At 36.8% G+C, this 136,853-nt stretch overlaps 6 protein-coding genes, 3 long non-coding RNA genes and 2 pseudogenes across 11 annotated transcripts; 2 read left to right on the plus strand and 9 right to left on the minus strand.

Moving 5' to 3' along the window:
• Nucleotides 1-8,064: 8,064 nt before the first annotated feature.
• On the minus strand, nucleotides 8,065-8,544 carry LOC137721981 (uncharacterized). Its single transcript, XM_068460995.1, has one exon. It carries the CDS (start codon nucleotides 8,542-8,544, stop codon nucleotides 8,065-8,067), a length of 480 nt encoding a protein of 159 aa, XP_068317096.1.
• Nucleotides 8,545-36,607: 28,063 nt separating this feature from the next.
• LOC137722472 (phenylalanine ammonia-lyase 1-like) lies at nucleotides 36,608-40,297 on the minus strand. Its single transcript, XM_068461481.2, has 2 exons — nucleotides 39,468-40,297; nucleotides 36,608-38,665 (listed from the first exon to the last, which is right to left on the minus strand). Exons 1-2 carry the CDS (start codon nucleotides 39,875-39,877, stop codon nucleotides 36,916-36,918), a joined length of 2,160 nt encoding a protein of 719 aa, XP_068317582.1. The 5' UTR covers nucleotides 39,878-40,297; the 3' UTR covers nucleotides 36,608-36,915.
• Nucleotides 40,298-49,519: 9,222 nt separating this feature from the next.
• Nucleotides 49,520-51,119, minus strand: LOC148697486 (uncharacterized). Its single transcript, XR_015961242.1, has 3 exons — nucleotides 50,438-51,119; nucleotides 50,261-50,356; nucleotides 49,520-49,907 (listed from the first exon to the last, which is right to left on the minus strand). It is a non-coding gene; the product is annotated as an uncharacterized LOC148697486 (long non-coding RNA).
• Nucleotides 51,120-63,327: 12,208 nt separating this feature from the next.
• On the minus strand, nucleotides 63,328-64,510 carry LOC148697487 (uncharacterized; annotated as a pseudogene).
• A 3,118-nt stretch (nucleotides 64,511-67,628) lies between these two features.
• LOC137721854 (uncharacterized) lies at nucleotides 67,629-69,798 on the minus strand. Its single transcript, XM_068460879.2, has 6 exons — nucleotides 69,708-69,798; nucleotides 69,394-69,605; nucleotides 69,067-69,285; nucleotides 68,893-68,985; nucleotides 68,685-68,786; nucleotides 67,629-68,577 (listed from the first exon to the last, which is right to left on the minus strand). Exons 1-6 carry the CDS (start codon nucleotides 69,796-69,798, stop codon nucleotides 67,786-67,788), a joined length of 1,509 nt encoding a protein of 502 aa, XP_068316980.2. The 3' UTR covers nucleotides 67,629-67,785.
• Nucleotides 69,799-72,740: 2,942 nt separating this feature from the next.
• LOC137721984 (uncharacterized) lies at nucleotides 72,741-75,568 on the minus strand. Its single transcript, XM_068460997.2, has 4 exons — nucleotides 74,406-75,568; nucleotides 74,006-74,314; nucleotides 73,812-73,917; nucleotides 72,741-73,709 (listed from the first exon to the last, which is right to left on the minus strand). Exons 1-4 carry the CDS (start codon nucleotides 75,524-75,526, stop codon nucleotides 73,017-73,019), a joined length of 2,229 nt encoding a protein of 742 aa, XP_068317098.2. The 5' UTR covers nucleotides 75,527-75,568; the 3' UTR covers nucleotides 72,741-73,016.
• Nucleotides 75,569-76,587: 1,019 nt separating this feature from the next.
• Nucleotides 76,588-78,520, minus strand: LOC148697488 (uncharacterized). The gene is made up of 3 exons (XR_015961589.1): nucleotides 78,301-78,520; nucleotides 78,151-78,215; nucleotides 76,588-76,826 (listed from the first exon to the last, which is right to left on the minus strand). It is a non-coding gene; the product is annotated as an uncharacterized LOC148697488 (long non-coding RNA).
• A 1,212-nt stretch (nucleotides 78,521-79,732) lies between these two features.
• LOC148697489 (uncharacterized) lies at nucleotides 79,733-81,168 on the minus strand. 3 transcript variants are annotated; one of them, XR_015961592.1, is made up of 3 exons: nucleotides 80,877-81,157; nucleotides 80,643-80,718; nucleotides 79,876-80,343 (listed from the first exon to the last, which is right to left on the minus strand). It is a non-coding gene; the product is annotated as an uncharacterized LOC148697489 (long non-coding RNA). The 3 variants fall into 3 exon arrangements; XR_015961591.1 differs by having other exon boundaries at nucleotides 79,733-80,718; nucleotides 80,877-81,168; XR_015961593.1 differs by lacking the exon at nucleotides 80,643-80,718 and having other exon boundaries at nucleotides 80,877-81,168.
• Nucleotides 81,169-82,108: 940 nt separating this feature from the next.
• LOC137722357 (ethylene-insensitive protein 2.1) lies at nucleotides 82,109-89,554 on the minus strand. Its single transcript, XM_068461341.2, has 8 exons — nucleotides 89,299-89,554; nucleotides 87,754-88,495; nucleotides 87,374-87,460; nucleotides 87,122-87,232; nucleotides 86,824-87,036; nucleotides 85,999-86,196; nucleotides 83,104-85,911; nucleotides 82,109-82,715 (listed from the first exon to the last, which is right to left on the minus strand). The coding sequence occupies exons 2-8, from the start codon at nucleotides 88,000-88,002 to the stop codon at nucleotides 82,344-82,346; spliced, it is 4,038 nt and encodes a 1,345-aa protein (XP_068317442.1). The 5' UTR covers nucleotides 88,003-88,495; nucleotides 89,299-89,554; the 3' UTR covers nucleotides 82,109-82,343.
• Nucleotides 89,555-119,668: 30,114 nt separating this feature from the next.
• Nucleotides 119,669-121,619, plus strand: LOC137721675 (29 kDa ribonucleoprotein A, chloroplastic). Its single transcript, XM_068460700.2, has 5 exons — nucleotides 119,669-120,195; nucleotides 120,313-120,414; nucleotides 120,813-121,124; nucleotides 121,209-121,273; nucleotides 121,371-121,619. Exons 1-4 carry the CDS (start codon nucleotides 119,842-119,844, stop codon nucleotides 121,269-121,271), a joined length of 831 nt encoding a protein of 276 aa, XP_068316801.1. The 5' UTR covers nucleotides 119,669-119,841; the 3' UTR covers nucleotides 121,272-121,273; nucleotides 121,371-121,619.
• A 4,545-nt stretch (nucleotides 121,620-126,164) lies between these two features.
• LOC137721985 (isocitrate dehydrogenase [NAD] regulatory subunit 1, mitochondrial pseudogene) lies at nucleotides 126,165-126,730 on the plus strand (annotated as a pseudogene).
• The last annotated feature ends 10,123 nt before the right edge of the window (nucleotides 126,731-136,853 follow it).

Genomic DNA, 136,853 nt, shown 5'->3' on the forward strand with positions numbered 1-136,853 from the left:
TCATAAGTCATCTCCTCATTGTCATTCAGTACAGAATCATCATTACTAAGAGACACTTCCTCAATTGGAGCAACAAAATTAACAACTTTTTCTTCATCATTTGACGACTCATCAGAATACATAGAACCTTGATCATTGTTAGCACTCCAAGTAACCATCATTGCCTTTTCGCGCTTTTGACCTAGGAGTTTGGTGTTAGCACAATCAACAGCACGATGCCCACTTTTCCCACAAGCAAAGCAGAGACCAGATATCTTTGACCACTCTTTGTCACTTTTTCTACCAAGCCCTTTGTGTTTCATTCCAGTAGCTAGTTTCTTCTGACTAGTTGATGATTCACCAAACCACTTAGAATCTTTCCTTTTGTTTTTTTAGAATTCTTCTGAAATGCTTGACAAACAGGGCAATATCTTCAATAGAGGTTTGTCCACACAATTCACTATTCTCAACACTTTGAAGGGCTACTTCTTTTCTCTTTTTGGAGTCACTTTCATCCATATCAAGCTCCATCTGATAGGTGATGAGTTTCCTAACCAATTTTCCAAGCTTGATTTCATTTAGGTCCTGAAACTCTTGAATGTCAGCCTTATTTGCATGACATCTCTTGGTTAAGGATCTCAAAATCTTTTGAACAACGGTTGTTTCATTAATACGTTTTCCTAAACCCAAGGCTTCATTTGTCAACATTTCAACTTTGTCATAGAAAATTGAGATGGTCTCAGACTCGAGCATTCTCAAATCCTCAAATTTTGAAAAGTTCATTTGGAGCATTAGATTTCTCACTTTTTAATCACCTTCAGGAAGAATTCAAAGTTTATCCCAAACTTGCTTTACATTTGTGCAATATTGAATTTGAGCAAACTGATTAGACAAAATGACAGAAACAATAGCATTCTTTGATGTCCTATTAGTCATGGTCAAAGCAATTTCTCCTTGAGTCCATTCACCTTTTAGCTTAATCACAGACTCTCTATTGACTAGCCTCGATGGAGCCTTTCACTTAAGGGTGAGATAATCAACAACTATTAGGTCTTGAGCCTCAAGAAAGATTTGAAACTTCTCATTCCAAGCATCATAATTTGTACCATCAAAGAATGAAGGTGTATTACACGAGCCACCGACACTATCACGGTCCATGGTGAGATTCCACCCAATACCAGCAAATCCCAAAGATCACTCTATGTATATCTAAAGTGAGGCTCCGATACCAATTGAAATTGGTAATAGGCAGAATATTGTGTATATAAAAATTATAATCTGCTGGACTGACTAGTCAAGCCTACTAGTCAAATAAGATAGATTTGTTAGTCAATAAATCAAAGATTCAATTCCCAATTTCAATTTCCAAAAACTATCCTAGTCAATAAGGCCTCAGTTCATTGCAAGTTATTAATGTATCAAGTGAGCATAACTGTGAGCACATACCACTTAAATGTTCAAGAGATATATGTACCATGTATGTGTATGTGAGATGTGTGACACAATATGATAACCTTGAACACAAGATGTTTTTGGTCGGAAAAACCCACCTCTAGGTTAAAAAACTGGAGACTCTCCACTGAATCCAATCAGCTAGTGTAAACAAGGTTCATGCAAAGACCACACAAGCTCAATTCCTAGATCTCTATCTACAAAGCAGCTTTACCTTTGTGCAACCTTGCCTTACACAAGATGAATTCCTTCGATCTTCACGAAGTAGCAGCTCCTCCTGAGCTCTTCACCTTATGGCACTGATTTCTTTTGTCTTTATGCCTCAACCACCTTTTTATCCTTGTACCTCAGCCATTTTTGATCCTGATGCTTCAGCTGCCTTCGATTCTTCTGCCTCTACAAACCATGGTTGTTCAGTAGGCTGCACCGATTGTTGATTACGTCGGATCCGGATGAATTATGATTTCAAGGGTGTCATGGCTATGTCTATGTGAATTCGAAAGAGGGAAAAAGAAATCAATTCAGTCCAAGATAGGGAGGGGGAAGAGAAAAGAGAAGAAGTTGGTGGAGTTGTGGAAAGATGAGACAGCATATCTAAATAGATGAGGGGTGGAGAGGAGGGAGAACAGAAAGAGAGAGTAATCGAACAAAATAGGGGAATGAAGAGATCAAGGATGAAGGCACGAGGATGAAGTGTGGCTTTGTAACCCATAGGTAGTGATGGGTTACAAGTCCTGTCCTATTAAGGACTTGAATCTAAGATTTAGAATCTAGTGCATATGACAGTTCTTCTCATCAAATGTGGGATGTGTTACAAGTCTAATTTGATTGGGCATAACCTATTCCATCTGGTCCGTCCACCTAACGAGCCTATATGGTTTATTATCATGTTGAGGAGGTACAAGAAGAAAAGATCTCTTCGACCAATTTTGGTGGCATTGAAATTGATAGGTTTTCTTTATGCTACTCCCAACCCAAGTTGGTTGGGCACAAGTTTTACATAAGTCAAGTATGACCGTGTTCACTTTGGAGACATAAATTAACTAAATTCAATAGGAGAAGGAGATGTGGACAATTATGCTCAATATGACAGTTTTACCCTTGATGTTGTGAGTATACACAAATTACCTTAAGGGAATAAGATGTAGTCAACCCCAAGGTAATTGGCCTTCATGGCACTAATGGCCTATGGGCTTTCTGGACCTCCCATGGCACAGGTCATAGACTCTTGGGGTTGTCCATGACATATATTATGGGCTCACTGGGCCACCATAATAGGTTTTGCCTTTGGGCCATACCTGACCCAAAGGTGGCAGGATAATGACACATTTACGTTCTTTCTTACAGGGACCCTTAGGACTACTAGCTGGCAGAACTACAGAGATTGGCCTGCATCATCAAGGACGGCCTATTATGCTCTGCAGCCTCCTCTCCCAACTGCTGCTAGGGTTTTTAGCTATAACTAGTTATGTCAGATAGAGGAAATAGTAATCTGTCACTTACTACTCATAACTCTCTCAAGTTTTCTTTTCTCTCCACTACTTTTCTAAGGCATCATCAACATAAATTCATTTTGATAACTACGACTTTTTCTCTTTGTAGTTCACATGCACTCGAGATGAGCACAAATAAGCATGCTGACTAAATTAAACAAATCAAATATTCTAAAATTGTTAAATTCTTTTAAGTTTATTCTAATTTCTAATTGAGAGCACAAAAAGAAAGAGCAATAGCTAAACAAAAAGTGAAGTTTGAAACAGGCACCCTTCCTTTTAGTATCTCATCATTTCCTTTGCGAAAGACCTTCACTCTTTCAGTTAAATCTCCAAGACGATAACTCATAAAAAAGAGAGTTTAAGTTTCTTCTCTTATTTGAAGTGCTTATAATTCTATATTTGAATATAAAGCAAATTTTCACAACCCTGCGGCTATTGTAAACTTTCTAAATTTGCAGATAATGCAAATTTTGACATCATACAATCTCTACTCCAATAAAAGATTCAACACCAAACATGCCATTTGAATATATCTCATAGCAAGTAGTTAATTGACATACGACAATTAATAAATAGATCAGATAGTTGATTAACATGACAACAGTAGCAAAAATATCATAAATAAATAAAAACATTCTAATTAAAAACCAAACAGGGTAAGGGAAAGACGCAATTGATTTGTTGCCAGTTTTCTACTTTCTAAATAGCTAAAATTCAAATATATTTAAAAGACTGCAACATAAAATAGTTAGAGTCATAACCCTGGGATCAACCCAAAAATCAGTACATAAATCAAAGTGAAATCATAAAATTTCGGATGCCAAAGGAAAATACAAAATCAATTTATACTTTCAAACTCGGTGTTGTTCTTTAAAATCCATTCTTTGTCGTGCGATAATCCATGGATGATTACATTCCCTTGTACATTCGTCGTGCGATAATCCATGGATGATTACGTTCCCTTGTACATTATATGTACACCAAAAACAAAACATGAATCATTTGGTGTATAAAAAGAAATTGTTGTTTTCACTGAGATATCAAATGCTAAACACAAGAAAACTTACCTTACATCAACTTTGCTTCATGTGACTCTTACTATGTTAGTAGACTTAGCACCTATAGGATGATCCTACGCTTTTGTTACTACCTAATCATAGCCCATTATGATGATAAACTAGAGAAGACACAAACCAAGAGTAGGTATTGTTGTTATTCCACAAGAAGCATTATCACTACTTGCCGACTTTCCGCTCTTAGCCTCATGTCTCGCTCTTTCATATGCGCACGAGCCTCCTTTTGGTATATGTAGTATATCCAACATTATTAATCTATCAAGAGAGAGGAATTAGAAAACTCAAACACCAATTTAGAAAGAATTAACTTCGATATTTCAGGACACTTCAGTATAATTTAAACTAATTAAGTCAAGTATTTCACCCTTAGCTGCCTTCAGAGATAACATTGTCGTTATTGGTTATGTAGACTTATCTCTTCTTGTTAAATATTGGGAATACGATGTGGTGGATGCATTAGAATATCATTCATCTTATAATATACCTTGATCCATTCATACCCCAATCCTTGCCCCATCGATTGTTTATAATCCAAAATTCACTCATATATGGAGCTTCATCCTTCCTCCTCTTCCGCTTCATCCCTAACCTCTTCGTCTTTTCTTCATAGGCTCCCCATCCAAGAGGAGACAACATAGGTATGCGATTTGCAAGGTTCATCCTGCGCTTATAATCGCAGAAACATTGTTCTACAGTGATGATAATGGGATCCATTTCAAGGGCCTTTCTCATTTACGTCTGATGTGAATTTAAACTAACCTAATAAATAGATTAATTCAAACCAAATTTACTTGCAAGTGTACGAATCAGTTGTAGTGGAAATATGTAAATACGAGATCGAATCCACCGGAGTTGATTCAACAATTTAATCCTATAACTATTACTTAACGAATTGAAATAAAGATTAGGTTTGTATCGAAGAATAATTAAAATTAACAATGATTAAACAGAAATATGATTTAAAACAAATGTAAGAAAACACTAAGGCTTTGATTCCACCACTAATTGTCATACCCTAGTATCCAATTGTCAACTCATGAATTATCAAATTGATGAAAATGAATTCTGTACATATGTCCGTGGTAGTTACACATGCCAATAATTTCCCAAATAGATGTGAATTTTACCGTGGTCATTGTGGATGCAAATTTCCGCCTTCTTCTTCTTGGACAAAATTGTACCTACAAAACAATTAACTCAAGGCCAAAAACCTCATGCGCCCACGATGTGTGGGGGGAGGGGGGGGGGGTGGGGGCTTTGATCGAAGAACCTCCAATGCCAAAGTTAGAATTTAGGGAGAAAATTGTTTGGAGAGTTTTTGGGAGTTTTGGAAGAGTGTGGAACTAGTCTTTCAAAGCAAATGGAGTCCTATTTATAAAGCATGGTTGGCCCTTGGATGTTTTTTTGGAGTGTAATGGTGATTAATTTGGTGATTAATGGATTAATCCATTAATTAGCCTAATTAATTTAATTTATATGGAAGGTTTTAAAGGTTATGGAATGATTTCCTTGTAAAGGATATGGAGTAAAGATGGATGAGATATATTTGAACTTGTTACCTATTTTGGGCACTCTTGACTCGGTTGATGGATGATTCTCTATTGCTCGCGTGTAGGAAACCTGGTGTGTCACATCCCGGCCCGAGGCGGATCAATTCCCGGGCCCGCTCCACCACCGTAGCATGATATTGTCCGCTTTGGGCTTACCATTCCCTCACGGTTTTGTTTTTTGGGAACTCACGAGCAACTTCCCAGTGGGTCACCCATCATGGGATTGCTCTAGCCCCCTTCTCGCTTAACTTCGAAGTTCTTACGGAACCCGAAGCCAGTGAGCTCCCAAAAGGCCTCGTGCTAGGTAGGGATGGGAATATACATATAAGGATCACTCCCCTGGGCGATGTGGGATGTCACATGGTGTGTCTCGAGGGTAATTTTGTCATTTTCACCTAAAAATCCACGTGTCACCTCTTGATTATTCTTAGCTTTACAAATGCCCCCACACCTGCTGGGCTGCTCGTAGGAAAGAGCAGCAGGTGTAGAGATCTTTTTACTCTAGGACTGCCTCTTATTTTTATGTAGATTCCCTCTTTAATATGAAATTAGATCCTTCTAGAAAAGGGAAATAAATTTCTCTCAAAGCCTATTTAAGTCCACCTTAAGTGGGTTGTTAAATCAACTTTGGAGAGCGATTTATTCTACCCTACAAGAGAGAGAAAGCTTGGAGGATATTTGTTCCCCCTCCTCTAGCAATCTTCTACATCTTGCCCGTGCAAAAGATCGTCTTTCGTTGCTTACTTCGTCTTCGCACCGTACCGATGTTAAAAATTTAATTTTCCGTGTCTTCTTCTTGGATAGTGTTGTTGCAGTGCAGCCGTCAGGGTGGTGTGGCATGTCGGCTGGCAGGGGCCAGGAGTTGGTTTGGCATGGGCCAAGGAGGTGGTGTGGCAGGGGCTATTGCTTGTGTTGCTTAGCTTGATTGAGGCCAAGGATTGGCTCGGCGTGGGCTGAGGAAATGGCCTGGCATGGGTTACGGTTTGGGCTGCTTGTCGAAAATGAGGAAACTGCTTGAGTTTGATTTCTCAGCTGCCACAGATGGAGCAGTCAAGGATGGAACTACCAAGATCGGAGCTGCTGAAGATGAAGTGTTGGATGAGCGAATTGTTGAGTGCAAAAAGTGGCTGCTGCCCTCTAACCATTTTGCTTCTTACTCGATCTTCAAGCATTCGATCCTTTGAGCCATGTGGCTTTCTCGCACTGGATAGCTTACCCAGATGGGTGTCGGAGAATTAGTTTACCCTTTTGCACTGGAGAGCAATTAGTTTACCCTCTTGCACTAGAGAGCAATTAGCTTACCCTCTTGCACTGGAGAGCAATTAGTTTACCCTCTTACACTAGAGAGCAGACCCATATGGGTGTCGGGGAATTAGTTTACCCACTCGCACTGGAGAGCAATTAGTTTATCCTCTCGCACTGGAGAGCAGACCCATATAGGTGTCAGGGAATTGGTTTACCTTCTCGCACTGGAGCACAATTAGTTTATCCTCTCGCATTGTAGAGCAGACCCATATGGGTGTCAGGGAATTAGTTTACCCTCTTGCACTGGAGAGCAATTAGTGTCGGGGAATTAGTTTACCCTCTCGCATTGGAGAGCAATTAGTTTATCCTCTCACACTGGAGAGCAGACCCATATGGGTGTCGGGGAATTAGTTTACCATCTTGCACTGGAGAGCAATTAGTTTATCTTTTCGCACCGGAGAGTAGATCCATATGGGTGTCATGGAATTGGTTTACCCTCTTGCACTGGACAACAATTAGTTTATTCTCTTGTACTGGAGAGAAAACCCATATGGGTGTCGGGGGATTGGTTTACCTTTTCGCACTGGAGAGCAATTAATTTATTCTCTCGCACTGGAGAGCAAACCCATATAAGTGTCAAGGAATTGGTTTACCCTCTCGTACTAGAGAGCAATTAGTTTATCCTCTCGCACTGGAGAGCAGACCTAGAAAGGGTTTTGAGCAGTTGTTGTGGACAACAGTTGAGCCAGGCTTATGAGTAACTTCTTGAATCTTCATTGAGAATAAGAAATAAATCAACTGTGTAGAAACTGCATAACAAACTGGATAGTCTTCGGCTTGCGAGGCCTTGTTCGTCGAGCTGCTTGAGACTTCAAACTTATTTAGAAAAGCCCAAACGGGATTCAAAGGGGTGATAGAGACTTCCCCTGCTTGTGTAGGTTGTTTCATCGACTTGTCAAGATACTCGTTGCATCGACCCTTATTTGTCAGCTTCTCAAGGTATTGCTTCCACTTCAGGTAGCCGTTGGTAGTGTGGCCTGGTAAGATCGCCTTTCATGGGTGGCAACAGTTTGAACCAAGGTTCGTTCTTGAGCTTGCGGAGAATTTGGCAGATTGGAACTGTGAACTTGGTGAATGTTTGAGGCGCTGAGTCTTCTTTAATCAGGGAACGTTCTATGTGCTTCTTTTCTGACTTGTTTTTGTTAGATTGCTTGGCCTCGTCCCATAGTGCATATTTTTCTGCCAAATCATACGAAATTGTTAGGGTCAATTTTTCTCCATAATCAGTTTTCCAAATAAAGGATGTTCGGTGGGAAGCCCATTTCTAAATGCCACCGTTGTTATATCCTCGTTGCAACCAACAATCTTGGCCTTTTCCGCTTTGAACCTTTTGACATAGTCATGAATTGTCTCCCAAGGGTCTTTTACGATGCTGAAGAGATGGTCGGATGTCATTTTGATTGAGCGGTTAGACGAGTACTCCTTAGTGAAAACAAAGGAAAGTTCATTGAAACTCCGGATTGACTGTGGTGGTAGAGTGTGAAACCAGTCTTGCGCCTCGCCTTGTAGATTTGTGGCAAAAATTTTGCAAATAAGCGCATCGTTATTCTTGTAAAGGATCATAGTACTGCGGTAGTGCTTGAGATGTCGATCCGGATCTTCGTCTCTTTTGTACGGAGTGAAGTGAGGAATAGTGAACCTGCGAGGTGGATTTGTCCACTCGATCTCATTCGTGAATAGTGACATGCTTATGTTGGTTATGTCTCATCAAAGTGCATCGTCAACAGGCTCGTTACGTTGGAAATTACGCAATCGTTCAATTAGGAGCCTCTCAACTTCTTCTTGAATTTGCCTCTGCTGGGGCAGTGGAACTTTCAGCTGCCCCCAGTCATGACCTACAGGTTTAGGGTACTCTTCCCTATTCTTGACTTGTTTATATCGCGGCTGCGGTGCATGTGGCATGTTCCTAGCAAGCGAACAGGCTGCTCACAGGCTCCTGGTTGAACTTGAGTCGGATTGAGTGATTGCTTCTCTCCGTCTAGTGTGCTGCATACTCCAATGTGAGGTAGATAATACTCATTGTGAGCCTAGTTATGAATGAACATTTTGCCTGGAAAGTTGTCCATGTTGATAATCGGAGTGTGACTTTAACTATGAATGTATGCTCGTCCATGGGCTTGATTGGGAATGCACGCTCCTCCGTGCGCTAAGACGAGAGTTTATGGTATCCCAAGGACCCAAGGAGGAGCGTAAACTGCCAGAACGCTCGGATTATGGCTGGTTGATGGGCTGTTTGCCGGGACGTTGGTGGAGAGGTTTATATGCCCTTGTCCTACTTTGGGACACCTCGTCCGGGGCACATTGGATCTCAGTGCGTTGCAAGAGTTGATTCATCAAGGTTGTCTGTTGTGCAAGGGCGCTCGTCAACTCTATAACTTGTCGAGACAAGTGTTGTTCGCCATTTAAATTGGAAGATCTTGGAAGAAATGTGCCTCCTTGACCAGTGGAAGTGTGATAGGCTTCAGGTGCGAGATTTGAATTGGGAAATGTCAAATATATGGAGAAACGTGGTGAAAATGCCCTTGGTTCAATCGTAGACCCATAAATTTGATGCTGGGATGATTGGACTAATCTTGGATCGATTTGGGCTGCTTGGAATGCCATGGGAGCAGGCTGGGCTACGGAAGGAGGCTGGGCCATGAAAGCAGGCTGGGCCACGAAAATGGGCTACTTGACGAGAGCCACAAGAACAAGCTGGTATGTGCGTGATGCATGCGAGTGTAAGGCTTGGGCTCGGCTTGGCAACGTATTGGGATTGCATTGGGCTTGGAGTGACATGGCTTAGGTTGTGGCCTTTGCAAGCTTGGATGGCATGGCTTGGGCCATGGTAGTGGTGCCATGGACCTCGCCGCGGGTAGTGGCCGTGGTGGCCACCGCGGTGGTTGCCATGGTGGAGCCCTGTAGCGGTGGTGCCGCTCTACTTATGATCACATTTAGCCTCGTGGATAGCCGTGGTCCCATTTCCTGAATATTGGAATTTTCACTTGCAGAATTTTCTAAATTTCTAGCCACTATATTTCTTTTTTACGTTTTATCAAAGAATCTTTGCAAATAAAAAATTCTAATAACAAGAACATATGAAAAATATACAAATGGACAAGAAAAAATAGAGAAAAACCTTTTATGCGAGAGTTTTCTACGAGTGTGTGTACGTCAACTCTCAATGAAAACCACCAATTTGTGGATGCAAATTTCCGCCTTCTTTTTCTTGGACATGATAAGTTTATATTTATATATATTTTACATCAAATTCACTTGTCTTTTCTTAGTTAGTTCCTTATATTTTTGAGCTATTTTCTTTGTTTTTGTGTTTTGTAGGATTTGTCAAGCAAAGAAAAGAAAAATAGCACAAGTGGGATTATAAGTAACAAATTCGTCAAAACTGCCAGTGCAGGTCAGCTGACTTTGGAAGCAAGTTTCGGACAGCTCAAAATGAATTAGAGAATGAGCCTTATATGCTTGGAAAACTACGGATGTCTATTTTCTGGAGCATTTCACGGATTGCTAATATAATTTTTCTAGAAGAAGTTATGGCCATTTTAACACTTAAAGGTTCCTAAGAGGCTGAGCAGTTTGTAACTGACAAGAAAGCATTGAAAGCAATAAATCCAATAAAACTAGCAGCCAAAACTGATGCAGCTAAGAACAAGCCAGTTGACACCTATTCAAATATCAGAGGAAATGGAAAATTAAGTGGGAGTAATGGGCATAAAGGCTACCTAAAGAGTTACAATTGTTTTACCATTTCCTCTCACTTATTGTCATCACTAAATGGCTGCTAGTGGGGTGAGTTATGAAAAAAAAATTGTGGCAGCAAAAAAGAAGAAAAGGGCTGCAGGTTGCAGCGACAAAGAAAGAAGAAAAAGATAAAAGAAGGAAAGGAAGGAAAAAAGGCAAGGCTGCTGCATTGGGGAAGGAAGGAAAGGAAGGAGAAAATCTTGGCATTCTCTTCTTTCGGTTCTATCTTCTTAAACTCATGTCGTTCTTTTGGTTTTATTTGAGAATAATGTGTAACTAAATTTTTAGTAGTTAGGGGCTGTTTGAAGCCCTGAATATGATTGCAAGTTTGTTATGACATTTCGTTTGAATTACTTTTATGAATGGATGAAAACTGGTTCACTACTTGTCTCATTGATGAATTCTTTATGTGTTTTCTATGGATACATACTTAGTAAGCATGTCTAGGATTCTAATGCTATGAATATGTGTGTGCTTGCCCTTGTCGAACGAGGACCTACATATGTTCTAGAGTAGTACTTGTTAATTGCGGTTAACATGTGAACCAATTTCTAGGATAAGTAAGACAACACTAGTACTTACGATGCCTTGTGATGACTCAAACTCTTTTCGTTCTTAATGATTTCTACTTGTTAAATCTATGAACACACCATTCTAGATTGCATGTTAGGGACTAAGTTAAGTTGAAAATGCCATTCTCTTAACATACTACATAAGAAAGAGTAATAGGTTAAGTTCTAACTTTGAGCCAACTTGAGCATCTTCATCCAGAAATAGAAAGAATTTGAATGAAACATAACATGTTTTCATGATTATTTGGTGGTGGATAGCAATTCCCCTAACTCGTTTTTCTTAATTTGTGAACTACTTAAAATCTGTTTTTGTCCAGTTTTTGTTCAATTTAATTACATAGCAAATCAACTCCAAAAATCCCAAAAATTTGTGTGAGTGTAGCTCTGTGTGTCTAGTGTTTGTATATAAAATTTTGTAGACTTTAGATAAGTGTAAGTTGGTCTAATAATTATTTTTCGGTGGCTGGCCAGTAGGGACAGCAGCCCAGTTTTTGTGACATTTTAAGTAGTTAGATAAAACAATCTTCTGCGGGAAAGACCCTTATTTTCATATACTACAATTGACAAATCTTAATGTTAATAAGGAAAATCAATAGGACATCTGTGTGCTACTTTGTGGTGTGCTTTTAATCCTATCAAATTTTTGGCGCCGTGTCGCCGGGAATAGTTATTTCTAATTACTTATTTTTCTATTGTTTTATTTTCTTGCCTAATTAGTGTTTTTGTTTTTGTTTTTATTTCAGGTACTCTTCGTAGTATATGCATACTCGAAGGTCCAAGAGCATTGATCTAGCTTCCTACGATCTTGAGCTTGAACGAACACTTTGAAAGCTTCGAGGAACAATCAAGCAAAAGCGTGCATCGGTGTCCTTATCACCATCTTCTCCACCACATTTGAGTTCGGAAGAGGAGGAAGAACCATATGAAGGCATGGCTGATAACTGTACTTTGAGGGAGTTGGCAACGCCAAATATGGATCAACAACCATTGTGCATCACATATACAAGTGCAGAAGGAGGATTTGAGCTTAAGTCCGGCATGATTCACTACTTGCCTAAGTTCCATGGCTTCTCAATAGAGGATGCCAACAAGCATCTCATGGAGTTTCACATGGTATGCTCGGAAATGAGACCAGCCAATGTTGATGAGGAGCAAGTCAAGTTGAGGGCATTCCCATTTATATTACAAACTAAGGCAAAGGAGTGGCTTTACAATTTACCTCCGGGATCAATGAACACATGGAACCAGGTGAAGCAAGCATTCTTGGAGCAATATTTTCCGGCCACAAAAGCTGTAAGCATAAGGAAAGACATATGTGCAATCAGGCAACAACATGGAGAGCCCTTTGGAGATTACTATGAACGGTTCACGCAGTTGGTTGCATCTTGTCCTAATCATCAGATTTCAAAGCATCTTTTAATACAGTATTTTTATGAAGGATTGTGTGGTACTGATCGTGTAATGCTTGATGTAGCAAGTGGAGGAGCATTCATAGCGTTCTTATCCTAATCATCATATTTCAGAGCATCTTTTAATAGGTTGAGTTCTAACGTTGAGCCAACTTGAGCATCTTCATCCAGAAATAGAAGGAATTTGAATGAAACATAACATGTTTGCATGATTATTTGGTGGTGGATAGCAATTCCCCTAACTCGTTTTTCTTAATTTGCGAACTACTTAAAATATGTTTTTGTTGCGTTTTTGTTCGATTTAATTAAATAGCAAATCAACTCCAAAAATCTCAAACATTTGTGTGAGTGTAGCTCTGTGTGTCTAGTGTTTGCATATAAAATTTCGTAGACTTTAGATAAGTGTAAGTCAGTCTAATAATTATTTTTCGGTGGCTGGCCAGTAGGGACAGCAGCCTAGTTTTTGTGACATTTTAAGTAGTTAGATAAAACAATCTTCTGCAAGAAAGACCCTTATTTTCATATACTACAATCGACAAATCTTAGTGTTAATAAGGAAAATCAATAGGACATCTGTGTGCTACTTTGTGGTGTGCTTTTAATCCTATCAAGACAAAATTGCACCTACAAAACAATTAACACCTTAGGTCAAGACCAAGAGCCTCATGCACCCATGATGAATGGGGGGGGGGGGGGCGGCTTTGGCCGAAGAACATCCGATGCCAAAGTTAGAATTTAGAGAGAAAAGTGTTTGGAGAGTTTTTGGGAGTTTTGGAACAGTGTGGAACTAGTTTTTCAAAGAAAATGGAGTCCTATTTATAGAGCATGGTTGGCCCTTGGACGTTTTTTGGGGTGTAATGGTGATTAATTTGGTGATTAATGGATTAATTAGGAATTAATCCATTAATTAGCCTAATTAATTTAATTTATATGGAAGGTTTTAAAGGTTATGGAATGATTTCCTTGTAGAGGATATGGAGTAAAGATGGATGAGATAAATTTGAACTTGTTACCTATTTTAGGCACTCTTGACTCGGTTGATGGATGATTCTCCACTGCTCGCGTATAGGAAACCCGGTGTGTCTCGAGGGTAATTTTGTCTACTTCACCTAAAAGTCCACTTGTCGCCTCTTGATTATTCTTGGCTCCATAGTCAGGCTTAAACTCAACTATTCCTACAGTCTCTATATCCATGGTCCGATATACACAAACATGTAGAAATCCAATTAAGCAAAGTGAGAAACAAATTAACCACTTATCAACTTGGTCACGTCAAACAAATAGTTAATTTTCCAGGAAGCCACACAAACCAATATTCGTCTACGGTCGGATCAAAATATAAGTTCCATGATCCTCATTCACAAAGCATCAATAGAATCCAATTCATGGTCAAAAATAAATTCATATGCAAATAATTTCAATATCAAAATCCTAGGCTATGTTCAAGCGCAAAGAACCAAATATCAAAATTACAATTCCACTAGTGAATGAAAACTAATCATCAATCTGAAATTCACGAATTAAACAATCAAATAACTAGAGTAATCATAATTAGGGCTTCCTCTTAGCCATAGCTAAGAGTTTAGAACCCCATGAACAAAGAATTCATAGTAATTCTAAGAAGGAAATTTTGCATAAAATAAAACTAGAGAAAAAGAACCAAATTGTTGCCACTCTGCCGCTGCTCTCTGTTTCACGCCAGAAGAAGAAGAATCCTTCTCCTCCCGAAGCCTTTGCTTCCTATCTTTATATACTGCTCCTTTCCAATTCGTAGGAGCCCGTTCTTCTAATAAAATTGAGGATTTTATTCATTGACCTCACAAATATTTTCTCCTAACTTGTTGGTTGCCAATCTTTGGCCACCAATTGGAATTCTATTGGCAATAGTAATTCCTTGTGTGTAAAGTTGAAAAGCATCTTTTGCAAGTCAACTCCAAATAAATAAGATTTCCCAAAACCCATTAGCCTTCAACCTAATAATAAAATAACAAGTAATTAAATAAATGAAGCCAATGTTAATAGCATGACTAAAATGTAACGAATGTGCTGAGACCATGTTAAATTCGACTTTTATCAACATGCATCCTAATCCTTATAAATTACAAAACTAAAGTAATTTACTCACAATAGTCTGAATGAGGCATTAACTGACACATCTCGACCCGGATTGTCCACTAAGACTCCGAATCGAGTTATGCTAGCTGACACCCAGAAGGTGACGAAGCCATAAAGTGTAGTGATGTGGAAAATGTGAATGAATTTAAACCTAAAAGTGCCTAAATACAATAGTGCATTATGAGCAGGAATGAACCCATTTCACACGTGACGTCCGAGCATTAGTAAAGTACAATAGAGTAGATTAAGAATCACACCATCGAAGGTAATCTCCGATACCAAGATTTTCCATGAATCCTCGTTGATAAGAAAGCTCAGCTATTAAAACCTGGAGGGGCAAAAAATAAGGGTGAGTGGGCCTAAAAATAAAGTTTTAATAAAACAAACCTTTTGAAAACATTGTAACCCCTTGCTGTAAAACCCGTATTGTTTCTAGAAAATCATACTACGCATAAGTATGAAATCAAATGCAAATCAAAAGTAAATCCAGAAATATCCAAATCACTACATATCAGCAGTAGCATAATAAAATCAGGTGCCCATCAATCTGTGCTGTCACACTAGTTGGAGTTGCCTAAGGCAACCTGTACGACTCATAAATCAATCTATGATAACGCACGAGTCGGAGATGTCTAATGCAACCTGTACAATGTATAGGCAACTTGTACGACAGTGTCGGAGTTGCCTATTATTGCAACCTGTACGACGGTGTCAGAGTTGCCTATTATTGCAACCTGTACAACAGTGTCGGAGTTGCATAAAACATAAATATAGTCATGCCACAACTCAATCATTTCAAATAACACCATAAACTAACCTGAACTTACCTGTGCATCTCGCTTTCACCTTAGCACTTCTAAGCATTCACAGTAATTATATGCAGGTAATATGTATATGGATATGCCATGATGCAATCTAAAACTCAACCATATCATAGTATTTAATATATATATATATATATATATGACATGGCATAAAATGCATAAATCAATTTAAAAGCATTTGTGGAACTATCAATCATATATATACTATAAAAAGGACAAGACCCACTCATTTGAAGTCTGCACTACAATTCCCTAGTACAAATATCGAGGCGTCACGAACCATTGTCGCCCAGAACTTATCAAATAACGTCTCAGAATTCTTATCGATAGAGCACGTAACTTACATAAAATACATCCCTATGGACGTTCTAGAATGATTTGAAACCTATTGACCAAAAGTCAACCGTCGGTTAAAAGTCGACGGTAAGGTCCATAACCCTACGTAACTCAATCCAGAAGATCTGCACCTCAGATTTCTGATTCGTAACATCCAAAGATCCACATTATGCTTCTTGAACATCATACTAAAATTTTATTACAATCCAATGGTCGGATCTCCGCCAATTGCTAGAATTAAGTGGCGACTGACATTTTTTTTTATGAGCTTACAAATTCAGTTCAGGAAGATACGAATGTCGGATTCCCGATTCGTCAGTTCCTACTGTCCTTAAATATTACGTATTATAATGTATTAAGGGTTGATGACGATCCAATGGTTGGATCGTCAATTCATATAAGGACCAAGTGATGGTCTCTATCATAACTATGTTTAAACAATGAAATTTCATCAATCAGAATTCATATATGCAATTGGGGGTATCAAATTTAGCTTAGGAAGGTCAGGGGATACCTCGGCCCACACGCCAGCCCGACTCACCAGAAAATCCAACTATTTCCAAAAATTACCAAAATTTATAAGAATGAATATCTCAATGAGTAGAGCAAGTTTTATACCTATGGCCAAGTATAATTTGGCTGGGAAAGGCTCCAATTCATCTCGAACCCGTCAGAACCCTAAGAATGGGTGGCTTCGATCTGTCACTTCCGGTGCTCCGCTGTCCCTATAGGTTTTTGGGCTTTGTTCCAGGCTTCAAATGGAAGTCTAATAGTGGTGGAGATGCATGTAGTTAGCTTCAGATTTAGGTGATTCGAACACAAAGCTACCGCACCCCACTATGCGGGTTCTCCTAATTACAAGGCCAAATCCTTGATTTTTGGGGTGTAATAGGAAGATGGAAGATCATAGAGGGTTTTCCAAGTGATAGTTTGATGTAATTCGTTGGAAAAATGGGTGGAAAGCTGTCAGAAGAGTCAGGAGCCGATCGGGTCGGGTCAAAAGGGCACGGGCCAAGAATCCCCCATCTCCCTTTTCTCTCATTTCCCCCTCCTTGTTCTCTCCCTCAATTGGCCATCTCCCTTCTTCATTTCCCTCATTTCTCTCCTTGCTTCCTTCATCTCCTCCATCGATCTCACTTCCCTTCTCAATCTTAGCCACACACATGGCTCATCCCATTACTTCAGATTTTTTGAAGCCTTCCATTTAAATGGTAAATTATCTATTTTGCCCTCCACTTCACTTATTAATAACTCATTCGTTATAACTCAATTTCACGAATAGTTTGTGTCTACGCGTTCGTGAGGTCGAGATCTATCCAAATATGTCAAGAAACATGACAGAATATACGAGGATCACATACGTCCTCGAAAAATTACGTTTTACCCCTGGGGCAGTTCCATCAATTCCTCGCTTAAAATAAATAAAAGCGTAAATTTAAGGACGGGTTGTAACAATCTACCTACCTTAAAAAAATTTCGTCCCTGAAATAAAAAAAAAAAAAAAAAACACTTGTTACGCATAAAATACTCAAGATAGAAAGAAAATGTATAAAGAAGAAATCAAGTTAGAGCGGCTATATAAAAGAGATTGCCATTCCATCGCGATCAGAGTACAATGATCCCTCTTTCATGCCTCCAAACTCAAACTTTCATTCTTCTTTAGTACAATACTCAAATATACAGTCCTTTATAAAAACATAAAGTAGAAAAATAGATGTATAACAATGTAACGTCGAAGTACATATATAATAAAGTGAAGTTAAAATAGTTGTACTGAAAACAACACCGACGGACCTAGATGTCCACTTGCTTAATGAGTTCAACAATTAAGTTCTCAATACCACGGTCTGCATCCCGTAATACCAATAACTCACAGTACATCTCAACAATGCCATACTCACAATAAAAAAATTGTAACCGTAGTTACAACCAACTAAAATAAAGATAACTATGTATTACAACCATGCTAATTGTAGAATGGACAAAATGCAACATGTTCACTAAGGTTTGAGTAGCTCGTTTCAGACTAATCATTAGCTTAAGGTTGAAAATGTGGTACTAAACAAAACTTAGTACTCATAACCTTCAAAAAGGCTTCCCACGACTTGGAAATAAAACGAGTGTCACAGAGAGATGCAATCATGATATGCACACTAAGTAGTCAAACAATGTAGTCCATAATGTCTTAGTGAGCAGCTTTATATTGAATTTCCCTCTCGAATTTAGCAAAAAACTGCATCGAGAAGGTTAAAAGAATAATCAAGAATCTAATGGTCAAAATAAGTCCAACAAATCTAGAATATAAGGTAATTGGAATTAATGTATAACATCTTGCTACCTTAGTAGTTTCTGGATTATTCAATCACCAACGATCAAGATTCGTTCAGCAGAGTATTCGTTGGGTGATTCAGGAATTAATGATCACACTAAAATTTAAGCATCAACTAGTTTTCTATATAGTCCGTCTACATCAAAAAAATAATACGAGGTGCAGTTGTGTGGACACGTATCCAAGGATGATTAGAATGGCTTCCAGCACAAAGAGGTGAATATGGAATCACCATCAGTGTAGATGCTAATCGAAGTGCCAAAAAATTCGACAAATTCAAAAATAAGTAATTTTACCAAGTGGTTAGAAATGTACTCCTTCTGGACCAATGGAACATGGGGTAATTTGTCAAGTCAGTCAGTAATCACAGAAACATCATCATGATCTCCACATGTGTAAGATACCCCATAGCGGGAGCTTATGGTGATATTTTCCATCTTCATTCGGACACAGAAAGTAATTATAACCACTCGAATGATTTCTTGATGACCTGGAAATAACGTCAAACCAATACTCACAAATTTCAACTAAAATGGAATAAGGCAGGCTGAAAATAACTCATGAGTAGATAATGTCTTTTGATGCGGCAAACGGCCATAATGTTTACACCATCAGGATGATGCACGATAATGCAAACATAGATGTTGATTTGGTTCTTCCACTACTGCTGTCAGCAATTTAGCTTATTTCAGATGAGAATATATTTGAGAAGTCTAAGATCCTTAAAGGTCCTAGACATGTTTCTCCACCGAGAAATACCATTCGGTTTTCAATGAAAATGATAATTGTTGACCCTATATCACATATATAATGGTTCATTTCGAACAACTCTAACCATTGGAAAATATAAGTGATATTCCATCATGCTGCCTCTGCACAGTTGAAATACCTAAGGAACACGTCATCATGGATTTCCAAGATGATCAACATCATCAAAAAGTGTAAAGCGATGGTGAGGTAAGAACAACAGTTCGGTTGTTAGGAACTTTATTCATAATCAACACCCCAAGCTTAACTAACTTTCCTTAGTTGATAAGTGCAGAAAAACACTATAGATGAAAAATAGCTAACCAATTGTCAATAAACTCGACAAAACTAGGGATATCTCAAATCTCACAACACTTTGTGAGAATTTCAACCTTCTTCTTCTAAACTCTTTTTGGAAAAAAGGAAAGAATATTGCCTGCGAATATCACGTCCCCCGAGATAAGTACCAATCTAAGCAAAACTAACATTTGAGAAATTGGGTATAAAACTGATTGTCAGGGTTTAGAGAATTTGATCTCATCACCGAGGTGGATGAGAAGTCATTGGTAAGACTACTGTGAATTCAACAAGTTTTGGGAGAAAATTATGAGTTCCAAAAGTTTGCCATGCAAACCAACAATTTGAAGTATGTATGAACAATTTTAATCGTTACCCGATTAGTTGTTAAAAATCTAGGTAGTAACATAAGATTTGGCCTTTCACCTTCACGGATAGATTTGAGATTCCCTAGATAAGGTGTTTGGTTAGATAAATTCCTAATCGGTAAACTCTCGTAACCAAGTTCCTCAAGATCGAAGTAGTCTTTCAAATGATGCAAGAAAACTGGTGTAGTACGAGAAAGTGGATTGATGGTGTAATCTACTTTTCGTATCAGTGGTATCTCTGGTAGAATTTTGATAAGTGACCCAGAGATATGCGTCCTCAAATAAACTTCGACGCTCCAGCAATTGATTGGGGTTAAATGAAAATTGATCTTCCTCCTGAAGGTCCGAAATGATCAATAGTGTTTGAAGAGATTAGTTCCCTCAGGAACCAAAAGTGATTGTCCCAAAGTGTTCTCCCACCAAGTGCTACCACTTTAGCACCTGGTTGTCACTTAATGATGTTTTTGAAATCTCGACGAAGTAAACTTCACAGGAATTCTAATAGATGATATACTAATGGATGCTGCCAAAGGAATCAAAGCTACTCTTAGCTTCCATTCTCAAAAGGGTTGGTAGAAATGACTAAATGGTAGTGGAATTGGTAGGTAATTCTCCCGCTATGTACATTTGTCGATATAGTAGCCCTACTTTCGGGCTATGAACTTATCTCAAAGCTACATCTTTCCTTGGCAGGGAAATTCTTCACTTATAACTTAGAGGCATTCTCCAAAATGATCTTCTAAAATGTCGACAAGTTGACAAAATGCCCAAAACATAGGAAAAGTTAACATATTTTTCGTATTCGACGAGGTGGCAAAACTCGATACTTTGGTTCAAAAACCAAGAATGCTTACATCACACATGTGTTGAATGCAATATTGCCCAACTAATGCTCTAATACCAAATTGACACATCCCGACTCAGATTCTCCACTAGGACTCCGAATCGAGTTGTGCTGGCCGACACTTGGAAGGTGACGAAGCCATAAAGTGTAGTGATGTGGAAAATGTGAATGAATTTAAACCTAAAAGTGCCTAAATACAAGAGTGCACCGTGAGCGGGAATGAACCCATTTCACACGTGACATTAGAGCATAAGTAAAGTACAGTAGAGTGGATTGAGAATCAGACCATCGAAGGTAATCCCCAATACCAAGATTTGCCATGAAAAACAAGGGTGAGTGGGCCTGAAAATAAAGTTTTAATAAAAAAAAACCTTTTTGAAAACGTTGTAACCCGTCACTATAAAACCTTTATAGTTTCCAGAAAATCATACTACGTATAAGTATGAAATCAAATGCAAATCAACAGTAAATCCAGAAATATTCCAAATCACTACATATCAGCAACAGCATAATAAAGCTCATCAATCTATGTTGTCACACAAGTCAGAGTTTCCTAAGGCAAACTGTACGACTTATAAATCAATCTATGATAACACACGAGCCGGAGTTACCTAATGCAACATGTACGACTCATAGGCAACCTGTACGACAGTGTTGGAGTTGCATAAAACATAAATATAGTCATGCCACAACTCAATCATTTCAAATAACATGATAAACTCACATGAACTTACATGGGCTTCCCGTGTTCACCTTAGCACTTCCAAGCACTCACAACACTTATATGCAGGTAATATGCATATGGAAATGCCATGATGTAATCTAAAACTCAACCATATCATAGTATTTAAAAAAAATATATATATATATACATATATATATGACATGGCACTACAATTATCAACCATATATATGCTATAAAAAAGATAAGACCCACTCATCTAAAGTCTGCACTACAATTCCATAGCACGAATATCGACGCGTCACGAACCATTGTCGCCTAGAACAATTATCAAATAACGTCTTAGAATTCTTATTGATAGAACACGTAACTTACATAAAATACATCCCCAAGGACATTCTAGAATGATTTGAAACCCATTGACCAAAAGTCAACCATCGGTCAAAAGTCGACGGTAGGGTCCACAATCCTACGTAAGTCAATCCAGAAGATTCGCATTTCGGATTTCCGATCCGTAACTTTCAAAGAGCCACATTATGCTTCTAGAATATCAGACTAAAATTTCATTACGATCCAACGGTCGGATCTCCGCCAATTGCTAGAAGTAAGTGGCGGCTAAAGTTTTATTTTATGAGCTTACAAATTCAGTTCAAGAAGATCTGTTTGTCAGATTCCCGATCCATCAGTTCCTGTTTTCCTCAAATATTACGTATTATAACATATTAAAGTTTGGTGACAATCCAACGGTTGGATCGTCAATTCATATAAGGATCAAGTGACGGTTTCTATCATAACTATGTTCAAACGATGAAATTTCACCAATCGAACTTCACCTATGGAATTGAGGGTATCAAATTTAGCCTAGGAAGGTCGGGGGATACTTTGGCCCACGCGCCGCCTCAGGTGGCGGTCGACTGCCCCGACTCATCGGAAAATCCAACTATTTCCAAAAATTACCAAAATTTATAGGGTTGAATATCTTAATGAATAGAGCAAGTTTTATACCTGTGGCTAAGTCTAATTTGGCCGAGAAAGGTTCCAATTCATCTCAAACCAGAAGAATAGGTGGCTTTAATCCATCACTTCCGGTGCTCCGCCGCCCCTATAGTTGTTTGGAATTTGTTCCAGGCTTCAACGGAAGTCTAATGGTGGTGGAGATGCATGTAGTTAGCTTCAGATTTAGGTGATTCGAACACAAAGCCACCGCACCCCACTGTGTGGGTTCTCCTAATTACAAGGCCAAATCCCTTGATTTTTGGGGTGTAATAGGAATATGGAAGATCATGAAGGATTTTCCAAGTGATGGTTTGATGTAATTCGCCGAAAAAATGGGTGGAAAGTCGTCGGAACAGTAAGGAGCCGATCGGGTTGGGTCAAAAGGGCGCGGGTCAAGAATCCCCCGCTTCCCCTTTCTTTCCTTTCCCCTCCTTGTTCTCTCCCCTGATTGGCCATCTCCTTCCCTCATTTCCCTCATTTCCCTCATTTCCCTCCTTTCTGTCCTTGCTTCCTTCATCTCCTCCATCCATCTCACTTCCCTTCTCAATCTCAGCCACACACGTGGCTCATTCCATTACTTAAGATTTTCTGGAGCCTTCCAATTAAATGGTAAATTATCTATTTTTCCCTCCACATCACTCATTAATAACTCATTCGTTATAACTCCATTTCACGAACAGTTTATGCCTACGCGTTTGTGAGGTCAAGGTCTATCCAAATATGTCAAGAAACATGATAGAATATACAAGGATCAAATATGTCCTCGAAAAATTATGTTTTGCCCCCTATGACATTTCCATCAATTCCCTCGATTAAAATGAATAAAAACGTAAATTTAGGGACAGGTTGTAGCACTAACAATTGTAATAAATACATGTCTATCAGCGTCTCTTTACCTCTCAGATTATCACATACCCATTTGTTCAAACATTGGAATACAAAGTACAATTTGAATTTATTCATTGAACCACGGAAAATCATGGATGACAACTTTGAACCCTCTTATATCTGGCCGGGAGTTTGTGTGGTGTATATATAAGTAGTTTTGATTATTGAACCCCCAATCTTGTTCCTTAAGAGTCTCTTCTTCCACTTCCCAATTTTTTCCAACATTATATTGTGGGCATGTATGAAATGAATGCAATTTACTGGTCTATACGTGCCAGTAAACAGATAAGATAATAAATCACCTGCCATCTTATTTTCTTTACATAAAGAGGATGAATCGTTGACCTTAATAGGTATGGTTCTACTTCAAATGTGTAGGGTTCACCTACATTGAGTTCCAAGTCTCTCGTGGAGACTCTTGGTCTAACCCTGTAATTATAAGCTAGTGTGGCCTCCCTGTGTAATTGCATGAATAACATTTATGTTTTGCTCCTTGACTGTGAACATTTTTACGGACTATATCTAACTAATTCACTTTGAACTTATATATTCTCCTCGCAATATGATGCACAAGATAATACATCAATACTATATTCATATAAGTACGCATATCTTTTCCTTTAAAATATGATAAATACGATAATACATCAATACCCATTTTCATGTATGAATTAGGGTTTGTTTGGAAGTATATAGTTGACAATAGTTGTGTGACAAACAAATGTGTCATAAGGATTAACTAGAGATAAAAAGATTTTCAATTCTTTCTTGTTCGCCATCAATCTCTCGTGCTATGAATGATATGTCCGTCAACAATCTCTTTATCTTTATGCTCTTCCTCATGTTCATGCAGAAGTAGCTCATCATCATCATCATCATCATCATAAGGTTGAAACTCTTGATCTATAATGGATCCCAATAAAGTAATGGAGAGCCATTGAAGCAATAACAATTTGTACCTATTTTTCCAACGAAAGTTACACGTGTGACGAATCATTGTCCATCGATTTTTCAAACACAAAAAATTATGTCAGTTATGTATCTTAGGGATGAATGTCTCTGATTGAATGTCATTTCCATGCAAGCAAAAAATAAAGAAATAGTTAATATATTCAAGATAATTACATATTTACAAAATACCGTCTCAATTCATCCTAATTCATTATATCCAGCATGTGATATGGTTCTGAATGATGAATTGAATATGAAAAGTTCTAATAAGATTTCATTCTTGAACAAAATTCCATTTTTTGATTTATTTCATCATTCCATGACAGGAACATGGGGTACACGTTACACCACAATTTTGTATTAGAAGAGAGATTTCGAGAAATGACAAATCTTTACTGTATCAATAATCTACCCGGATTTGGTGTATCATAAAGGATTTGCCTTTTCTATTTGATTGGATAAAAAACAATTCTTGAATGAGGTATTCAACTCTAGGGATGGATTGAAAAAGAAATCTTTATTGGTTCTACCTTATATCTTTTAAGAAGAGAATGAATCTTTTTATCAATGGATCAGGAAAAAAAATGTCTTTTTTTTTCCCTCTTGGTTGACTTCCACATCGAAACTTAGGAAGATGATATCAGTCACCTCTATAAGGTCCAATATATCATTTCATGTGCTGATATCCAACATTAACCAGATAATATTTACCTACACACATAATGGAAAAGAAAAATATAAGAGTTTTAGTTTTCATAAGATACCAACTAATGCAATACATTTATATACGATTAAAGTTGTGTACTAATGAGGAAATTTTAAGTCTATCCTTCTCAAGGTCTCCATGAATATAAGTGAACCATGAGCAATACCCTCCCATCCAACCCATACAAATGTAAAACACATTAAAATCACATACTGCCACAACATTTGAGTATTGTTGACCTTACTACCAATATATGGTATTTGCCTTTCTCTAGGTCTAGCACCACAACTGGTACATGTGTTTTGTCAATTGCCTTTACGCAACCTTTAAAATATGGTCAATTTCGATCATCATCCTTAATTTTATTTCGAACTCTTCTGAATTGCAGATCATATGGACATATGATATTGCTAGCCATGCTAGAAACAACATCCAATGCTATCCAAACCACGTAGAGACAATCTCACATAAGTGTTGATACCTCTCTTGCACCATCCTAATAATGTGCCATGACCTAATGTGATAAGAAACATTACTAATGCTTTTTCCAAGAATATATCTCTACCTTCTTTTCAACCAAACTCACACTTCAAAGTCTCTAACAAGTCCTTCAATATATGTTTTTCTACCCTAAATTGTTCATGTCATCTTATATTATGACCATTTAAAACTTTCATTTAAAACTTTCTAACAAGGTTGTTTATTAACATGCTTTAACCATTCAAACCAACTCCATTGCCATTCGGACCAACTACATAATTGGTGAGATATGTGTGTTAAAATATTAATAACTTGAATGTTAAAATTTCCTATTATTTATATGGAAAACACTTGGTATACCATCCATATTCCAATCACAATGAAAATTTTCTCTAGAAGACACCAATAGAGGTTTCCATGGACAACACTCGCTTGGCGATTGCATCCATGGACAACTCTCTCGGTATACCTAATGGATTTGTGTGCTTTACTTTTCACTCCAGAGTTGCAATTTTGGCATGTGCACATCCATGGCTGAGAAGTATGAGTAATGCTATTCATACCATTTTTTTATACCACATTTCTATACCACCTTAGGTGACATCTAATGTGGACAACCATATCATTTGAAAATTTTGCAAAACCCAAGGAAATGAAGGAGAAAGACTCCTCATATACCACAATCATCATTTAATTAACTAGTTTTTCTTAATTATTAGTTTATTAAATAATGAACTAAATTTAAAAATCTGATTAATTCAAATGATGTGGTTGTATGCATCAAATGCCACCTAAGGTAGTATGAAAATGTGGTACAAAAACATGATATGAATAACATTACTCTAAAAGTATACTTGTCTAACACGGAAGTGGTAGTGTCCCAAGAATCTTTTCTTAGTGCCTTGAACTCCTTATATCAAGTAAGAAACTTTTGATATAAGATAATAACCCATATATATCCCAAAGTAAATTTTCGTTCAAGAAAGAGCCATCTAGAATTTTTAAAATTGCTCAATTGAATGAAAAAAAATAAAATAAAATAAACCTTTGGGAGTGGCATGTTCATGCATGACTTATATCACTAGTTGGTTATTGAATTTTTCATATCCTCTTTTTGTTTAAGAGATAGTTGCAAGTTAATTATGGAGTGTTTTAATCCTGGTAGTTCTTTTCTTTTCATTGAGTTTTTTGTTGGGTATGTGGCTCATTGAGTCTAGAGTATCAATTCTTCAGTTAGCACTTTAGCGATCTGAGTGTCTTAGACGTACTTTATACAGGAGTAAGCGCGCTTCTGGCAAGTGAAATATTCTTGGATATATAGTTGATGCAAGCTTTCTGAATAGGTAATTGACGATGTTGATGAGAATGAGATAATAACTCCACTTATTTATGAGTCTGATACAAGTGATCAAGAGGGATATGAGGAAGTCATGGAAACCGATCAAGAGAATGAAGATGAAGAGGAATCTGAGGCCACACTTAGGGGTTAATGATTTTGAAGGAACTAAGGACATGAGTGAAGTGATGCAAATTTTAAGGTTCGTGTTCTGGTTGTATTTAGAGGTGGCTTATATTGCCCTGAACTTATTACTAATTGTACCAACAACATGAACATTCCATATGAATGAAATTTTGCTACATGCTTGTTTACCTTTCTAGTTTAAAATCTTTTTCAACTTATGATGAAGATGCAATTCAGAAGGACTATAAAGAGAAGGGAGAAACTGTGGTGCCGCACGAGTCCAGCTCATAAAGGTGACGGCTTCATAGAATCTCGACGGAACCGCTCCCTCTGTTGGTTGGAGGCAGTCCCGGCCCTGCCTTTCTGCCTCACATATGGGTAGTAAGAGGGAGGAAAGACAATAATAGAGTGGTGTTTTCATTGATTTTGTTAGAGTGATGATATTATAAGTGCATAGGATTATGACAAGTGTTTATGTATGATTGGTAGTGGTCTTAGTTAGTTAGTGAGGTGTGTTGCAAATGTATAAATACCAAGGGTTGTAATTATTCTAGACAAGTTGAATAAAAAGAATATTATTCAGATTTAACAAACTTTCTCTCTCTACTTTCTCTCTCTCAGTTTTTCCTTAGCTGCTAAGGTTTTACACTGTTATCATGGTATCTTCGTCGGGACTGACCTGCACCTCCAGTTGATGATCCTCGATGCTTTTGCTATTCCTCTACAGTGGTGATCAGTGTTCGGTGCTATATTTGATCGTCTCTGTTTTGCCTGTTCTAGTTACGTAGTCATGGTTTGCTTATTGTTCGTACTGGCGTGTTAGTGTGTTCTTGATCGTCTTCTCTCAGTCGGTGAATTGCTGATCTCATGATCACCTGAGTACCTCAGGTTTTGTTGATTCTTTTGTGTTTCTTCGCTCAGTGTATTTGCCTGTGCGTTGTTTCCATTCTTTGCGAAACTATAACCCTAATTTTTTAGGGTTTTTTCTATTGTCGTTTCAAGACTGTTGTTTTTCTGCAATTATTGGCTTATTGTTATTGAGTGTTGAAATTGTTGCAAGATTGTTGAAGTTGTCTTCTTTTCCATTGAGTGTCATAATTACTGTATTCTTTCACATTGCTGAGAGCTATGGTGACTTTTGTTCAATTAGCTCTTACACAATCTCCTATTTCATCGTTGATTCCGAGTGTTGTGAATATTGTCACGGTCAAACTTGATGACTCCACACCTAGAGCTTTCAAATGGACTTACTATTGGAAGGAAATGGAATTGTTGGCTTTGTAAGTGGCTCTATTCCCTATCCTGATAAGTTTGCAGATTCTGATTCGAAGGAAGAGACTATTGATAACAATCATCATGTATCTGATGCGTAATTCATGACAAAGCATTGATGACTTTGATTTCTGCAACATTGTCTCCTTCTGCTTTGTCGTGTATTATTGGCTGTCAGAGCTCCAAAGAGATGTGGATGAATCTTCGAGAACGATTCTCAAGTTTTACTAGAACTAGTATTGTTCAACTCAAAATTGACCTACAAAATATTAAGAAAGGACCTAAATCTATTGATGCATATCTTTAGAGAATCAAGGAATCCAGAGATCAACTAACAATTGCTAGTGTCACGATTTCTGATGAAGACATTGTTATTGTTGCTTTGCGTAGTCTACCCAGTGAGTATAACACCATTAAAGCAGTTATATGTGGAAGAGAGAATCTTGTGTCATTAAAAGAATTGTGATCTCAATTGAAGGCATAAGAAACCATTATGGATGAAGCTACTAAACAAATTTCGTTGATGTCTGCCATGTTCACTCAAGCATCTGGATTTAGTTCTGACAGTGAGGGTTCCTCAGGGACTAAATTTGTGTCTCCCATGAATCAAGGGTTTACTGGCTCCTCTAGTTCTTATATGCCATTTATGCCTATGTCATCAATGCCTCCTCTGGGTTTTCAGTAGGTGCCTAAAGTATTTCAACAATTACCTATGCCTTACATGTCTAATATCCCAATGGCTTTTGTTGCTCAAAATGGTTCAAGTTCTTTCAACAACTTTCGGGGAAATAATTACAAGGGCAAAGGCAAAGGGAAGAGATTTTATAATACCAATTATGGAGGACAGTATAATGGTCCAGGGGATGTTAACCAACCTTAGTTTTATGAAGTCTCGAATTCTTCTCCAAATGTTGGCACACAACAGTTTATTTCTCAGGCTTATAATCTGAATCAAATTTGTTAAATATATGATCGCAAAGGCCATTCTGCATTAAATTGGTTTCAACATGGATGTCAAATTTGTCACAAAGTTGGCCATGTCGCTGCTACTTGTTTTGATAGGAATAAGACTTTTACATGCACATCAGGGCATTTCTCTCAAGGTTTCTCCTCATTTATGCCAACTCCAATGCCTACTGGGTCATATGGTCAAGCACCTGGCTGGAATCCATTCGGTTCTTCACAAGGCATGATTTCATAGTCTAATAGCTCTAGTTTCAGTATCTTGTCATCCCACAGATGTATCCCTCTACTATATCCTCACAAAATCCTCATCTTGCTTGCAAGCACGAGCTGGTGCATCATCCTCAACTTCTCAACAAGATTTCTGGCTTTTTGACTCTGGAGCAACTAACCATATAACCTTAGATTTGTCAAACTTGCACATAGCAACAAATTATCCATCAAATGATATTATGACTAGTGCTAGTGGTGAAGGTTTAGCTATCAAACATATTGGTTCATCTTCTCTTCTCACTAAGTCACATAATTTCAAGTTAAACTCTGTATTACATGTTCCAAAACTGTCATAACACTTATTATCTATGAATCAGTTGTGCAAAAATAATCAGTGTCGTTGTATCATTGATGATGTCTCTCTCTGTCTAAAAGACAAGGTCACCGGGATAGTGCTATTCCAAGGGCTGAGTAATAATGCTTCCTATCCACTTCCCATAATCAAAACACAGAGGTTTATTTCTCCTGTTTTTCATCCAGGTTCATTTGTGGGTCAAAAGATTTCTTCTACATTGTGGCATTGTCGATTAGGCCATCTTGCACATTTCATTATCACTGCAGCACTTAATAAGTCTTGTATATCTTTTCCTTGTAACTCTCAATCTCATACTTGTAAAGCTTGTTTGCAAGGCAAGTTTACCAAGCTTCATTTTCCTATAGTTGCTTCAAAGTCACTTACTCCATTTGAAGTAATTCACACATATGTTTGGGGTTCCTCTCCTAGTTTGTCTATAGAAGGTTACAAGTATTATGTTTCCTTTATTGATGAATGTACAAGATATACCTGGATTTTTCCATTAAATAATAAAGCTACAATGTTCACTGTTTTTGTGAACTTTTCTTGCTTTTGTCTCAAATTATTTTGATGCTCATGTGAAAACTTTGCAAAGTGATGGGGGTGAGGAATATGTTAGTACTCAATTTAAGCAATTTCTTTTTACCAAAGGCATTGTTCATCAAAAATCTTGTCATTATACCCCAGAACATAACAGGTTGGTTGAGAGAAAAAATTGATATATTGTCGAAACAACTATTACCCTTTTACAACAAGCTTCATTAACTTTTCTTATAAATAGAATGCCCACACCTACCCTACATATGCAGTCTCCTTTTGAAATGCTATATAAATATCCACCTAAGCTTGATCATTTGAGAAGTTTTGGGTCTTTATGTTATCCTTTATTGAAACCCTATAGAAACAATAAACTTGAACCTAAAACTACTAAGTGCATTTTCCTGGGGTATGCTACACAATACAAAGCATATATTTACTTTTCTCTCAAAGATCAGAAACTATTAGTATCTAGACATGTTATCTTTGATGAATCCAAGTTTCCTACAGTCTCTAATGCTTTGGTTTTCAATCCTCAAGTTCATTTTGGTCATTCTTCCTCACTAGTGTCTATTGTACATTCAAACACATTCATTCATCCACCTAGTGTTTCTTCCACATTTCCATTTATTGGTCCCACTTCGGTTACCTCTAGATCATAGCATGTTACTTAGTCCTCATCCTCTCAACCCACTAGTTCTGGTGATCATGTCTCTTCTTCCACAAGTGTTGTGCCTTCTTCAGATGTTTTGCCTATGGTGTATTCAAAAGATCATCTAAATACTACAGTGTCTCAAGTGGATGACTTCCAACCAATGTGCATCAATGCTTAAAATTGTCATCCCATGCAAACGCGGTCTAAGTCTAAGATTGTGAAAAGGAAGGTGTTTTCTGCCAAGGTGGATCAGGCTTCTGAAATCAAGGAACCTCAGTCTTTTTTCTAGTGCAATCAAGTGTGTTCAATGGCGAAATGCCATGAAAGAAGAGATGAATGCTTCAATTCAACAAAATACTTGGAAGCTTGTGCCTTTACCACCTGATAAAAATCTTGTTGGTTGTAAATGGATCTACAAGATTAAGAGACATCCAGATGGTTTAATGGCTAGGTACAAGGCTAGACCTGTAGCTAAAGGGTCTCAAGAAGCTGGTCTTAAGTATTATGAAACCTTCAGCCCTGTGGTCAAACCAACCACAATTTGATTGGTTCTATCCTTGGCTGCATCTCATAATTGGAAACTCAAACAATTAGATGTCAAGAATGGTTTTTTGCATGGCTTTCTTGAGGAAGAAGTTTATATGTCTCAGCCCCAAGGGTTTGTGGATTCTACCTATCCAAATTATGTGTGCAAACTAGAGAGGTCTTTATGTGGTCTCGAGCAAGCTCCTAGAGCTTGGCATGACAAGTTTTCAGGTTATTTGCTTAAGCTTGGGTTCAAATCATCCTATGCAAATCCTTCTTTATTTGTCAAGTGTGATGGTTCATCAATTATTGTTCTCTTATTATATGTTGATGATATCATTCTCACTGGTAGTGATGCTGTAAAGGTTCAGAATGTTATTAGTCAGTTAACTAGTAAGTTTGACATGAAAGATCTGGGCGTTTTGAATTATTTTCTTGGTTCACAGATTGAGTATCACGATCAGGGTCTCTTTGTTCATCAGACCAAGTATGTCAAAGAACTCCTTCAAAAGATGTATATGCTGGATTGTAAACCTTGTTCCACACCTTGTCATCTTAATCAAAAGCTTATGAATGATGGTAGTGAACCTAGTTCTGATCCTACTACTCACAGAAGTATTGTTGGGGCACTACAGTACCTAACATTTACATGACCATACATTTCTTTTTCTGTCAATCAAGTATGTTAGTTTATGCATTCACCCTTAGCCACTTATTTTGCTATTGTGAAACGTATTCTGCGATATCTCAAAGGTAGTCTCTGGGATTGTGTTTTAACAGGTTCATCTTAGTTGAAAGCTTATATAAATGTTGATTGGGTAGGGGATACCAATGATCGTCGTTCAACCACGGGTTTTGTCATTTTTCAGGGAGATACTCCTATCTCTTGGAGTTCTAAAAAGCAGCATACAGTGAGTAGGTTTTCCACTGAAGCTGAATAGAGCAGTGGCTACAACCACTGCTAAGGTTATCTGGATACAACAGCTTCTTTGAGATTTGCATGTTGGTTCTCCTTCTATTCCAGTTTTACATTGTGATAACATTTCAGCAATGGCTCTTGCCACTATCCTGTATTGCACTCTAAAGCCAAACATATAGAGATTGATTACCACTTTGTTCGTGAAAGAGTTCATCAGGGGACAATTATTTTGCAGTTTGTTACCTCTGCAGATCAATATGCAGACATGTTCACCAAAGGATTGTGTTCACCTCAGTTCATTCGCAATTGTTCCAATCTCATGCTTGGCAATCTGCCACATGAGCTTGAGGGGGGATGTTAGAGTGATGATATTATGAATGCATAGGATTATGACAAGTGTTTATGTATGATTGGCAGTGGTCTTAGTTAGTTAGTGAGGTGTGTTAGAGTTGTAATTATTCTACACAAGTTGAATAAAAAGAATATTATTCAGATTTAACAAACTTTCCCTCTCTACTTTCTCTCTCTCAGTTTTTCCTTAGCTCCTAAGGTTTTACGCTGTTATCAGATTTTAGCAATCATCGAGATTTTGACGGACCTTTTTATTCTCTGTGTTCGATCTTGTCACCTGTTCTTTTTCATGTTGAAATTTGATATTTTTATTGTTTATGAATCCAAATAAGGGAATTGATCTTCAACAGAACGTTCCTACTAAACATGATTAATCAACACAAACCAAACCTGTGGGAATTGATGTCAGTGGAACCCATACCTTCCAACCATGCATTGAATTGAACACCTTGGGGCCTCTTGAGTATAGGGAGTTTTACCTGAAAGTCTGTGAAAGATATGGTCGCCTGCACTTGCATGGACGACTGTTAGTTGGACATCAATGTATTTGTTTCTTCTCGTTACACTGCAGGGAAATCGAACCTTTAACTTAACCTAAATTTTAATCCGTTTTCTCATCCGCTCTCACCACTTCTGCTAACCTTTAACTTACCATGATTACACACGTATGAAAAAAAAAAACTATCAAACGTCGTTGCGTGCTTGAAAAGTTGTTGACTAAAACTTGGAAAGTTGGTTGTTTAACAATTGCCGAAAGCGAAACTCGGAACGTTGGCCTTATAGAATGCTAATTCACGTAATTTAATCCCTAATTACTACTTTATATATACAACAGTACAAGTACTTGCTCGGTTGAGTTGATGGAGTCTAATTACTTCTAATAATATAATGCTGGCTCGAATCATGAGGTGCAAGTCAATGCACGATTTATACGCATGAAATCACTAAAGGTATATATAATTCATTCATTCATTTTGGTACTTGGGATCGATTGTGCAACAAAAACGTGAGCAAATTGCTAACCTAATAAGCGAATAGACCAAGTTATGATGTCTAATGACCTATTATTTCATATGTTTTGGAGATATTTTCTTCGGTAGAAGAAGATTACAGCGTATCACAGTGCTATACTCACACAGGGATATAACCATGGGATAGCCACGTCTTTCTTCTCGGTACCACTACTGCATAGGACAATTCCCTTACAATTGAGGCCATGAGGTGTCGCATCTCACGTACATCAGTTTAATTTACGTACCCTTGTGCCACATGCTCCAATTGTCTATGAATTTCAACACGTTCACAATATATTTGTTGAGAGTATTATCCCAATTGGAAAACGAAAGCTACACTTAAGAGTTTAATTAATCTCAAGACTTTTAACTATTACTAATTGATTTTGAGTTGAATATTCTAATTCTAACGATATATTCTAAACTAGTATTATACGATGTCATAATTTATGATGGGCAAAATGCATGTAGCAAATGAATCGATTGCTCAAGCTCAAAAAGCAAAAAGACATAAGAAAAGAAGAAGGTTGATTGAAAATAACACAAGAAGCACAATGGTTGGACATACACAGAACAAGGTCCGGATAGATAATGGGCAGAATTTTCACCTCAAAGTATAAGTGGTAAAGTTGGAGAAGCCACATTTGAGTGTTAATTAATGTGAAAGCAAATTTTGTTGGGAGTATGTGATAATTAAACTGCTCTCTTGAGGTCTTCATTTTGAAAGCTTGTGAGGTCCTTTTTTATATGAACCCTTAAATTAATCTTATGACAGATTAAGTTATCAACTTAAATCATTCCTGTTACGCCGGAACACAATAATGAGTGTAGATTTTGTTTGTGCCGCATTTGGGGAATATGTGGTCTCGCCTACAAGCAATAATTATGTGGTCTTGTCTTCCAGCTGTGACTTTATGTGGTCTCATTCTCCTGGAATGACGTTGTGTGGTGTCGCTCATCTGCGAAGATCGGTGTGTGCACTAGTATTGGTTTGTTGCATCTATCATTCTTGTGACAAATTTGTATATTGGTGCACCTTGCTTATGGTAGCCATGTAGGGGTTTTTTATTAATCGCTTGTTTGTGCAAATTCACTAAGTGTATTGGTCACTAGAGCAATGTACCTAATTGACACCCTTGTATTTGTTTGTTATGACCAATAATTGACACCCTAGCACCATGGTTGTGGTCTCAACCTAGCACCATCCTAACCACTGTTCTAAAAATCCTTGCCTAGGTGCTAAGCGGTTGACCACCGCCTCGAATAATCTCTAGGCATTTGAAGATTAAGAGAGGGTGCCTAGACCTGTTTAGGTGCCCGCCTAACCCATCCAAACTTACCCAAACATCCGCCTAGGTTGTGACTCTCACTTACACAGAAAATATATAACTTTCATTTTGCATTTTATTTTTTGCAATAAATTGTAAGAAACTTGTTGAATACTTAGAAAATATATAATTTTCATTTTTCATTTTATGTTCTCATACTTTATAATCTATATTTCATTCTATTTTGCAATTTATGTATCTCAATGAAACTATGTTATTTTTTTTTTATAAGTATAAACAGACACTTATTTATACGATATATATTTACTTAAATCCACTTAGTCAGCCTAAGCCTCGCTTAGCCGCCTAAGAACTAGGTCTTAGCCCGCCACCCGACTAGCGCCTAGCATCTTTTAAAATCTTCATTCTAGCACAACATATCTAGCACTTAACTAGCACTAAGCCTAGCATTTAGCCTAGCACTTTTGAGATGGCATATCGTGTGCTAAAGAGTTGTCTCCCCTTAACCACTGAGGTCTTGGTCCGTCGTTCTTCCTATGGGCCTTGGTCTTCTCTCCTTTCCTTAGGCCTTTGTCGGGCCTCCTCTTGGGCCTACATCGTTTCTAGGGACCAAAAAGGATTCACGTTAACAGATGGGATGAAATTGGATGTGTAAAGTTATTAAGATTTTCTGCAATTGGATTTGCTGCGTTTAGATATTTGATGAGGAGATTAGGTTTTGCATGGAAGGGATTAGACATGACATGAAACCTTCTTAAAATCTCTTCTTTTTTTTTTTCGTTTTTGTTTTATCAATTAGTATTCTATTTTCGTGTAACAAAGATTATCTAAGTTGATAGCTTAATTTATTGTAAGATTAATTTGATGGCTTATATAAAATGACCTTACAGGTTCTCAAAATGAAAACCTTAGGAGAGCAGCTCTAATGTTTTGAGAACCTTAGGAGAGCAGCTCTAATGTTTTGAGAACCTTAGGAGTGCAGCTCTGATGTGGTTATTCTGTTTTATCAAATAATTAACTGTGAATGGTTCCATAATTTCAGCTCACAAGAAATTATTGATTGTAAATGTGGAAACTAATCTGGGATGGACAAGTCTTTTTCTTTTTTTTTGGTCGGAGAAAGTGTATTTCATTAAATAGTCCAAAAGGACACCCCAAAAAAAAAAGAGTAAAAAAGACCGAAAAATAAGGGGTTTCCAACAACCCTAACTGGAATTAGGACTGACAGCTAAAAGAGAAGGTTATGTTGTTTGTCATTAGGGCGAGAGAAAAGAAAGGGAGTGCAGAGAAAAGGAAGAGATCGCTTGTTACCAGCCCTTTATTTGTTTGTTTAGGCGTGGGTGAGGCCTGAAAATAGAGGGTGGGCCTTGGTTGAATGTTGTAGAAGTGAGGATGTTATTGTGACAATATAATAAGTCATATGCTGTCATACGTTTTAATTTTTCATATAATGTTTAATTGACTTATGATACTGCCACATTGGCACTCCCTTGCATAGAAGTTCTTGTGATTTCTCTAGTGCTAAACGATGTGCACTTTATTCACCATTTTCAGTCCACCCTTGTCGCAAACACTAAACAAGTAAACTATCTTTTAAAACTTTCGTTTTAGCAATTTCTTCCACCAATTTCCAATTTTCTTACCCTTATATTTGACCTGTAATTGAAATGTATTGCATATCCTTTTCTCTTCATCTGTCTTATCAAATGATTATTCACACAGTGAGAGAGATAAATAGAGAGAATGAGTAATGCAACATTCTCTTTCTGTAGGCTTAAAGGGTTAAAGGGTTAGAAGGTCTGGTAATTTTTATCTACTTTTTCTTCTAAATTTCTCATTGAACTCAATTTCCAAACGCGAATTTTGTTATCAACACACAGATTACAACATGAAGTCACAAAAGAAAATCAAGATTTGCCAAATTAAAACTTCGGAAAATTTATTGCCTCGTATCACAGATACTAATGTAACAGAGAGAGAGAGTGAGAGATTCGACATTTGCTGAAAAAATTCCCCCGCCTAATTGAACACTATTTTTACTAATTAACCAAGAAGTAGTAATAACTAAGAAAGAACGTAAAAAAGCAAAAACGGATGGTTTTACATTTTATTACGTAAAAATATGTATAGTCACACAGGCTAATTAACCAGCAATGCAATCAAACTTATGGACACAGATGAAGTTGAATGTGAAGGAATGCAGCATTCAAACCGTGACCTGCTAACAGATAGGCAGAGGTGCGCCGTTCCAACCCTCGAGGCAACCCAGAATTGGGTCGATAATCTTACCCTGGCAGATGGCTTGGAACACCTTGTCACACTCCTCGCCCGGTGACCTGACCTTCTCCCCGGTTAGGTACTCTCCCCCCAACTCCTCCCTCACAAACTTGTACAAGGGATAAGACCTGCATTCGGCAATCCTGTTTGGGACTGCAGCATTTCCGCTCTCAATTGCACTCCTCGCACTCTCAACCTCTTTAGGCAAAAGCGCTTTCAGCTCTTCCTCGAAAGCTCCAATCTTTTGGAAGATCGAAGTGCTTGCATTCTTCTCACTCTCGCCATTTGTCAAAGCATGTTCAACCAGCACTTCCCTTAGTTTTTGCATCAATGGGTAAGTGGCACTGCAGGGGTCGTCAATGTAGGCAAAAACATACTCCCTATCGACAACTTTAAGCAGATCCTTCTCACAGAACCTTGACGGGTGAAGCTCTCCATTAACCCCAGTTGTTAAAGTCCTCTTTGCTACTTGGCTCACCGTGTTCTTCACAGTGTTCCTCAAGTTCTCCTCCAAATGCCTCAAATCGATGGACTGACAAAGTGCAACCAAAAATGTGGAAGACATGAGCTTCAAGATATCAACAGCTTCAGCTGTTTTCCTTGAAGAGATCAACCCCAAAGAATTAACATCTTGGTTGTGCTGCTCAGCACTCTGGACATGGTTAGTTACCGGATTTGCGAGAAACTGCAGCTCGGAACAATAAGATGCCATGGCGATTTCAGCCCCCTTGAAACCGTAATCCAAGCTAGGATTCCTGCCTCCTGACAGATTTGAAGGCAAACCATTGTTGTAAAAGTCATTGACAAGCTCAGAAAATTGTGCAAACATGAGCTTGCCAATGGATGCAATCGCCAAGCGAGTGTTGTCCATGGAAACCCCAATTGGGGTCCCCTGGAAGTTGCCTCCATGTAAGGCCTTGTTCCTCGAAACATCGATCAAAGGGTTGTCATTAACCGAGTTGATCTCCCTCTCAATGGATTTGGTGGAGAAACGAATCACTTCAATTTGAGGTCCCAGCCACTGAGGTGATGTTCGGAGAGCGTAGCGATCCTGCTTTGGCTTCTGCAGGGGATCCTGCTCATGCAACTTCTTAGCAGCTTTGACATAAGAGCTGCCATCCAAAATATGTTCCATAATTGCAGCTGCCTCAATCTGTCCAGGGTGGTGCTTCAACTTGTGCGTCAAGTGATCAGTAAACTCCGGTTTCCCCTGCATCACTTCAGCGAAAATCGCTGATAAAATCTCCGCTAGCAATGCCAAAATGTTGGTCTCGAAAAGAACCGTGGAGGCCAAGCCAGAACCAACAGCAGTGCCGTTCACAAGAGCTAACCCTTCTTTAGGCTGCAACTCAAAAAACCCGCAATTGATCCCTACTAGCTCAAAAGCTTCTGAGGCATTGAGGGTCTGCCCATTTGGTCCGACTGCTTTGGAATTAGGCCTGCCGGTGAGTAATCCAGCAATGTAGGATAGCGGGACAAGATCTCCGGAGGCGGTAATAGTACCGCGTAGGGGCAAGCATGGAGTAACGTTGTTGTTCAGGAACTTGGTGATGGCTTCCAAGATTTCGAATCTTATGCCGGAGTAGCCTTGGAGGAGTGTGTTGATTCGGACCAACATGGCTGCTCTTGTTGCTTGGTGTGGCAGTGTGTGGCCTGATTCTGTAGCACTTCCAAACACTCCAGCGTTCAAGAATCTGAACAAAGAAAATTAAGCCACAATTAGAAGCCATAATTTGATGAATAATCCAAAATTAAGGGCTTAAAAACAAGGGTGCTACTTCACCAACAATCAACTACAGTATAGTTAGAGATCGGAAAGTCCCAATTGATTGTCACAACACGTATTGATGTAATTGGTGCAAAATTATCAGTTTAATTAACTTTTAAGAATATATTTTTAGAGGAATTGTTACAACATGTATCGGTGTACATTCTGATGAAAACAGATCTTTTACTTGCAAAATATTGTTTTTACATCATGCTTTGACAGTAAAGTTTATTAATCAAATACCTTTTTACTAGATTTGAATATGTGGATTTATAGTTAGAGATGGAAAATTCCCAATTGATTGTGCTTATCAAATTCTCTAAACTTTGAACTGCAACAACTCATGACAAACTATATTAATTGGTCACGAAATAATCTGTCACACTTAGCTGGTTTCCCAAGTCAACCCGTTATGACTCGGGTTAACTCGACCAATTCAACTAGGTCTCCACTCACTTCACGTGCCAGTAATTAACTAAGCAATGCTTTCCTGTACCCTCACCAACAACCCTCCTAACTCGTTCACTATACACCGAGTCAACTCGGCCGAGGCAAAATTATAGGTACTTGCAAGGCAAGTGATGGTAATAAAAAAGGAATGATGGGAAGTGACTGCCCGACTCTGGAAATACCTAATCCACCGTTTTTGGTATAATATCTGTTTCATATTAGTTAATATATTAATAAAATATCGACAATGCAAATTGATGCTCGGCAGTTTAGCTTACCTAATTAGCTCCTTTTGAAGGGCAGCTCCTTTGTTTGTTCTCCGGTGGGAGGTTGCACCAAACCCGGTGGTGACACCGTAGCTGTCAGTCCCTTTGCCCATGCTATCCATGACCCAATCACTGCTGGCCTTGACCCCAGCCCTGGCCGACTCAGACAGCTCAACCTTGACCCCGGTGTCATGAGTGGCTATGGCTGCAACTTGGGAAATGGTGAGACTCTCTCCGCCGAGCTTCACCACCGGTTTTCTGTACTCCGCCACCATACGCTTTACTTCATCCAAGTGGCTACCTTTAAGTGAATCAGCCACTAGACCCCAGTTCAATGGGTCCTTTTTAATGCACAGCGGGGACTCCGACACTCCGTTCTGGTGGCCGTTTTGACCATTTTGCGTGATGGTTTTCGCCTCCATGTTAATTACGAGAAACCGAAAACTCAAAAACTAAGCCGAGGGAAGTAGAAGTGAGGAAAGTGTTTGAAGAATGTGGTGAAGAGATAAAAAGTCGGTGGTGTACCAGTGGTGGAGTGTTGGTTTTTGAGGAGTGGAGGGAGGGAGGAGGAGGTTTAAATAGAGAGGAAGGGGTAAGTGGAAGGAAAGGATGGCTTTTTGAAACGACTCATATTTGGGAAGTGGCTTGGTAGGTGAGCATAAGGGTGGCAGAGAGCCACACGCGGGTTGGTTGAAAATTCAATGCAGCTGTGCGATGATGGCATGATCCAACGGTGGAGAGGTTCTTGCGACGTTACTACTGAGGTGGACGATTGGACGACCGTATGCTTTGTTGGTTGCCTTGGATTTCTGGGGTAGGAGGAGACGACACCATATGAAAGTGTTTGGTGGGGATTGTTGTGAGTGTGAGAAAGGAAAAAAATATATATATAAAATGAATATGTATGGTCAACTTGTATGTGTATGGAATAAGTAGGTATGACCACGGATCAGTTAGGGACGGAAATACTATATACATCTTTATAACCATGAAAATTAATCATCGGGTATTATTCATAACCTTACCCACCGGGTAATGGATTCTCCATCGGTTAACGGTTATATCCATCTTCATCAATACAAAAAATATATTCGTCCAATTGACACATGATAATTTAGGAAATATTAATTTTGTCACTATATATAATTGATGATAAAATGATTTAGTGAATAGATCTTGTAAAGCATAAAAATTAAAGCTAAACATTGATAATGTTGGCTAATCTTTGATATCTCCTATAAGTACCATTGAATTATCATATATTTTGATTCATATAAAAAATTTCGAATTTTCCCACAAAATGCAACTCACACAATGCAATTTTTATATTTTCAAGGTAATGGATTCGGTGAATAATGAATATAAATATATATATATATATATACTATTTAATATTTTAATATTACATAATTATATTATATTATTCGGTTCGGATTCAAGGACGGATGCGAATTGGAGACCCTTATAACCATATCCAAAACCATACTGAATAATATTCACGGTTCACGGTTTTTCCCCATACCCAAAATATACCCAAATTTTCATACCCAAATCCAATCCATTCGAATGGTTATCCGCGGTTATCAGATCTAACGGTTAGAATTGTCATCCTTAAAAATAAGGAGGGGCACTTATATCTAACGAGAGAAATATACGTAACTGTGTATGGTTATCTATAATGGTGAGGGCAACCACATAAATGGTGACATGGATGAACATTTGTTGATGTCAATTTGGAGTACAAAGAAAACCATTGCGCTCTTCGGAATAGGATTCTTTCATCTCTATTTTCGTACACTTCTTTCCTTTTCTAATTGAATGGTTACAATTAAAACACTTCAACATTTTATATTTATTTTTTTTTATTTTTTATTTTATAAAAGACTACAAGACAAAAAGCAAAGTGGTTGCTTATATTATTACCGAGTGAAATTTCCATTTGGCTATGTACTTCTTTCGATTAACAAGTTATATTGTTCTATGTTTTTACTTGAATTAGTTTTGAGGGTTCCTTCATTTAATGTTATTTAAATGCGATCAATAACATTTTTTTATTTATATATTAAATGAGGTAGCTCCCACCGCTTATTTATGACAGATTAATTCTCTTTTCCACGAAGTCTTACTATCACATGTGTACTTTTGGCCGTCAAGAAACAGTACGCGAAAGCATAATTTTTTTGGCAAAAAGATAGATTACAAAATCGAATTGAGAGATTTACATCTTCCATAAGAATATTTATGACAGATTAATTATCTTCTCCATGAATTCTTGGTATCACATGAGTACATTTGACCTTCAGGTGAAACAGCATGCCGAAGCATAATTAATTATTGATCCCAAAACATACATCCGTAAGACTTTAAACTCGAATTAAAAGTTTCAAAAGCTTTGCTCGTTTTTCACTAGACCAAACCTCTAGGTTTACAGTCCATTCCATTATTCATAAGCAATTAAAGACAACCTAAACATTTGACCGTTTTGCATGCACATGCACACTTGCTAGCATGTAGCCGAAAAAAAAGAAACAAGCTTATGGCATGTGTTAACTACTAAAATGATTGTTTATAACTTCTCGACATTTTTAAGAAAAAATAAGCTTATTAATTCATTTGGTTCGTTAGTTAAAGACTTCAAGTCCTCTAACTAGATAAATAAAGACTTACCTTTTTTATTTATGTGAAGAAAAAAAATTGTGGACAAATGAAAATATATCCAAACCGATGGTCTATGATATTGCTCTGTAAGGTCATCTTCAACTGAGGGCTGGCCAGAGGGTTCGTTTTAGCTCTCTGGTCCTCTAAGATATTAATATTTTAATGAACAGTACAATGCCATATTTGCCTCCATCTCCAACCACAGGCCAAAGGGTCATAGGGCCAAACATAATTTATTATTTATATTTAATGTCGTTTCATGTTACTTAATTTAATTTATTGTTGTATAATGGCTTAGGAAGTTAGAGGAAAAAAAACAAAATTTAAAAAAAAAATATATGAAACAAATTTTGTAAAACAAAAGTTATAGGAAGTTATAGAAAAAAATAGAAGTTACAGGAAAAAAAATTTGTAAATAAATAAAACTGTAAAAAATAAATAAATAAATATTGGCTAGTTGAAGACAAGTAGCCGTTGCATTTGAAAATTTGGCCTAGCATTCCTGTTGAATATAACCGACAAGAATATACGTATTCCTGTCAGTTATATCTGACAGGAATGCTCACATTTCTGGCCAGCCCGAGGCTAGCTGGCTACCTGGATTGGACCAGCCCTTTGGCCCTTTCAGATTTCATGGGGCCCATAAGCCCTTTGGCCTAACCCTTGGTTGGAGACAGTTTTCGGACGTTTTTCAACCTTCTGACTCTCTGGACCCTTTGGTTGGAGATGGCCTAAGTCTTTGTATTTAGTGGGCAAGGTCGTTGAAACTTGAAACAGTACCACAGCGTTGGGATCATCTATGCCATTTTGGTGCATATCATTTTGACCTTTAGTTTTAAAAATTTTGCCTACAAAATTAGTTTCCTTAACATTATCGTTCTGCTATTCATCAAGTCAAGTCAAAGGGAGTGCCATGACTCGTGGTGAGTACTTCAACGCCAGAGACAGAGAGATTATTGGTTCCCTTTGTTTCCTAAACAATACATAATTTGGTACAATTACACTAGATGAAATTTACACACTATGTATAAATCTAAGAAAATATAAATAATGTGTGTCAATTAGCATTTACCTCAATCCTTCTAAGACCATCTCCAATCATTGGGCTAAAAACCAAATTTTTTAGTCCAAAAATAATTTTTTTGCTCCAACCCTTCAGGCCTAAAATTTTAGCCCAAGATTATAAAAGAATGAATTTAGGCTATTTTTTTTTCTTAAATTAATTTTTTTTTAAATAAATATGTAGACTACCGTAAATTAATTTTATGAACATTTTAATCTAAAAATATTTAAATTCCGATAAATATTGAAAAATCACTAAATTTTCCACAAAACAAGCCTTCAACTTTCAGCAATCTTTCAACACTGGGCTAACTTTCAATTCACCAACCGTTTAACACTAAATTTTCAATTCACCAACCGTTCAACACCAAACTTTCAACTTTCACCAACCATTCAACACCGAACTTTCAAGGTTCACAAACCGTTCAACTTTCATCAATCATCCTCTATATAAACATATGTCCAATATTAGTTGATCACATAACCTTTCAACCTTCAATGATCCTTTATATTCACCAATCTTTCAAATTTCAAAGAATTTTTGTTTCCTAAAAATCATCAATGGGTGATAAAAGAAGACGTAGCATGGCAATGCAGATGGCACAATACCAAGCAAGGATTGAGATTGAGGATGCAGAATTGTTCCACGCCAAAGATGAACTTGTAAACTCTTTTATGCAATTTGAGCACCATGGCGAATCTAGTCATCGTGGTTCTGTTACGGGGCGTTCATTTGTGCAGCGTGATAGAGAAGATTGTCATGATCGAATGATAAAAGATTATTTCATCGAGTGTCCAAGATTTCCTGCTCATGATTTTCGGAGGCGATTTCGAATGAGGAGAAAGCTTTTTGAAAGCATCTTGAACGCATTTGTCAATCATGACCACTACTTTGCAAGGAAGATAGATGTCGCAAGCCGATAAGGTCTATCACCTCATCAGAAGCTCACATCTGCTTTTCGCATGCTAGCTAATGGGTGCTCTGCAGACTCAACTGACAAATATTGCTGACCTATGGAGAGTACTGCTATTGAGAACCTGAAGCGTTTCTGTAAGGCAATTGAAGCCATATATGGAGCCACATACCTCCGCAAGCCGAATCGTGAATGCTTGAAGAAACCACATAAACTTAATACAACCGATAATTCATAAACCACATAATTAATAAACTTAATACGAACGACAATTAATAAACTTAATTAATAAAGCACATAATTCATACACTACATAAACTTAATAATCATATCCACCATCTTCACTTGGTGATGGACTTCGTACAAGACTTGGGATATAGGGTTCAGAGGATTCATCATCTTGAAACATACTCCTTGAGGCAAAAAATTGCAAAATTTCCTTTTGCTTACCACGGAAGAACTTCTTCCCCTCTAGAGTGTATTTGCTAAGGTCCTCCATCATGAAATTAATTTCAAACATATATTGCTCCCTATCCGAGATTTCCTTCATTTGCAAACACATTCAGGCCATTTCTTCTTGGCGAGCGCTATGAGTTTCGTTCAATTTTGCAATGCCGGTAGCAAAGTGTCCACTTATCGAATCTCTTTGCTTCCTCTTGCTTATCTTTTCTTGGGGGCCTTGCAAAAGAAGGAGATGGGGTCATGTCATCGACACATTCGTCTCTGGCATTTGTCTGTGCGGCTTCATGTTGAAATAATCTTCCCCATTATTAGTCCTCATCGGTTCCCCATCTCGGACAATCCTTGAGGATGTCCTAAGCATGATGCAACTTAAAAACTTGATTTTTTGGTGCTACTCTTGTCTTGTAAATTTCCATTGCTTTGTCACCCTATGCAAAAAATCATAAAAATAGGGATGTGCTATCCACACACCCCTTGTTAATTTCTGTCCATTGATCTTCTTCAATTCATCTGATCCAACGGCCGAAAATTAGAAGGGTGTATGAGAAGTAATATGGGATGTGTGGATATCACACCCCTAAAAATAATTAGTTGCAACATAATATTATGTACATGACAAATAAAATATCAAGAACAAAACTCACAATTTCTATGGCGCTCCTTCCACTAGCCATGATAACCACGGCTCTCTCCAAGCTTCCCTTCCATAAAGTGCATGCTTTGTTGATAGTCTTCCACCGATCATAAACACCACCATCGTCCTGCCCGCCGCCATTGCAGTTTTCCTGAAACTTTGCAATGATTTTATCCTACAAAACCTTATTATTTTGATTTGTGCCAACTGCACCATCTTCACTAACAGAAACCCATGCCAAGCATAAAGCAACATCTTCCTCACAGGTCCGATTACGACCTATAATATGCTTCCTTGCCATGTTGAACAATTTAGAAATGGTAGAAAGATAAATTGGAAGAATTGTAGGAGAAAATTGAGTTTTGTGTGGATGTTTGAACAAATACATAGGTATTTATAGAGTTTTTGGGTAAATTTTGAGTTAAATAAAAAAAATTTTAATTATTTTAGCCGTTAGATTTAAATTTGGGCCATAAGATTTTTTTTTTTTTTTAACCCTTAGATTTGATTATATTCGATCTCAGCAATTGGATTCAATGTATTTTAAAATAACATATTCTAAAAAAATGAAATTTGAACCTAGACCGTTAGTTGATCCAACGGTCCTTAAAGCCCAGCCCTTGGATGTGAATTATAGCCATTGGGAATAATTGGGTGGCCGACACATGACCTGACAGCGAGGCCTACCTTGTCAGGAAACCCTTGCAAGCCCACCACATGGGGAGTTTTGGCGTGTGGGCGAGCCAAGACTGGCCCAAGTGCCAGCGAGTCCACTCGCATGGGGAGGGGGGAATTTGGCGGGGTATTTGGCCCAACTTTAGCATTTGGCTTTTAGCCCAATGGTTTAGCTTAGGTTGGGTGGTGTTTTTTTTTTTTTGGGGGGGGGTGTGGAATAAATGGGTAAATTTGACTTTTAGCCCATTATTGGAGATGGTCTAACAAGTAACAATTGGGTAAAATATGACATTTCTATTATAATTGTTAACATAGGATGGAATTTTGTATGACTTTAAAGTGGTTATTCTTTTATAGAGTATTACTTTATAACGGTTTTATTGTACTTGCATCCTTCCATGTAGGTATGTATATATCCCAACTTTTTGTAAATAACGTATCTTCACCGTGTATATGTTAACTATCCAATTTCTTAATCATTATTTTAAAGATCACCCCTACAAAAAGTCAGTCGAATTAGAGATCGTTTATGCATCCAAATGTATGGAACAAATCAATAGTGTGAGTACCAAGTAACATATTCATGGTAAACTGTCCATTTACTTAGTACAACTAGATAACTAAATGAACTTTGATTCGAATAGGTTTTTCTAAGGGACAATATATCTTCAAATGAAGATTAAGAAATTAAACTATTTCAGGTATGAAATTTACATGGTGAAGATACGTTATTCGTAAGGAGTAAGATATGTTCATTCCCCCATGAAATTGCATGTATTATTCTATTTAATTTTAGTATAATAAAAGTAAGACGTATCATATCGGTATTTTAATATACTTAGTACTACGGTCTAGTGATATTCTTCTACACTAGTAAGTGAGAGGTTTTAGGTTTGATTCTTGCCAAAGGCGAATTTGAACCACATTATTACTAGCTTATTGTAAAGCTTAGTCCATCCCTTCCGTCTTAGTACAGATAATATCGTTTGTTCAAAAAAAAAAAAAAAAAAAAAAAACTTCTCGATATTTTTAAGAAAAAATAAGCTTATTAATTAATTTGGTCCGTTAGTTAAAGACTTTAAGTCCTCTAACTAGATAAATAAAGACTTACCTTTCTTATTTATGTGAATAAAAAATAATTGAAAGGGCTTCAAAACTTTACGTTTAACAAAAAATTATCTAATAACTTTATTTAATGATAAGGACAAAAAACACATAAAATACGAACATGTGTGCTCAGCACGCGTTAAGTTTCATAAACAATGTTGACCGTTAAGTTTCATAAACAGTGTAATACCGTTAAGTATCATAAACAGTGTAGTACCGTTAGGTTTCATACATAATGTAGTAGTTTCATAAACAATATAGTACTGTTAAATTTCATAAACAGTGTAGTACCGTTAAGTTTCTTAAATAATGTAGAAAGTTTCATAAACAGTGTAGTACCGTTAAATTTTATAAACAGTGAGGTTCTGTTAAGTTTCATAAACAATATGTGTGAGGATCCACGGGTACCACGTGTCAGTTTTTCTTTTAATTTTTTTAATATTAAAATTTCGGTTTTTTTGCCATTTTTATTAAAGTTTAAGAGTTTTTCATTACAATTTAAGTTTTTTTCATTAAATAAAATTATAACATAATTTTTTGTTAAAATAAACTTAACTCAAGTCCTTAAAGTTCCCAATTGTGGACACATAAAAATATTTCTGAACCGATGGTTTCATGAAATTGCTTCGTGAGTCTTTGTACATATAGTGGGCAAAGGTGGTCGATACAATACCACAGCGTTCGGATCATCTGTGCCATTTCGGTGCATATCATTATATTCCTCAGTCAAAGGGACTGCCATGACTCGAGGGGAGTCTAGAAGGTCTCCTACTACAATGTGGATGCACCAACTGGGAACCAACTGGGGAGATGATCAAGTTTGACTTCGACGCCAGAGAAAGAGAGATTATTGGTTCCCTCTATTTCCTTAACATTACATAATTTGGTATAATTACACTAGATGAAATTCACACACTGTATGTATAAATTTAAGAAAATATAAAGAATGTGTATCAATTAGCATACCATACATTTATCTCAATCCTTGTAACAAGTAACAACGATAACATTGTAAAAATACATTTGAGTAACATAAGACGTTTGGAAACTATTACAATTGTTAACATAGGACATATGACACTTGGATCAGAGGTAACAACTCAATGATTGGAGTAAGTGGCAAATTTAAGAATTTCTTTTCTGTAAGTGGACAAAGTAAGCTTGTAAGTTATTTTTATTCAAAATTTTGATATGGTGTTATTGATGAAGTTGCCTTGTTGGTGAGCATGTTTTAGCGATGATGGCGCCAGAGAAATTGATGAAGAAAGTTGGGACGGAGAAATTTGTGTGAAGTGGATAATTGGGTTTGATGAAGAAGAGAAGCAAACAATCGTTATTGATTTCAGCACAATCCTATATAAAAACATAAGGTTGTTGTCAATTTTTTTAAGAATAATGCTTGGAGGCTAAGGACCAAAAGAAATGGCTTGGGGTCGCCCTTTCTTCTTCATCGCGCTTGAGCAGCAGATGTTTGTTGTAGAAACAAAACGAAAAAGGAAAGCACTTTAACGACAAGCTTCTGGTACTGTTCACTTTAACGAAAAACCACATTTTTACACTAAAATGTCAATCATGGTACTATTCATTTTACCCTTTATTTTGTTTTTATCGTTAAAACTCAAAGTTTTCAAGCTATTTCCATTAGTTTTCCTAAAAGGAAAGCATATATGCATGTGAAACAAAAAGACGAAACGTGGTGAATTTGTGTTTAAGTTCCACCAAGTTTTTTTTTCTAAACAACTTCTTTGGTAGTGCGAGCTGAAGCTGATCTAGTTAATTAATTAAGACCACCAAAAGATAAACAAACACAAAGTTAACTTCACCTACTGCTATTTAATTTGTACATATAAAGAATGATAGTGTTATCCACAAACCTATTTGTACTTCACACACACTTTTTTTAATTTTTGGTTGTCGAATTAGATGGATTGAAGAAGATCAATGACAAAAAATTGACAAGAATGTGTGGAAAGTAAAATGGGTGTGTGAATATCCTATAAAGAATATTGATGGGGTAATTAGTTAATATATCAACTTACTTTGGGAGTTTACAACATTTTAGTTATTATTGTTGGTTTTATACAGCAATATATTTTTACATTAAGTGAGTAAGGGATAAGTTAGTTGCGAACTTACTATTCCTAATTTTCGAACCTCATACTTTTTACTTTCAAGAAATATCAATAGACCATACTACTAAATGACTCATTCTTTTAAAATTGAAAAACTTGTGTGATAAGTGTTTTCAGCATTCAATTGTTTAGTACTAATTTTTTATTTAAATGAAACCAATTACCTAACAAGTTTTTCAATTAAAAAAGTAAAAAGAAAAAATTGAAAAAAAAAATGGTTATTAAGTGGTCTCTCGACTAAACATTAGGTTAAATAGAACCTTTAAGGGAATGAATTCACTTTTTTTTTTAAATGACCCATTTAAAAAAAAAAAATTGTTATGGAGGCCACACCACATTTACGACTAATCATTAATCACTTTATATATTCGGCGAGCATTCCATCTGTCATAGTGACCCTGGCCAACCAAACATGCGATATAGCTTTGGTCGTATCTCTTGAAGTACTTCCGAGTGGACGCCGTTTCAAACAGCGCGCGGGCCTCTGCCAGCTCTGATGCATTATCGTCTATGGCCTGCTTGAATGCGTCAATATGCATCTCCTCCCTTAAGTTTGCTTCCTGCTGGGTCTCGTTCAGTTTTTGTTGAAGGGTTGCTCTGTCGACATCCCATGAACTTCACTTTGCCACAAGTGTATGCTCCGTGTTGTCATTGGCCCTCAATGATTGTGCAAATTCTCCTCAAGACGAGTCGTCTGCGCTGCTAAGTAAATGATCCTCCTTTCTTCACAAAGCAACCGCTATAGACCATCACGCTTGAATATAAGTTTCTCAAAATTTGTGTTCCTTTCTTGCAATTGTCTCTCCAACTAAGGGCTGGTTTGGTATTGTTGTGCTTTGAAAAAAAGCTGCTTCTACTGTGCTGTGAGAATAAGCAGTTGTGAAATAAAGCAGCAAAGTGTTTGGTAAACTTTTTTGTAAAAGTGCTTTTGAAAAAAAAAAAAAAAAAGCAGTATTATAGTGTTTGGTAAACTTTTATGTAAAACAGATGTGAAAAAAAGCCAGTTTTTCAAAGCTGGGTTTTGCAGCTTCTTGTTTTTGGCTTTTTTTCACCCAAAACTGTGAAAAAAAACTGAAGCTGAATGTTTACCAAACACAAAAACAGCTCCCAGCTTTTTTTTATACCAGTTTTTTTTAGAATCACCTTAGTACCAAATCAGGCCTAAATTTGACGGCCTAGGTCAACCTTGCAAGTCACTTCTACCATAAGGATCTTGTTCGTTTGGCTCTAGAGCGCAGCCTCTGTCAAGGCTAATGCCTAGGGAGAAACATCCAAGACAAGTCAAGTATAGGAGCTAATGGAGGAATAAAGGATTAAAAGAAAATAAAGAAAACTTACCGCATAAGGAATCGGGTAGCAATTCCTCACCACATGGCCAAATTTGGAGATCACCTCCTCAAAGTTAATCTGGAAAATAGCTGAACAGAGTAAAGCCTAAGCATGTTTTGTGTTGTGAAGACCACAAACATTTGAAGGAAGCAACTCAAGTTCGAAGATAGGTATTATTATTGGGGGTAGATCTCTGCACCTACAAAATTTGATGCTCCGGCAGAAAACGGGCAAGGCTTGATTTGTGGCCATCTCTGCATCGGAACTGGGGGCAGAAGGATGACCACAAGTTGTTCCTTGATCAAGAACATCGACAAGATCATTTAAAGGTTGTTGTTAATGTTGTTGTTGCTATTGTTATTGTTGTTACTGCTATTGTTCCAAGTTCGTGAATGGAAAATCTTGGTCGCCAAGGGCATTAACAAAGCCTTTGCCCTTGGACAAATCATGCACTTCTCATTCTCTAACTTCTAGCACATGTCGCTGCCTGGCTTCAACTAACTCTAGCTCAAACGAAGTGGTGTCACAAATCTCCAGCAAGGTATCACTAGGAGGAACACTGGACCTCCCCCACATATTGGTTTTCTTTCTAGAAGATTTACTTTCGTCGGACTTCTTCACGACACTCTTGGAATGTTTTTTCTTCTTCTTCTTCTTCTTAACATTAAGGGTTTCCGGAGCTCTAATTAGATCTTTCCCATCTTTGGCATCCACCGCATTGACCTATACAAAGTTTTTTATGGGATGATTAGAGCATAGATCGGTAATGGCATCTCACACATGCTCTTTGGTTCTTTCTGGTGCTATAAGCCACCTCCAATTCTGATGTTCAAGGGGAATGAATATGAAAGCCCTATCAATTAATTGAGGGTGACACTGACTGATGCTCACAACATCATTATTGCATTTGAGACTGGTGGAAGGGGTATTCCAAACTTTGGTCCCTAAGAGCAACTCCTCCCCTAAAGACTTTGCACCAGCACCCAGCCCATTTATCTACTTCAGTGAACAGTAATAGACCCAATAAACAGTAATAGGCCAAAGCATCTCCACCCTAAAAAAAATGTGCTGGCACCCAGTCTAAAAATGCGCTGGCACAAACGATCTCCACCCCTACAAAATGCGCTGGCACCCAATCCATTTAAAATATTAAATAATTTTTTTATAAAATAATAAATAAAAAAAATAGTTTTAATTTTGGATAGGATTTTTAACCAATCTCGTCACGCCACGTGTCATTATCCGAACGTACTATTTTTTTAATAGATTTCCACTAAGATTTTCAACCAATCCCGACAACCCACGTGTCACTTCCTGTTTACAATAATTTAGGCAAGATTTCGATAAGATTTTTAACCAATCTTGTCACACCACGTGTCATTATCCGAACGTACTATTTTGTAGATAGATTTTTGATAAGATTTTCAACCAATCCTAACACGCCACGTGTCACTTCCTATTTACAATAATTTAGCCAAGATTTCGATAAGATTTTCAACCAATCACGTAGTGCCACGTGGCATTGTCCAGAACCTCATCTTTTTTTTTTTTGTCCATATAAACCCCACATCCCTACATCCATCCTCACACTAAACTCAATCCTTTTTTCTAGCTCAGAATTCTTCTTTATCGTTTTCAAATCTTGAGTTCTTACAATGTCTTCTTCAAGGAGAGCGTATAAACAGTTGCAAGAGCAGAACAGTTGCAAGAGCAGCAGAAAAGGTTGTTGGCACAACAGGAAGAATTGGTCAATCTTGACCAAGGTGGAGGTGGAGATGAGGCCTTCGCAATGGAGGAGGATGAAGATGATCACCATAGAAGGCGGAGGCCCTCACATTCCCACCGTATCATGGAAGCTATGGTTCAGATAGCCAAACCCAGACGTGCGGCAAACATCGATAGAAGAAGGGAAAGACGAGGTAAATATCTCTTGGAAGATTATTTTATTCCCAACAACGTTTTCCCTGATCATGTTTTTAGACGTCGTTTTAGAATGCAACGAAGTTTGTTCGATAAAATCATGAGTGATGTTTGCAACCATGATCCATATTTTGTGCAAAAAAAAGGATGCTTTTCATGTTCTAGGTCTTCTTCCTGAGCAAAAAATTACGGCTGCCTTGCGAATGCTTGCATATGGAGCATCTGCAGATCAAGTGGATGAGATCGCAAGGATGGGAAAAACAATAGTTCTGGAGTCCTTGATGCGGTTTTACTCTGCAATTGAAGCCCTCTACACCAATGAGTACCTTCGGCAACCCACGCCAAGGGACATGCGAAGGCTTCTGAGGAAGGGTGAGATGCAAGGCTTCCCTGGCATGATTGGAAGCATCGACTGCATGCACTGGACATGGAAAAACTGTCCAAGTGCGTGGCAAGGAGCTTATGGCGACAGAAAATGAGCCAAAAGCATCATTTTGGAAGCGGTGGCTTCTTTTGATACATGGATTTGGCATGCTTTTTTTGGTGTTCCAGGAGCTCAGAATGACCTAAATGTCCTTGCCCAATCTCCAGTGTTTGACGAACTGCTACAAGGAAATAGGCCGAGATGCACATATTGGGTTAATGGTAATAAATACGAGGGACCATACTACCTTGCAGATGGTATTTACCCAAGGTGGTCAACATTTGTCAAAACAGTGCCACATCCGCAGAGTGAAAAAGAGAAACACTTCGCAAAGTGTCAAGAAGGGTGTAGGAAGGATGTTGAGCGTTGTTTTAGTATCTTGCAAGCTCGTTGGGCCATTGTCAGGGCTGCAGCTAGAATGTTTGATGTCGAGGCTCTTCGATCCATCATGATGACGTGTATTATTCTCCACAACATGATTCTTGAAGACGAGTATGATTATGATGTCGTCAATGAATACGAGCCGGATCCGATGAACAACTCAAGAACACAAATCTACTATGCTCATGACCGGACCGAAGATCCCGTGCAACACGAGCCGTTGGAACGGGATGGACGTTACAATGAATTGATCGTTCAACGGTACACTTCATTGCAAGAGCCATACTGGCACATAACCCGCCAAAATGACTTGATTGACGATCAGTGGAGATTGCACGAAGGCAAAGATAATTAAAATAAGGCTTGTGGTTGAAGAATAAAGTGTATTGTAATGTTATTTGGTGTGTTTTTTTTTTTTTAGTGTGTTTTTTTTTTTTTAAGTTTAAATGGTGAGGTTATGTAATGTTATTTGGTGTAATTTTAAATAAAGTTCTAAAAATAAATAAGAAATTACATAAGAAATTAAATAAAGTTGTAAAAGTAAATAAGAAATTACATAAGAAATTAAATAAAGTTCTAAAAATAAATAAGAAATTAAATAAAGTTCTAAAAATAAATAAGAAATTACATAAGAAATTAAATAAAGTTGTAAAAGTAAATAAGAAATTACATTAAGAAATTAAATAAAGTTCTAAAAATAAATAAGAAATTACATAAGAAATTAAATAAAGTTCTAAAAGTAAATAAGAAATTAAATAAAGTTCTAAAAATAAATAAAAAATTACATAAGAAATTAAATAAAGTTCTAAAAAAAAGATAAGATCTCATCTTATTGTCATCTGCGACTAGGATATCCTTGTACCAGCTTGTCGTGGCGTGGTAGCTTAGTGATATAGGCAACCCATCTGGCGTTTGGTCGTGATTGGAAGAAAAGTGAGGTTCGGTGCTCTTGCGCATGACATAAAGCATGCGAAATTCTTGGATACCCAACTTTGCCGCATACCATTCATTCAAGAGCTTGAATGCGAAAAGACATTGGAGTCAGATTACAGAGAGCGATGTCGTAGCAATCTAGTACTTGTTTTAAGAAAAGGGATAGTGGGAATTTTAGTCCCAAATCCAAGTACCAAGGGTGGATCACTGTGCATTAGCGTTCAGAATTGGTAGGCGTAGGTAAAAGATTTCGAACACTGTGACCAGCCTCTCACTAGACGGTACAACCATTCAAGAAGTGTTGACGGAGACAAACAAAAGCTTTTTATTCCTCTTTGCTATGCACCCTTACCATTAGGGCTCAAACTGGGAATCGTAGTTAGCGGCATGGGCAGGAAGCTCATTCGAGGGAGCAGCCATTAGCGTCAAATCGAAGAAGGATTGAAGAAATTGAGCAAGGTGATGAGGAAGGGTTGGAAAATTTTGAACGAATGATGTGGTAAAAAGTTCAATACTTTTGTTACAGGAAAAATTTGGGAATTTTTAAGAAGACAAATGAAGAGATCTGAAGATATTTAAGGAATATAATTCAGAATCACCCAACTTTTAAATTTGGATCGTTGTGCATGCATCGAGATCAACAAATTCGACAAATGAATTTTACTGGAGAAAGCAACGAACAAAATATTTTTTTTTTGCGCACACGCAACTGAGACGATCCTCATCATTGCGATATTAAAAGCACAATTCATGAGGTGGTGCACTCGAATGTGGAACACCTCAATATGCAAGAAGTTCACAAGGTTCGAGCCAACATGCCATGAGTTTGGAGAAAGAAAATAGTACGTATTGCGACTTACTCCAATACACATGGTCTTTGGGTAACTATCATCCTTTAAGGGGAACAAGTCTTTTCAAATACATAGTAAGGGGTAATTGTGGACCATAATTTTTAAGGGTCGGAGTAAGGCAGATCGGCACACGAATACCTCAGAAGTCTAGTCATAGACTTAACAGTCTCCACTGCGGAGCTGGCTAAATTAAGCAGTGATGCCGCCATCATCTTGTTCCGGAATAACTGCGCAAAGTCCGACGACTTCGCTAAGATTGACCATGATTGTTGCACAAATACAAAAACCCAATCCAACAAGGAATTAGCAGGTTTTCTATAATGTTAGAGTCCTTATAATCTAAAGATTGACGTGTGCCACAAGGAATCACACTCCTAAGAGGATTCAATATCTACTTCCCAGATATCCTCTGGGATTCCTGGTTTAACAAGGATTCTAATATTTTAAAAGTCCTCTCCTCCACTGTTATAAATACACCTTTCTGGGGTTCATCTCTGGTAACACAATCTCTACATACTTATTCTCTTGCCTACTGCTTAAGTCTTAATATTGCTTAAAAAAAAAAAAACTAAATAAGAATATTGGAAACGAATCAGTGGCACCTACGCAGATGCTTTCCTTTTCGTTTCTTTCCTTTCAAGACCAAAAAAACATAGGCAAGAAAACATCCCCATGATAGGAGCGTAGGGAATTTAGAATAGGAATAAGTAGAGGAGGCAAACGAAGCCCTAATATTTGGGGCTCACTGTGTGCCATCAGTATTGAGCACTCTTCACTATTATGCTTTTGGAGCTTTCCCCACGAATATTCTTACAAATTACAATGACATTATAAATTGAACTTTATAATGTATTTGTAGGACATAAGCCACCTCTCCAACGGTCAGTTCGTGGGTAGGAGTGACTTAAACAGGTACGAAAGCTAAAATCAATAATGTCAAATAGACATGATCAAATCAAAGTTATTGACAATCATGATCTGATCAGGTACACGCAAAATCGCCCAAAAGATGAAAGGTAAGTTCGAATCAATTCTCCTCATGAAGAAAATTGGTAGAGTTTAAACCGTACATTATATTCTGGTTTTGTGAATGATGAAAGTTGAAGTTCCACTTTCATCAAATCAATAGGCATTTTTAGGAGTATTTTAACTATTTTTAAGCACATGCAATGTCATTTTTATTAATATGGGGTTCATACTTTCAACACGTCTCTTCACGTATGATGAATTTTCAAATGTAACACAAAGACAATAGAAATTGAGCGACGTCGAACACACATGGCCGTTAGGTTTCACACATTGGAAAATTTACTCTGGTACTACGAAGGAATGTGGCGTTCCACCATAGAACTAATTGGAAATGAGTAATGTTAGATAGACCAATTTTTATACCAAATTTGCATATTATGTGATGTGTCACAAATAAAAAATAAGCATGTTAATCAACAATTAAATAATAATTCAATCCTCAATAGCCACATCATATGGTTTACAAAATTAGTCTAATTAATTCTTCTTCTAAATATCCATTGAAAATATGTGAAAAAACTAAATTACTTATAAACACATGCAAAATCTTTTTTCCATTGTGAGATTTATACTCTCTTAGCAGAGTATAAGAAATTGTTCATACGTCTATCGTCACATACCTCGGGCGTGAAGAACTTTAAGTTTTATGAAGTATATATATGTAAGTTTATCTTATAATATGAAATACACTAAAATATCAGTTGGACGTTAACAGTTACACTTAAGTTCTTTGAGCTACCACACCAATATAACACTTACTGTTCCCATGATCCAATGAGTAATGAAATAAACATAAAAGTTGGATCTCCCGCCATACATTCCACCTACCGAAACCAGAAACCAAATATATAACAAAGCATGCTTCATACGATATTGAGGTTCTCTCTCTCTCTCTCTCTCTCTCTCTCTCTCTCTCTCTCTCTCTCTCTCTCTCTCTCTCATCACATCATCACATGCTTCATACGATATTGAGGTTCTCTCTCTCTCTCTCTATCTCTCATTACCACCAGACATTTAATTATATGGAATCAAAGCATGTGACGCCTGTGATTTGATTTGATGTGCGATGATCATTTTTCCTGGATTTTTCAATTCATTTCTTATGAAAATATAATAACGCCTATTAATTCTACCTAACTTCCAACTTGGAAGACCAACGAGTGAGTGTTTTCTTTTCTATGTTTTTTTTTTTAATTGAAATTTTGCTCTCTTATGAAAGTAGCCATCAATCACCATCTTTTCTAAAGCAAGGGTCCCGTAGTCCTAAAATTTTTTGTTCAAAAAACTGACCACATACTGTTTAATTTTAATTTAACAATTGCAAAGAACCGTTGTACTTGCTGTTAGATTAAAATTGAAAGGTGGTTGATCACAGTTTTGTTAGTCTAAAAGAACAAGAGTGTAATATAGCAAGTGACTAAGAAATAAGACGTGTTTAAGTATCCTTACTGCATTGTCTCATATCATTATTACCTAAACAATTTAAGAATCCTATCCTTACTTCATTGTCTCGTATCATTAATCTCTTTGAGATGTTGACAAGTAATCAAAAGAGGAGTTGGTAGATTTGCAAAACCATGCATGACCAAAACGGGGTCACCTGACTTGGCCTAACACTCTCGTCTTCTTCAATGGAAACCAAACAAGGAACCGGATGATAGCACGTGATTATATGTAATACTGGATAGTCCAAACCAGTCGGTTTTCGAGCAAAGAGAACAAACTACTTGGTTTGTGTTGTAGGCACATGCGACTTAATCACCTAACTCCTGTTTAACGGTTTATGCACATGTTGGACGAACCCTTGCCGCTCTCGTCGACTAGGGCAACTAAAAATAGACTGGTCACAGTACCCATTGGGTTTTTTTTCAATCATTTTATCCAACCATTCTTGTTCCTAATTTTTAATTCTCCATATGATTTTTCTAAGGTTTTTGGATTGATTCTCTTCCCACGTTCAGACATGGTAGAGTCTTTCTTACAATTTTTTTCGGACACTTTTGTTACTGGTAGTAGTTCTTTATCAATTTTGCTACCTATTTATTCAGGTTTGGTATTGTTAACCAATGTCAATTGAAGAACTATGAAGAACAACTTCTAGAGAGAGAGGGAGAGAGAGAGATTGAGTTATCAGGAAGAGAGAGAGAGAAGATAGAGAAATGAACTTTCTTTCTTAATCAGTAAGTAATGCAATATACACTGCTATTTATACACAACAATCTTAACTAACCAACCATCACATTCTCTAATCTTATGCTATGTGTAACAATCCTATCATACTCTAACATCCTCCCTCAATCTCTTGCTTTGATAACCCAAGCATGAGATTGTTACAATGAGTATGAAATACAGGAGCACTTAAACCTTTGGTCAATATATCTGCAAATTGTTCTCTAGAGGACACAAACTGCACAAAGAGCTGTTGTTTTGCCACTCTTTCCCAAACAAAATGAACATCGATTTCAATATGTTTGGTCTTTTGATGCTGAACTGGATAGAAGGATAGAGCAATTGCATATAGGTTATCACAAAATAGCACAGGTTGCTTACCAATGGGAACCTTCATAAACACTAGTAATTGTTTGATCCAGTCAAGTTCTGCAGAAGTAGTCAACAAGGCACGATATTCTGGTTCAGTGGAGGATCGGGAAACAATTTGTTGTTTCTTAAAGGACCAAGACATGGGATTGGAACCAAGAAACACAACCAAACCAGTAGTGGACCGTCGATCATTTGGATCTCCTGCCCAGTCAGCATCACTCAATGTTGTTAAGTTCAAGTTTCCTCGATTATAGCTAATGCCTGAATGCATTGTGCCCTTCAAGTACCTAAGAATCCTCGTCACAGCAGTGAAATGTTCCACCATTGGAGTTTGCATGAATTGACAAACCTGATGTACAGAAAATGCAATATTAGGTTGGGTAAATGTCAGATATTGCAATGCTCCTACAATACTTCGATACAAGGTGGGGTTCCCATAAGGTTGACCATCATCTTTGAGCAATCTGTGATAAGGAAGGCAGGGAGTATCACAAGCTTTAGCTTCAGTCATTTGTGTTTTTGCTAGGAGATCTTAAACATACTTAGACTCTGACAAAAACAATCCAGTGTTGGTATATAAAATTTGTATTCCCATAAAATAATGCAAGTCCCCTAAGTCTTTGATCTCAAACTCAACTATGAGAGAGTGAATAACCTCCTAAATTACACTGAGAACACTGCCGGTAATTAAGATATCATCAACATACACTAATAAGATGACAATTGTGACATCCCACATCCCCCAAAGGAGTGATCCTTAAATGTATATTCCCATCCCTACCTAGCACGAGGCCTTTTGGGAGCTCACTGGCTTCGGGTTCCGTAGGAACTCCGAAGTTAAGCGAGAAGGGGGCTAGAGCAATCCCATGATGGGTGACCCACTGGGAAGTTGCTCGTGAGTTCCCAAAAACAAAACCGTGAGGGAATGGTAAGCCCAAAGCGGACAATATCGTGCTACGGTGGTGGAGCGGGCCCGGGAAGTGGTTCCGCCCCAGGCCGGGATGTGACAATTTGGTATCAGAGCTAATCCCTGGCCGGAAATGTGCCGACGAGGACGTCGGGCCCCTAAGGGGGGTGGATTGTGACATCCCACATCGCCCAAGGGAGTGATCCTTAAATGTATATTCTCATCCCTACCTAGCACGAGGCCTTTTGGGAGCTCACTGGCTTCGGGTTCCGTAGGAACTCCGAAGTTAAGCGAGAAGGGGGCTAGAGCAATCCCATGATGGGTGACCCACTGGAAAGTTGCTTGTGAGTTCCCAAAAACAAAACCGTGAGGGAATGGTAAGCCCAAAGCGGACAATATCGTACTACAGTGGTGGAGCGGGCCCGGGAAGTGGTTCCGCCCCAGGCCGGGATGTGACAACAATTCCAGAATCCACTTGTTTCACAAATAATGATGAATCAAAGTATGTATTTTGAAACCCCCAATGTAGGTAAAAATGAAGTGAACCTGTCATTCTAGGTAGGGGTGGGTTCAAAAAACCGAAAACTGAAAAAATCGAAAGCCGAACCAGACTGAGGCCAAAAAAAAGCCGAACAGAACCGAACCAAATCTGGCCAATTTGGTTTCGGTTTTTGAGGTTTGAAAACCAAACCAATATATATATATATATACACTTAATTATTTTTTTTAAATGTTTATAAATAGTTTAGTCATACAATCATAACAAAACAGAACCTGTTGCGAAGTTGGTTTCAGTGAAACTTTCCAAGCTGGAGCGCATGAGTTCAAACCCTCCTCATGCCTCCTAGATTTTGGAGATTTTTTTAATTTTTATGACCAAATCAACAAAACCTTATCGCATCCACACATTTTCTATTTCTCATTCCCCTCTTCTCTCTCTGTCGTTCCCTACCTCCAGACTCCCTCCATGTCCATTTCTCCATTCTTCTCCATAACATGCATCCTCCTTTCTATTCCAAGCTTCATATTTGTGAGACCTCAATGTCCATGCCTCCAGTTCCTCCTTTCTATTCTAAGCTTCATATTTGTGAGACCCTCCATGTCCATGCCGCCAATTTTTCCATTCTTCTCCATTCTATTTCCATGACAGTAATTATTCGTTCGATTGCATATTTGTATTGCAACTTTATGTTGCAGATTTGTAAAAAAAAATTTCTTGTGGGTTTGTTAGTTATTTGAATTTCAAATGCATAAATGTAAATTATGGAGTCTCAAACTCTTTGTCTCTCACTCTCTCAAACTCTTTGTCTCTCTGTAGCAAAAGGTTAGTCTCACACTCTCACTTCTCTATGTTTAATTTTATGTTCCGTTTATCTATTCAAATAGGTTCTAATTGGGTTATGCTAGATTTGTGTGCAATGTTGCCCCCCCCCCCCCCACCACTACGACCAGCACTCTACTCTTCATAATGCCGCCGCTAATGGCCAGATCAAGGTGGGTTCTTCATTTGCTTCATTGGGATTTCATCAAATGAGTGATTGTTCCGAGTTTTTCTGGATTTTGGGCAAATGGGTTTTTCTTTTTTTCTTTTTTCTTGTTCTAATTATCTCATGATTTGTTTGGTCGGAAATTGTTCAAACTCCATTGATGTTGGCTGCAATGCATGGCAAGATCTCCTACGTCCAAAAGCTTCTTGATACAGGAGCAAATGCATGTGAAAATCTAAACTTTTTTTCTTAGATTTGAAAATTTGGTTTTTATTTCCAAATATTAACTATCAAATTGATGTGGGATATTTATTGGGTATTGATGTTTGATTCCCTGAATGGTAGAACTTGCTTGCATACATTGCTTACTATGGCCATCTGATTGCCTTCAAGCTATTGTTTCTTTGTTGTTTATTCGAGTTTTGTTTCTTTTTCCTGGTCGGTTTCCTTTTAGTCCATAGTGGTTTGATCCCCTCTATGATTAATCTGGCTATTTTCTTATTGCTGAAGAAGAAGAAGAAGAAAAAAAAAAAATCGAAACAAGGCCCAAACCAAACCGAAAAAAATTTGAACCGAACCAAAATTTTAGTTCAGTTTTGGTTTTGGCAAAAAACTGAACTGTTTACCCAACCCAACCCTAATTCCAGGCTCGGGGAGCTTGTTTTAACCCATATAAGGATTTATAAAATCGAAACCGGGCCCAAACCGAACCGAAAAAATAATTTGAACCGAACCAAAATTTCAATTTGATTTTGGTTTTGGCAAAAAACTGAACCGTTTAGCGAACCAGCCCTAATTCCAGGCTCGGGGAGCTTGTTTTAACCCATATAAGGATTTATAAAGTTTGCAAACCAAAGTTGGATGATTAGGATCCTTAAATCCAGGAGGTTGATCCATGTACACCTCTTCTTGAAGAATGCCATGCAGAAATGCATTCTTGACATCTAATTGTCTTAACTTCCAACCAAAATGTGTTGCAAGAGCCAATACAATCTGCATTATAGTTGGCTTAACTATAGGACTAAAAATCTCCCCATAATCTTGACCTGGTTCTTGATTGAACCCTTTAGTAACTAATCGAGCCTTATGTCGAGCAATGGACCCATTTGCATGCTTTTTTAAAAATCCACTTACATCCCACCAGATTATTGTTGGGAGGTAATGGCACCAAACTTCATGTCTTATGAGAATGAAGTGCATCTACTTCCTCTTTCATAGCAGTCAACTAAACAAGCACTTTTAAAGTAGTTTTGTAAGTGGCAGGCTTAACTAAAGATAAAGCAATACCCCCAGACTCCTGTAAAGTTGTTAGAAAAATCTTTTTCTTCAAAATGCCACTTTTACTTCGAGTTTGCATCGGACGCAGATTCAAATGAGGAATTTCAAGAATAACTTGCATGGATTCAGGTTGAAAAGATTCAACCGGTGGGAAAGTATAAGTTGATATGTCTTCAGCATTGGACTCAGGTACCACAGGGATTGATGAAAAAGATGTATATGTGCCAGTAATAGACAAAGGTGAATTTGAGATAGGAAGAGATGGTAGAGGTAACATGGGTGATGTAGTGGGTGGTGAAGATGATGAATCAGGAGTATTGCTAGGTGAAATGAATGTATCTGATGCATTAGTGTCATGAGGTGTAGGCAACTCAATAGTATTGCTATTGGTGACAACAGGTAAAGAGGAAAATGTACCTGACACTTCAAGAGATGAAATGGATACTTTTGAATCGGGCACTAAGGCTGTATATGGAAAGTCATATTCATCAAATACAACATGCCTAGATATATAAGTGTGTTTCCCAGACACATCATAACATATGTACCCTTTATACTGAGAAGCATATCCCAAAAAGACACACTTAATAGTTTTCACTTGAAGTTTGTTGGTAAGATAAGGTTTTAAAAAGGGGTAACAAGCACAACCAAATATTCTTAGATGAGAAATGGCTGGAATATCTCCAAACAAAACTTCAAAAGGAGATTTATCATGTAAAATTGATGTAGTCATTATGTTAATCAAATAGGATGCAGTTTGAACAACATAGGTCCAGACAGAAGATGGTAGTTTGGCATGTTGTAATAAGGTGATGGTAGTCTCTATAAGATGTCTATGTTTTCTCTCAGCCAATCCATTTTGGTTAGGTGTGTATAGACATGACTTGTGATGAATTATACCCTTATCTGCAAGAAAAAACTGAAACTATTTGCTACCATACTCTCTCCCCCCCCCCCCCCAATTCACTTGGAGAATCTGAATGGACGTTGAAAATTGAGTTTGAACATATTTTTAGAAGATAACAAATACAGAATACAAGTCACTTTTATTGATTAATGGAAAAAACCAACAATGCCTTATCCATTCATCAACAAATACCACATAGTACATGTATCCATCTACTGAAATACAAGGAGAAAGACCCCAAAGGTCACTATGTATGGTATGAAATGGTTTTATAGACTTATGAACACTGTGGGGAAAGGGAAGTTACAAAATTTGCCTTAAAGACAATTATGACACATGACAGATGAAGAAACTGGTTTACTTTGGACATGTGCTTTTTGTAACATCAATGCAACAATATTATTTATAAGATGACCTAGTCTATGATTCCAAGTAGAAGAGAAAACTAGCTGACCAAGATATGCTCGAGGTTGATGTTTGTTGGTTGTGAGAACAGAATGAGAAAATGCTAAAGGAATTGGATAGAGTCCATTACTGCACAATTCTTTTTAAAGGATCCTCCTTGTGGCTTTGTCCTGAATCCAAAAGCAAAAGGCATGAAAAATTAACCAACAGTTGTTATCCAAACAAATCCGATGAACGGACAACAAATTTTGAGTTAACTTTGGAACATATAGAATTGAATTCAAGTTTATTGGCTTTACTCGTGTATGAATAACAGAGTTACCAACACATGATATTGACAAACCTTCACCATTTGCAGTTTGAACTGTTTCATTTGTTGGATAAGGTGTGGCCAGAGATAAGTTGGATAAATCTGCAGTCATGTGATTAGTTGCTCCAAAATCAGTAAGCCATACTTGAGGTAGACGCTGAGATATGGATGTCTGAGATGGTTGCATGACAGTATGCATAGCTTGCATTGGGGATTGTTGAAAGTGATGATACTAAGCTAGAGAGTGTCCAAATGATGAAGAATACATCTTAGGAACATTGAGATAAGAACCAGCACCAAGAAAGTTTGGACCTTTATCATTATAGAAGTAGTACCATATGAAGTGATTTGTTTTACCACAAATGTGGCACTTGGATTTCTCAGGAGGCTTAAATCCACAGAATAGGGTAGTGTGACCTTCACTGTTGCACAATTGACAAGTATGAACAAGAGGAGCAGATTGAGAGGTATACTAGGAAGTGGAAAATTAACCAAGAACACCTGGAGTTGGTGTGGGCAACACATGAGTTTGTGTATAAAATTATGGTCTCGGATTAAATGTTCGTTGGCCTTGATGAAACTTGCCCCTGCCCTTGTTCCTATTGAAAGGTTTATAGTTGCCATTAACATAAGAAGATTGTCCATGAGCTCCATTAGACTACTGAAAAGATGGTGCAGATGACACTTGAGGTCTGGAATTTGCAACCATAGTGCAGTAGTGAGGTTATCCACAATACTCTCTTCAGCTAATAACTGAGATCGAAACTCTTTCAAAGTAATAACACTCTCTCTACCCCTAACCACACATCAAAATGTATTATATTCAGGAGGTAGGCCATTCAATGCTAGAATCATAGTATCTTCATCAACAAAGTACACCCCTGCAGCTGCCAAATAATCTCTAGCCTCTTTGATTTTATAGAGATATTGACTGATAGTATCAAATCCTTTTTGGATATTCTACAAATTTGACTTCATTTGGAAAATGCTTGTCCTTGACACAGTGGAAAATTGTTCTTTTAATCGAATCCAAAGATCTTTAGAGCTAGTACTACTAATCGCACAAGACATAGCAACCAAAGACAAGGTCACAGTAATAAGTTGCATAACAACCCTATCATGAATTTTCCATATCAATAAAGTATCACAGTCAACAATAGATGAGGTGTCAGAAGAATTTATATTGGTTCAATAGAGGCAGCATTAGTAGGACAAGGATGAGATCCATCAACAAATCCTATGATTCCATTGCTTTCCAGCAACAGTTACATCTAAAGTTGTGCTGCAGTCACCATTGTTGCAATAAAGAACTAAGCAATTCACTAAGAACTTATCACAAACACTTGAACTACACAATGCAGAGAGAGGAGAAGAAGAATCAATCACACTTCACGATCAAGTTGAAAAACCCTAGAAATTCGAATTGTACAAGAAGACGAAGAAATCTTGAAGAATCAAGAAACAAAGAGATCAAAGATAGCCAAAGACCAAGTTGGATCCAGAGATAACGGAAGAAAGAAGCCAGATTGAAGAATCTACATAAGCATTAGAGGCCATTGATACCATGTTAACCAATATCAATTGAAAAACTATGAAGAACAACTTCTAGAGAGAGAGAGAGATTGAGATATCAGAAAAAGAAAGAGAGAGAGAAGATAGAGAAATGAACTTTCTTTCTTAATCACTAAGTAATGCAGTATACACTGCTATTTATACACAACAATCTTAACTAACTAACCATCACATCCTCCAATCTTATGTCAAGTGTAACAATCTTATCATACTCTAACAGGTATCTCCTCGGTTTCCATCATTGCCTCCTTATTCATTTCGGTAATTTGGCATCTAACACAATCTACTTAAGGTCAATATGTAATATATTCTAAAGTCATAAAATCATCAAGACGTTAGGATCACAGATTCAATAAACCATATTGAGATCTCCCATAAAAACATCAAGGCGTTGGTAACAAAATACAATTTTTGTCAAATTAAAATCTCATATAAGAATAAGAGTATAAGTAAAATACAACATACTGTTTAAAATAATTAAGATCTTCTATTAAAACTTATGAACAAAAATTTACTATTAAACCATTAGCTAATAACACAAAAGGCAGTTTCTTACTTCCACTAATTAAAAGAGACAAAACTACATAGGCAAACTATTGCTCTTACTAATTAAAAGAGTAAAATAATCTTATAAACACCTACAAAATGAAACATACATCATTTAAATACTCCCACTGGTAAAGCATTAGTCATGGTTTCTACAAGCATAAAATTTGTAAGCTTAACATCAACTACTTTCTAATGACTACCAGATAAAAGAAGGGATTATTGTGACTGAAAAACTATACAAAACCATTATGTCAGTTCATCTAACATTTGACAAGAATAAAAACAACTTTAACTAAATGTTGTCTTATATTGCCACAAAATCATATAATTCGATAATCATCTTTGGAGAGAAATTGGTTATATTAGGTTTGCATAGCTAAAACACAAGAGCATTCATACATAGCTTCAACACTTTTGAGTAGTCAAAGTATATATAATCTTGTCAATCTCAAATTCACTATACAATTATTTATAGTTGATTGAATAGGAAAACACTTTTGAGCAGAATATACTATTCATTGATAACATATAAACCACAAGTTTAATTTCTTGAACAACAACCAAAAATTAATAAGCAAAACAGTTTTGAGCAAAATATACTCTTAACACTACTTGAATATAAATCTATTCGTATTGTATTTATCATTCATTATTGATAAATAATAATAGTCATTCAAAATAAAATATTCTTCAAATAATGTGTGGTCTTTGCATATTTCCTGCAAGGTTAGCTTTCTTATAACAAATAAAATACAAATATAAAATAATAATGTACATTTTATCTCTATGACTAAAACATGACCATTAAATACGTGCATAATTGATGATTGTGAAGTCCATCATATATTATTTCTCCCACTTGGACAAACACTCACCGTTTTTAAGTCAAAATTTCAAACAAAATTTCAGCAAAAGTGTCATGAACTTGAATATACAAATTGATGTCAAAATTATAAGTGAGTTGAACGAACAGAAAACCGGTAGCATAGACTTATGCACTAGCTCATGTTGTTCAAAATTCATGCAACTCAGGCCATTAACACTACTACAATATATGCTATCACCGGCGGAGGACAAACCGACGAGAAATCAACTTTCTGTCGAAAATTTGGCACAAATCCGACATTACATAATGTAATGTCGCTTTTCAATAGCGACACTATTGCTAGGGTCGCAAAAGGGCTTCAGCGTCGCTTTTTGAGCTTAATCCGCCACTACACAGTGTCGCTTTAAAGCGACACTAACCCTAACGTCGGTTTAAAGCGACGCATACTTACACGTGGATCAGCTATTTAATAATAAAGTATGCAGTATACTGTCGCTTTAAAGCGACATTATATTAAAATGAAATAAATAAAATATTCCTTAAACCGACGTTAGATAACAATGAAATAAATAAAATATAAAAACTAGCGACGCATACTTACACGTGCATCAGCTATTTAATAATAAAGTATGCAGTATACTGTCGCTTTAAAGCGACATTATATTAAAATGAAATAAATAAAATATTCCTTAAACCGACGTTAGATAACAATTAAATAAATAAAATATAAAAACTAGTAACGGTCTTAACCGACACTATATTTGTTAATAATAATAAAAGTGGATGAACAACTGCATGCAATTTCAATTAATTCCAACCAAAAAAAATTATAAATTTTAAGATCAAAATAAACATTAATGAAAATAAATAACAAAAACAATAGTGCCAAACTGTACATTTCACATTTCACATAAAATCCAAAAAGTCGTCCGTCGTAACAAACATTAAATCCGACATTACAAACATAACATAAAAAAACAAAAAGATAGACCAATTATACTGTCGTATTTAACCGACAAGAAAAAGAACCAATTAAACTACCCAACCGAATCTGCGCCTGAACGTCGTCCAGATCCTTCTGCTTGAGAATCTTCTCCTTGAGATACTCCTCCTTGAGATCCTCCTTCTTGAGATCCTCCATCTGATCCAAAAATCCTCGACAAGTCCACATCAAATCCAACACCTGCAAGCATTCCAGAAAACCCCCCAACTGGAACTTCAGGAAAAGATCCACTAGGAGCAGCCATCTCAGGTCGATATACTGGCACTTGATAAGGCGGCTGCTGCATGTATGGCATGGGCGGCTGCTGCATGTATGGCATGGGCGGCTGCTGCATGTATGGCATGGGCTGCGCAGGCATCGGATACACAGGATATAGAGGTTGCTGATTATTGCCAGCATACGGATATGCAGGGGAAGGCTGACTTTGGCCCGACTGTTGAGGAGGTTGACTGTGGCCTGATTGTTGGGTTCCCGGGCTATATGGTGGTTGTGGCTGAAATCTTTGAAAAAACCATGCAAACAACTGATTTTGCTTGTTCTCCAGGTCCGAAATCCGTTTATTATTATTTTCGTCTCTCATTTTCAACTCATTATTTTGAGTCATTAGCAACGCCATTGAACTCTTAGATGATCTCCTAGAGGAAATTGATGTAGAAGATGCAGAAGATGCATAAGACACCATATCAGGAGTCACACCATGACCGTATCCTCTGACTCTATTATACCTCTCAGGACCCATAGTATCAACATAAACTTGGGTCCTAAGATCTTCATTATCGTCTTGGCCCGACTCAATCAATGTTTGCAGGTTGCTCTCCATTGTTGACTTGCATTACAATTTTTAAAAACAAAAATTCAATCGTAAAACAGAAAAATAAGCTATAGATAATAAATACTAATAAAATCAAATACTAACACGAAAAAATCAATTACCCCTGTACGCTCCGATGTTTCATCAATCCATGATTTATCTTTTCGTGTATGACATTCACGAAAAAAGGTTACAGGATCTGCTTCTTTCCCATGCTTCTTCCGCTTTATCAAAAATAAAATTTCATACAAACAAATTAAGCAAACCTCATACTAAAAATAAATATAATTATTTAAAATTAATCATCTCTTGAAAATGTACAATCCATACATATTCTTCCCGCACTCTTGCAAAGGATTTTGTACCAGTAGTATGGTTCATTGATTTCAATCCCCGATTAATCTTATTTTTTTCAGCAACCTCCTGAAAAAAAACGAACGAAAAAAGAAAAGATTATATTAGGCAACTTTAAAGTTATAACGAAATAAATCGTGTAGGGTTTACCTTTGTTTTGTCTCTATTCCAATATGCCAACAAATCATTCCACTGGGTAGGAATCACATCAGGAGGAGGCTCGCTGCGAACCTGTTCTGCTCTTTTAGTATAATACTTTTTTTTTAACTTATTTCTAAACTCTTTGTGCGCATGCTCCGCAATCTTAAGCGTCATATGACGGATCAAAGGCATTTTTACTATATCTGCATCTTCAAAAAAGATACTTCCCTACATACATAAAAACAAAAAACAAAAAAAATCACGCTAGTCAAATATTATTACAATCATTGACCTATTCTTCTATTTTCAACTAAAAATAAAAAGATCTATATATACCTTTATTCTATTCCAAAAAGCTTCCTTATCTTCTTCCGTAACCTTACGCCAATCTTTCTCCAACGGAAGATTTCTATAGTCCCTAACCTCCGCTGCTACATGTTTTGAAAAAGCACTAGCGTTATCACTAATGCATTTTCCGGACGAATCAAACGAACAAAGCTGTTTCGTCCATTTAGGAATTGAGGGTCCACGCCTCCGTTGAGATGTACCTTGTTAATACAAACACACAATTAAAAAGTAGGAAACAAATGTATATTTTCAGATTAGCAATAATAATCGTTCAAACACAACAAAAAAAAAAAAAAACTGACACTCATAACAATTCAAAAAAGAACCAGCATCACCCTCGTCCTCTTCCAAATGAAGTTCCTCAGAACGTTGATCTTCACGGGAATTATCCATTGCAAAACTTAATGGAAGGAGAAGGAAGTGGGGGAAAGAGGAAGCTAGAAATGGGGGAAAGAGGAAGCCAGAAATGGGTGATAGAGAGGAGAGACAGAAGTGGAACACGGAAGTGAAGGGAGACAGAAATTAAATATGGATAACAACTTAGCGTCGAAATATGAATACATTACGTCGCTTAAAACCGACACAATCACTGACTAAACCTCCCCACACGTAACCTGACATAAAGCCTGCTATACTTGTCAGTGCAAGCCTATTGCGTCGCTTTAAACCGACGTTATCTTGCATAGCGTCGAAATAAGGGCCTACTGCGTCGTTTAAAACCGACGTTAGCTTGCATAGCGTCGAAATAAGCACAGGTTTGTGTCGCTTAAAACCGCCACTATATCTGATTCGACCTATATTATAGCCTGACATAGTTTTGACTGAAAGTCTGACATGTTTCAGTCATAAATGCCTTTGCGTCGAAATAAGGTCACATTGCGTCGGTTTTAACCTATGTTAGCCTGACAGGTTTTTAATAAGAGAAAGTTTGTGTCGAAATATGAAAACATTTGCTTCGAAATAAGAATCGTCTGACATTCAATTAGTCTCGAAAATGTATAATTTTGCCTCGATTAAAACCAGTCCAAGTTGACATGCCAATCAATTCAACCCATTCCAAGCAAAAAATACCGGGAAACCTCCCGCCGAACATAAAAATAAAATTTGTACTTCCCAAAAAAAAAGGAACAAATAAATAAATTTATTAAGTTATGTTATGTCATATAATATTTTAATAAATAATTAGACATGCCAATCAATTTACCCAAAATTTAAAAATAATTAGTTATGTTATGTCATATAATATTTTAATAAATAAATTTATTAAGTTGAATCAATTTTTTTTGCACTGTAATTGTTATTTTAATTTGTTGTTATTTTGATAATTTTTTGTTGTTATTTACTAGAATGGATTAGATGAACATAATTTGAGTTGTTATGAGAAAATGGAATGAATAATATTTATAAGCATTTATGTTAAATTAACAATATTAAATATAACCTAAACTTATAATATTTAGGAATATAAGAATATATTATGTTAAATTAATTTTTTTTGCACTCTAATTGTTATTTTAATTTGTTGTTATTTTGATACATTTGATAACATTTGGTTGTTATTGACTAGAATGGATTAAACACCATTGAACCCAAATCAAAGTTGGAAGTGTGGTGATATGTAGAGTTGCTCCACATCGGAAAGTTAATTACCCTAGAAAGCTTAGAAGAGTTGAGTCACTCTTTGTATTTTAAATTGAAGATCGAATTCATTCATTGTATTCATATAGGGTCAAGGAGTGTAGTTATAAAAAATCATCTAAATCGGAGTTAAAATAACCGTTAAATCGTGATTTTTCGTTTATAACCGTCGAAAAGCTTTGTCCCGTTACTTGATCTCTGAATGTTTTTTTTTTGTGATTTTTTGCTGATGTGATCTCCAAGCATATACAAACAATTTTGACGGTTTGGATCGTTGAAATTAGTTTTGGAGAATTCGTAAAACGATAGATTGGCTAACACTTAGAGTTTATTTATACTTTCATTAAGTATAACGTAAGATTTTGTGGTATCCACTTGTGTAAATATTTTAAATTGAAGATCGAATTCATTCATTGTATTCATATAGGGTCAAGGAGTGTAGTTATAAAAAATCATCTAAATCGGAGTTAAAATAACCGTTAAATCGTGATTTTTCGTTTATAACCGTCGAAAAGCTTTGTCCCGTTACTTGATCTCTGAATGTTTTTTTTTTGTGATTTTTTGCTGATGTGATCTCCAAGCATATACAAACAATTTTGACGGTTTGGATCGTTGAAATTAGTTTTGGAGAATTCGTAAAACGATAGATTGGCTAACACTTAGAGTTTATTTATACTTTCATTAAGTATAACGTAAGATTTTGTGGTATCCACTTGTGTAAATATTTTAAATTGAAGATCGAATTCATTCATTGTATTCATATAGGGTCAAGGAGTGTAGTTATAAAAAATCATCTAAATCGGAGTTAAAATAACCGTTAAATCGTGATTTTTCGTTTATAACCGTCGAAAAGCTTTGTCCCGTTACTTGATCTCTGAATGTTTTTTTTTTGTGATTTTTTGCTGATGTGATCTCCAAGCATATACAAACAATTTTGACGGTTTGGATCGTTGAAATTAGTTTTGGAGAATTCGTAAAACGATAGATTGGCTAACACTTAGAGTTTATTTATACTTTCATTAAGTATAACGTAAGATTTTGTGGTATCCACTTGTGTAAATATTTTAAATTGAAGATCGAATTCATTCATTGTATTCATATAGGGTCAAGGAGTGTAGTTATAAAAAATCATCTAAATCGGAGTTAAAATAACCGTTAAATCGTGATTTTTCGTTTATAACCGTCGAAAAGCTTTGTCCCGTTACTTGATCTCTGAATGTTTTTTTTTTGTGATTTTTTGCTGATGTGATCTCCAAGCATATACAAACAATTTTGACGGTTTGGATCGTTGAAATTAGTTTTGGAGAATTCGTAAAACGATAGATTGGCTAACACTTAGAGTTTATAATTATTATAATTAGTATAAAACTACAAATAATAAAAAATAATTATATATAATTATTATTATTAGGGTGTAAAACATTCATTGCATTCGTATAGGGGTGTAAAACAGTTAAATTAATATATAATTATTATTGTTTTTAGGGGTGTAAAACAATTAAATTAATATATAATTATTAATATTTAGGCTATAAAACTGCAAATAATAAAAAATAATTATATATAATTATTATTATTAGGGGTAATGCATATGATTGACAACAAGTATCTTGCGTCGAAATAGTCTCATATTGCGTCGAAATAGGCTAGGGTTGCGTCGGTTAAAACCGACGCCAAGTCTAACACACATGTCCTAAGCTTAACATTGCGTCGAAATAGGCTACGGTTGCGTCGGTTAAAACCGACGCCAAGTCTGACACACATGTCCTAAGCTTAACATTGCGTCGAAATAGGCTGGGGTTGCGTCGGTTAAAACCGACGCCAATTCTGACATACCTGAAAAATGCCGTCGGTTAAAAGCGACAGAATGTCAAGGAAAAAAAAAAAAAAAACAGAAATATAATTTTATAATACGATATCATAGCATACAAAATAAAACAAAGTCTAATTAATACAAAAAATAATTAATATATTTATTCCCTGTCATCATCTGTTAGCTCTTCGTCGGTATTGGCATGATTAACGAACCCGGTAGGCAACGCTAATGATTCAAGAAAGGGAGTCTCTTCCACGCCAACCCTTGTATGAAAATTTTCATTATCAAGAATTCGATCATCCAAGTTCGGCGTGTCATAATCATCAATAGCATCACTATCCTCTAATACGTCAAATAAATCTCTTGGCTGAGTTCGAACAACTACGTGCCAATCTTTTTCAATCGTGTCCTCCACGTAAAATGCCTGTAATGCTTGTGATGCTAGTATGAAAGGATCCTCTTTAAATCCCAATTGATTGAAATTCACCATAGTAAATCCATATTGATCAGTCTTCATTCCTCGTGGACTTTCACTATTAACCCATTCGCACTTAAATAACATCACAGCTCGACCCCTATCTCCTGCTTCAGTAGGACCACAATATTTGACCTCAAACATATCTACAACTCTGCCATAACAATTTACTTGCCCAATTGCTCCAGGAACATTTGCAGGTACAAAGACACCACAGTTTTGATTCTTATGCTTATCATCCACAGATTTTATACGAAATCTAAATCCATGAACAATGTGACTTTTGTATCTGCTCACAACCCTACTAGGATAATTAGCTAGCCAATGCAAGTCTTGAGATATCAATGTGTCATTAGCATCATATCTTGAATTCATCTGTAATAAGTATGAAGATAAATATTGACAAAATAACTATAAACATGTTATAATTAAAATGCAAAACAATAAATAAATAATATGATTATTATATCAACTCACATGTTGCTTGAACCATTCTGGAAATTCTTTCTTGCTTAGCTCTTTAATTTGTCGCATAGTTAACCTTTCTCGACGATATTTAGTTTTCAAGAATTCTTCATGTTGCCTACACAATTATGTCCAATTTAGATAATTATTTTTTCAAAGTTAAGAAAACCAATAAAACATTTCGACGTATGATTAAACATTCTTACCTTCTAAATGGGCTAACTTCATCACAATTATTTAGAATGTATCTATGGCACTGATCAAGAACATTTAGATTGAGCTCCACATTTTCTCCTGAACCCATATAACATCCTTTCGAGTCAAAAATTGATAACCCACCAGATACTCCACGTCCAATCCCATCTTCATTTCGGCCTCTACGGGTACGACGAGACTCAACGTCTCTAAGATAAATAGAACAAAATGACAAGCACTCATCCACCAAATATGCTTCAGCAATAGAACCTTCAGGACGACCCTTATTACGAACATAGCGCTTCAGTGTTTGCAAATACCTACAATTATAAAACGAAATACAAATTATTATAATTATTAATTAAAGTTATGACTACAATTGTAAAAAAATTATAAAAATTTATTCATTACCGTTCAATTGGATACATCCATCTATATTGAACAGGGCCTGCAAGCGCTGCTTCATCTGCCAAGTGAACTGGGAGGTGCACCATTATATCAAAAAATGCAGGAGGGAATATTTTCTCAAGTTGACATAATGTCAAGGCAATTCTTGAATTCAGTTGCTTAAATCCTTCCTCAGACTCCTTCTTACTACATAACTGTCTGAAAATTGCACTCAACTCTAATAAAACCATAGTAACAGCTTTAGGCAAAACTGGGCGTATTGCAAGCGGGAGTAACTGCTGCATTAAAACATGGCAATCATGACTTTTCAACCCATGTATTTTTCGTTCATTCACGTGCACACATCGTGACAGATTTGATGAATATCCATCTGGGACCCGAATAGTAGACAATACTTTACAAAACGCAGTTTTTTCTTCTCTTTTCAATGTGAACAATGCTGGAGGTCGAAATGTTCTATTTCCTTCTCTACGTGGGTGTTGACTATGTCTTATGTTCAAGAATTCAAGATCTGCACGTGCCGCCAATCCATCTTTAGACTTTTCTATATCTAGCAATGTTCCTACCACACTGTCACATATATTCTTCTCGATATGCATAACATCAAGATTGTGTCTAATCAAGAGATGCCTCCAATAAGGTAGTTCATAAAAAATCGATTTCTTCTTCCACTGACTGTTACTACTTGTACTGCTCGAAGCTCTTCTTCTGCGTTGCCCAACTGAAGCATCCTTGTTTGGTTTTCCAAAAGTAAATCTCAATGTAGAAAGTTCTTCGAGACATTGTAAACCAGTCCACTGCCTTGGTGCAGTACGATGCTCTCGACGACCATTAAAAGTGATGGTTTGCCTTCGAAACCTATGATTATCTTCAAGAAATCGTCGATGCCCCATATAACAAATCTTGCGACTCGCTGGCAAGTAAATAGATTCTTTATCATGCATGCAATGTGGACAAGCTTTATAACCATGTGTACTCCATCCTGACAACATTCCATAAGCCGGAAAATCACTTATGGTCCATAACACGGCAGCCTTCATCGTAAAACTTTGGTTGGAAAACGCATCATAAGTGGGAATGCCCACCTCCCACAACTCATTCAGCTCGTCAATCAATGGACGCATGTATACATCAATCTCTTTACCAGGACTGCGCGGTCCTGGTATTCACAAAGACAATAACAAATTTGGTTGCTTCATGCACATCCAAGGTGGCAAATTATAAACAGAAAGCACCACAGGCCATGTGCTATGATCATTCCTCATTTTCCCAAAAGGATTAAATCCATCACTGGCTAACCCTAATCGGACATTTCGAATTTCTGACGCAAAATCCGGATATAAATTATCCAAATGCTTCCATGCGGGAGAATCTGAAGGATGTCTCATAAACTCATCCTTAGGACATTCAGTTGCATGCCATCTCATATGTTCAGCCATATGCTTCGACATAAAAAAGCGTTGCAATCGTGGTTTTAAAGGAAAATACCACATAACCTTAGCTGCGACCTTTTTCCTCGAGCTATCCTCTGCATTGGTAATTTTATATCTTGATTTACCACAAACTGAGCACACGGTCAAATCTGAAGTATCTTTCCAATAGATCATGCAATCATTGGGACATGCATCAATTTTCACATACGACAGCCCCAAGTCATTTATAAGTTTTTTTGCTTTATAACAGGATTCAGGCAAACAATCCCCTTCAGGCAACATTCTTTTAATTAACTCCAGTAAAGTGGTGAAGATCTCGTCAGGCATTCCCGCTAAACACTTGATCTGATACAATCTTACAACTGCTTCCAATTTCTTAAACTCCTTACAACCTGGCCACAAATCTTGATCTGCCTCTTCAAGCAACTTAAAAAAAGTCTGCACCTCTTCTGGACGCCCTTCCCCAATAGGGGGTTCAGTAGATGGCCCAACACCTTCTTCTGTTAATGGTTGGACAAATACATCATTAAGAAAATCATGCATGCCAATCACCTCATCTCCTGTTTCTTCTTCTCCAATTCCCACATTTTGCTCTCCAATGTTTTGCTCGCCATGATGTCGCCAACAAGCGTTTTTATAATCTTTATCCATATCATACAATATGAGATGTTCAACAATGGTGTTCCTAACAAAAGAATATCGATTACAACATCTTTTGCAAGGACATCTAAACTTATCAGGATCAACACCATTTGCAACTGCTTGATCCAAAAACAAATTAATTCCAGTTGTATACGCTTCAAAATTTCGGGGTATTGTCAACCAACTCTTGTCCATATTTTACCACTTTACGAAGGTAAAATATTATGTTGACACTAAGATGCCTACAATCTTTCAATCCCTATCATGTAGGCATAACTATCAAAATTTTCAATTTCTATCTTTCACCCCTCGAACTCTATCACGATTGCAATCTTTTAATTTTCAACACCTATTATAGTAAAAGCAAATTAAAATAACAACAAAAAGTTGTCAAAATTATGCTCATCTAATCCATTCTAATAAATAACAACCAAAACTTATCAAACTTATCAAAAATAACAACAAATTCAAATAACAATTAGAGTGCAAAAAAAATTAATTAATATATTCTTATATTCCTAAATATTATAAGTTTAGGTTATATTCTTATATGAAAGGTTATATTCTTATATGAAAGGATATTCTTATATTATAAGTTTAGGTTATATTCTTATGAAAGGTTATATTCTTATATTTTTATATTCCTAAATATTATAAGTTTAGCTTATATTCTTATTAGAGTGCAAAAAAAAAAAAAAATAACATAATATATTATAATATTACTCAATATTATAAGTTTATGTTATATTTAATATTGTTAATTTAACATAAATGCATATAAATATTATTCATTCCATCTTCTCATAACAATTCAAATTATGTTCATCTAATCCATTCTAGTAAATAACAACAAAAAATTATCAAAATAACAACAAATTAAAATAACAATTAGAGTGCAAAAAAAAAAAAAAATTAACATAATATATTCTTATATTACTCAATATTATAAGTTTATGTTATATTTAATATTGTTAATTTAACATAAATGCTTATAAATATTATTCATTCCATCTTCTCATACCAATTCAAATTATGTTCATCTAATCCATTCTAGTAAATAACAACAAAAAATTATCAAAATAACAACAAATTAAAATAACAATTAGAGTGCAAAAAAAAAAAAATTAACATATTGTATTCTTATATTACTCAATATTATAAGTTTATGTTATATTTAATATTGTTAATTTAACATAAATGCTTATAAATATTATTCATTCCATTTTCTCATAACAATTCAAATTATGTTCATCTAATCCATTCTAGTAAATAACAACAAAATATTATCAAAATAACACCAAATTAAAATAACACTTAGAGTGCAAAAAAAAAAATTAACATAATATATTCTTATATTACTCAATATTATAAGTTTATGTTATATTTAATATTGTTAATTTAACATAAATGCTTATAAATATTATTCATTCCATTTTCTCATAACAATTCAAATTATGTTCATCTAATTCATTCTAGTAAATAACAACAAAAAATTATCAAAATAACAACAAATTAAAATAACAATTAGAGTGACAAAATTAATTAATTCGACTAAATTTTTATTAATTTAACAAAAATAGTAGAATTTTATCTAAGTGCTTAAATTATAATTTTTAAATAAATAAACTTGTGTATTATACAATTTAAAAATTAAAGAAGTTAGGGATACAAACCTGATTTGTTGAAGAATTTCGACGTCAACAATTCTTTATGTACTCAACCAACTCCAATAACTTTCCTACAAAAATAAATTGTAACTAAAAATTAAACAAGAAAAACTTACTGTTGTGAAAATAAAAATATTATAAGCAAGAAAAACTTACTGTTGTGAAGAGGAACAAATGAATTTTGAAAACCAAAGGAGAAAGCTGAAAGAGAGAACAGAGGAACAAATGAAGTTTGCAAACCAAAGGAGATAGCTGAAAGAGGAACACGGGAGACTTTGTAAAAATTGGAAGAACGAATAAGAAAAGTGCAAGAGAAGAAAAAGAAAACACGGGGGAGAGGGTATAAAGAGCAACAATGTGTCGCTTACAACCGACACTGGTTTTCAAAATATATGTCGCTCAAAACCGACGCAAGATTTAAAATATTAAAAACAAGAATTAGTGTCGCCTAGAAGCGACACTAATAGTTTATGTCGCTTAAAAGCGACACTATTTTATTTAAAGCGACGCCATTGCTTAAAAATATTAAAATATATGTCGATTATAAGTGACACTAAATTTTTACGTCGGTTTAAAAGCGACATAGAAATTTTATGACGCTTATAAGCGACACTAAATACGACGTCATCTTCACTGAGTGTCGCAAATCTCTTTTTCGCCACTATATAATATTAAAGCGACGCAAGAAGTGACACTATTAGGTCCTTTTGTAGTAGTGTAAATATGAAACTTTGTAGTGTATAACAAGAGAAATATAGGTGTATCATATTCAAAATTCAAGTTATTGGAGACCATTAGATGAGTTGTTCAACAACTACTAGTCATGATACATAATTTACCAGAAAATGCGTTCATTTGTGTCAAAAGTATAGAGCCATGAAATTTTATGCAAAAAGAAACATTAGAAAGTCTACATTATAAGTTGAGCTTATGATAAAAGGTTGGATCAAAATAACATTCAAACAGGTAATACAATAGAGTTGTTCCAAAGGGAAGAGGTAAAACTAAATATGTTTTAATTATAAATCCAAAGCTAATTAAAACAAAAGAATTAATTATATCTTCTCATATAAAATAGCACCTTGTACAACAATAACAACAATAATATTTGACCACGAAAAATGCAAACCTTTTTCTGAAATGATGAGGGTGAGTTAGCAGGTTTAATGCATGGAAAAAGCATAAATGCACTCTCTACAAATCCAATCTATCTAACCAAGGAGTAATGGAAACCTAGGAACCTTTTAACGCAAAGCTTTGATTGTTGTAGCCAAGAGTACAAAAGGAAACTTGTCAAAATTAAATGCAATCTTAACAAATCAAGGGTGAAAAGCTCACTCAGATAAAAGGTGTTAGTTAATTAGCCCATGTGGGCTGTCTTAAATTGCTTACCTGCTCACATGAAATAGCAAGCAAAACTAACTAGTTGACTCACTAGTCATAATGCATAAAAAATAAAAAATAAAAAAAAAGTGAAATGCATATGCATGTACAAACCTTACATGTGATGAAGCAACACCATATGATATACCTTTGGATTATTCACTTTCCATCTTACTAGAACATGTAACAAGAGAAACACAAAGAATTAAGAAGCATTTGTACAATATGGAATTAAAGTCCTATGATCATACATAGATGTCTTGGTGACAATGGGCACACATTTTATACGATGAAGCATACAATTTACTTTGAAACTGTTACAACGACACCGCTTTAGCTACTTAACTGTAAGGAGTAACTCATTTTTATATTCAAAAGGCAAACTACAAAACAGCAGCATACACAAAAAGATTCCGAAGAAATCCATCAGCATCATCTATGAGAGCTGGTCTAATCTAAACAGGAGGCACATATCAAATTGTACACTCATATATAGATGTACACATATAAATATGTACACTCGTTATAAATACCAAAAAACAAAAATTTATACACATATCAAAGTGTGACTCGTTCAAAAAGTGAAATGACTCCTTACATCATAACAGAAGTGAGTGTTTTACTTCTAGACCTCGGCGGACTTCTCTTGGGTTGGAGGGACCGGAGGCCCAAAAAATTGTGGAGCAGTAGGTGATTCCCTTCGGCCAGATGCCCTTCCAAGGAGGAAAAAAGCAAGGGCTAAAACCAATATTAACAATATAACCGGCGCAGAAACCACAACTACAAATCCCATTTTGTTTTGAAGCTAACAAGTCTCTGCATATCACAAACCATGCCCTTAGAGTCAAAAGTTAAGTGAAACATGGATTCATCAACTACAAATACATGTTCAGTACTCGTTTCTAAGTTCTGAACGATTAGTTAAAACTGCTACGCCGATGAATATTTTGTTTATTGACATTCAGTCTCTGCTGTATCAGAGCAGAGCAAATTTTGGTCCTCGGTTCAAATCTCATAGACAGAGTTGCTAATAAAAAAAAACTAAGAAAATGGTTATCTAGTCAGAGAACTTAGGAATATAAGAAACAAGAAAAGACAGAATAAGATGAATTTACCCATTAGTTGATTAAATTCTTGCTTTGTAAATATTTGATTGCAGACTTCAACGGAAACTCACACATTTCTGATTCCCTAGAAGTTCGTATACACATGAAAAAATTAAAGAAGTGAAACAATTCTCATACTCATTTTAATAAGCGCACGCAAAAAACTCAATTCAAAACGATTGCTTTTTCGTATTTTCGACAAGTAAACATGCTCTAAAATCATGGCACATGTAGAGGACTTACCTCTTGGGGTTTAATCTCTGGAAGTCTGGAACTAGAGCACAAGAGACTGAGACAGAAGGAATTGATGATGATGATGATGATGATGATGATGATGATGAATGATGAAAGATAGAAGATGTGTGTATCGTATTCATGTCCAACCAAGTCACTCGGTTGAGCTTAGGAGGGGGCCTGTCAGCTCTCCACGTCTCAGAAACCTGACCGTGGATATGGGGTAACGTGAGAGGGAGCAAACTAAGAAAATACACACTCCACTCGCTGTTAGGGTTATGCCATTATGTATCTTATAATCTTAAAAAAAGCACCGACTAAAATAAAACTAAAGTCTTACTTGCTCCACCTGCGATATTATTATATAATATTGATTGATTGCTCTTTCGTATCTTTGAAAAGGAATGGAGACTAATTTACTATTTTTCTTGTATTCCCTCAAAAGTGCAATCATTAAAAAGATGAGTGTTAGCAAGCGGTTAATTGGTCTGGTAGTCTAAGTCTTTCTTTAACCCATTTTGTTTCGAATTCAAATCATTTCTCTTTTGTAATGTAAATTAAAGTAGTATTATCGTTTTATTGAAAAAATTGTTAAAATTAAGGACTTTCAAGTTAGCTTTTGGTGGTGAAAAATAGTCACCACTTTCAAGCTATTTAATTTTGCACGCTATTTTACTTGATTTTATTTAAGTGAATTGTTTTTAGCACTCCAAAAATCTCATTTGGCACTCCAAACTTTTTATAATTAGAAAATATATATATATACTTTTGATGAGCGTAAAATGAGATTTTTAGAATACTAATAACATTTCCCTTATTCAATATGATTAGTTAAAAATAAAGAAAGAAGTGTAAATGAGTGATTATTCTTCCCCGACTTGCACAAACCCCACGCGAGAGGAATACAAACACGAACCTCGCATGCAGATCGTGAAATGCTATTAACCAAGGTACCAGTCCCTGGTGCACAACTTAACTCAGTGCACAAAATTATGGAGACAGGTGACCAAAATGGTCTAGATACTCAAAATCAAAGGTATTTTTTTGTCAGTATTGTTAACTGGCACATTAGTATTTGCATTCATGTCAAACATCTTGGATCACATCCCAGCCATAACTTCCTGCAATGGAAGAGAGATGATTGAAAAGCCCGGGGGTTCCGGGGTTTTGCAAATTTCAATCTTGTTAGAACAAGTAACAGAAGCAAGCAAGCAAAGCATCTAAAAATTTGCAAAAACCAATTTTCAACCTTCCACCCATTTTCTTTGATGATGCTGCAATTACAGATCCAGCAATTCTTACCTATGTATATGTTAAAATACAAGGAAATACAAATTGCAGCGACGACTTTGATACAGAGAGAGAGAAACGGTCTTAACTGAGCGTTTTGATCCAGAAGATGAGCCGTTTTCCAAAATCAAACAGCTCCATAACCCGGTTGAGACATACTGTGTCTGTGTATGAAACTGAAAGCTATTACCCATAAGGAGCAGATGTCAGAGACTTGCGCGAACCAGGACCCTCATGAGTGCCAGCTGCTTTGTTGGATAATCTACGCTTGTAGCGTTTGAGGACAGATGCCAGATTTTCTTTTCCCTTTGGGAAAGCTACATCACCGGCTGCTGTCCCTGTCCGGCCCTTTCGACAAGAGATTGCAATCTCCACATCCTTGATTATGTCTAGAAGCGTTACTGCAGTTGTGGATTTTCCCCTGGCTGGTTTAGCAGCAGGAGGTATTCCATTTGAAAATGATAAACTTGATTTCAGCTGGTGTGCAGCGGGAACTTGAAGGCAGAAGCATGGTGACATCAGAGAACGAGGCCTTGAAAATGCCGAATCAATAATCCCCTAGCATTAACACGATACAGAGTCAGTAACATTACTGAATTAGAAGCTTTGGAACCAAATATACATTTGAAGTCAATCTACTTGTATAAAGAGCACAAGTGCAAAGCAAGGAGACAAACTCCTGCAAAATTCACCGAAAAGTAAAAACTGTATTCCACGTAGCTTGCAACAAAGGGTTGTTTTCTAAGTTGTGTTCAAGGCAAGGTTTTCACTTCGGCTTGAGGAGAGTGTCAGAACCAATTCAGTCTATTTAGGGTTTTACTTAACTAGCTACGGAATTTTAATTTATTCTAGGATTTCAATTCATGTTGTGGTTTGATTTCATTTCTGTTATAGCCGCATTTGAGAAACAAATGTATTTTATTAGAGAGGGAATGTAAGTGTTTACCTGAAGCCGGTTGAGAACGTAGGTATATTTCCCCCATAGCTCTGGCCGGCTTTCCATAAGTGATAAATCAAGAATGCGGTGGATGCACCAAACCCCAAAGCTTACTACTAAATCTGCCTTCCATATACACCCCTCCCCACAATGAGGAACCGAGGAAAACATAAACTGACTCAAATCATTATTCTTCATTGCAGAAGCAGGCTTCCTATCTGAAGAATGGTACTGCGGTTCGCCCATTTGACCTGTTCGGTTTATCTCTCTAGTTTCAGCTTCATAAAGAAATTTCTCCCTTGCAGCCACACGATCAATTAGATCCTCATCAACCCCATCATTTTGCGTAAACAACCAGTCAGACCCTTCCAATTTCAAAAGCTTCACAATGCAATGCCTGAAAGACTGAAGCAGCTTGGCCTCTGAATCTGCAACTGAAGTTGTTTCTTGGTTTACGGAACCTACCCTATTACCAATTCCACTACCAATAGTACGATTATTATCAGCCACACCAAACTGCTCAAAAGGCTGTCTAGACCAGAGCGACCGTGTGTTAAAAGTTGAACTCTGTTGTGATGACAGAGAATTGTAGACTTTTGGAGAGAGTTCATCAAATGCCAAAGGAGCTCCTGTTCGCACCCCAGAATTTGAATACAAGGATGATTCATAACCGGTCATCCCAGCAGATGATCCATACCCAAGAGGACTTTCCCAGTTAGCATTTTTATCAGGCATGTAAAGCTCCCGATGAATGTCTGGTAAACTATGATATTTCTTTGCATTGGCTGGACTTACCACATTCTCAGCAATTCCAGAAGACCGTGGATCATGATACGGTCTTTCAGATTGCATTGGACTATTTCTAGATACTGTAAAGTTCTGAAAACTGGAGGCCTGACCAGATCCTAACCCATTTTGCAACTTCTGCCCCATGGTAAATGCAAGTGAATCTCTGTAGTTTCCAGCACCCAACGAAGAACCGGACTGTAGGACTGATGGCTCCATTTGACCATTCAAGTTATCAGAACTTTTGTCATTTGCCATTTGATTGAGATATGATGCAATCTGATAATCATGTACTATGGCTGGCTGGTAATCCCAACTCTCAGAAGTTGGGATACTGCGCACACTTGAATAGCGCCTCTCACCACTCTCAGAAGTTGGGACACTGCGCACACTTGAATAGCGCCTCTCACCACTCTCAGAAGTTGGGATACTGCGCACACTTGAATAGCGCCTCTCACCACTCTCAGTAGTTGGGATACTGCGTACACTTGAATAGCGCCTCTCACCAGAGCCAATAATGCTGCGGCTTGAATTTTGCACATAGGTGTCTAACAACTGCATGTGGCTAGGCAACAATGAGGAAGATCCCCTTTGGACCGCATATGACTCTAAACTGCTTTGAACCCTATGCTGCTTTGCAGACTCATATAAACTTGAGCTGATTAGAGAATCAGATCCTCTGCCTACTGCGGATGGAAAGAATCCAGAAGTTCCCTTTGGACTGGTATCAACTTTCAGCGAGGACGACACAGACTTTGAATCTGATCCCAACAGAAGGTCCAGCTTTTTAGCCTTTGCGTCTTGAATTACATTTCCATGGAAATCATACAGTTGTCCCCAAAATTCATCAAGCACAGCAGCCAGTTGACGTCTTGCAGCACGCCCCAACCCTGCTAATCTTGAAAGGCTTCCTGCACTACTTCCTCCATCATCACCTTTTCCACTTAGACTCCTAAATGATCCCGAGCCCTCAGAGGCCAATGGCGCAGTGCTCCCAGAAACCCCTTTTGATGATTCTTCAGGCTCCCAGGTATCTCCCTCATCATCATCTTTTTCAGTTGGTAAGTCTGCTTCAGCTTCAACAGTCTTCTCAATTGACTCTGTTGACTTGAACTTCAGTGTACTGGTGTCCTCCAATGTGACATCAGAAACATCATTAACAACAGTTGAGACTGGAAATGACTCCACTGCAGATGTGGATCCCTCCATGCGGCTTTTAGGGGAGCAAGGAAAGGTAATATGAGAATTATTATTCTCTGCTACAGTTGTTTGGAGAAGTTCCTGATCAGCCTCCATGATAGTATCAGGCAGATCCAGATCAAAATTATCAACTTCTGAATCAGCATCCAACCCAAGTGATGGTGATGGTTCATGGCTCTGGACACTTGCCTCTCTATGATATTGAGGTTCAGCTCTGTTAATATCTTCTTCATTTGTCAATGAATCTGGTGTACCCTCCATCAGTTCCCAGTTCCACACCTGAGCCTCTAATCGGACACTTGCAGATTTTAACGGGGTAGCTGCTAGCCAAATCATCAAACCAAATGATGCACAAGCAGTGAGGAATAGTAACATACTACTCCCGCCATGCGACCTCAAATTACCACCCCATTCACTATTCCCAAAAATCATTTCTACTACAAATATAATTTTCAATCCAAGCATCCCAATAAGAGTAATCAGGGATAAGAATTCAACAAATTGTGAAATTTTATGGGCACCCATTATTGGTCTTGAAGCAGCAATTCGAAAAATAGGGATCACGGAAGATGGTAGTAGCAGAGCTGCCAAAACTTGTGTGAATATAAGCAGTTGATACATTCCTTCGGCTCCTGAACTCCAAACAAAATAAAGGGCTGGAACAATGGCAATAATTCTGATAGTAGCGCAATGAAGCCAACCAGGAAGGTCCACTTGCAAAAATTCATTCAGGACTACATCTCCACCCAGACTCCAGCTTAATGTTGTGATTTGATTTGACAGAATGAGAACCAGTAAGAAGGAAGCCGGTACTATTGGACCCCAAAAGACCTACATAATTTCAGAAAAATATTAAATTGGCTCAGTATGCTGCATGATAGTGCAAGATTAAATTGGCCCAGGGGAAGAAAGTGCAACCTGTTCCATTAGCGACATTGCATCCTGAAACGCAAGTACAACAAGGCCAGAACTTGCCTCTGGACTGTAGAATAAATTTTCCGCTGAGGTCATAAGGACATAATTCACCATATAAACACCACTGAAGATGCATACTATGGCAACTAAATGGTTATGACACAAAGCACCCTTGGGAACAGTTGCTTGCTGCTGATATTGCTGAAAAAATAGAAAATTGGAGTTTCAGAGACCGTCACTGCAAATCAACTATCATATGAACAATTTTCAAGTAGTTAACAGTCCAGATACAGGAGGAGAAAGAACTTAGTGATGCAAGTTTATTAGTTGATGCACATGTTAAAATTGATTACTTTTGGCCTCCCTAGTCCAGAAAGAGAATATCAATCTCTTGTTACTGGAACTTTTTCTTTTCTATTTAGGAAAGAAGTATGGGCATGTGTAACTTGGCGGTCTCTAACAAACTGCAATGACAATAAAAAATGGAACCATTTGACCCTCTTAATTGCATTAGTTCATGAAGAAGTTATTTCAAACGAAAGGAATAGATGACTCAGCAACATGTCCTAAAAAGCAATTAATCTCCAAAACAAGAAAAAGATGGGCACTGCATATCCATGCATTAAATGTATATCTAAATAAGCCAAAGATGCACAGACAGACAGATAGACAGATAGACAGATATACAACAAGAGAATCAATGTGTGTGCATATGTATATTTAACAAAGATACAGATGCATGCATAAGCTCATATTCAGCAACATATGCATGGATGTGCAACGTAAATGCGGAGACTGAAAACAGGGAAGCGTGAGAAGCACAGATACCTGCACTATAGAAGAATGAAAATAAAGACTGTGAGGCATTATGCTTGCACCAAGAAGACTCATCAGTGCAAATGCACTCTCCCCACTCAGCTTTGTTAGCATCCCATTCATGGAACGGGGCATTTCTGGTTGACTGATAATTACTCCAAGAACAAAGGAAAGGAGTATGAATCCTGCAACATATATGCATAGGACCTTCGCCTTGCAAGTTTCCTGGTATATGGATACTCAATAATTATTTTAAACAATATTGCAAATGCGAGACTACAGAGAAATAAGTGCAAGTAACAGAACTTACCAGGAAGGAGGAAAGAAGAGGGTATAAAATGGCATTAACAGCAGTCAAAAAGACACAAGTGAACAAGTCCCAACCAAACAGAAGATTAAGCCCATGTGCGATGCCGAGGATCTAGTAAAATTAGTGCAATCATATGTTACAAGAATAACAAATTTAAATTCAACAATAATACAGATCATAACAAAATGCAACAGCTACAGCACAGTTTGGACAAATTGGGGTGGAGTAAGTTTCTGAGTATAGAGAAATTACCATGGTTAGGTCTGACAGAATTGCAGAAACCTCTGTTTGAATTCCTAAGGATATGCATGTGCCCTTGTCATACTCCTCACTGCATATCTTTTGACATTAACAAAATTCAAGAAACAAAAAGAAAATGTTAAAACTTGGCGGCTAACATAGAGGCTATGTGCACATGATTGTTTGTACGGAAGAGAGAGAGGCAGAGAGATCAAACAAACCAACTGCAGCCAATCAAATAAGAATATGCAACCAGAAAAGTTATCCTGGTTAGGACGCAGCTCGAAAGCATGACCGCAAACAGAGTATATGCATAAGTAGTAGCGTCTCCACCACTACCATTTCTAAGAAGAATAATGCATTAAAAACCCCTTAAATGAGAAAAATGATACCTGTGCAAGATCTCTTCCGGTGACTACACCAATCCGAGCTGACAAATAGTGACATAAAATAGCTGCAAAATTGAAAATAAGCATCAATGCTGCGAGGTCAGAGCCAAAACGGGCACCTGCTTCAGCAGTTGCTGCCCACTTTCCAGGGTCAATATATCCAACTGAAATCAGAAGCACAGGTCCAACAACAGGAAGCAACCGCTGTAGAACACCCGGCATAATGTTAGCATTAGGATTGGTGGATTCCATAGCTATGGACTCTAGGAGAAACCAAATTTCCAGTGCAATGAATTACAAATGGCCTTCCTGAACTACTATGCAAAACTAGACTCACGAGCTGAGGTAACCACTGCTTGAAAAGGAAAAGAAAGATAGAAGCACTTTAACTGCAGGAGTGAAAAAAGAACTAGCACCAACTGATTATGCCACAATACATGAACCCAATTTACTGTCTTTGGAGGACATAACTAGGTAAAGAAAGTGCAACCAATGACGATGGTGAGTTGCGCAGGCTATTCCAATACACTTGCGCAGATCAAACCTAACTTTTCTAAATGGCTACTGCATTGTAAACTTTAGCCCATTCAATCTACTGAGAATAAGCAGAGTGTCCATCCAATCCTCGCGAAACTTTGATCCAACTACTAGAATTACAGAGCACAACTAACAACAGTCACAACTCCAGCCATGGAACGAACTTCAACCGCTCCAATCATTCTGTACTCTGCCCTTGGCGTCAATCCTGATCCACAAAATCACATTAGTTTGATGCACCGAAGAAAAGGGCTAGTATCCAAATCAATGTAATATCACAACCTATTTTTATGACTAATTCAAATTTTAACATCATGAGTAAGCACATTAACCATAAACAATTCCACCTCCATAACATTTTTATCTTTCAAAAATTTGGTCAATCGAAATACTAGAACAGAACAATTGAATACTGGTTTGGTTGTGCTTATAAAAGTGGTTATCAAAAAGAACTGAGCTCAAAAAGATGTTCGGTAAACATTTAAAAACAGCTTATTTTCACAGTTTTAGATATAAAAAAAAAACTAAGAACGTGAAGTAGAAAAAATAAATTTATTCTCACACAGAAGCAATTTTGTTAGCACAGCAATACCAAACCAGTACGAATCAACCACTACAAGAATCCAATAGCAAACAAACTCCAAACAACATACTGAAGCAGAAATGCAAAAACCCATCTCCAAACCCATGTCAGATCCTTCCCCAACGTTACAAAACAAAACCAAACATAAACAGAATCAACATGCACATAAAAGCTCCAAAACAACAATAACTCAACGGTTGAAAGACATCCCAAAACCCTAGAATCCCAGTACGATGAGAAGAACACCAGAATCCATTGCCATGGATCTCAGGCACCAAGACAGAAAAAACCCAAAAGCCCATTTACACAAAAACCGAGGAAGAAGATACAAAAGGGGTTCAATCAATTGATCAATCAAAGTCAAAACCACAGACAGTTGGTTCCTTTGGGTCATCAGCTTTTAGGGTTTTCGAAATGCTACAGCTTACCTCAAGCTTCCTCTGTGAGGTTTCCCTTCCAGTTATATTGTTTTGTTTCAGTTTCTCTGCCAATCTCTATCTCCTAATCTAGAGTCCTACACAGGCAGTAGATCTCAGAGGACTTTAAAGAGAAACGGCTCAATTTTCCTGGCACAGAGAGAGAGAGAGAGGGAGAGAGAGAGAGAGAGAGAGAGAGAGAGAGAGAGATAAATTATGGGTGGGGTTTCAAGGCCATCTTGAAGAGAGAGAAAGGAAGACAGATAGTGAAAGTGAGGGATTGAGGAAAAGTTTCTTAAAATGTGTCTTTTTTCTAATAAATATTAAAAATTATAATTATAATTATAATACAGATGGAAAGGTCCAAAAATCAGTTTCTACTTTTATTTATGAAATCATGTATTGCTTCCTATTTTTATTTTCTTTCTTTCTTTCATGTGGATTTTTAAGAGAAAATATGGAGTAGTTAGTAAGAATTTTGATGTGACTGCTCAGAGGAGATATTCATTCATTCTTTTTGAAACTTGATGCAAATTTACACGGTTTGGACATAAACTATATGTTTTCTACAAACATTCAGTGATGCAATTCATTTTCACTACTTAAGTGCTATCTCAAAAGAGTTTTTTGTTTCAGTTATTTATTTTCCACACACTTCAAAGATTTTCAACTATAGATCGGTACGATACCCGCTATAAATCCACATTTATCGACATAATGAATAACAACCGTTAGTATACACAAAGAAAACCGATACTAGCATTTACTTTCTTTTGAAGCTATCATTTTAGAAGTCATTAATTTAAACCAATGCATTTACTAACTGATCATATTATGAATTTGTTGAGGACATCCGATAAAATTGGAACAATGTTGTGAATGTGTACATGGCAATAGAGGTTTATTACTTTTCTTCCTGTCTATTGTTTTTAATCATAATTTCTAAAAATATTTGTACATGGAATTAATTAAAAGTATTCCTCTTAGCATCCGTAATACCAAAGATCGACTCATATGGTATTTTGAATGGAATGGAAAACTTTTTTGCTCGGAGTGCTTATCATTTAGCACGTCATGGTACAGTGTTAATGGGGGTGGAATCAGGACGCTTGAGTTTGAGTAGGGGCGAGTGTGGAAGAGACTTTGGGATGCTAGAATTCCTGGTAAAGTGAAGATATGCATATGGAGGGCTGTTCTTGATGCTCTCCATACTCGCACCAAGTTAGAGCTATTGGAGAACAATTTAGAAACAACAAAATAACAGAAATACAGAATCGAAATACTTATACTTTATTATTCAAAACTACTTGCAATACATAATACAATTACACAATAAATACAAAGATTATAATAAGGGTAAATTACAATTTCATACCTCAGGTTTGGGGTCTATTTCAATTCCTTACAACATCTTTAAAACATTTTACTTTCATACCTTAAGTACTATTTTATTTCAAAATAATACATCCGTTACATTTTCTAGCCATTGATCCGTTAAATACTAACGTGGCTGCCAAATGTCTACCACGTGGCAAATAAAATAATTTTTTAATTTTTTTTTTAAAATCCGAATTTTCTCAAAAAAAAAAATTTGAAACCCACATCTGCAAGAACAAGAACAAGAAGAAGGAGGAAAGGAGCTGGGTCGAGGTGGGGGAGGGGGGACAGGTTGAGGGTCGCGGGGGGCAAGACGCCAGGTCGGGAGGGGGAAGGGGGTTCTGGGTTCTTCTTCTTCTTCTTCTTCTTCTAGGTCACTAGGGGGGGGGGGACAATTTTTTTTTCTTTCTTCCTCCCTCTTCTTCTTATTCTTCTTCTTCTTCTTGCAGATGTGGATTTCAATTTTTATTTTATTTTTTTTATTTTTATTTTTTTTTATTTTGAGAAAAGTCAGGTTTTTTAAAAAAAATTAAAAATTTATTTTATTTGCCACGTGGCAGACATTTGGCAGCCACATGGCATATATGTGGTAGCCACGTCAGCATTTAACGGATCAATAGATGGAAAATCTAATGGATGTATTATTTTGAAATAAAATAGTACGTGAGGTATGAAAATGAAATATTTTGAAGATGTTGTAAGGAATTGAAATAGACCCTAAACCTGAGGTATGAAAATGTAATTTACCCTTATAATAATACTAACTTGAATGAATCGAAGGTAGAGGCTAGCGCAAAAGCTATGTCATTCGAACAGTATTTATATCCCACTCTTGTGCTTGTGGTTTTACAATGTCTGCTCGACCAGGATACAACAACCTAATTTTACAACCCGCACTGGATTATAGAATTCTAACGAATTGTTTTGTGTGTTTACACTCTAAGAATTTTGTACGGAAGAAAGGATATCTGTCAATGGAACTGAGGACTCCAGTTATATAGGCTCTTTCATACCTCTTCAAATACCTTTTGGATATATCTGAAGCTATACAACTCTTTCCAAAGAGTTGTGTCTATTAATCAAAACGTTTTTAATTAATTTAATTAAAAACTTAATTCGAAATTAAAAATAATTAATCAGATTAATTTTAATTCCTTGGCCCCAAGTGCCCCAAGACCCTTGTCTTGATTAATTAATATTAATTTATATTAATATTATGTATAATCATTAAGCCTAATCCACACAATTAATGGCCCAAATCTCAATCCTCATTCCGAATGGTCCAACACCTAATCACTAATAGAAAGGACTTGACCTATATCAAAGCCTTTTGACAAATGATTGTTTCCCGATGTGGGACAAGAGGAGCTCAAAACTCCATCAAGAGCGACTACGTTTGCTTCAAATTGTAGAATGTATCTTTTGTACATGGAAGCCTGAGACAATTGAGCATGTGCTTCGCGATTGTGATATGGCTGCAGCGGTTTGGTTAGCAAGTGTTGGACTTCAAGTGCATGATGCGCAGCGACTAAGCATGTGCGATTGGTTAATTAAATGTGCTGAAAGTTCCTTGAATACTATTCTGGAGTTGATGTTCATGACCAAATGGAGCTTGTGGAAAGCTAGAAACGATCTTATTTGGCGCAAATCTCTTACACCCCTGTGGAGATATTCCTATGTGCCAAGAGCTGGTTACTGTCATATCATCAATGGCATGCGCCACCAAAGTCGAAGATGGTGAGGACGAGGCAGAGGTGGAAGACTCCTAATAATGGTTGGGTCAAATGCAATTTTGACGGAGCTTGGAACGAAAGGACAAAACAGGTGGCTTTGGTGTGGTTATTCGTGATCATAACGGTAGTTTTTTGGCTGCTACTTCTGGGAACCTTGAGAATGTCTGTTCTCCTCTGCACGCTGAGCTCCTGGTAGCGACACAAGCTGCGATATTTGTCCAAGAATTGCCTGATTCTAACGAGGCAATATTATTATAAGGTGACTCTAGTATTGCAATGGCTGCTTTGAACAACAGGAGCGGAGATTTTTCTTTTCTTGCTCCTCTAATCAATGATACCAGAGAGTTTCCTCAAGGGTTTTGCTCAACTAGAGCTGAATCATGTCAGAAGAGAGGCGAACAATGTTGCGCATAGATTGGCTCGCTCAGGTGTTAGGAGAACTACTATGGTTTCGTGGTTTGAAGCTCGTCCGGATTTGATTCTAGATGGTCTTTTGGTAGATATCCTTCTGTAATTTTAGTACGTATTGAGGATAATTTTTGTGCGGGATACTCTTTGTCTTTTTGACTGGGTTGAAAGCCCCGACAAGGTTTTTATTGAGACCTAGTTATGCACCCTATTCTCCTTTTTGTACATGTCTTTGTCATCTTAATGAATATCGTATTCTTTTCATAAAAAATCATAATTTCTAAAAAAATAAAAAAGAAAACAAAAGTGATAATAAATGTTCCATATAGGAGAGTTTGCTAGTTGGATTGCTCTCTATAGGAGAGTGCTTGGTTTTAATATTTTTTTTGGTGTGCAACCTCTTTTGGATCTATGTTTCAAGGGTGGAGTTATTTGATTTGCTAGATCTACTTCATTTGGTGTTTTGGGATCATAGCAGTGATGAGATGATGCAATTGACCATTGGCATTGTACTTCCTATCCTAATTTATGGTTTGAGATTTTATTTTCACAAGATCTCCCTGTAACACGATGTTTAACGGTTTTATTGATATGTACAATAGTGCCCAAATTTGAATTCACATTATTGTAGGGGAATCATGTGAAATCAAAATTTCAAACCATATTATTGCTAATCTATTGTGAAACTAAGCACATTCCCTCCCCCTTAGTATAGATAATATCGCTTGTTCAAAATAAAAATAAAACAACCAAAGATCATGTGAAAACAAAATCGAACCTAAAACTTCTCACTTACAACAAAACTTGTAAGTGAGAGGTTTTAGGTTCGATTGTTACCAAAGGTAAATTTGAACGACACTAGCCCATTGTAAGGTTAAGCACATCCATTTTCCTTTAATATAGATAATATCGTTTATTAAAAAAAAATTAAAAATTAAAAATAAAACTACGTAACGGTGTAGCAATTACACCAAAAAATTGTTTCCTTGTCACACACCATTAATTGTTATAAATCTTCCTACAACCAAAACGGGAAATTTCTAAATTTGGTATTTTAAAACCGTTAATAATGACTTTGACCACATAAAAATGGGGGGAAATTATGATTTCCCAAAAAAATAAAATAAAATAAAATAAAAGCCACAATAATATCCAACAATCCCCATGAATGGCAAAATAAAGCACAAAGGGAAGCAAAATAAAAGCTCAATAATATTTATGCAAAAGCCAGTACGTGCAGTTACAATTTAATCAATGCTTCGAATTTTTTATTTATTATTATTATTTTTTTAATGTAGATTTTGTTAGATTAAATGTTAGAATAGTCATTAGCTAAGTTTGAACTTATATCATCATGCAAAAGTTCAACACTTTTTCACTACTATCGTAAAAAATCACCTGTTCAATGCTTCGAATTCAAGGCATGGACATTGCCACATTTCCAAAACATGGCAATGATAACTAACATCATATACACAAATTTGGGTTCACTTTTATTGTGAAGATAATATTTCCAACGGTCAACGATTAGCAAATTTTGACTGACCAATGGTTGAGTGCCATCTTACAATCGTCTTTCTATGGAGGAAAGCAAACTACCAGATAAAGGCCAAGAAAGGAAAGAGCTCGTGATCCTAGGTTTCATTTTTTTCAGGTCGTCTTATCTTTTTGACGATTGGCTTTCCACATCATCCTTCCAATTTTATGGGATGTTTCGAAAGGACAAGGTGTTAGAAATTTTGAGCAAAGAATAATTGTTACGCTCTAGTTTTTATTTTTGTACAATGTAGAACGAGAACTAGGGAAGAGGATGAGGAATCGAAAATGACAATTTAACGTCAAAGCAGGGGCGAAGCCATTAAGGAACCAGAATGGTTTCGGGTCTATTCTAACTACGGTCTAAGAAATTATTCGGCAACTTCAAGCCTGCAATTGTCGTGAGACATGAGAAAGAATGTGGATTGTTCATCTGGAAGAAGTTGAATCGAATGACTCTATCGTTCTCTGGTTCTAACAATTTTGTTGTTTTATCATTTTGGCTTAGTAAAACAGTGAGTTTGTACATGAGAGTTTTAAAATAGACTTTAAAACTATTTCTAAAGCAACCTAATCAGCTATTATTTGCAAACCTCCTTTTGAGCTCTTTCTACCAAACGATGTAAACCAAAATTTTCTTCTATGCTCCTTGTATGTTTATTTTTTTCAATTTTTAGTGTTTACCCTGCTCTCTACCTCTCATTGAGTTGTATAGCACAAGTTTTTTTATTCTCTCTATTAATTTTCATGGGAACTTCAATTTTGTGAAGATTACTTCAATTGTTTATGTTATGAGTTAAAAATACATAAAAATTCCATACGTATATGAAAGACCCTCCTTCACATAAAATCTTGAATTTGCGTCAAAGTATTTGTCCTCCTCATCATTCAATGCTAAAAACATCATCACTTAATGTTGGTAAAATTATCACCTAACACCAATGATCTAACTGATCTCTAATTTTTAAAACGTTAGGTAGTTATTTAAAATATTTTAAAAAATTAAGACATTTAAAATTACCCCAAAGGTTTTTTTTTTTTTTTTTTTTTTTTTTGGTCAAACGATAGATTTTGTTAGATTATGTGTTAGATTAGTTACCGACATGGTTTAAACCCATGCCATTATGCAAGGCCTCAACATATTTCCACTACTGTGGTAAATAACTACCCTAAAGGATTGAGTAGTTATCTCTACTATCTCCTCGACCAATTGGTGTGAAACCCTAGAGTGCGCCGGCGCATCATTGGCTTACTGAGAAGGTTAACAAATTATTGGTTGTGGAATTGGTTTGCCGTGCGATAGTAGTGCAGTACAGAGATTGGCGGTGTGCCCTGGTTTGTGCATAAGGGCGGTGGTGTAGGTTTTGCGACTTGGGCGAAGACAGGACTGCATAATATGGAGGGCTTAGTGATGAAGTTTGGGAGTAGTCTCTTCTTGTCGGAGAAGGAGAAAGGCGGGATTAAGATCGGGAAGAAGGATGTGGAAGGTGCTTGATAGGGTTTCATCACAGCATCGTTGTGGAGGTTTTCTCATTGAAATCTCTCAATGATAATGTTTTTATTGACCAGTTTACGAGTCTGTGGAGAGGAAGGGTGGGCGTTTCCATTAGGGCTCTGGGTGGGGCACGCTTCATGGCTCGGTTTGTGGGACAGCGGGACATGTATCGTGTGTTAGAGGCGGAGTAGCCACGGCTGTTCAGGGATGATCTGGTGTTAGTTGTTAATGGGGCTAAGCATGGGCATTGGATTGATCCATTACACTTGGTAACGATGTGGGTTCAGTTGCATAATGTTCCACCACTTAACATGACGAAAGTCGTCGCCAAGACAATCGACGGTGTGCTTGGTATAGTTGTTAAGGTGGATAAAGATGATGGTAGGGATTCTATTGGGAGGTTCTATGTGTGAAAATTACCTTTAATGTCAGGGAGCCGCTTATGAGAGGAACAAACGTTGAATTCCCTGATGATGAAACAGTGTGGGTGGATTTTCGGTATGAGGGGCTCCCTAACTATTGTCTTATTTGTGGTAAGATGGGCCATGTCACTCGATGGTGTAAAGAGGAAAGACTGGGGGAGGAAGTCTTGGAGGTTGAAACGGAGTATTTGGTTGCGTTCAAGGGCCTCGATGCGGAATTTGATTTGAGAGGGAATTGCCTGGGGTGAGAGGAGATGGTCAACGGGGACAAAGAAGGAGGAATGGGTCGTCATCTTCATCTACTGGGCGACATTATGGTAATGCAAATGAGGGTAACTTACGGGGCAGAGGTGCGCTTGAGGCGGAAGAAAAGAAGAGACAAATGTTAGAGCGGGAGAGAGCCTTTGATGCTGGACTCATTGGGCCATGAAGGATTGTTGCACCTGGTGTGGGGTCAGTAGAGTTGATGAGTCATCCGGAGGAGATCGAGGATAATGGCCGGAATCCTAAAGGGATCCAACGAAGTAGGGCTATTGATTTAAATATGCCACTCATGGAAATGGTTGATGAGGTGTCTGCTCAGGTACTAGGAAGGTCCGGTGTCGAGAAGAATGTGGAGCAAGTATTTATATCTCAAGACTCAGACCCGTTTAATCTCCTACCCATCATTGAGGTTGTTTCAAAGGAAATGACGAAAAGGAATTAGGAGGATGATGGGGATGATTTGGCGGTATTGGAGGATGGTTTGGTTCGTGGGCATAAGATACAAAGGTCTATTGTGGACCATGTGGAGGTCACCTGCGAGGGGTCTCCGCGATCACCATGAAACTCATATACTGGAACTGTCAGGGTATTGGGGGGGACCTGACAGTTGCCGATCTTGTGGAACAGAATCAACTTCACTCTCCCGAGGTAGTGGCTTTATTAGAAACTAAGAATAATAGTAGGAGGTACCGTTACTTAAAGCGTAGGCTAGGCATGTCGTGTATGCATGCTATTAAGCCTAGGGGAATTGCTGGTGGTATGTGCTGCGAAGGATGTGGTATTGGTAAAATATGGTGACTTTTTTATTGAAGTTCTAATTGAGGATGGGGTGAGGCACCTTAGTTGGCACTTGGTGGTTGTGTATACGAGCACGGAAGAACGCAAAAAGGTACAACAAATTGAGGTGTTAATGACACAGTTAGCATGCTTTCCGGAGCCATGGTTGATAATGGGGGATTTTAACGACTTGCTATTAGAATCAGAGAAGGTTGGGGGGAATGGAAGGACTACTTCGAGCATGCGAGTTTTTTGTTCTTTTGTGGCTCAAGCGAGGTTATTAGATTTAGGTTTTCAAGGGTACCCGTATACATAGCGGAATAGACGAGAGGATGGTTGCATTCAGGAAAGATTGGATCGTGCGCTGGCCAATCATGATTGGATTCAAGGGTACCCGTAAGCTGTTGTGAAATATATGGTGTTAAAGGGATCGGATCATGCCATGCTAGTTTTATTTACAAAGGTGGACCAACCCAGGCATGCAAAACGCTTTATGTATGATTCACAGTGGAATATGGATCCAAAATGTGGTGAGGTTGTACGTGTATGCTGGGAGGATGCTCACGGCGGAACCCATGCACTTAATATCTTACATAATCTTTGAAGGGTTAGGAATGGTTTAATGACGTGGCGGAAAAAAGAGGGGCAGAATGACCAAAAGATCTATCGCTTAAAGGAAGTTCTTAGTGAGGCGTATCAGCAACCAATGTTTGATGGTCTTTGGATTCGAGGTTTGGAAGAGGAATTGTCACGGGCAATTAAAAAGGAAGAGATTTATTAGTGTACGAAGTCTCGAGTGCAATGGTTACGAGAAGGGGATAAAACACTTGGTTTTTTCATGCTCAAACTTTGAAAAGGAGAAGGCGGAATACCATTCGGGGACTAGAAGAAGAGGATGGGACATGGTGTATGGATATGAACCGAATCCATGGTATTGCCATTGAGTACTTTACATCTCTATTCACCACGGATAACCCAACGAATTTTTTAGAGATCCTACAATGTGTGCCGACTAAGGTAGGTGAAAAGGACAATACCTTATTGATTGCCCCAGTGACCGATATGGAGATTGAAACGACTATTTATCAAATGCACCCAACAAAATCACCAGGTCCGGACGGGTTCAATGCGGGTTTTTATCATCACCATTAAGAGACGGTTGGGGGAGTTGTTATTGGTATGGTAAAATCCTTTTTTAGCTCAGGAAAAATGTTAAAAGACTTGAATCATACTAATATTATGCTTATTCCTAAAGTGGCTCACCCTACGAAGATGTCCCATTTCCGACCGATTTCTCTTTGTAATGTGGTGTATAAATTAATTTCTAAAGTTCTAACGAATAGACTGAAAAGAGTTCTCCCTAAAGTCATTAGTCCAAATCAATTAGCATTTGTGGCAGGAAGGCAAATTTCTGATAATATCTTAGTAGTGCATGAACTTCTACATTCTATGTAACATGAGAATGAGGAAGGTCTTGATTTTATGGCAATGAAATTGGATATGGCAAAAGCTTACGATCGGGTTGAATGGTCATTTTTGGATGCTATGTTGCATAGGTTGGGTTTTGAAGATATGTTCTGCCATTGGGTGATGGAGTGTGCTCAAACTGTCTCTTATAGTATGGTTGTGAATGGAGAGACAACGAGTTTTATAAAGCCGTCAAGGGGAATTCGACAAGGCGATCCATTATCACCATTTCTCTTCCTTATATGTGCTGAAGGCTTTTCATCTTTACTCCATAATGAAGAAAGGTTGGGACGTATTTGAGGTATGTCAGTAAATGCTTCTGCCAAGCCTCTATTACATGTGTTTTTTACAAATGACTCAATTTTATTTTGCCAAGCTACGGAGATTGAGCTGTACAATGTTAAACTGTTGCTTCAACGGTATGCGGAGGGATCTAGACAATTCATCAATCTAGAGAAAAGTTTGGTACACTTTAGTGTGGGATGTTCGAAAGGGCTGAAAGCTCATCTGTCGCAGATATTGGGGATTAGGCACCAAGAAGGGTTTGGGAAGTATTTGGGTATTCAAGCTGACTTTGGAGCTTTGAAGAAAAAGGTGTTTGAAGAAGTACGGAATAAACTGGACGAAAGAATCAATGGTTGGGCAGAACAGTTTTTGTTGATAGCTGGTAAGAAGGTGCTTATTAAGAGTGTTGCAGCGGCTTTACCAATTTATACCATGTCATGTTTCCAGTTGCCTATTCAATTGGCAAAGGAAATTGAACAAATTATAGCAAGATTCTGGTGGTGGGATTAGAAGACAAAAAAGGGTGTTCATTGGCTTGCTTGGAAAAAAAGTGGTGCATAGGAAGACTGATGGAGGTCTTGGCTTTAAGGAAATTATTGATTTTAATCTAGCAATGTTGGCTAAGGTGAGATGGCACTTGCTTTGTAATCTGGAGTTGCTTTTGGCTAAAATTCTTAAGGCTAAGTATTATCCTAATTCGTCATTCCTTGAAGCACCAGTGGAATGAGGAACTTCATAGGGGTGGAAATGAATTCTTCAAGGGGGAAAGTATTGAAGTCTGGTATACAATGGCGGATTGGCAATGGAAGAAGTATTCATGTAATTGAGGATCCTTGGTTGCCCACACCGAGAACATTCTAACCTATTTCAAGACATCTGGAGATGCCTATGTTGGTTGGTGATCTGGTGGCCAGTGGCGGTACATGGAAAGGTGAGGTCATCCCGAGGTGTTTTAATGCCGATGAAGCACAAATTATTTTGAGCATGCCGTTGAGTCAATTTGGATGTCCTAATCGTATCATGTGGCATTATACTCGAAATGGGGTCTATTTGGTGAAATCAGGATATTTGGTAGCCTAGGAGATGAACAAGAATGGAGAACTTGGACGGAAAGGGGTTGGGCAATCTAGTAAGAGTGATAATGTGGACTCGATATGGAGGGAGATTTGGAGTTTGAAGGTTCCTCCTAAGCTCCGCCATTTTATATGGACAGGATGTTAGAATATACTTGTTGTCCGTACTAACCTGTAATGGAGAGGGATTCATCTGAATACGTGCTGCCCATTTTGTGATTGTGAGGAGGAAACATAGGTACATATTTTCTTCAAATGTTCCTTTGCTCGTGTCTTTTGGTTTGGGTCCCCGATCCAATTAGATGTGAACACGATGGTGGGAAATGATTTTATGCAATGTTGGAATTGGTTGTGTACGAAATATGGTAAGATGGAGGAGGCTTATGTGCTTATGTGTTGGGTGGTGTGTGGTTTATGGAGAATATGGAAATGTCGTAATAGTGTGGTGTTTGAGAAGACAGTGGTAAAACCCAACATGGCAATACGTTTACTCCGACAACAATGGGAGGAGATTGTGGGATGTGATGAGGATATGCAGCCATGTAATAGTTCTGGGCATCTTGGGCGAGGGATGATTGTGAATGGGTGGGTAAAGCCACCGTTTGGGACATTAAAAATTAATTGTGATGGAGTATGGTGTAATCGTACTAGAGTGGGAGGATATGGGTGGGTAGTGAGAGATTTTGTGGGTATATTTAAAGGTGCGGGTGGTGTGGGGAAGGTTCTATGTGGTTCGAGCATCTTGGCAGAAGCAGAAGCTCTTAGGCTGGCGGTCATAGCTTCTGTGGAAAGGGGATTTCGCATTCTTCTTGCGGAAACTGATTCCAAGGTCCTTGTGGATATGCTTTTGGGTAAGCTGCAACCTGAGGCAACCATGGAAGCTATTTTGTGGGATATTAATTTTATTAAACAACAATTTTGTTCTATTGAGTTTATTTACACTCCGCGTGCCTATAATGAGACTGCGCATCTTATGTCACACGTGTGGGGGGTGTGCATTCTTGGGATGTGTTTGAGCCTGAGTGGTTGTTTAACACTCTAGCGTCTGATGTAAACATTTCAATTTCTATTTAATAATATCTACTCTTTGACAAAAAAAAAAAAAAAAAAAAACTCTAATTAAAACAGAACATAAATAAGAAATATGAGATAAAAATGTAATTTCATATAACCAGATTTTGCTATTTGTTTTCAAAGCCTCACCTAAATAAAATAAAAAAATTCACGCACTTAATGTGTGCCCATATGCTAGTCTTTATTAATCCAACAACTTAAAGTATCACCCCAAAGGTGGAAATAACATGCATTAATTTGTCGTTAAAGTTTCCCCTCTCTCTCTCTCTCTCACTAATTCTCTATCTTCACAGTATCACCCCAAAGGTGGAAATAACATGCATTAATTTGTCGTTAAAGTTTCCCCTCTCTCTCTGTCTCACTAATTCTCTCTCTTCACCTAGTCGCTGGCCATGCAATGCATCGAACTGAAATACCTGTCCCACAAGCCCTATCCCTTCAATATTATAATTTAATTATACCGTATCATTTCATTATTATAATTTAATTATAAAACTGAGAAACCAATATTATATCTAAAAAACTCAAATTAATGCTCATACCAATGAAACAAGAACGATCTGACTTGTTGATGATGAACATGTACATTGAACTTCAATCATCCAACTCCTTTGAAGTTAACTAGATTATACTTCTTAATTAATTATTTAATTCATTGTTCATAGGTTCAGATAACATTTAATTATTAATTAATTAATATTCCTGTTAAAATTCAGAGTTTGAAGCATTTGAAGGAGACCACCATGGCTCCAGGAATCTAGTTAAACCACTCTTTACCAGATTCAGATTTTTTGGGTTTTGTAGCAAAAAAATTTAATAAGTGAGTTTAATTAGGCAATGCCTTGTGATAATTCAGATTCTGGTTCATTGTATCTGCATAATTCCAGAATATGATCAATATGCAACTGTCTTAATTTCTTGATTAATTTTAGTCTTCAATTGGGTCATGAGTTTTCAAATAAACGTGCTTGATTTCATTCGTTAAAAATTTTCGAAAGTGTTATTCCTAGTTCATTTTCCCTAGCGATGAGTGTCCCCACAAACAACATAGGGAGTTCACTGTTACCTGACGAGTCTCACGTATAATATTATGTCATGTTGAGGCAAGAGCTTAGTAATATTTTCAATTAAACATATACTTTCATACAGGTGATATTGGGGAACAGAAAATATCAAACATAGATTTTTGGATGCATAAGTGAATTTTCTTAAGCAGTCGAGCTAAAGCTCCTTTTATATTGGAATGTATTTACATTTCTCTTCTTTTAATTTTAGGTTTTAGAAAGTACCATCGAACTACATATTGAGAAAAAACATAGAAAAACTAATAAAAATGACTTGAAAACTTTGAATTTTAACAATAAAAACAAAATAAATGGTAAAGTGAATAGTACCAGGATTGACTTTTTAGTGTAAAAATGTGATTTTTTGTTAAAGTGAACAGTATCATGGGCTTGTTCAAACTCCCAAAAAACTTTTAAGTTTGTAACTTGTATATGTTTATCTCTTTTATCACAAATAAGGTCATGTAATGTGAGAAATAAATTACAAGAGAGTACCTCATTGAAACTTTATGATACATTAATACATGAACCTATAACGGAAGAGACAAAGAGATGAATATATGCAATTCGTTTCAGATCACAACAATGCGTTGACCTACTAAAAAGTTCAATGCCGAGACTGGTGTCTCGGCGCGTACTATTTTACCGATCTATGCATGCAAAACTCAAAATGCATCAATGATCAAGATCAACCGCCAAATACACCATCATTTTAATTGAAATGGATTTCAACACCAATAAATCATCACTTGATTTATCATGTCAGCAACTTTGACAGCTTTAGGCTTTAGCCTTTAAGTAGGGACAAAGATTATCTTCTCTCTTTTTTTCCCTCTCTTTCCCTCTCCTCCTATTTGAACGCTCAGGATTCCATCTTGTGGAGAGAGAAGAAAAAAAAAACTGTGAGGGGAGAGGAGGGAGGCAAGGGAAAAAGAAGGGAGGGGAGAGAATCCCTATCCTTAGCAACTCCAGCCCAATCCAATCCCCTAGGCTATAGGTCATCAAACTCCCTTCCATCTCCCCTCCCCAAAAAAACCTCCAATCCATTGGGCTCTAGGGGAGCCCGACTTCTCCCCCAAGCTCGAATTGATAGGCCTAGCACCTGAGCTATGTGACATCAGTCATGATGAATAATTTTATTGCACTAGAAGAATGGAAAACATGCCCCAATGGGTGCGCGTCTTTGACAAGAAATGAGCGTCTGAGGCATGCGTGCAGGCACACTAATGGCTCTGGGATAGGGCAATGACGTGGCACAATTTAAACCGTTTGATTTGCCGATCAACGGTCCAAAATTTTCAGCTTAAAAAAAATAAGAAATGTTACCGTTGGCTACCTGTCACAATTTGGGTTGTTGGGTTTCAATTTGTTTTGTAAACCAATAATCAAGATTAATTAAGTTAATAAAAAAATAATTAAAAATACAAAAAAATAATAATTTTTTTCTATAAATATCTAGCCATGCTCTTTCACCTTACATAATCATAGCATGTGGTGCTACAGAGTTTGCTAAAATTCTCCTCGAAAATTTGTCCACAAACTTTTGTATAATGACATGTGGCGTGATAAAAATGGTAATTAAAAATAAAATTATCTTTTATTATTTTATAAAAAAAAAGTAAATATGAATTGTTTAGGCTATTTAGTTTAAAGGTGAAAGTGCAGTTGGTCTTACTATTCATTAAAGAGAATTACTGTTTACTAAAGACGAGAATTGAATTGCCCATAGCAAAGAAGGATTTTAGGGGTGAAATTGCTCTAAGGCCTGGTTTGGTACTGAGGTGATTCTGAAAAAAGCTGGTATAAAAAAAAGTTGGGGAGCTGTTTTTGTGTTTGGTAAACATTCAGCTTTAGCTTTTTTTCACAGTTTTGAGTGAAAAAAAACCAAAAACAAGAAGCTGCAAAACCCAGCTTTAAAAAACTGGCTTTTTTTTACATCCGTTTTACATAAAAGTTTACTAAACACTATAATACAGCTTTTTTTTCTTTCAAAAGCACTTTTACAAAAATGTTTACCAAACACTCTGCTGCTTTATTTCACAGCCGTTTATTCTCACAGTATAGCAGAAACAATTTTTTTTTCAAAGCACAGCAATACCAAACCAACCCTAAGTAACGCGGAAATCCACGACCTCCGTTGCAGTATATTACCTTCCTTTTCTGGACAAACTTCCTTAAGTAGAAGGAGGGAGGGCATTTCTTTCACCATCTCCAGTCACGTTCCTAACTCCTAAGTGGCTGGCAATTACTTTGCTTAACTACCGAACACGTGGACCGTGGACCAATATTGTTCCTTAATTGCTTACAGTTAAGCCGTAATTATAAAGTAAAAGCCTCTACTTTTTCTGACACGTGGACTTAAAACCAGACTCTATTTTGGCAGTTTCTGCATCCATTTCTTTCTTTCTCTTTCTTTTTCCATCACTCATCCAGATATTGTATTGACAATGAATTTCAGGATTTTAATTTTGGGGTTTTTTGATATGGGTCCAAAGTAATTAAAAATGGACCTATTTCAAAAGTCAAAAGTCACTAAAAATTGGATTTATTTTAAAAGGTGGCTTATAAAATTGGACCTATTTCAAATTTTCCCTTTAATTTTCAACTTTCTATAGAAAAAAAATGAGAATTTTGAGTTTTTATTCTATTTTATTGAATTTATGAATTCCGATCAGTCTTTTATTGGAATTTTTCAAATTTATCACAAATTTGAGAATTTCAATGCTTTTAATCTTTAACTTTTTTTCTTTTCCTTTTAACTAATTTTTGGTCTTTTTATTTGTTTCCTCACCAGTGTGTAATCATTAATCCGTGACATTTTGTTTTCCATGAATGCTGTGTCTGATCTGGGAGTGTCGATGTTCTGGGAGTGTCAATTAAACATCATTGTTCATGCATAATATATGTGTCCAATTTTGTTTTGGTCTACATTTGTCCACTTGCATTATTGCTTCCCATGAAATTATTCGATCTTCATTTTACTTTCTTGCTAAGTATGGCTAAAATGTGACACGATATTTAACAAAATGTTTAAAAATAGCTAAAACGGAATAAGAATTCAAAAGCAACTATAGAAAGTGGTGTACGGGCTTCGACTTACCTTGGAAGATTTCTGAATTTTCCACTACGTTTGTCAATTTTGATGTGCTTTTTGTATGATTATTATGCTTTTTGTATAATTTTATATCCGCCCACTAGGAAATAAGTTGTTTGTTTTTTGTATTTGAGTTTCTATTTCTCGATTGGAAAATGCACACACCATTGTTTTTTCTTCTTTGGCCCATCCAGGCAAAGAAAAGAATAACATATGATCACATGATTTAAATTAATATAATTCTATGACCATTGCTGATCATGGAGGTAATTAAATAATTTAAATCTCCTTTAAACCTTATTGCGCACGATCCAATTATTAGACCACTTAATGAAATTGATACATCTCTCTGATTCATCTTTTGCATGAGATTCCCCCATGGGTGTAACATCCTGACCATTTACGCGCGCACCCGAATTACACCGTCGTGTTGTGCAATGTCATAAAAGTAAAAGTAAAATTTGTAGTGCAATGTCATAAAAGTAAGAGTAAAATTTGTTTACGTGCAATCACCATTAAACCCATTCTCATGAAATTTTTCATTTTTGATTCTCAGTTGGCAGATATCCTAATATTTGCAGCGCAAAGGATAATTTTGAGGCCTCTGGTGCCATCATTACCATCTTTTGCAAATATAGTAGCGACTTTGATAAAGGACGACTTTAAACCAACAAAATTCTCCGTTTTATGAGGGTGAGGGAGACGTTTATCGTACGCAGTCTTACCTTTACTTTGTAAAAATGCTATTTTCACGATTCGAATCTCAAAAAAACAATTTTTCCGTTTCGTCATAACTCGCCTTCCATAGTGACTTTGATAGGTAAGGTAAATTAACAAAAAAATTTAGGGAGGGGAACAAAGTTGGCTTTAACACTCCATGTCGGTAGCATGCACCTACGGTGGCAGATTATGTTAATTGCAGCCACATGTGGATTTTGGACTCAAAATTCAGGGAGGGGATGTGATGGCATTCCCTGGTTTGTGCCAATTCATCCTGGTCTCTCTCTCTCTCTCTCTCTCTCTCTCTCTCTCTCTCTCTCTCTCTCTCTCTCTCTCTCTCTCTCTCTCTCTCTCTCTCCCCCAACTAATCACCATTTGAATTGTTTAACTTATCATTAAGCTTGTTTATGTTGACTTTTTTAGTGAAGGAAAAACAGCCAACATGATTGTAATCTTAAAATACTGTTTAAACTAAAGTACACGTTTCAAACTAGTATGAGTTCTTGGGCAATTTCTACAAGAATTGAAGCAAAAGCATGGACCTTTAATTTTTTTTTTTATAGGAAATAAAGTAAACAAAGCATGAACCTAATTATACACAAATATACTCTTTTCTATTTTCAGTTGATTTCCTTAGTGTGGTCATGTTCTCATATAGATTCCCTAGGACTCGAAGATATTTTTTTGCAATTTTTTTTAACTATTATTAAAAGAAGAGAGAGAGTTCGAAAGTATTACAATAATTTAGCAAAGATGGGAGTTTTGAACACGAGACGCATAGGTAGAAAGAAACTAACACTCTCTCCACTAGGATATTAGACCACATGCAACTTCAAGATGACGTTAGCTAGTCATAATCTTCTAATGCTTGAATAGGTTTGACTAACACATAAGATTTAATATTTTTAATACTTAATTAGTGTGGTTTCTTGACAATTGTTCATGCTGATGAGAAACAACTCAAGCTACATTAAAAAAAAAAAAAAATCACCTATCAACTGTTAACGTCCAGTGTAAGAACAAATGTGTCAAGAGTTTTTTTTTTTTTTTTTTTTTTTTCTTCCTTTCAAAAAAATACTTTTAATTGCTTTTTATTATAAAATGGTGTTTCGAGAAGCTTATTTGTGAAGACACCGATGTTTAAACCTTATCATGAAAGATGATTCCGGGTGGGATAGTCAGCTGAGGGCATACTTGTGAGAGAGACACTTTGATGAATTATTTTCTTTTTGTTATCAAACAGTTTTTTGATAATTAATATATTGAAAGATGCATAAGTTTCAATAGACTTAAATTCTGGCATCAAACAAAAAGGATTCCAAAACCAAAAATGAGTCCAAGTTGGCCAATCTAATAACCACCATATCGACGGATCTATTAAGTTATATTGACAGGTGGCATGATCTCAACTGTACAAGTGTCAAAATCTTGTGAGTCTAGTTAGTTAGGAGGTTGCTTAATCATTAAGTTTCCTACAAACTATATATAGTTGTTGAGCTATCCCTTTGTAACTAATTCATTCAGTTAAGTAATACAATTGATCTCTTTCTTCGACTTCTCTGTCTAAAACATTTCTCTCTCTAAAACTCCATGGCTTCTCTGTTAAGCTTTCGTATTGTTGTTATCATGGTATTGTGAGCTCAGGTTTTTCTCGATCCTGGAGCCTTGGTGTTGAATTTGGTATTTTTCTGTCGCACCAAAAGGATTTCATATTGGAAATGAGCTCGATTTCTTACAACTATGGCGATCTATTGCTTTTTTTTTTTTACTTCAAGAAGAATCAGGTTCTGGTTTGTTTACTTTTCGACATGTTGATTGTAATCTGTTTGATTAGGTTATAGATCTGAATTCTGTTAAAACATTGAGACATGAAGGTGAAAATTTTCTATTCAAGAATTGTGATAGTTGTTCTGGCACGAAGTTATGTTCTTGTTGAAGTCTGATTGAGCATATTGATGTGTTATAATTTTGAGCACGAAGCTCTACTCATGTTGATTTTTGGTTAATTGATGAAGTTTGAGCACAAAGCTTATTACAATCTGTGAAATTCCTAAAATTGATAAATCTAGGGCACGAAGCTATGTCATTTTTATTCAACAATTGAACGAATTTGTTACCACAAAGCTGTTTGAAGGTTTTTTTTTGTGAGCACAAAGCTCTATATCAGTGAACTTTGTTGATTATGTTGGTTGATATGGCATCTACACCACTAAAGATTGAGGGTTTACTTGGCATGCTTACTATTTGGTTACAAGATATTAATTTTGGCAAATGGTCATTTCAATTTCGATATGTGTTAGAAGGCTACAATCTATTTGATTGGCTATAATCTATTTGAGTACTTTGACGGTACGAATGTGTGTCCTCCTAAGTATGTGTTAACTTTGGAGCATGGGATTACAAAGGAAATTATTGATGCTTGTTGTGCGTGGACCAAAATTGATAAAGCTTTGATTAGTCTCTTGATTGCTACTTTGGGAGATGAAGTTATTAAGTATATTATTGGGAGTAAGTGTGACATCCCACATCGCCCAGGGGAGTGATCCTTATATGTATATTCTCATCCCTACCTAGTACGAGGCCTTTTGGGAGCTCACTAGCTTCGAGTTCCGTAGGAACTCCGAAGTTAAGCGAGAAGGGGGCTAGAGCAATCCCATGATGGGTGACCCACTGGGAAGTTGCTCGTGAGTTCCCAAAAACAAAACCCTGTGGGCGTGGTCGGAGCCCAAAGCGGACAATATCGTGCTACGGTGGTGGAGCGGGCCCGGGAAATGATCCGTCCCGGGCCGGGATGTGACAGATCCGCCCCGGGCCGGGATGTGACAGTAAGAAAGATCATGAAGCTTGGACAAATTTATGTGATCGATATGCAATTGTCTCTCGTGCTCGGATCAATCATCTGAAGACCGAGTTGCATACAATCAAGAAGGGAGCAAACACTATCGAGAAGTATCTTCTTAAGCTCAAACATTTGAAGGATCCATTACTTGCTACAAGAGAAACTATCTCTGATAATAATCTCATTGTTGTTACACTAGCGGGTCTACCTGCTAAATACAACATGATCGCACAGTGATTGTCGCAAGAGAGTCTCCTATCACTCTAAAGGAATTTCATGCACAACTGCTTAGTGTTGAGAAGACTGTTGAAGACTCACAGAGTTCTACTTAGGGATGGGCAAATACCCATTGGTTATGGGTAACCACGGTTACCCGCCCATTTAAATTAAACGGTTACGGTTATAGGTAACCGTTTAGATAAATAAACGGTTATGGGTATAACCGCGGTTATAAATGGGTAACCGTTTACCCATTTATTTTATATATGTAAAATTAACACAAACTATATTCTCGATCGAATAATACTTAGCACCCAATAAATTAGCAAGGAATTTCATCGGTCCTTCTCTCAATAACACTGCTATAGGAATATGATTCTTATCAATAAGGAATTCGCCAAATTAATTTAAATTCCTTGCGGGTAACCGTGAAATTGACAAAAATGCTTTGAAAAAAATGTCTTCTAAACAATTTTTGTAACCCAATAATTCCTAGCAAATATTATATTTACCTTCATTGGTAATAGTTAAAAATATCGTTTGTAAACTATTATTTCAATTATTGGAAATGTAAAAGGACTTAAAAAATTAAAATACGGAAATGTATGATGAATGTACCTATAACGGTGTTTAATTGTTAAAAAAAAAATTATGACAATTTTTTTTTTAAAATTTTCAAGTTGTTAAAAAACATGTAGACGGGTGAAAAAGGGGTAATGGTAAAAAAAGAAAAGAAAAAAGATAAACGGGTTAAAAAGGGTAAATAGGTAAACGGGTATTAAACGGTTACGGTTAAATGGATATGTGGTTATGGGTATGGTTAACCGTTTATAAATGGTTATGGGTATGCGTATAACTGTTTAGGCAATTACCCAACGGGTAAACGGTTATGCGGGTATGAGCATAAATGGTTATGGGTAAATAGCCGCGGTTACCCGCCCGCCATAACTGTTGCCCATCCTTAGTTCTACTCCATGTTTGATGTTTGACTTGTATTGTCAGGGAGAATTTTCCAATGCAGGGGCAATAGACAATTTTATCAAGGAGTGTCTTCGAATATTGGAGTAAATGGACAGTTTTATCAAGGGGAGTCTTCTAATCAAAATGGTGTGCAATTTAATGGTGGTACTGGATTTAAAGGTCAATTTTAGATGTCTAATAGCAATAATTTCAATCAAAGCAATGGCAACAATGGAGGGGGGAAATAATTAGTCCAATTCTAACAGGAATTCTGGAGGTTTTAATGGTGGTTTCGATGGTCCTAGGTACAATTCTAGACTAAGGTTTAACGGAGGAAACAAAAAAAGTAGAGGTTTTTCGGGATCTACTGGAATTTCATTCCAATAGAGGTTCATCTTAGACTAATTGGAATGGGAATTCAAGGCAAAAATCTACCATCATACTAGAATGCTAGATTTTTAGTAAAAGAGGTCATACAACCCCAAACTGTTATTACAACAATGAACAACCATATGCAACTACTTATAATATTCCTTAGTGTCAAATTTGTGGTAAAAGATGCCACACTGCATTGAATTGCTTCCACAGTAACAACTATGCTTTTCAAGGTGCAAATCCACCTCCATCTATCACTACTATGATTGCCAACTCTTCTTCTGATTTCAGTACACACCAAGCTTGGATAATGGACACTGGTGCAACCCACCACATGATAGGAGATATGACTGACTTGAGTATGATTACATCATTTGAGAGAGGTCAAAATATTATAGTGGGGAATGGAGAGTGTCTTCCAATGAAAAATACTGGTTAACCTCTATTAAAACTTTATCTAAACATCTACATCTCCTTACTATTTTACATGTGCCACATCTAGCTGCTAGTTTATTATTTGTCTATATACTTTGTAGAAATAATAATTGCTCTGTAATCCTTAATGAATTTGGTTTCTGGGTGCGAGACAAGGCAACAAAGACCATTCTAATGAGAGGAATGAGTAAAGGGGGTTTGTATCACATTCCAAAGTCACCGTTTTTCAACTACAATAAGTTGTTAGAGTATTCACCTAAAGATTTTCTAGGGAAGGTTATGAAAACTTCTTTATGGCATCAAAGACTAGGACACCCTAGTATTGAAATTCTACGTAGTATGTTGTCTCATTCCAAAGTTTCATATACATTAGATGTTAACAAACATGTGTGTAACTATTGTCTAAGTGGGAAAATGTCTAGGCAATTGTCTACTTCCAGTACACATGTATCAGTAAAACCATTTGAAAGGATAAGTTATGATGTTTGGGGATCATCACCAGTTGTCTTTGTTGAAGGATATAAATACTATGTGAGTTTCATTGATAATTTCTCAAAGTTTACTTGGATAATTCCCTTGGCTTATAAGTCTGAAGTGTTCTCTATGTGTTGAACAGTTTTATGCCTTTATTAAGAACCATTTTCAAGCCAATGAGAAATTTTTTCAGTCTGATGGTGGTGGTGAATACAAGACTTTGATGTTTAAGAAGTTTTTAGACTTAAATGAGATTATTCACTTGGTTTCTTGTCCATATACCCCTCAGCAAAATGAAATTGCTGAGAGGAAACATAGGCATATTATAGAAACCTCAAAACCTTCCTTTCAGCTACACAATTACCTCATAACTTTTGGTTTCATGCTTGTTCTTATGCTATTTTTCTGATAAATAGGATGCCCTACAAAACCTTAGGCATGCAGTCTACATTTTTTTTTTTTTAATAATTTTTGGTGTTCATCTAGAGTTGAGCTCTATGAAAGTCTTTGGTACTGCTGTCTATCCTTACTTTAGACCCTATGCCTCAAATAAATAAGAACCAAGAACTTATCAATGTGTATTTTTTGGGTATGCTTTAGGGTATAAAGGTGTAATCTACTATCATCAGTTTAAGAAAAGGAGATTCATGTCTCGACATGTTATCCATGATGAAACAATGTTTCCCTTTCATGTTACTTCCAATACATCATCTTTACAACAGTCATCTTATTCATCCGAGAACCATCCAGTGATTGTGCATTTTGTGTTGCCTTACTCATCTACTTCTAGGGCTCTATCTTGTACTAATACCAGTACTTCATGAGTGAGTGGGAATAATACAGATTTGAATGCACAAGTTTCAGACATATAGTTATCAAGTGAGTCAATGTCATCACATAATCATGCTTTTAATAAGTTATCTTCATGGCATTCAAGTTGTGTAGTTCAAGATTATGGAATTAGTGCTTCAACACAAACCTCACAACAACAAACTCTTCATCTCTCAACTTCGTCGGATTCTTTATTGCCTGTCCACAATCCAAACCAACCTAAGGTAATTTTAAACCTTGACTCTTCTGATGCCTTTTGTCACATCCTGACCCAGGCCCTCACCATATCCTGGGCTTGACTCCACCGTAGCACGATATTGTCCGCTTTGGGCCTCAACTACGCCCTCAGGGTCTTGTTTCTAGGAACTCACAAGTAACTTCCTAGTGGGTCACCCATCTTGGGATTGTTCTCGTGCGCTACTCGCTTGACTTCGAAGTTCCAATGGAACCTGAAGCCAGTGAGCTCCCAAAAGGCCTCATACTATGTAGAGATGGGAATATACATATAAGACTTACAGGATCCACTCTCCTGAGCGATGTGGGATGTTACAATCCTCCCCCCTTAGGGCCCGACGTCTTCGTCGGCACACATCCGGCCAGGGATTGTCTCTGATACCAAATTGTCACATCTTGGCCCAGGTCCCCACTACATCCCAGGCTTAACTCCACCGTAGCACGATATTGTCCGCTTTGGGCCCCTACCACACTCTCACGGTTTTGTTTCTAGGAATTCACAAGCAACTTCCTAGTGGGTCACCCATCTTGGGATTGCTCTCACGCACTACTCGCTTTACTTCGGAGTTCCAATGGAACCCGAAGCCAGTGAGCTCCCAAAAGGCCTCGTACTAGGTAGAGATGAGAATATACATATAAGGCTTACATGATCTACTCCCTTGGATGATGTGGGATGTTACACCTCTCCTATCTCTGGTGATCATAATTCACAGCTTGTTATTTCTATGCATCCCATGCAAACTAGACTTAAGTCTGGTGTGATTTCTCGAAAAGATTATAGTTCATTTGTTGCTTCTATATCTACTCCTATTGCTAGTGATTCTCCGCTATATGATGATGTTATTTTCTAGGGATACACTGTTGTGCTTACTATTATTGATTCTTGTGAGCCAAATTTTTTAAATAAGTTGTTCAACATTTTCATTGGAGGGATGTTATGAGTGAAGAATATGCTGCCCTTCAAAAGTAAAGCACTTGGGAGTTGGTACCTCCATCTACTAATAGAAACATTATAGGTAGCAAGTGGGTTTACAAAATTAAGAATGATCAAAATGGTAAGATTTCTTGAAATAAAGCACATTTGATTGCTCAAGGTTATAGTCAAGAGCACGATTTAGACTATGATGACCCTTTTAGCCCTGTTGTAAGAATAACACAGTTTGAGTTATTCTTGCTCTTGCTGTAGCACACAAGTGGTCATTTAAGCAGTTGGATGTTAAAAACACCTTTCTACATGGTGATTTACAAGAAGAGGTGTTTATGAAACCAACCTCAGGGCTTTCAAGATTCTAGTAATCCTGATTATGGTTGTAAGCTTGTTAAATCACTCTATGGACTTAAACAAGATCCTCAAGCATGGAACCCTATATTTACCACTTATTTGCCTAACTTGAGATTTGTAATGTCTGAATCGAATACCAATTTATTTTTTAAGACACAGGATCATGATGTTGTTATTCTGTTGCTCTATGTTGATGATATAATCTTCACCGGTTCAAATTCTGATTTGGTTCAACATGTTATTGCTAATTTAGGCACTGTATTTGATATGAAAGATATGGGATTGCTTACTTACTTCTTGGAGTTTCAGATTACCTATAAACCAAATGAGGATTTGTTTATTTCATAGTTTAAGTATGTGAAGAATCTTATCAAGAAAGCTTCCATGGAATCATGCAAATCTTGTCCAACACTTTGTAAGCCTCACACTTAGCTTCTTAAAGATGAGGGAGAAACCTATATCTGATCCAACATAATTTTGTAGCATGGTTGGTGCATTGTAGTACCTTACATTCACTAAGCTTGATGTCGCGTTTGCTGTCAACTATGCTTGCCAGTTCATGGCACGTCCTACTGATTCACATTTTGCTATGGTAAAGAGAATAATGAGATATCTCCAAGGTACAATTGAGTATGGCTTGACTTATTCAACTTCCGGAACTATGGATTTGATTGCATATAGTGATGCAGATTGGGCATTAGACATTAATACTCGAAAAGTCCACTATTGGCTATGTTGTTTTCTTGGGATCTAATCCAGTGTCATGGTAGTCTAAGAAGCAAAGTAGCGTTTCTCATAGTTCTATTGAAGTTGAGTACAAAGCTTTGGCTAATACTGCAGCAGATGTTGCTTAGATTTGGTTTATCTTGAAAGACTTACAAGTGGTGATTCCTTCTCCTCCAATTTTACATTGTGATAATATATCCACTTTGGCTTTATGCTCCAATCCAGTATTCCATACGAGGATCAAGCATTTGGATAAGGATTTTCACTTTGTCCGTGAAAGAGCACAAAAGGGTGACTTAAAGGTTGCCTACATCTCGAAGCATGATCAGTTTTGTTGATGTATTAACCAAGGGTCATGGTCCTTCCTTCTTACAACATTGTTCCAATCTCAAATTGGGATTTCCTAGTTAAGATTGAGGGGGTATTATGTTATATAGACAGGTGGCATAATCTCAACTGTACAAGTGTCATAATCTTGTGAGTCTAGTTAGTTAGGAGGTTGCTTAATCATTAAGTTTCCTACAAACTATATATAGTTTTTGAGCTATCCCTTTGTAACTAATTTATCTAGTTAAGTAATACAATTGATCTCTTTCTTTGACTTCTCTCTCTAAAACTTCATGGCTTCTTTGTTAAGCTTTCATAGTGTTGTTATCAAGATCCTTTGATGTGACAAGCACTAGAACACAAATAGAACTCCAAAGCTAAACAAACTTCAACCCTGGCAACTAGGAATTCAATCACTTCAAAATCTACTTCATGAGAGACTTTATGCACAAAATCACCAATTAAACCGGTAAGGTAACACTCTTTGCATACAAGCAATGCCGAATCCGAAGAGAAATTTCAAAAGAAACAAATAATGACCAATACAATAAACTCTACGCACAAAACCACCGTCGAAACTATCAGTTGCATCAAAATAAATGCATCAATGCCACCATAAGACTTGAACAACAGACACAAGCCCAAAAGAGTAAATTCAACACGAACAAAAGCCGCATTATAAACTAAAAAACCCACACCACAAAAATCATCCTATCTCTTGCCAAACTCGCACTACCAAACATGTTTACTATAAGTGGGATTGAAAAATGACAAAATAAATAAGTGATAGAGAACTCAAATCTTAGCTAGCTTAGATAAAGACTTAGTCACTATAAGGGGGACTATTATCCACTACAATAAATTAGAAAAGTGAAAAGAGGGAGCGGAGGGGAGGAGGAAAAGCAAAATTGCTTCTCCTTCTTCCCCCTACGACGACATTTGCTTTGGGTTTTCTCTGGAGGCTAGGATTTTTTTTTTTACCATATGCATATTCTATTTTCAATAATTTCATATTGTTTTTATATGATTATGTATGTGCGCTAAGCAGGAATTTATAAGAAGACAAGTTCCTAGCCTTTATTTATGATTTGTTCAGACAGACCGACATGTTACACTAGACTCGATATTCACTCAAGAGCACTGAAGCATATAATTTCAATTTTATTTATGATCTAGTTAACAACATAACATGTTTACTATCTGACAACTCTTATAAAAGATGTGTTGATGTTCATTTCACAGATTGGACACATGATTTTTTAGGAATGCGAAGTGTTCCACTAAAGGTGATTACCCCGTATAAGACGAAAGAATTAACACTTGATTTGGTGAAGAACAAAAACCCTTACCTGTATTAAAAAAAAAAAAAAGAAAAAAAAAATTAGGCCAACTCATAGTGGAGTTGACATACAGTCCTTTAATAGGAAAATGGAAACTACAGAGGACCTTTGAAACGGATCTATGGAATTAAGAGCCGAAACGGATCTATGGAATTTTCATGTTTTTGGTCGCTTGAAGCAGTTGATTTGCCTTTGGGTAAAGTCCAACGAGCTGAAGATGTTTATGGCAAGAATCATAGTAAACCGAACCTTTATACTTTGGTCAGCTTTGGAGCAGAAACTAAGATAACCAAGGTAAGCATATTAATTAGCACTCCTAAGCACCTCATATATCTCGTTTTCGCAGAAAATTGTTATGTATACCAGTTAAAGGGAAATGTTCTTTGCAGGGCTTTACTACAGTGGCAAACAACAATAATGTTTATACACTTTGGTGTAAGTTTGATCACTATTGATCCTCGTTTGTCAAAAAACAAAAACAAAGAAAAGCTCGCTGAAGGAGAAGATCCACAATGAAGTAAAGAGTAGGAGAAGATTTGGTTTTCGTCGATAGGTTAGTTCTTTTACCATATTCTCTTAATCATTTTAGGTTTATTATTTATTGAACTAAAACCATCTAATTTCTACTATTTATTTAGTGATGTGGTATACAATGGCACATTAGAGGGAAGTACAATTTGATAAACTCAAAAAATGGAGTAATTTCATAACACTATGTTTGTATGAAGAAATTTAAGATTACTAAAGAATTTTAAAATGACAGAAATTGAAATGACGGAATTTATTTTCTAGAATTTGTGATTTTTTTTGTTTGGTTAACCTAAAAGAACAATGGAGAATACGGAATTTATTATTTTTAAACTCTCAATTATAGAAATTGGGGAATAACACCTATCTACATGAAATTTAAACTTGGGAATTGGAGGTCCCAAATTCCAAGCTTTTTTCCACGGGAAAATTTTAAATTTCTATATTTATGAATCCAAACAAGGGAATTGGTGCATGTCAATTTAAAAATTCTGACTGTTATTTAAATTCCAAGTTTATTTCCCTCATCTAATTGTAGTAGTAGAAGAGTTTTACTAGCAATTGTTTCCATTAATTGACTGAAAGTGTATGATTGATATCAATCAACCTAAGATGTGTAGATACAAGCAAAATCCATATTTTGTTTGTCGTGACTAGATTTTAAAACCACCTTGTTGTATAAGACGAAATCATTCATTATATGATTAGATGCCGTATAGTGATATGAATGAAACTATATGTTTTTATTTACCAAATTGATTTTTCTTTTATTAGCTTGCTTTTGATCTAGAGGTTCTTCTATTTAATTTCTTTTTATAGAGCGATAACATATATGTATATGAGTTAAATAGTTAGTTGTTAGGAGGTGAGGAGAATCGATGAGAATTGAACCTGCACCAAGGACATGATTGTTTTCCGCCACTATAGTAAAGTTTCATCTGCACTCTTTCTCTTGTTTTTGTAGATGTTTGTTGGGGGCGACTCGTAGTAGGGCTTCTTTGCCAACAATTGCAAAATCGTCGACGTTTGTTGGTGCGGTCTTTTTCTCAAGGAGCCTCTACGATAATTCTTGAGCATGCAATGTTTTAATCCTCATGACTAGGGTTTAGGCTAAGTGTCTTCCATAATTGAAGAATCGTATTGTATGTGTTAGTAGTTGTAAGGTTGTGATGTTCTTTCGACATGTATAGTATCTTAAGTATTCTAAGAGAAACGTTTAACATGTCTGTTATATGTACGTTTTCTTATCATTTTTGATGAAATTTCTTTTGCTAAAAAGAAAAGCAGTAAAATATTGATTTGAAAATACTTACATAAAGACTTATAGATTGCTCAATTAATACAACATAAAAAAGAAAATTCGACAAACTTAAATTCAGTTTCTATAATTAATACTTGGACAATTGGCTAAAATTTGTATGGTAACGTTTTACAAAATGATTTTTGGAAAAGTATATTAGAATACGAAAAATTTATAACGTTTTGCAAGTAGTTTGTAGCTCAGTTGATTAAGAGCATTTGTTTGCCCTCTCAGTAGTTTAGATGAATTTAATATAGATTGTCCTATCGTTTGTAAAAAAAGGTATTTTAAAATATATATTAGAAATGAAAAGAGTAATTTTTTTTTTTTGCATTTTAATGATTTGAGAATGCGTATGATAGTTTAGTATGAGAAGAATCATTTAAGAAGAAAATGTCGGAAATGTGCCAGATACCATCATTTAAATGAAAAAAATAAAATAAAATTCATGTTTGCTAATGTTTTTCCTTCTTTTGTTAAAAACGAACGGCTAGGAAGCAAATAAATATATAAAAACTCATATGGGGTTTAGGGATAGTCATGCTCTTGGCGGAGATTGTGGTGGGGATGGTAGTTGTAGCAAGATTGGTGCCAGTGGCAGTAGTGGTAGTGGCAGTAGTGGTTGGGGTGGCCTGGCAATGCTGTGGTGGCAATGGAGGGCACTAGTGGTGTAAGTGATGGTAGGAGTGGCGACAACCATGATGTAATGGTGGTGAAAGGTATTTGTAATAATAATGGTTTGGTGAGAGTAACATAAACGGTGGATGTGGTGGTGGCAGAGATGGTGGCGGCGGCGGTGCTGAAGAGGTGCTACTAACTATACCAAACTAACAAACTTCAAAATATAGAGTTTAGCTTTATATATAACTGACCCAAATTGTTGGGACCAATTCTTTGTTTTTTTTTTTTTTTTTTTGATAATATGAAAATTATTTCTTTATATTCTAACTTTTTTTTTGAACAAGCGTTATTATCCACCGGAGAGATAATAGACTTAGCCTCACAATAGGCTAGCAATAATGTGATTCAAATTCGTCTTTAACGAAAATTGAACCTAAGACCTTTTACTTACAAGTAAAATACCACTAAACCATAGTACTAAGTGGTTATTATATTTTAACTTTTAAGTAAACATGAATTTAGGTTTTGAGTTCAGCTTGGGTAACCAACGGAGCACATCTACACAGAAAATGGATTGAATCCATCTTGGACTTCAAACATGGTCTCCACACTTCCAACTAGTTCCAAGTCAACAGTGCCAATGAGGGGTTTTAAAGCTTATATTTTAAGCTTTATTGAATGGATTGAAGATGGTCTTACGGGGGAGAAAATAATCGGTGAGAATTGAACCCGCACAAGGGACATAATTGTTTTCCACTATTATGGTAAAGCGTCGTCTGCACTCTTCCTATTATTTTTGTATTTTAAAAGAAGCAATAAAAGTAATGTAAAAAAAAAAAAAACAAAAAAAAAAATCCCTGCGGCAAAAAAAGGCAAGAGAAAAAACCCTAGCCGTCGACATGTGCCCTTAGCGTTTTAAATTTGAGCTTGGGTAACCAACAGAGCCCATCTATGCAGAAAATGGATTGAGCCCAGCCCATCTTGGACTTTCAAATGAGGTCTCCACACTTCCAACTAGTTCCAAGTCCACAGTGCTAATTGGCAAGGCAATAGAAATATCTTATGCCCTCTTTTATCCTCATCTCTGCCCTCCCCATCTAATATCTCACATCTCCCTCAACAGCTGGCAACTACTATCTGAAATCAACGGCCATGATCTAGCACCAAGTGGGCAAAGTGGGCAATGGTCATAACACACCAGCTTCTCTAAGATCCTCTTTCTTCTTTGCAACCTTATCTGTAAAGAGGCAAAACCAGAAGCAGAGCAAAACCACCATGACTGCCTCCACAGCTGCCCTCGCTCTTCCTTCTCTCTCCCCCAAAACCCTAGCCCTCTATACCCCCAAAGCCGCCTCAATCCCGCTCTACTCCGCCCTAGCGCTCGGCTGTAAACCCATTTCAATTTCGGCCTCGTTTCTCAACTCCGGGAAGGGGTTTCAAAGCGTTTCGTCTCGGTTCGTCCGAAACGTCGCCGTCTCGTCCGAGTTCGAGCAGGATGAGGAGGTTCTCAGCGACGACGGAGAGGCCTCCCCTGAACCCAAGCTCTTCGTGGGTAACCTTCCCTTCAGCGTCGATAGCGCTCAGCTCGCTGGAATCTTCGAAAGCGCTGGAAATGTCGAGATGGTCGAGGTAGTTCCTTGTTTTCACTCGAAATTTAGTAACTTTTACATGAAATTTTGGTGAAAAGTGAAATGGGTGGGTGCTGGTTTTGTGTTTTGTGGGTTAAATATGGAGGTTTTCTTGCAGGTGATATATGACAAGACGACCGGAAGAAGCAGAGGATTTGGGTTTGTGACTATGTCCAGTGTTCAAGAAGCTGAATCTGCTGCTCGCCAGCTAAATGGCTATGTAAGTCTTCATATTTAAGTCTGACCATTTGCAGATATATTCTTATATATGCGAAAGTGTGAAATTTTGTGAATTTGTATGTTATCCGTAGTTGTATTAATTAACATTCATCGATTGTTCCGAGTCTGGAAGTCATTTGAGTACCTGTTTATTTTTTATAACTATGAGCAAGAGTTTCATGACATTATCGTGAAAACTATGTCGTTGATTGATGTTTGAAATTTGGTCAAAATTATTTCATTCTGAAATGGTTGTTTTGGAGCTTGATGTGGATTTTTTGGTGTAGTGATTGGTTGAGTTTCGTAATGGTTTTACTGAGTATTGCCGTCATTCGGTTGTATTTCATCCATGAGAACTGTCTGTATTGTATCTAAGCAAGACTTAATGGCATTTGGCAGGAACTTGACGGCAGGGCATTGAGGGTAAACTATGGACCTCCTCCCCCTCGGACTGAGGATTCCTCTTTCAGAGGTGCCAGAGGTCCCAGAGGTGGTGGTGGTGGTTATGACTCTAACAACCGCCTTTACGTGGGCAACCTTGCATGGGGTGTTGACAATTTGGCTCTTGAGAACTTGTTTAGTGAGCAAGGAAAGGTTTTGGAAGCCAAGGTAGTTTTTGACAGGGACAGTGGCAGATCGAGGGGTTTCGGTTTTGTAACTTATGATACTGCTGATGAAATGAACAGTGCCATTGAATCATTGGATGGAGTTGTACGTATATCATTACCTCTTCTTAACAATATTGTTTCCATTTACGTGTACAATATTGTGTTTTATAAATTTTGTTTTCCGCAGGACTTGAATGGAAGATCTATCCGAGTGTCTGCAGCAGAACCTAGGCCAAGGCGTCAGTTTTAAATGTAAACTTCGCAGAGTCATTGGCCAACAGAATACTTGATGGGTTTCTTTTCTTTCCGTTTGCATTTAGGATCTAATATCTGCTGATACTTGTTTCAGATTTTTAGGATTGTAGCTGTGCCCCCATTGCTTTATCAAGAACGACAAGATCATGCTGCCTTGCGCCACGGTTGGCTTCGTGAGCGGTAGTGGTGGTTTTACATCTGCCTGTAGATGGACAAGAGCGGAGAAGAATGTTTTGAGAGTTGTAAGATTTATATTCCGAGTGGCTTGGCCCAGTTAAAGAACTGATTGTGATCAACTTATTTTGACAGTTCATAGATTTGGTACATCAAAATCATTACTGCATATGCTGCCTCCTCTCTTATGTCATTGAACGATAACATGATTGTTTTGACAGGAAATATAGAAAACCATTCTGCCACACCTTCAATATCTCTTGAATATGGTAGGTTATCCGTCCTAATATAATCTTAGACACCAAACGAGCCCTAGTGGACGTTGTGAGTAGATTAAATTTCATTGTTGATGGGTTTAACATCTAGCAGAGCTGCTTAGTCGTATAGTTTTGGCCTATCAATGGTTGCCATGTGCTCAGAAAAGTAAACAACTCGTCCAATCAGTGACTTTATGATTCCCACTGCATGCAGACTCCTTAGGTTCTATGGAGAAGGGAATGGAGTAATTTGAAGAAATGATTTCATAAACTTTTAATCACAAAATGCATTTGAATTTACCTCCCCTCGCTCTTAGTTTGAACATCGATTAATGTCGTATGAAAACGAACTTCTATTTTCTGCACACATTTTAAAAAAAGGTCAAACTTTTCGAAGTATTTTTTTAGCAAAGTTGTTGAATAATACACACATGAATGTTTTTCTGTGTGCCACGTGAGCATGCAAATTTCTTTACGGAATTGAAATGGATGGATGACATTGATGTGCACAATTAAACTTCAAGGACGACATTAACCGATATTGAAATTGTTAGATCAAAATGAGGAGAAACGCTGATACATGCCGACTCGGATATCCATGTGCACATCGAAGTCAAGGCGTGTTGGTTGACACTCGAAAAGGTGACAAAGCTAAAATATGGACTAATGTGTAATGGGCTTGTCTATCAGTCTCTTAGCATGACAAGATTCTTCGAAACATATTTCATGAATCTCATAGGGATATTCCTACAGCCTTTCTAACTTGCACCAGATGCTCTTTCCCTAACACCACATCGATGTTAGTCTAACTTTGTTTGTCTCTTTCTTTGAGTGTGTAGGTGTCCATCTATTCATTCTGCGGTGGAAGTCCTTTTTGTGTGTGTGTGTGTGTGTGAGAACAATTTGGTTCGGCTCGTTTCGATCAATTCAGTGGGATTATGCCCCACCCTAAATTTCAGTAACATTTTGTGATGATAAAAACCTATTTGATATAACTAGTAGCAGTTCATTTGTTTTCAGTTTTTCTTGTCAATCAAATCTTGACGTTCATGGGGTTATAATTATTTAAAAACCTATTTAATCTTGTAATGTTTAAAAATCCCTAATATTTATAAGAAGCATTACACAAGGAGATATTTACAAGTAATCACAAAAGAAACATCTCAAAGAAAATTTACACAACATGAAGAGATATCTCAAAGATAATAAAAATAAAAATCTGATATTCTCTGAAATTGTTGATTGCAATTGAAAGATTTAAAAGCACAATTAGTTGCAGGTAACTGTTGGACCGTTAGAGATGGGCAGGACATGATTGCCAGATTGAACAACAACATTGGAGCACTACAAGGCAAACCCAGAGGGAGACACGATGGGACTTTAGTGTGTGGCAAATGCAAGAATTAGCTGATTGCGGTGGAAAGAATCGAATACAGAACTTCCAGTAGTGCATATGTAAATGATCATGATCATTGAGCTACAAGACCGTAACAAATTTTGCTGGCTCTTGGATTGGGGGTTTCAAATTGTGCATGATACTTGAGTGGTTGGAGAAGGTTTTAACTTTTGTACATGGTGGGTGACAACTATATAGAAGAAGATAGTGTATCATTGTGGTGTCACAGAAGCTGTTGAGTATATCAGTTCTTGATTGCAATTTGGAAGGCATGTACATATGGTGGTCCACATGCACCCTGTGTTAAATAGAAACAGGCCTGGCCCAAAAAACCTCTGTGTTTGAAATTAAGCAAACAAATAGGAGAAACCCACAGGTGGAAAGAAATGGAAATGTGGGATTTGGGCCACTTTTTTTTTTCTTTTGAACAAGAAATTTATTATCTACGTTGAAGAGGAGGGAGTGGGCTTACCCTCATAATAAGTTAGCAATAATTTGATTCAAATTTGCCTTTGACGAGAATCAAACCTAAGACCTCTCCTCTCACTTATAAGTGAAGATGAATACCACTACGATCTAATACTAAGTGGCACCCACTTTTTAATTTTATTCTTAAAAACAAAACTAAGGCACCCTAACGTAACTATATCATTGTATTAAAATAGAAAGAAAAAAAAAAAAGGCATTTCCACCAGTTGCTAATTGTTTTGGGTTGGATGCTGACATTCTAATATTAACTCATCTTCGTACTATCGTAACTATTGTCCTTATTAAACAACCTACTGCCCACTTTTTTTCTTCTTAAACAATAGATTTTGTTAGATTAAATGTTAGTTATGTCACCGATGGATTTTGAACCCACGCCGTCATGTGAGGGCTCAATTTATTTTCACCACTATGGTAAATGGCCATTTGCAACAACCTAGCCCACTTAGTCGAGATTATTAACTAATATCTACTATATAGAATTAAAGATTGTATTTGTAAAAAAAATTAGTTAAATTAAAGATTATTTAATCATAACTAGTTGTAGTACACACATTATGAATGTGATTTAAAATATTATAAAGAATTAAATTTAATTTGTGTAAAAAAAATTTGTGGATTTGAGAAGTTAGAAAAGTGGGGAAAAAGTAGACATGGTGCAAATGTGTGTGAGAGGGAGTTTAGATATTGAAAGGATGACATCGCTGTGAGGTTTAGTAAAAAAACAAAAAAAGCAAAAATTTATTTGTGTGAAATTAATATAATTGTCCAATTTTTATCTTTTAAATATTTTCTTTGAATTAGTGTAAAAGGGTATAACAGTAAATTCATTGGTTTTTGGTTGATAAACATGATTCTATTAATATGTATCAAATAAATATATTGTCATCCTGATTAATTTATTTTTATTACCTAAAATTCATTGAGTTTTGTAATTAACAAAAATTAGTTACCCATGATTTGACTTGCGTTTAATTTTTTTTAACACATTCGGTGTCATGAGACATGCTAAAAAGACTCTTAAAGTGGGACACTTCATGGAGTCTTTGTCACCTCACGGTTTAACGTTAATTCTCATGCCAACATTATAAAACATTATGTCAAAACATGAGGTGGTAAAAGTCCATAAAGAGTTTTTCTTTAGAGAAAGTTCTCACAGTTTATCAAAATTATAATTTTAAGAAGTTTTATCTCCAAGTGAGAGTCTTTCTCACCCCTTAGTGTGAGGCTTACAAACTTAAGAAAATCAGGTGGCGCTGGCCCTAGTTTCGGCTGGGGTCGGTCGCTGTTTCCCCCTTTCTTTCTTTCTCTTCTCTGTTATGTACTTCTACAGCTTATTCCCCCATTTTTTTTTTCTCCTGATCTATTCAATTCCACTTATACAGTTGGTATCCCTCATATTTGTTCATCCATATTCCTATTTTTAGCCATGAATACTGTTGAGATCGTGTGTAGAGCTCTAGTGTTTGCACTGGCTAGGGTGTTTCTAACACCACCACCTTCTCCCTGTTATCTGCCTTCACCGGTAGTATTGTTCGTGGGTTGGCACGGACTTCATCCTGATAGTTGGCATGTTCAATTAAGTTGCTGACTATCCTTTCTCTGTGGCTGTGCTCGGGAAACTAATCGGGGTGGGATGCTAAAATTGATCTGGCGATGCTTGGCTGTGGACGAGGATGCTTGGCTTTGGACGAGGAACTGGACAGATCGAGAATGGCGGTGAATGCTATAGAACTTTCTGGAGTCTGTAATCCCTTTTGTGCATTTTGGGCTTCAACTATTGGTTGGCCCTTTGTTGTTTGTTTTTCTTGGCCCATGTATTGATTGTGTATGTGTTTTGTTTCGACCTTGGGTTTGTGTGTATGTGTATGTTTTTAGTTGTGATAAAAGTTTACTTGACCGGAAAAAAAAAAAAAAAGTTCTCACGGTTTAGCATTTCTCTTAGGTGCAGTTTGGGATTGAGGTGATTAAAAAAAAAGCTGATATGAAAAAAAGCTAGGAAGATTTTTGGTGTTTGGTAAACTTTGAAAAACAGCTTTATTTCAAAGTTGGGGATGAAAAAAAGCCCAAAACCTGAAGCTAACCAGAAGCTGCAAATAGCAGCTTCCAAAAGCAGCTTATTTTCAAAAACACGGGTGAACAGTGTGCGTTTAATGAAATTTTCAATAACCCAAAATTGCCCTCCTTTCCCTCAAGCCTTCAGCTCTCGCCTTCAGCGCTCTCGCCTTCAACACTCTCGCATACCCGAACCAGGAAAACCACTCTCTCGTTCTCTTGTTCTCTCATTCTCCAGATTTCTCCAGTTCTCTCGTTCTCCAGGTTTCTCCAGGTTCCTTTGGTAAGCTTCTCTTGTAAAAATTTTTTATTTATTTGTTTGGATTTTTCAATTTGGGGATGGGAGATTGAGAGGGAAAGAGGGGTGGGAAGAGCAAAGGGATGAGGGTATGGGTGTCGGGAAAAACAATTGGGGATGGAGGGTGGGGAAAAAATTAATTGGGGAAGGTGATATGGTTTGTGGAAAAAACGAGTCAATCCGGAAAAAATTCTCTTGGAAAAAATTCATGTCCACAGCGACATGAAGCGAGTCCCGCCGAAGGTGATCGAGTCGATTCAGAAAAACAAGGTGTGCTTGAAGGGCGGGCTGAAGACTCCGGTGGGCGGCGGCGTGAGCTCGCTCAACGTGCAGCTGAGAAAAGAGCTCGACCTGTACGCTTCGCTAGTAAACTGCTTCAACCTACCCAGCCTCCCCACCCGCCACGAGAACGTGGACATTGTCGAGAGAACACCGAGGGCGAATACGCCGGGCTCGAGCACGAGGTCATCCCTGGCGTCATTGAGAGCCTCAAGGTAATCAAAAACCCAAAATTCAATCTTTAGCTCTGCAGTTTTGTGAAAATTGGGAATTGATTGTGAATGTGTTAGGTGATCACCAAGTTCTGCTCGGAGCGAATTGCCAAGTACGTTTTCGAGTATGCCTATTTGAACAACAGGAAGAAGGTGACTGCTGTGCACAAAGCCAACATTATGAAGCTGGCTAATGGGTTGTTCTTGGAGTCCTGCAGAGAGGTTGCTACAAAGTACCCAAGTATTAATTACAATGAAATTATTGTGGACAATTGCTGTATGCAACTTGTTTCGTAGCTCGAGCAATTTGATGTGATGGTAATGCGACTTCAGCTCAGAATTCTGTTTTATGAATATGGTTTTTATATGTGGAGTGTGGATGTGTTCGTGGCATGATTAAAGTTTTATTTTTTGCTTCTTCTTTGACTAAGTGTGGATAATTTGGTTTAATTTTGGACTTGGTCTGACATCAGTTACTAGGATTTTGTTTGGCAGATGTGTTTGCCTAGTGATTAGGAGTTTGTTTGCAACAAATTTTGTCCTTCTCTCTTGTATTTAAGAGCTTGGAATAACTAATAAGACGTTAGTTAATGCATTGGAATAGACTTGCTGCCTAGATGGGGCGGCTGCCAAGTAATTTAATTTTCATCTCACCCTGTTCTATTTACCTTTTGACTTTAGCAAAGACATCTTGAACTTGGGTTGATTCGATTTTAAGCAAAGTTCAGGTTTCTTGGAATGATGATCTGGGACTAGGAATTATTGGAAATACTTGGTTGACTAGATTGTGATGAATTTGAAATTACTGGTATTCGCCTTTAAATATACTTTGGCCGTTGAAATGATGCCAATGTGAAAAGTTTCGAGCTTTGGAGTTTCTGTGATTTGAATTGTGAATTTGTGAGATGTATCTATGATTTGAATTGTGAAAACCATTTCTAATGTTTAGTCAAGAAGTGGTTATATTCATATCTTCTTATATGCTTCAGATTGGGTTTGACCGGTAATACAAAGGCTGGATATAAGATGAAATATTAGGCGCTTGTGACATGTCAGAATCGTCTGTTAAGAATCTTGCAAAGGCTCATACGCCAACTGATGATGCAAATTAGACATTCTCTTTTACTATTAATTTTGGTTTGAAGAAATTATGTATTTTAAGTGGAGAATTACTTCATAGCTTGGGCTTGTCAACCTTATTGGTGCCTAAAAAATCAAGACTGGCCAGCATTGAGCTACACTTTGGTATTATGCTATTGTGATGACCTATGAAGAAGTAAAAGAGTAAATGGAAAAGAGTTTGAGAGTTGAAAACCTGTGAGTCACATCAAAACATTGACTGAGTTTTTCGAGTCTGATGTCTATGTGGAGTTGATGTGGTAGGTCGAGAAGTAAGCATAGAATGATAGTAATCTGGGACTCGGTATTGAATCTAGGACTTCGTATTTGCCCTTGTAAATTGAATCTAGGACTTGGTATTTGCCCTTGTAATCTGGGTTCCAAATGGGAAGTATCATTTCCACAAAATGGTAAGACTGTTCATGTGGCACTTCCCAGACCCCACACTGGCAAAAGGCTCTGTTTATTAGATCATCTTGCATTTGAGAAAACGTATTGATCTGGGCCCAACCCTCAGCTTCGGATGCTTTATGCTTGCTCTTCATTTTAGCCAAAAGACCTATCTATGTTGTTGAGCTAAAAATGAGTTGTCTATTGAAATTTAAAGTAGATGTTTGCAATAAGTTGAAGGATCACATGAGATAGAGGCATTAAGAAATAGAATAGCAACAAGTTTGATGAATGCATCTAATTAGACTACTTTCAAGTACATTAACAATATTCTACTAATGAATCATAGCTATTCAGTTTAAAATATTTCAATTGAAGTAGTTTGTCATACTAATTAATATTTAAGATAAAGTTTAAAAATATTTTTCTTCTAAAAATAAAATATATTTAGTAATTCACTTTTATTTGTTAAGAAAATAAAATTAATACCCTTTTTGGTCATTTCACACAGTCACAGCTATTTTACATAAAAGTTTACCAAACACTATCATACTACTTTTTTTTTCCAAAAGCACTTTTACAAAAAAGTTTACCAAACACTTTGCTGCTTTATTTCACAGCCGCTTATTCTCACAGCACAGCCGCTTATTCTCACAGCAGTTTTTTTTCAAAGCACAGCAATACCAAACCAGCCCTTAGTGTGGCTGCAGTCGAATCCTATGTCGATAGCCATTATTCATTTTGGGTGCTTCTCATACTCTTCAATGTCTAATGAAGTTGAGGCAATCATGGTTTCAAGTCGCATTTTGATATGAGTGGGTTCACATGTATTTCTTTCTTCCCCAATTTTCATTGGTTTATAGCCATTCATACGTTTGAGAGATTTTTCAGTGTGATTGGTTCACGGAGTGGTACATCACATGTCACTATACAAATGATGGGATGTGTGTTAAAAAATTAATAACTTAAAAAATAAAATTTCTCACTAATTATATAAAAACACATGGTGTACTTCTCGTGTTCCGATCACAATAAAAAATTAGCTTTCAGGTTTTTATTAACTGCTTGAATTGCAATTAAAGACAAACATTTGTGAGCTCAATGATTCTACAACTTTTTAGTTCGTAATCTTTGACTTGAAGCCTAAGAGAGTCATATAATATTCACCTTTTACACATTTGAATTTTTTATGCGCGCGTTTAGCTCAATTTGATGAAATATTTGCTTTGTCTCTATATATTATGATTCTTTGTACTTGTAGTACAATTTTGTTTATCACTTTTTGCCATGGTATGGTATTACCACTTCACTTATAATTGTCATAATTAATTACTAGCATATGAGCACATACAAAGTGTGTGTGAGGAATTTTTTTTGTTTTGTTTTTGAAATAGAAGAAGAGAGGAAGAGAGTGATAGAGAATGTATGCGTGGGAAGTTTTTATTTTTATTTTTTTTAATTTATAATTAGAGATATGTTAGGATTACATGTAGGTGAAGCTTTGAAAGAAAAAAAAAGAAAAATTTGGTATTGTGAAATTACATTTCTGCCCCATATTTCTTATTCATGTTCTGTTTTAATTAGAGGGTTAAACTAGTAATTTCATAGAGTTTTGGTTGACAATGAGTATTTTATTAATTAGTAGAGATAAAGATATGTTAATATGATTAAAAATTTGATTTCAATATTAATTAAAGCATCTTCGATGGGCTCTCTAAATGAGTTCTTAGAGCATCTCTTAACTAGAATTTAGGGAAGATTTCACAAAAATCTACTCCAATCATGCTCCTTATCCACCTCCTAAGATACGGATTCATCTACAAGCTTCTAAATATAGGGAGGGAAAAAGAAGTTCCTAAAATAACTTTTTGATAATTTTAGCGAAAACTTTACTATAAAATAGAGAGCATGATTGGAGATATCCTTATTATGTATATATGTGAAAATATTATACCATAGTCAACTATAGTGACCAAAATTATTCCTTTCTCTCCAATGACTCTAACGAGTGATGAAAATTATTCATTTGTCTTTTAACGAGTCTGACGACTAACAAAAATCTATAAATACACAAGTCACTTGCTTAATTAGTAGATACAAATCCTTAGATATTTACACAATTCACAAACCATACTTACCTTATCAAAATAATTAACCCCAAATATTCTTGTGCCATTGAGAAAATTGTTCTTTAAAATTAACCACTTTCTTGGAGTTAATGGAAAATGACTATTACTATTGGAGCAATCGGAACCAATGGTTATAAAATTGAAGAACCGGCAGAAAAAGGCATAAGATTTTTAAAATTTATTACTATTAAGAGTAAGGAGAATGTTCAAAATTATTATAATTATTTATAGGAGGAAGGAATAATCAAACAATAAAAAGACTTTAAAATCAAACGTATTAACTAGCTAGAATTTTCTTTAATTAAGGTGAGGTGTTGAGCTCAATGCTCATGCTCGGTGAGCGGACTGAAATTTTCCCACGAATCGTTAGCAAGCTTTAGTTCTTCAAATAAAGTCCACATTTATTCCTTGGTAATTGCTCTTGTGCATGCTTGAATTGAGCTTCATATTACCCTCCACTTAACATTATTGAATATTGCAAGACAAGAAATGGGGAAGGTTTGTAAGGATAATGTAAAGAATTATTATTTTTTGAAGCCAAGATGAGACGAAGTAGAATGATGAGTGGAGATTAAAAAATCAAAATTAATACATACAGACCTGTTAATATATACATATGAGAGTAATGTTAGAAAACATGTAAATGAAACCAGTTACATTTAATTTATTTGTAGAAGAAAAATCGGCGCATCATAAAAATGTCTTCTACTCTTCAAATTATATGCGCCTACTGAACTAGAAGACATGAGAGTAGTTCCACCGGGGACTCTTTAGGCCAGCACCGAACCAAATTATTGGCTCGACACCCCAGCCAATCCACTCAAGCCCAACAGATAGGCTGGCACCCAGCCTAAGCTGGTCTCCATGCTAGCCCAGAATCAACAGAGCCATGGATCGGCCTATTTGACGCCATACTGATGCCAGCGTGGAGTAGGAGGGCATTTGAATTTTTTTTTTTGCGCCAGGCGCGTGCGATACATGAGTGTGTGGCCGCATGTCTCGACAACAAAAAGTGGGGTGGCTCGCAAGCGCAAGCACATTGAGATGATTAGATGGGAGGCCACATGTTCGTTTCTAGGCCGTTGGATTTCCAACGGCTAGTTTTCTGGATCGTTGGATTTCCAACGATCAAAAAATTTTGAATTTGAAATTGATCTGGACTGTCCGATCCAGAGATCAACGGTCCACATTTTTCAGTCAGAAAAAAAAGGCACAATAGTCAGAATTATGACCTTTGGTCACGTGTCAAGGTATTGGCTATTGGATTTGAATCTTTTTCAAATCCAACGGTCCAGATTAATTACCTAAATTAAAATTGATAAAAAATTAATTAAAAATTGTTAAAACATACAATTTTTTTTTTCTTCCCATAAATACCTAACCCTCATATTCCACCTTACACCACTTTCAATATTTTCAACAATTTTTACCAAAGCTTTCATATAATTTTTGAGAGAAAAAAAATGACTACGTTGAAGCTCATCGAAGATCTTACTTTGTGTGAATGCTGGGTCACACTACTCATGACCCGATTACGGGTAATGAGATGGATAAGCGAGAAATGTGGAGTAAAATTACAAAAGCGTTTTGCGATGTACATGGAAAAGACGCCAGAAGTAGTCAAGGTCTTCAAGGTCGTTGGAAAAAACTCAACGCATCCTTTACTTGTTGGAAAAACACCATCTCTCATGCTTCCGGTAATCTGCGTAGTGGGACAAGTTTAGCGGATCAGGTGACAATATTTTTATTTATTTATATGCATTCCACCCGCATCAATATGTTAATTAATTTATTCGTTTTACACCCGCATTTTATAATATTGTCTTATCCCACATTTATAGACACTACAAGCACAAGCATTCTACAATGCGTAGAACCAGAACAAATCATTCAACAAATGGGAATGTTGGCAAATTGCCAAAGATTGCCCCAGATACAAAATTGTGGTAACTGGTCTAGAAGTTGTCATGCACGGCATGGGTCTACACAGTTCGCCAGAGGCAGACACGGCCGAACAAGAAGGCGACACATTTGAAGAGATGGAAGGGACGCCTGAAGAAGTGCTGGAGAACCAACCGACTCGTCAATCCCTCAGGCCTCAAGGTAAAAGGCATCAAAGAAAAAAGGTAGTTCTTCCAAAAATGACTACACTAAATATATGGACGAACTTGCTCGCCAAGGTGAACTAAACATGGTGCGAAAAACGGCTAGAGATGAGGAAAAAGTTGTTGCTATGACATCAATATTAGCAGCTACTGAGAGACGTGATGCGGCAGCTGAGAGACAAAGAGAAGTACATAATTGAGAGAACGAGATGATTAGAGAAGCACTTAATCGAGAAAATGAGATGCTTAGAGAAAAAAGGATGGCTTAAGCAGATCATGACACTATGAACAAGCCTCTAGTAGGACTGTCTCCAAATTCAAAATATTTTTGGCCTTCGGAAAAAAGAGACGTGGTGCAAATGAGGCGTGCAAGAGATGCGGAAACAAGTTGAAGGGGTTCTAGCTACACAGATCTTAGCAACGAAGATCCTAGCACCACATATCCTAGCTCCACAGATTTTGTATAATTTCGTATTTATTTTTAGTACTTTCTGTAATTTCGTTTTTATTTTTTGTACTTTATGTAATTTCTTATTTATTATTAGTACTTTGTGTAATTTCTTATTTATTTTTAAAACTTTATGTAATTTCAAATTTATTTTTGGAACCTTATTTAAACACATTAAATAAGATTACAAAAACACATAAAAAAATACACTTTATTCTTCAACTAGAAGCTCATTTTAATTATCTTCACGTTGTTGCAATCCCCACTGGTGCTCAATCTGGTCATTCTGGCGGCGTATGTTGCACTGAAGTGTACCGCTCAATGATCAACTCATTGTAACGTCTATCCCATTCTAATGGTTTGTGTTGCACGGGATCTTTGGTCCGGTCATGAGCATAGTAGATATGTGTTCTTGAGTTGTTCATCATATTAGGCTCATATTTATCGACGACATCATAATCATACTCATCTTCCACAATCATGTTGTGGAGAATAATACACGTCATCATGATGGATCGAAGAGCCTCGACATCAAACATTCTAGCAGTAGCCTTGACAATCGCCCAATGAGTTTGCAGAATGCATAAACAATGCTCCACATCCTTCCTACACCCCTCTTGACATTTTGCGAAGTGTTTTTCTTTTTCACTTTGTGGATGTGGGACTGTTGTGACAAATGTTGACCACCTTGGGTAAATGTCATCTGCAAGGTAGTATGGTCCATCGTATTTATGGCCATTAACCCAATATGTGCATCTTAGCGCTTTTTCTTGCAGCCGTTCATCGAACACTGGAAATTGAACAAGGGCATTTAGGTCATTCTGAGCTCTTAGAACACCAAAAAAAGCATGCCAAATCCATGTATCAAATGAAGCCACCGCTTCCAAAATGATACTTTTGGCTTCTTTGCCACGCACTTGGACAGTTTTTCCAAGTCTAGTGCATGCAGTTGATGCTTCCAAGCATGCCAGGGAAGCCTCACATTTCACCTTTCCTCAGAAGCCTTCACATGTCCCTTGGCGTGGGTTTCTGAAGGTACTCATTGGTGTAGAGCGCTTTAATTGCAGAGCAAAACCGTATCAGGGACTCCAGAACAATTGTTTTTCCCATCCTTGCGATCTCATCCATTTGATCTGCAGATGCTCCATATGCAAGCATTCACAAGGCAGTCGTAATTTTTTGCTCAGGACGAAGACCTAGAACATGTAAAGCATCCTTTTTTTTTGCACAAAGTATGGATCATGGTTGCAAATAGAACTTATGATTTTATAGAATAAACTTCGTTGCATTCTAAAACGACGTCTAAAAACATGATAAGGGAATATGCTGTTGGGGATAAAATAATCTTCCAAGAGATATTTACCTTGTCTTTCCCTTTTTCTATTGAAGTTTGCAGCACGTCTGGGTTTGGCTATCTGACCCACAACTTCCATGACACGGCATGAATGTGAGGCCCTCTGCCTTCTATGGTCATCATCCTCATCCTCCTCCATTGTGAAAGCCTCATCTCTACCTCCACCTTCCTCAAGATTAACCAATTCTTCATGTTGTGCCAACAATATTTTATGGTTCTTCTTAAACTGTTTATACACTCTCCTTGAAGAAGACATTGTAAAAAGAACTCAAGATTTGAAAACGATGAAGAAGAATTTTGAGCTAAAAAGAAGGATTAAGTTTGGTGTGAGGATGGATGCAGGGATGTAGGATTTATATGGACAAAAAAAGAAAGGATGAGGTTCTGGACAATGCCACATGGCACTATGTGATTGATTGAAAATCTTATCGAAATCTTGGCCAAATTATTGTAAACAGATAGTGACATGTGGCACGTCGGGATTGGTTGAAAATCTTATCGGAAATCCATTCACAAAATAGTACGTTCGGATAATGATACGTGACGTGACGAGATTGGTTAAAAATCCTATTCGAAATTAAAATTATTTATTTATTTATTATTTAAAAAAAAATTAATAATATTTTAAATGGGTTGGGTGTCAACCCATTTTGTAGGGGTGGAGATTGTTTATGCCAGCGCATTTTTTAGACTTTGTGCCATCGCATTTTTTAGGGATGGAGATGCATTTGGCCTATTACTGTTCATTGGGGTCTATCATTGTTCATTTAATGGATTAAATGGGCTGGGTGCTGGCGCATTTTTTTAGGGGTGGAGTTGTTCTGATGGTCGGAACCGGATTCCCTTTGGATCCTTCAAAACTAAGCCCACTAATCAATGAATCCGAGCCATTGAAATTTGATTCAACAACTACAAACAAGGGGGACCTTCTAAAAGTTATAATAATTGTAGCTGTTGGATCAAATTTCAATGGTTTGGATTCATTGATTAGTGGACTCAGTTTTGAAGGATCCGGTTCCATGATGTTCAACGAGTAAAGGAAGTCTTCTACACATAGCAAATCGAAAGTGTTTTCTACTATCCAATAGGGCTTAGCTCAATATGAAAACATATCTTTATGAGTACAGGGACCTGTCCTTTGTAGCTTCTCAAACTATAACCGACTCATCTATTAAAGAAGGAATAGGAATCCTCATGGCTTAATTATTAATAATAAAGTACATCTATACCATTATTACCAAATTGCTAATCTTACTAATAGAGGAGTTACAGTATTAATGAACATTGTTGTTTCAACAACCGTATGCCATCATTCTTGGTTATGTAAGATTGTGAATGTGTTTAATCACATATAACATGAGTAGGTGAAAAAGAGTTGTAATGTCAAAGATTAATAATGTAACTCTTCTATTAGTAGGATTAGCAATTTGACAGTAGTGGTATAGCTATACTTTATTATTAATAATTAAGCCATGATGATTCCTATTCCATCTTTAACAGGTGTGTCGTTTTAGTTTGAGGGGTTTCAAAGGATAGGTCCCTGCACTCACAAAGATATGTTTTCATAATGAGCTAAGCCATGTTGGATAGTAGAAAACACTTTGCTGTGTGTAGAAGACTTTCTTCACTCGTTGATCATCATGTCTTCTAGTTCAGTAAGAGCACATAGTTTGAAGAGTAGAAGACATTCTTATGATGCGCCAATTTTTCTTCTACGAATAAGTTAAATGTAACTGGTTTCATATAGTTTGGTCTACTAATTTGTGATACTAATGTCTTTGTTGTTGTGATTTTAGAATATATTACATGTTATTAGTGAAGATTTTGCCAACCATGAGCCATTTTTCGTTAAGCAACAAACTAGACAAAGATCGGTAGTAAATCTTGTGGAGAAAGACCAAGCGACAAACTGAGGAAGATGCATCAATACAAAAAGTGACGAAGATGCCTAAAACCCTAACGGCAATAATGTGGAAAATCCTTTTGCTTGTAGAAGAAACTAAACTTAATTATTGATGATGTGTTTTCTTTTAAATCAGTGGATCATCTGAAGGACTTGGATATTGCGAAATGCAGTTAAATACACAAAGGCTAAATGTTGAGGCTAAGAATTCCTTCTATAGTTATTTGTTTGAAAGTAAACTTTCATTCACATTTCAAGAATAGCACATATGTGATTTATCACTCATGAAATTAAAGAGGAAAAGGCTAGGAAGACCACTTTTTATACCACATTAGTGTATAATCTGATGTGTCCATATTATGTCAATTAATAAAATTATCCCATTAAATTTTGATTGTATTAATCACTACCCACATAACATGATATACTACTTGTATAAATACGTGAACTCCCTAGGTCATCAACTGATTTTATCATATAAATATGTATCAACCATTTTGACTTGTGACTGAAAAAGCAAATCCATCCTACAGTTAACGGATGGACAAAGACAACAGAAGAAAAACAAGAGGGAAAAAAAAGAAGAATTCATCTTAGAGTTAAATGGTCGTTTTTGAATGCGATGTTGCATAAGTTGGGCTTTGATGATGTATTTTGTCAATAAGTGATAGAGTGTGTGCAAATAGTGTCGTATAATGTGATAATTAATGGTGAAGCCATGGGTTATATTACACCAAGCAGAGGTATTCGACAAGGAGACCCATTGTCTCCGTTCTTGTTCCTTATTTGTGTCGAGGGTTTCTCATCCTTAATTCACAATGAGGAAATGTTTGATCATATAAGATGAATCATGGTGAGCCCTTTTGCCGAGCCCATCTCCCGTGTTTTCTTTGCGGATGACTCGGTTCTTTTTTGTCAGGCTACAGAGGCAGAGGCTAGGAATGTCAAGGGGTTGTTGCATCAATATGCCGA

Source organism: Pyrus communis, chromosome 4 (genome assembly GCF_041283825.1).
Source record: "Pyrus communis isolate YQ-2024b chromosome 4, ASM4128382v1, whole genome shotgun sequence".
Taxonomy (NCBI): Eukaryota; Viridiplantae; Streptophyta; class Magnoliopsida; order Rosales; family Rosaceae; genus Pyrus; species Pyrus communis.

Excerpts from the sequence above, each read along its gene's own strand:
- LOC137721981 (XM_068460995.1), bottom strand. The coding sequence starts at position 8,544 with ATGTCACTATTCACGAATGAGATCGAGTGGACAAATCCACCTCGCAGG.
- LOC137722472 (XM_068461481.2), bottom strand. The coding sequence starts at position 39,877 with ATGGAGGCGAAAACCATCACGCAAAATGGTCAAAACGGCCACCAGAAC. Across the intron at positions 38,666-39,467 it reads CTTCAAAAGGAGCTAATTAG|ATTCTTGAACGCTGGAGTGT; the intron begins GTAAGCTAAACT and ends TTCTTTGTTCAG.
- LOC137721854 (XM_068460879.2), bottom strand. The coding sequence starts at position 69,798 with ATGGATAATTCCCGTGAAGATCAACGTTCTGAGGAACTTCATTTGGAA. Across the intron at positions 69,606-69,707 it reads TTTTTTGAATTGTTATGAGT|GTACATCTCAACGGAGGCGT; the intron begins GTCAGTTTTTTT and ends TGTATTAACAAG. Across the intron at positions 68,787-68,892 it reads CAAGAGTGCGGGAAGAATAT|CGGAAGAAGCATGGGAAAGA; the intron begins GTATGGATTGTA and ends TTTTTGATAAAG.
- LOC137721984 (XM_068460997.2), bottom strand. The coding sequence starts at position 75,526 with ATGCGTCCATTGATTGACGAGCTGAATGAGTTGTGGGAGGTGGGCATT. Across the intron at positions 74,315-74,405 it reads TGGATGTATCCAATTGAACG|GTATTTGCAAACACTGAAGC; the intron begins GTAATGAATAAA and ends TTATAATTGTAG. Across the intron at positions 73,918-74,005 it reads GAAGTTAGCCCATTTAGAAG|GCAACATGAAGAATTCTTGA; the intron begins GTAAGAATGTTT and ends ATAATTGTGTAG.
- LOC137722357 (XM_068461341.2), bottom strand. The coding sequence starts at position 88,002 with ATGGAATCCACCAATCCTAATGCTAACATTATGCCGGGTGTTCTACAG. Across the intron at positions 87,461-87,753 it reads CCGGAAGAGATCTTGCACAG|ATATGCAGTGAGGAGTATGA; the intron begins GTATCATTTTTC and ends TAATGTCAAAAG. Across the intron at positions 82,716-83,103 it reads ACGTTCTCAACCGGCTTCAG|GGGATTATTGATTCGGCATT; the intron begins GTAAACACTTAC and ends TGTTAATGCTAG.
- LOC137721675 (XM_068460700.2), top strand. The coding sequence starts at position 119,842 with ATGACTGCCTCCACAGCTGCCCTCGCTCTTCCTTCTCTCTCCCCCAAA. Across the intron at positions 120,196-120,312 it reads GAAATGTCGAGATGGTCGAG|GTGATATATGACAAGACGAC; the intron begins GTAGTTCCTTGT and ends GTTTTCTTGCAG. Across the intron at positions 120,415-120,812 it reads CTCGCCAGCTAAATGGCTAT|GAACTTGACGGCAGGGCATT; the intron begins GTAAGTCTTCAT and ends GGCATTTGGCAG.